The sequence below is a fragment of the Lethenteron reissneri genome, chromosome 23, assembly GCF_015708825.2.
Source record: "Lethenteron reissneri isolate LAM-NWPU_2019-01 chromosome 23, ASM1570882v1, whole genome shotgun sequence".
Classification (NCBI taxonomy): Eukaryota; Metazoa; Chordata; class Hyperoartia; order Petromyzontiformes; family Petromyzontidae; genus Lethenteron; species Lethenteron reissneri.
In genome coordinates, this window is record NC_083801.1 from 22,477,803 (window position 1) to 22,621,981 (window position 144,179).

General features: G+C 48.6%; 2 protein-coding genes across 4 annotated transcripts; one reads left to right on the forward strand and one right to left on the reverse strand.

Moving 5' to 3' along the window:
• The first annotated feature begins 247 nt into the window (after positions 1-247).
• MGAT5 (alpha-1,6-mannosylglycoprotein 6-beta-N-acetylglucosaminyltransferase) lies at positions 248-99,236 on the forward strand. 2 transcript variants are annotated; one of them, XM_061557720.1, is made up of 17 exons: positions 248-692; positions 22,120-22,583; positions 50,151-50,324; positions 58,662-58,738; positions 61,952-62,041; positions 66,649-66,711; positions 68,253-68,414; positions 70,156-70,325; positions 73,139-73,273; positions 73,844-73,977; positions 75,886-76,019; positions 84,629-84,775; positions 87,372-87,518; positions 89,075-89,191; positions 90,554-90,628; positions 91,930-92,087; positions 95,105-99,236. In XM_061557720.1, the coding sequence occupies exons 2-17, from the start codon at positions 22,346-22,348 to the stop codon at positions 95,301-95,303; spliced, it is 2,220 nt and encodes a 739-aa protein (XP_061413704.1). In that variant the 5' UTR covers positions 248-692; positions 22,120-22,345; the 3' UTR covers positions 95,304-99,236. The 2 variants fall into 2 exon arrangements, with proteins under 2 accessions (XP_061413704.1, XP_061413703.1); XM_061557719.1 differs by lacking the exon at positions 248-692 and adding an exon at positions 9,403-9,663.
• A 6,181-nt stretch (positions 99,237-105,417) lies between these two features.
• Positions 105,418-141,533, reverse strand: TMEM163 (transmembrane protein 163). Of its 2 annotated transcripts, XM_061557721.1 has the most exons (9): positions 141,275-141,533; positions 132,696-132,828; positions 123,092-123,211; positions 117,434-117,477; positions 114,522-114,613; positions 113,777-113,873; positions 111,231-111,342; positions 109,725-109,866; positions 105,418-107,280 (listed from the first exon to the last, which is right to left on the reverse strand). In XM_061557721.1, exons 2-9 carry the CDS (start codon positions 132,814-132,816, stop codon positions 107,220-107,222), a joined length of 789 nt encoding a protein of 262 aa, XP_061413705.1. In that variant the 5' UTR covers positions 132,817-132,828; positions 141,275-141,533; the 3' UTR covers positions 105,418-107,219. The 2 variants fall into 2 exon arrangements, with proteins under 2 accessions (XP_061413705.1, XP_061413706.1); XM_061557722.1 differs by lacking the exons at positions 132,696-132,828; positions 141,275-141,533 and adding an exon at positions 128,618-129,118.
• Positions 141,534-144,179: the final 2,646 nt, after the last annotated feature.

The window sequence follows — 144,179 nt, forward strand, 5'->3', positions numbered from 1 at the left end:
TACCGCATCGTCGGTGCAGGGAGAGGAATGTGTGGAGTGTCGGAGCCGTGGCCAGTGCACTGCGCAATGCTCCTGGTGGCCCGAGTTCAATTCCCAACCACGGCTCGCATCAGCGAGTGAGCGATATCTTCAACGGCCCCCAACCACATCACCAACCGCACACTTACCAGAGTGGTGAAGGCTGCTCGATCAACCCCCATGGCTAAAGCGGTGTGGGGAGTGGTGTGTTGACAAGTATTATTATTCCCTATATCGTGTTGGCGTATTGGAGGAGGAAACATCTCTGGCTGTAAAGAATCGGAATTTCGAGTGGAGGAATCCGAAAGAAAAGCCTAGAACCTCTTTTTTAAACGCTTTTCTTTTTTTAGAAACTTCACTCGCATGCAAACAAAGGACTCCACTTCCGCAATCAGGAACGACATTTATCGTGACCATCCCATGCCTCGTACCCTCGGAGAATGCGAGAAAACGGGTTCCCCGCGTCACGCCACAGATGCATTATCGCCTCGCTCCGCCCGCCTTCGCAGCGACAGAATGAGCCACTCGCGTCATCGGTCTGTGCCCTGTGGCCACGGACTCCTCTCTCGAGTGGATTCACTGAAATCTTTCGTCTCTTGCTGCTGCTTCCTCTACGAACAGCGACAAAGCCGGCCAGCCACTCGCCACGACGGCCGGCCCTCTCCACGCAAGCGGTAAGCGCTGAAGCCGCTTGTACTTTTCAAAGCAGCGGTTGCTAGCGTGTCCTTGTTGTCATTGCTGGATTTTCATTCTTGATCATGTGCACATCGCCTCCGTTTGGATAGTGGAACTGGGAAGGGCTATCGTGTCCCGAGTTTTAATGCCGAAGTCCGTGGCTTCCTCTGCTTGTGGTCAGTCTTTAACAAAGTTCTCGAAGCGAAATTCTTCGTAAATAATAACGATGGTAATGACTGCTGCTCGATGATGTCGATGACAATTACGAAAATAATAATAAAAATGATAGATACAGATTGTTATTGATGACATTGGCGATGATGACAATGGTGGCTGATTAATGATAAATGACAATGATCATAACAATGGCGGTGACGGCTGATGAATTTCAGATCATGAATGTGGTGATTTCTACGCTCGGTACACGATAAGTCGGGACGTGTTTAAATCAATTGTATTATTTTAGCCTACAGGTATCGACCGGTTAATTGATAAGCAGCTCGCTGAGTGCCACGTAGCTAAAGTGACTGGACTTGTGCAACGGCAATGCTGGGAACAGTTGGGGAATTGTGGCGAGGGGTTTTCAGGGCGGGCATGAGATGCGAAAAGGAAGCGGGGTATTTTATTCGTGCAGCATATAAACAATTTACTTAAAAAAAAAACATTAATCGCGTTAAACAGATTACGGACAAGGAATACTCTGAACATTTACTGGAACGTTTGTGTACAGTACAATGAACCTTCGCGCAGGGTTGAGTGTTTTGTACGTAAAGAGTGGAATATAGACGTGTAAGAAAAAACTGAGCAGATATTCCTTCTTGTATATATTTAGGGACGATGTTTAAACAGCTTGGCTAACAGCAGGGGTTGAGTGGTAGAGGAGTTGGTGCACTCCACTATAAACCTGACCGGTTTCCCGAGTTTGATTCCCAGCCATGGTTAACATTACGAGTAATAGGTGAAGTAATTGTATTTTAGGGGGGGGGGGGAAATATTAGTTTAAAACTAAACCAGGAAGCCAAATAATGCTATGAGTGTGAGATGTCAAATTATAGCGTAGGACTTTATTTACTTTAGAGTAGCGGTAAATAAGCAGACCTGGTTTATTAGTTTGATAAATAATACCTCGCTACCCTTTGTCAATCCACTGGTAGTGAGTTCGAGAATGCACTTCACACCGTGGGGCCTAATGAGAATAACATGACGAAAGTGTTGTCTGATGACAATGACAGGGCCTCAGTCTGGCAATTGGTATGCAGGGCACGAATATAGATTTTAATTGTTGAATCAATGCATGATTGCATTCCTGTCATGAGCTTTCATGGATAGATTTTAATAAAACATGCTCCCAAGATATTTGGCCTCCAAGCATAAGTGAACTTTATGCACATGAAGGTAAAGTTCGTCATTGTAAAACATTTTTTTTACATGTTTCAACAGCACATGCTTTGGTTTGGTAAGCGTCCAGCTGGAAACATCCACCCACAGCATACCTTAAGGATTGCAGTATCGTGTAGAAGACGTGGACACACGGAATGTTTGGTTTTGGTTTGACCTTGACTTGAGTTTATCCATGTTCACGATATACTGGATCGGACACTAACGTAACAACCATCTGTCGGCGAACAGAAGTTGAATTGGCATAACATAACCTCTGGGTCGTGTCTCTAGCTTGAGGTCAAATTCGACCAAGGGCCCTTGCCAAACCGTGTGAACAGACGCATTTGTCTTAGAGGTGTGCAACACTTAATTCCCAAGACACGAGGCAGATCCTTGCATGCCAAAACAGCCAGGGATGCGGCATCAGTGTCCAACATAGCTGTGGCTTTGGCTATCATAGCTGTGGCTTATGGGATGGCCTAATGATTATTAATAACGCAAACCAGATGGAGCTCTGGGCGAAGCACGTTTTCTTTACCCCGTCTAGACAGAAAGCAGGAGCTGGGGCAATCAAGACAATAGTTTTCAACAATCAGTAGCTTTGGCCATGTTGACTTAGAATGCGAATGATAGCTCTGTTACCCATGTTTGATGTAACACATTCACTTCCAGTTTTAGTGCCATCTCGCTTGTGGCTAGACACATACTCTTACATTTGACATCCATCTTGGATTGGCACCTGGGGTTAAAAATCTGGGAAGAAGAGCATCTCATAATACTACAAGAGAGTAGAACTACAATTAAATACAGTGTGAATGATTTCAACAGCAGCCCACAGGACTTGCTCAATCTGGACTTGGCATACCATTACCCTACAAGGAACTCATGTTGTGCTCACAGCTGCAGACTCTGCCGGAAAAGTCAGAGAGGTTACGTGTACGAAAATATATATACTGCGAAATTAGACGTGGTCCAAAGAGTGTCAAAATAAAGACAACCACCTCTCGAGTCCATCTATAAAGAGAACGAACCACCGTAACGACGCCGTGTATACCCAACCCATCGCAAAGGACACTTAATATACGTTCAGAGCTGTTCCAGAGCACAATGCGAATGACATTTGGTTCCAGTGAAGTGAAATTATTTGCACAAAAGAAATGCTGTAAGCGACGAATGGTATCGGTCTTGCTGCTGAACTTCTTCATTGAGAGCGCGTTTTCAATGCATTCAAGAAATACTGTAATGCAATGCACTGGCTCTCAGGAGTTGTGTGCAAGAGCAAAATGATTGCACCTTTCAAACGAATGAATGCACGTTTCACCGGCTTTCCATTGTGAAAGAAGGAAACATTTCTCAGCTTATTCAAAATCGAATTGGCCTATTATTTGCACTTTAACAAAAGTTGAAAGGATTAATGCATTAGCTATGTCTGTATCTCTATGCCCGGCTATTTGTTTCCGACACAATTAGGGTGACGATAAATCTCGTAAAAACAATCCATTCAAAGTTAAACATGAGTATAAAGTTGTGCTGCTATTAGGGACTTAACCTAGAGGAAAACTGAGCAAATTGATGAATGGGTCACTCAAAACTCAGTGATACAATACCAGAGATAATGGGTAAGCCTTCCAGGACATGATTTAAAATGTATTCACCCTGTTCGAAATTCATTTCGATCACAAAGTAAATGATGTACAAATGTTTTTATCCTGTTCGCCGGTGACGGACGTTTATTTGAATTACATGGAAGCGTCTCCACGAGGGGGGGCTCTCTGGCCTACTACTCTTCCATGCGAGCGAGACTTCTTGGGAAAATGATTGAACTGTATCCCCCCCCCACCACACACGCGTGACCTGCCGATCGCCAACTGTGGTTGCACTGCTTGGTGGAATCCCATGATGAAGTCACGTGTCCATTGTTTCAACTTCAGCATGCGGGCATCAATGGTACTTTAACAGCAACAACTAAACAAATTCATATTCTTTGGATCTTTCGGTAAAGTCACGTAGATAGGTTAATAGAAAATAACAAAAACATACTTGTTTTCTTTGAACATATCTACGTGACTTCACCGAAAGACCCAAAGAATATGGATTCCTGCAGTCACGAAAGCTTTAAGTCAAGATTTAACAACAAAACAAGTTTATTGTAAACCTAACACGTGATATAACCTGGTGACAGCTCTCCACAGAGGTGTTGTGCACAGTGTGGTTCACATGGCTTGTGAACCCACAATTAATTGGCTCCAAACACGTGTTTCCTTTGCTTATTCATTTCTATTTTCGCACCCATTAGTATACAAAAAAAAACGCTTTCGATAATTACGGTAAATGGGGGTCACAAGACATCTGGACCATCCTGTGGAATATGTGCAGGCAAGGGTAGAGTGAACCTCTTACCGGTAGCAGTACCGTCTGTTAAAAAAAAGTCTCTCTCGTACAACTGTTACACCAATTTTCAGTAGTGACCTGCTGCGATTACGGCCTTAGAAGTGTGTAGGGTTAATACGCATCTGTGTGTTTGTACAAGGCTTTTGGAGTGTTATTGCTAGCCATGTGCACGCCATACACACCCACTACAGGTGCTACGCAATCAAAACGTGTTCAAGTGCCGGGTGTGTCTGTAGTCGAGCAAGTTACCGACCACACCATTGAGGCTTTCGAAGGTGTAGAGGAAGTATTTAGTGTATGCTGGACTTATTTCGCACCGTACGGACCAACCGAGAGCTAATCGTAGGTGGGGGAAGTAGACAAGAATGAAGTGAAGGCAAACAGAATACAAACTGCTGTGTACTGATGCAAATTAAGGCGCTAAAATGCGATGTGTAAAGCAATGACTTTAATTAATTTCTGTAAAATGTGTTATTTCATAGCGATAAATTATCTACAAAGTAGCACACTGAATGTCTCGGGAGAGCTTGAAGAGTGCATTAGGAGTTTTGAATTGACATTTTAATTTGCATGGCGCTGCGACAATAATTTATGAAACTTCACATGAGCAAGGAACGCTAAGACATTGGCAGTAGCAATCAGTGACCTGCCTGCCGCTAATAGAACAGATCGCCTAAGCGGTAGGGCTTTGTATATTAATTTGGGTCAGTAGCTGTAAACTACAAGATTGCCATCTGTACCACACGCATGCTTTTGGCTAGAAACGTGCAAACTCAATATTTAACGTTACTAAAACTCCCAAAGGTTTCCCCGAAACCACCCAGTGCACATTTTCAGCTGACAGCGTTACAGGATATTTTTATTTTTGCCACATCCCTTTCCATGGTTAACTCTGAGCTTGTGTTCTCCACGTCCCAGGCGAGAGATGCAGCAACACAGTAAGTTGTGTTATTATTTAGGGCCAATTTGAGATTCGGTGCAACGCCCCATTGCACAGATGACAAACCTGCACGGACGAGCTGGCAGGCATATGCGTGCAGTGCAAGGTGGTGGTTGTGGGTGTGAATGCAGCATACAATCATGCACGTGATCCGGTTTAATAATATAATTAGAGTTAATCGCTGGTAGTTTGGGATTGATTGGCATGTTAGATCAGTTTAATAAGGTGAATGCACTTAAGGGTTGGCGAAAATAGGCTGACCTTAATTACATCACGGTAAATTGTGTTGGTTATGAAGCTGGCGTTTTAATGTTATTGTGATTATAGTGACGCGTCAATAGGTTTAGTTCATAATATGGGTATGATCGGCGTGAGAAAATAATGACACTGGTTCATTAAATAGATTGTTTGTGTTACATTGTTATACATTGGTTAAATCTATATGGTGTTTCCTGTCATGAATATAGTGGGGCATTATTGAATGAGACAATTGAATTATCTCCGAGTGGATGGCGCGGATCGCCATTTGCTCGTCATCTGCAAAGCCCAGGGTGCAATCGCCCCATTTTCTCCCTGGGTGATAGCCGAGCAGCTGACATAGAAGGCATGCAGCAAGCAGGGGAAAGCGTAGGCCGCCACCAAAAATTTCCCGAGCTCTGCCGATCCTCTACGTATTAAGGTGTTATCCGAAACCGGAGCACCCGGGGAAAACACTAGCCTATATGGACGGAACAGGTCGTGCCCGTAATTTTTCTGTACTGCATTCTCCGGATGGGCCACGGTAATTATCATCTAAGTCTGGAACATCAGCAGGCTGAGAGAACGCACATTTAGTATTCATCTGGAGCCACAGTGGTTAATGTTATCAACCAGAACGCTGCAGTGCAAAGTTTGTTGCCAATGTGTAAATATTGATTTACAATATTTGCAGTGACGGCCTTTGGTGTTGAGAAGAGTGCTCGTGTGGTAAGCCAGCAGTATCCGTTTACCTCGCCTGACTCTTCTGATGAGCCTCGGAAAGGGTCAAACCGGTCGAGAGGCTGTGCATTGAGACACGTGATACTGATGGACATGGGTCTACGAGGCCGGTAGGCAGATAGACTGAACTACATTTTGTGATTGTTTGCGATGCATAGCGAGGTTTTGTTTTCATTCAACCTGGAATTACTCACAAAGCTGTGGTGTAATGAGTTCGCACACGGGACTTGGGATCAAAGCGGCGACCTCCGGATTTAATCCCCCTGGCGTGACAATTGAAACAATGGGAACGTTTTTTATTTAATTTTGACTCCCCAACTCTGTCCACCCAGCAGTGTAAATGGGGTACATCAGTTTGTCGATATGCAGGTCGTGTGTGGTGGGGTAAAGTGTGAGTACTCTCACCTCTTCAAAATACTCTCTTGCTACTTTGGTTTTTTTTCGGTAAAGTCACGTAGGTAAAAAATCAAATCAAATAAATGAAAACAACTAAATTAAATCACGACGTTTCGGGCGCAACACAAGCGTCCTTCTTCAGGTGGGGACAATGTAGCGAAAGCACAACTGCTTAAGTGTGTCTACGTGACTTTACCGGAAAAAAAAAGAGTATGAATCCTTGCAGTCACGAAAGCTTCAAATCTAGAATTACTCTCTTGCTCCCTGCAGTGGAGACTCTTTTGCTAGTAGTGGCGTGAGGAGGCAATTTCAGGGCTGCTCCTTTACCTGTTACCAGAATGCTTTAGTAAAGCGTTTGTTGAAGTGTTGCACAACCTGGTTACAATACGCGCGTTTAGTACACGCTTTGTTGATAGTTTAAATGGTATTTGTGTGTGTGTTTGTTGTACCGCTATAATGACCTGCATCTATTATCACTGCCATCATGTTTAATGTTGTGCCATATTTTAAGACCTAACATCTCTGGGTAGTGCATTTATGGCATCCTGTTTTTTTCCGAACAGCCAGCAACTGGGTGTGAAATCAAGCACACACCCACTAAAACTTACCATAGTCGTCAATCCTGTATTACTGCACTGAAAAGAGAACTCATAGTAAACTGACATTTTAAGTTATTCGTTATACTGAGGGAGGATAATTGCCGAAAGCATCAATCCACTAACTAAATTATATATTTTTGTTATACGTTGAGTCGGTTGTTATTGTAATTTGGCTTGTGCATCACCGCCTTCCTCCACACATTTACATTTGAATGAATTGCTGAAACATAATTGTTCAAAGTGAAATATTATGCCAGTACTGCAGCCTCTGTTTATTAAGATTGGACAAGGCATAGTAATGTATACACTGGAATGAAACATGAACAGGGTTTTTAAATACAAGTAGGATAAGTCATGCCACTTAAAAAAGATACAATTTCGACAAAATAGCACATTAGTCAAATAAGCATAACTTAATGATTCATAATAAGTTGCAGACCTTAAATCGAATACTGGATGAAGGCCTCCCAACTCTGTTGGTTATGGGGGTTGTTTGACCATACTTCACCATGCTGGTCAGTGTGGGTTGGTGAAGATGGGGATGTCCAAAACTGGTTTAATATATTACTGTTGACTAATTTTAGCCATGGGTGGGAATCAAACCCAAGTTTCCCGGTTCGGGGAAATGTGTGAACCACTGTGCTATCCCCCCACCGCACACTTATTTGAGCTACTACACGTTGTCTAACATGTTTCCATGAACCATAAAAGTTATGTCCATACTTGGATTGCTCCCCACCACACACCCAGCTCGGTGTTTTTAGACAATTCAAGTTGCCTGCCCATTCCGGCAGCAGCCCAAATTTGATCAAGCTGATTTAGCTTCTCTCGCCGGTCTGAATTCTCCATCAAAGTTTTTCTTTCAAACTAAAAATATAAATTTCTGGTCAAGACTTTCCCAACTCGCAAAATAACTCATAATATGTGTTTTGCCAACTTGAGATGTTCATCAACTTGAGTAATGGGGAGAAATCGGGTCAATTCGAGTTGACTGTTGATGGAAATGAGTAGCATATAAGTGAGCATTAGCTGCACCTTTTTGTCTTGTGACCCTCAACGAATTGACCCCTAACATATTTTTATTTGCATATTAATGTCTGTTTTAAATAAACCTTACTTTAAAAAGATTACGTTTTTAATAATTAAATGGGGGTCACATCTGGACCACTCTGCACAGCGTGGTTTTGTGTAAAACGCAGGTGGCCTCGATGGGAAATGGAAGGTCACACTTTTGGAGATACTGTAAGCACGGATTTGAAATACTACGACTCCCCGTCTACTGATAGACACGTTCAATTAGTGGGAGTTAACCACACCGTTTATTAAGACTGGGGTATATGGACTCCTCGCCCAGCCTAGATCATTCAGACGTTAACAAGCGTTAACAACAAGTGTAGGCAATGAAAAGTTTAACAAAAATGTAAAAGTTCGAAAAACACGGCGAGAAAAGCACGCTTGGAATGTAATCGAGACCAGAAAGAGGAGCACACGGGTTCGAGAACGTAGGCAGGATGATGAGATCATTCAGTCTAAAAAAAGTATTCTAAGTGGGGCTTGGCCAGGACACATCATGTTTAGAAGCGAAGATGGCCAAGAACCCCGACAGTGAGAGCCAAGTGATCTAAAGTGTCTGAGAGAATACGTCAATCGAGACGACGGAACGATGAAATCATCTGGCGAGAAGTTTTGTAGAGGTCTTCAGTCAGCAATGAATTGTTCATGCCAGCAGCAGCAGCAGCTGCTGGTGATAATCATCACAACAATTGGCTCTGCCACCTTTTCGGGAGTCACCAAGCAGTTTGCCGAGTCAAACAGCAGGTGACGCCGCCTTGCCTGCTGCGTGTAACACCGCGCGTGGCCGAGAGGGGCGCTCTGTCTGCGTGGCGTCGCGTGCCGCTGTGCGTGCCGCGGGAGAGAGGGAAGAGAGAGTGGCGAGGGGAGGGGAGAAGGGCAGGCAGAGAGAGAGTGAATCATCATCATCAGCAGCATCGTCACGGCGCGCATAATAACCCGGCTGTGGGACGTCGCAAGCCACGCTCGCAACGGGGGTAGCTTGGTCTCTCGCTGAAGGCGACACACACACGCACACGTGGATTTAGCGTGGAGGCTGTGGTGGTAAAGGTGCTGGGGGTGGGGAGGGGTGCGGGCTGGATCCAGAGCTCGCTGGATCTGTCCGCGAGTGGTTGGGCCGAGGTGGCGGTGGCGGTGATGGTGGTGGTGATGGCAGCGCTACTGCTGCTTAGCCGGATCGTCAACGGCGGCGGCGGCGGTATCACAGCGCCTGCAGTGAGTACCGCATCGCATGGGCACACACACACGCGCGCACACGCGATGTTCACTCATGCTGCTGTGTGTCGTGTACACGGATCCTCGGTGCCGACACCACTGCTGGATGATGAAGGCCTCCCTCCCCCTCCCTCGGGGTTCGTATCGGTCGTGGGGTTTGGATGATACTTCACCGCGCTGGGGGACGCGAGATTATAGAGGGGGGCCCGTGCTGTGTGTACACGTTGTGAGAGACGGGGGGCCATGTGGTGTAACCCGTGCAGTGTGTACACGCTGTGAGACGGGGGGGGCCATGTGGTGTAACCCGTGCAGTGTGTACACACTGTGAGAGACGGGGGGCCATGTGGTGTAACCCGTGCAGTGTGTACACACTGTGAGAGACGGGGGGCCATGTGGTGTACCCCGTGCAGTGTGTACACACTGTGAGAGACGGGGGGCCATGTGGTGTAACCCGTGCAGTGTGTACACACTGTGAGAGACGGGGGGCCATGTGGTGTACCCCGTGCAGTGTGTACACACTGTGTGAGACGGGGGGCTATGTGGTGTAACCCGTGCAGTGTGTACACACTGTGTGAGACGGGGGGCCATGTGGTGTACCCCGTGCGGTGTGTACACACTGTGAGACGGGGGGCCATGTGGTGTACCCCGTGCTGTGTGTACACACTGTGAGACGGGGGGCTATGTGGTGTACCCCGTGCAGTGTGTACACACTGTGAGACGGGGGGCCATGTGGTGTACCCCGTGCTGTGTGTACACACTGTGAGACGGGGGGCTATGTGGTGTACCCCGTGCAGTGTGTACACACTGTGAGACGGGGGGCCATGTGGTGTACCCCGTGCAGTGTGTACACGCTGTGTGAGACGGGGGGCCATGTGATGTAACCCGTGCAGTGTGTACACACTGTGAGAGACGGGGGGCCATGCGGTGTAACCCGTGCAGTGTGTACACACTGTGAGAGAGGGGGGGCCATGTGGTGTACCCCGTGCAGTGTGTACACACTGTGAGAGACGGGGGGCCATGTGGTGTACCCCGTGCTGTGTGTACACACTGTGAGAGACGGGGGGCCATGTGGTGTAACCCGTGCAGTGTGTACACACTGTGAGAGACGGGGGGCCATGTGGTGTACCCCGTGCTGTGTGTACACACTGTGAGAGACGGGGGGCCATGTGGTGTAACCCGTGCAGTGTGTACACACTGTGAGAGACGGGGGGCCATGTGGTGTACCCCGTGCAGTGTGTACACACTGTGAGACGGGGGGCCATGTGGTGTACCCCGTGCAGTGTGTACACGCTGTGTGAGACGGGGGGCCATGTGGTGTAACCCGTGCAGTGTGTACACACTGTGAGAGACGGGGGGCCATGCGGTGTAACCCGTGCAGTGTGTACACACTGTGAGAGAGGGGGGGCCATGTGGTGTACCCCGTGCAGTGTGTACACACTGTGAGAGACGGGGGGCCATGTGGTGTACCCCGTGCTGTGTGTACACACTGTGAGAGACGGGGGGCCATGTGGTGTACCCCGTGCTGTGTGTACACACTGTGAGAGACGGGGGGCCATGTGGTGTAACCCGTGCAGTGTGTACACACTGTGAGAGACGGGGGGCCATGTGGTGTACCCCGTGCAGTGTGTACACACTGTGAGAGACGGGGGGCCATGTGGTGTAACCCGTGCAGTGTGTACACACTGTGAGAGACGGGGGGCCATGTGGTGTAACCCGTGCAGTGTGTACACACTGTGAGAGACGGGGGGCCATGTGGTGTAACCCGTGCAGTGTGTACACGCTGTGTGAGACGGGGGGCCATGTGGTGTACCCCGTGCAGTGTGTACACACTGTGTGAGACGGGGGGCCATGTGGTGTACCCCGTGCAGTGTGTACACACTGTGAGAGACGGGGGGCCATGTGGTGTACCCCGTGCAGTGTGTACACACTGTGTGAGACGGGGGGCCATGTGGTGTACCCCGTGCAGTGTGTACACGCTGTGAGAGACGGGGGGCCATGTGGTGTACCCCGTGCTGTGTGTACACACTGTGAGAGAGGGGGGGCCATGTGGTGTACCCCGTGCAGTGTGTACACACTGTGAGAGAGGGGGGGCCATGTGGTGTACCCCGTGCAGTGTGTACACACTGTGTGAGACGGGGGGCCATGTGGTGTACCCCGTGCAGTGTGTACACGCTGTGAGAGACGGGGGGCCATGTGGTGTACCCCGTGCAGTGTGTACACGCTGTGAGAGACGGGGGGCCATGTGGTGTACCCCGTGCAGTGTGTACACGCTGTGAGAGAGGGGGGCCATGTGGTGTAACCCGTGCAGTGTGTACACGCTGTGAGAGAGGGGGGCCATGTGGTGTAACCCGTGCAGTGTGTACACACTGTGAGACGGGGGGCCATGTGGTGTACCCCGTGCTGTGTGTACACACTGTGAGAGAGAGGGGGGCCATGTGGTGTACCCCGTGCAGTGTGTACACACTGTGAGAGACGGGGGGCCATGTGGTGTACCCCGTGCTGTGTGTACACACTGTGAGAGACGGGGGGCCATGTGGTGTACCCCGTGCAGTGTGTACACACTGTGAGACGGGGGGCCATGTGGTGTACCCCGTGCAGTGTGTACACGCTGAGAGAGAGGGGGGCCATGTGGTGTACCCCGTGCAGTGTATACACGCTGAGAGAGAGGGGGGCCATGTGGTGTACTCCGTGCAGTGTGTACACGCTGAGAGAGACGGGGGGCTATGTGGTGAACCCCGTGCTGTGTGTACACGCTGTGGTTTATTATACTGCGCTAGACCGGTGGCTCTGCATGGCCCCACAGCATTGTGTTATTGTTTTACATACGAGCGTATTGTGTCGTTTCGGTATGAAAGTGCCTTGTGTGTGTGCACGGTAGGTGCCGTGTGTGTGGGGAGCGGTAGTGCAGTGGGCTAGTGGTGAAAAAAAACTAACACCCCACTAACACCACTACAATGTGTAGGTGTTGTATAGTGCACTAACACCGCACTAACACACCACCACAGTCTGTAGGTGTGTATAGTGCACTAACACCGCACTACCACACCACCACAGTGTGTAGGTGTGTATAGTGCACTAACACCGCACTAACACACTACCACAATGTGTAGGTGTGTATAGTGTACTAACACCGCACTAACACACCACTACCATGTGTAGGGGTGTATAGTGTACTAACACCACTACAATGTGTAGGTGTGTATAGTGCACTAACACCACTGCAATGTGTAGGTGTGTATAGTGCACTAACACCACACTAACACCACTACAATGTGTAGGTGTATAGTGCACTAACACCACTACAATGTGTAGGTGTGTATAGTGCACTAACACCACTACAATGCGTAGGTGTGTATAGTGCACTAACACCGCACTAACACACCACCACAATGTGTGTTGGAGTGTACTGGACAGTGTACTTGTAACGTTGTTAGGATGTCTCGATTCAGTGATGTTAGTGTGTTATGTTTCAGCTGACAAAGTTGTTTTACGTAATTTGTGCACACAGGAAACGATTAATTAACACCATATAAACGTGTCCACTGTGCAGTGTATGGTGTTAGGTGTCAACGCTTCATGTATCACTATGTAATAACATACAAATCCCTACGTTGTACCAAATCGTATTGCTCATAGTATCGGTGATTTCGTACTGATGACAATTACAGATGGCGCACTACAACATGGGCCGTTCACTCCTGATTCACGATGTGACATCCATCCACACTATTGCTAATACTACTGGATATCGTTCGTAATATTATAACACCAGGACGTTATGTAATTCACCCACTCTCTAAATATCTCGATTGAAAAAAATTACTGCAATTCACTTTATCGGTAGTGCATTCCAAGTTGCAATTCATCCACACAGCTGCATTATAACGTCCATTGTATACTGAATAATTTGGCACTGCTAATACTCGATGTGTATGCTCAATAATGTACCTTTATAGCACAACCGATGATACACTATTTCACAGGCTGGTATACCACAGTGAAAAGGCCACGGTTAATACCGGAGGCAAGTGAAATATTTGCTGGTACCAGGGCTTTCAGCGATCCGCATTGAGCAGCGTGGTGAAGTATGGTCAAAAATCAACATGTCTGCATGAGGGAGACGTCTTCATTCAGCCTGTATGCATGTTGAACTTATTTTACACACTGTACGTAATAGGCAGTGCGGGGGAAATACGACAGCAGTGAATTGACAAAATGCCTTCACGTTTTTAAAGTACAGGATTTATTCTACGGGGGTTGTGAGTATTTTGTAGCTCTGTGGAGCAGCAGGTTTATCATTCGTGAGTTCGTATCCTAACCAGGATAAACATTGACTCATGACCATCATAATTTCTCTCAGGATCTTAAGTTAGCACCACCACGTGAGGCGGCGCCATTGATGTAAATTCGGTGGTTAGAATAATAGTGCAGTGTTAATGTCATCCATGCAGAACATTTTCACTGGGTCTTAATACTGTTTTCATGAGATTCTTTCATCGGGATGTTTGGCCAATTCCATTTATGTGGCAGTCGGAGTAGATCATAATTTGTGAAGGAAACTCAGGCATATGATTGATGGGATAACTCTCAAAACGGCACACATTGGTGGATTAAATAAGTAATATCTGGACTGCCAACTCCTGCCTATCTCTTGGGCTAAGCCTATACGACTCCTGACATTTCCTGGCAGTTCAACCATCATGAGTACGTGCCAGTCTTAAATTCTGCTTAGCTTCCGACATCTGCCGAGTCCGTGCACATTCACGGTGCTTTGGTTGTGGAATTGCCACCACTGTTTCCGGTGGTTGAAATGTCAAATTTGCTGTTCTCTTGGGTTTTCTCGGGCACTCTAAGCCTGTTTATTCGCACGTTCTGGCTTACTCACCGAGCCGCCTGTCCTTTTCCCCTTAAGCCGTGGAAAGAAAAACAAAATGTGAAATGTTGGTGAACGATGGGAGGATATTTTTCGGATGAAATTTTTTACTTATTCTGGAAGGTTGTGTGGATAAGCAAAGTTTTTTTTTTTTGCCGTCATGGAAACAGCCCACATTACAGTGCGAGAGATTCTCTTGTATATTTCGTCTTGTGGTATCTGCTCTGAGCTTCCCCTAGGTAAGTATTTCGGAAATTGGAGACAAAAGTGGCCCCGGAGTATAGATACTATTCCCTTGGGTTTTGTGCAGAACTTAATAGGTGCCCGCGAACAATTCCTGCTTCAAATATACGGCTCAATGAAGGATGTTTGCACTGCAGTCCCAGCTCACCCAGCTTTGACAACTGGCTGTAATGTACATTGCATTTAATTTCTGAAACTCTTGGCCTTGCTTTTGTCAATAGGGGCTAAGATAAAGATGTGATGCATCATCAGTTGTGGATAGACATCTTTAAAAGGATCGTTCGTTTCTCAGTCCACTTGTCCTGGTGAGAGTCGCCGTGGTAGCAGGTTGAGTCGGGCGGTCCAGACCTCCCTTACCCTGGCGACAGACTCTAGCTCTTCATTACTATACACTACTACACTGCTATACATTACACTACTATACACAGACTCTAGCTCTTCCTGGGGAATTCCCAGGCGTTCCCAGCTCAGCTGAGCGACACCGTACCAGCAGCGTGTCCTGGGTCATCCCCGGGGTCTTCGCCAAGGTCCAGTCCATCTGAAGCCATCCCTCTCCCTGCCGTACTGGCATCGCGCCCGCCCCTCACTCTTTGTCCTGCGGATGGGGGGCCCACAGGACGGTGCCACGTAGCCATTTCGGGCTGGGCCCTTCCGGGTTACGTGGGTCACCCGGCCACCAGGAGCTTGCCGGCGAACACCACCCCGAGGCCTGGCTCCAGGGGTGTGTCCCGGTGTCCTTTGTCCGGGCGGGCCTCTCTGATTTTTCAAAAGGTGTAATGTATATTTTAAATACAATTTAAAAAAATATTATTTCTTTAGAAATTTTATATTCACTTTCTGTTATAGTCCTTGGAGATCATTTTGTTTGGTGTATTTTCTCTCCTGCTCGAATGCTTTGCCTTTCTTGAGAACATCGTGTTGTTACGACAGCACTTAGAGGAGAGATTGAGGTACACCTTTTGACAGTGATGACTGAAAAGCAATACCAAGGCCGTTTGCCTCATTGTTGGTGATAGAGACATCCAATACGCTTTTTTGACCAACATTTGACTAAATGGGATGCATGCCAACAAGTGAAATTGGTCTAACGTGCAAACACAGTTGTCTGTGATGGACAAGGTACTGTATTATACAGGGTGATCTATTTATAGATACCCCACTGATCTCTAATGACCCCTCCTTTCTTATCAATGACTGTTTGAATATTAGTAAGGCGATGGCTCGTTATCTTCCGCGGGAGTGTGATTTAGATTTAATAAGTGTATTGACATTTTTGGGTGACGTGGAAGCTTTGATGTTAGATGTTGGTTTCTCTATAATAGTCTCCTCCCTTTTATTTTAGTGTGGTATCTATAAATGGATCCCCCTGTATAGGCATCACCGTGCATTTGACATGTGATGTGTGAATAGAGCGCACCGAATAGTGCTGTTTAAGCTCCAGTTTGTATACACATACAGCCTCATGTAAATCCACTGCTGGATGAAGGACTTCCAATATTGTGTCAGTGGTGTTATTGGACCATGCTGGTCAGTGCTGGTTGCAGGTGTGCTAACCATTGTGCCACGGCTCCCACACGCACGCACGCACACGGCCCTTGCAGCACACTAGACCACGGTGTTGGATACTCCGCCGTTTTATCTTTGCACATCCCTGAGCTCTGGTTGTTTTCTTTTAATGAAATAAGTTGCAATTCCAATGCAGCAATTGAACCTCTGTCCACAACAATCTAACCTGGGTGGGATTGGCCATTCCAGAAAACTAGTCTCTCATTTTTTAGAAGGCTGGGAAACAGCCAATGCAGATGTCAGCAGAGAACCTGGTTGGGCCCACGCACACTCCACGTTTATTTTCGCTGGTGATGAGAGTGTGGTGGGTGAGATGTCTGTCTGCCTGCCTCATTTTTCCGGTGCTGAGAGTGGGCAGCTGGGATTACGTTCACGCGCCGGGAAATGGTGGGGACGGCGTGGGGGGGGTAACGTTGAGGAGCACAGAGGGGACGATTGTGCACCGCTGCCGAGAGCCGGGTGCGCGAACACAAGGCGGGAGCTCACGGACGGAGTGGTGTTAAATTAGAGGAAAATTTAGTCCGGTGTTTTTGACCGGAATTAGTGTTGTCGTTGGAGAAACAACTGTGCAGTAGTTATATGGCTGTTCATGTACTCCGTTTTACTTTGAGCATCCCAAGATGATGGTAACAAAACAGTAACTGTGCATTTTCCAAGTCGAGTGTGAACGCGAGATGAAATCCTTGGCACAGCAAACACCTGTTGAGATTTACACTTTTCTCGAGCAATTGTTTTCACACCTTTTACACCTTCAATGCTAGGAATTCGCTTTTTTGCCTCTGTGTAGAGAAAAAAAACACCTGTTTATTTATTATTTAGGATGGAACCATGGCGCAGCGGGTTAGCGCGTTGTAGCTTATGAACCCGATTAGCCTAAATTAAATGTCACGGCTAACATCAGTGGCAATTAATATCTGAACTGTTCCGAGGCCTCCTCCCCTCCCCCCAACTTCACCAACCCGCATGAACCAGCGTGGTGACCCAACTGGTGTGGAGAGGAGGCCTTCATCAAGCAGTTGATACACCAAAGGCTCTACATTTGTATTGTTGTTATTAAACTGTCATGCCTTGGTGTGCGTATAAAAACAAACATGAGTAGCAAGTCGGGAAGCAGTCAAAATCATTGAGCATTTTAATTATCCTCGTGATTGTATGCAGTAAGGCATTCCTGTCTCTCTCCCTGTGGACATCTACCCCTCACTCCCTTCTCTCTCGGAAATAAATTCGCAAAGAAAACAAACTCCTCTTCAGCAAATAATCTTGTTAGAACTTTTTATACCCATGGCCCCGCACCAGGGAAAGTGAAGGGGAGTCTTTTGCATTCGAGGGCAGCAGGGGGTGGAGGTGGTGCAGGATGAGTGGGGAAGGGAGGCCGGTATGGGAGTCCCCAAGACGAACAGAGCAGAGAGCATGGCTCACGGGGAGTAGGAGAAGTAATGACCGTCGCAAGATGTCGGATGAGAGAGAGTGATGATGATTATGACGGAGAGGGGAAGGAAGAGGGGGAGAGAGAAGGAGCGAGCAGTGGTGAGCTGCACGGAGCAGCGTCTGTTTTCTCGGGGGGAGGGGAGAAGTACAGAGTGGGGGTGGCCACACACAAGTCACGTGATTTACGGAAGGAGGATTGATCCGATTTTAGAGCAATGTGTCGATGTGCATAACCCCCACAGAATCCATCATTTCTCCCCCACCACCTCGTCCACACGCGGCTCAATGACTTGTCATGATTCCGGATCATGATATGGTTCAAGAGGCAATTCTTTATTCACTTGGTGGTATATGAAAAACCATTAAATGTTGCACCAACTTTTGAAACATGAATCAAACTGAATAATCTATTTAAATTATACATATTCAAACCTCTTCTTGGCATTAATCATTGCATTGTAAGTATCCCTTATCTTTAGTTGGTGAACCCAAGTTTTATAATTAAATTTCATAGAATGAATGTTTGAACATAAAATGCTTAAGATATTTAAGTATTTTTAGTTTTCTAGTATTATCTTTATAAACCACTGGAGCACCCCCGACTGTCACGTGTGGTGTCGGCAGAGCTCCGTGGCCTTAAAGAATGTGTCTCGTGGTGGCTGCCTTGCTGCAGCAACATGGGTCTGGTTCACGTTTATTATCTGCTCCAATCACCGCAACAAATAGTGGAACACATCGTGGCCTCATGTCCTCTATAAGTCTAGGACCGACAGGTGTCTGTGCGAGTCTCGGGCTATCTGCGAGTCTAGGGGTCTGTGTAAACTTGTGCCCACTATCTCTTAGGGCCACGAGTGGGATTCACAATTGCTGTCTATTTTTAATTTTGGTTGGTCTCGTTTTTGTACGGTTTCGTTCGCTCCGTTAGCCTCATTGTAATATGAGCTTTTCGTTTCCACGAATCCAAAGTAGTCGATTCTTGCATGCACGATTGAGGGTGTAAAAATCGATTTTGATCGATGCATTGGCCATAGCATGCTCAATTTTCAACCTCTGGCAATTGCTTACTTGTGTCAGAGCTTATCTTTATCCATGCAGCTGATATTTATACGTGTTTGTGAGCCCAGATCACTTCTCCGAGACGGCTTAATTCATTTGAACGAATGAGGAGTCCTTTGGATAAAGAAATAACCTCGACATAACCAGCTCCCAATATGCTTTGCAGCCAGATGTTGCGCACACTCCCACGTGTGCCACGGTGTTTTTGAACTGATCAATAGACACACACAGACAACGGCCGCCGCTGGCCACCCCCCACGGTGCTTGTGCCAGGCTAGGTGCACCTTGCGTCTACTCCCTCCAACTGCCAAATGTAAAATGTGTTCCTGTTGATGACTTTACATTTTTTATGATTTGAAATAAAGTTTCACAAAAACGAGAAATAAGGTATTCCTGTTGAATGTCAATAGTCTTGGCACTATGATGCAATATGCCACACTGCATTGCCAGTGTGTAGTGTGGGTTAAAGTCTCTTTCATACCACGTGCAAGCTGTAGCCATTGCATTCTTGTGTTGCAGCCTAGATTTTTTTTTATGCAATTGAAGTTTCCCAAGTCTCCTTTCACAGAAATGTCCAGTGTACGTCAACGAGCTTTCACTTGGTTAGGTGAAGGATGCTGAATGCAATTGAAAGGCATTTCTACTCCTGAACAGTTGGCTTTTCAATCAAATTCTATTAAAGGGGTGGAGAATAATCGATCTTACAGAAACGTGATTGCATCGGTGGTCGTACGGCACGGGGAGCCTGCCCGCCTTCCAGTAGCTTGTGCGTTGGCGTGTTTGAACAGCATCGACCTCGGATGGACTGGTGACTTGGCACGAGTCCCCCTCCCCCCGTGTGTGTGCCACAAGCAGTCAATCGCTCTTATCGAGATTTCAAAATGCCAGCGGTTGGTGGTTGTCCCGGAGGCGAGAGCAAAACTGCGAGGTGTATTGCAATCCGCATGGTTGCAGATGCAATGAGCTTCCTTGTGTGGCCTAAAGCGACCCATTCAGAAGTATTCGTTGGTAATTCTGCGTGAAATGGCAGGGCCCAACCATTTATTCGGCAATCATTCCTGGAAAAAGGCTCCCCCCTTCTGTCGCCGAGCCTTTGTAAACGCACGCTGTGCTCCTGCTTTGCGGAGGTGTTCCCAGCGATGCGTGCGTGCTTTCAATCGCGCCGCTTTTTTGCCATCGTAAAGAACTCGCGACGGAGGGGGTGTTTCCTTGTGCGATTCGCGACTTGATAAATGGTCAGTAAAGTTTTCAGAATGAGATTCCCAAAAAATCGTGTTCAGCTAGTGTTCGCTCTATATTCATGCGCTAATTATATTAAATGAATATTGACATTTGGAGGAAACTATCGAAAAATAAAGTAATAATAACAGTGCATCTGGACACGCTTTCAATATCCTATTTTCTAAACCTTTGACCGGTCCCCCACATCCCCATCGAACCAGACTGAAAATATCAATTCTCTGCACTTTTGCTCAACACTTTTTTGATTGTTTAGCTTTCAGACACACATGGATTTCACATTTAAAAGTATCAATTACAACGCTATTGATTTCTTGTGCTTGTACGTGCATGGTTGCGGCATCTTCTAAAAGGCTGCAATTTCTCAGGCATCGGAGGCAAATGGGCTTCGGGGATTACGCTGCAGGCGAGTGTTTTAAGAATGTTTGTGATGATTATCTATGGCAATTTGGTTTTGTGTTTGTTATACAAGTTCTGTATTTGCAGCCATTATTTACTTTGGTTTGTGGGGAAGCTAATTGAAACGATTCACCAATAAAGCTCAGGTGCTCTTGAACATGTTATGATTTTACCGTGAAATGTTGCAATTGTCGATCAGCGCCGTTGAGATTTGGACTGCTCGCACAAATACTTGAGAAAAAAATTACAGGGCAGTTTAAAAGTTCTCCGAGAGCATTTAACCCCCTGCATTTTTTTCCGTGCACGAGTTTTGCAACGCTGATGTCCCGGCGGTAAACTAGTACAGCCTCATTGGTTTTTCCATCTCTCCTAATGTACTTCCTCTAAGCAAGCCAGTTTCGGATAATCAATATCCTGGTTTTCCTCGCTAGATGATTGCTTAGTGTGCTTTGTTTGGCCTTGCCAGTATCCTGTGCCTCCATTATAGGTTATTTGAAAAATGTTGTGCAAGTCCTGAATCCATTACAAAATAGTAATTTTTACCTCCCCAACCCAACCCCATGTTTTTGTACAAAGGATGACCTGCTACCAACTTCCCTCCTAGCTATCACACGTGTGTCTACACTGGCATTACTCATGAGCACGTTTGTTCCGGTCTGATGGGAGTTTAGTCGGCACTAGCCATACTTCTTTCTAGATTTGAAGCTTTCGTGACGGCAAGGATTCATATTCTTAGGTTTTTTCGGTAAAGTCACGTAGGTAAAAAATAAAAATTAATAAAAGTAAAATAAAAATAAAATAAAAATCACGACGTTTCGGAGGCAACACAAGCTTCCGTCTTCAGGTGGAACTGTCACAGCACGATAGCTGTATGAAGTGATACGTCGTGATTTTTATTTTATTTTTATTTAACTTTTATTAATTTAATTTTTTTACCTACGTGACTTTACCGAAAAAACCTAAGAATAACTAGCCATACTGTTTGTTGCCTGCATTGTCATGAAGAGGCCGTCTCTCAGTGCGCGTTGTCTGGACCCCCCCCCCCCCCGCCATCAGTGCTGTCCACTCCCTGCCCCCTGTTCAAGTCCAGGCTCGAGCCCCTTCCTGTTTCTCTGCAGCCATTCGACCGATTGCGTCGATCCGTAAAATAAATATCCCCACTTTGTGTACGGCGTTGTTTGTCAGGTGTGGTTGCATTTTCGAAATCGCTATTATAAATCGCGTTGTATATTGCGTTGGGGAAAGTCGCCAACGATTCTTGTCCATTAGAAAATTAGCCCTGTGCAACGTCGGTGGCTTTGAACTTTCACTGATATAATGAATCCCCCTGGAGTGACATCGCAGGACTGCGGGGATGGAATTAGGAAGTCCTCGTCCAGCAGTGGATTGACATTGTATCCTCCAAAATTTTCGCTTGTGAGGCATGGTGAGAGATGATGTCAGGTGAACAATCTGTGTCCCTGGCCATGGTCATTTTAGCCAGCTTCGGGTTCCTAAAACCTTCTGTTCAGAACAAAGTGTTTTTTAAGTTTAAATAGTTTTCACTTTGTGTTCAAATCAAATTAGTATTTGTCCTGAGCAAAGTTGTAGGCTCTGAGCACACCTTATATTTTGTCATCCTGAATCCTGCCCGTCCTGTTCTCTCCCCTCAGAGTGAACGGCCCTGAAGACAAACCGCCGAAGATGAGAGACGTCGCCCGCTCGTTGTGAAGACACCCGGCGGCGGCGTCGTCGTCGAAAGCCGTCATGTCGCGGCGGTGACGGCCGGACGCGTCCCCTCGCTCGCTCCCCAGAGGAGAGAAAAAATCTCAATAAATCCCCAGCCTGTGTCGGCAGCGGCGCCTCCCGGCCGCCGGGAGGGAATCGATCCGAGGCGCGATGTTTCCCTGGCGCAAGTTGTCTTCTCACAAACTGGGCTTCTTCCTGGTCACCTTCGGCTTCATCTGGGGGATGATGCTGCTGCACTTCACGATCCAGCAGCACTCGGCGCACCGGCCCACCAGCGCCGAGCTCCAGGAGCAGATCCTGCAGCTCAGCAAGCAGTACGTGAAGAGGCTTGCCGAGGAGACGCGCAGCACGGTGGACGGGCCCTACGCCGGCACGGCCACAGGATACGGTGAGTGCCGAGTCTGCGGGACCGAATGATTGCACGTGTGCGAGCGCACGTTTGAGGGCATTTCCGTCCGTTTGCTATATGAGGGGATTAGCCGCGGTGCACAGAGGGTAAACGTGCGCTGTGAACCTGGCAACCTGAGATCGTCGGTGGCAAGAATCGGAACCACCGGTCGTGGGCCTCCTCTAGGTCGTGGTGTCGTGTGTACACCACCACAGGGCAGAGTTAGGTAGCTGGATTTTGTGCTGGCCACAACGCTCCCTCTAGCGCTGTTCAGGTCTTAATAGGTATTCGCTAACGGAGCTTGCTACAATGGTCCATGAAGGCTATTAGTGGGGCTGTGTCTGTGTATGTGATTATACCAATAGGTTAGCGGCTACGGTTTTCAAAATAACAACATTTGAATTGTGCGTAATTTGTTGATAATTATCGGCAATGTTATTACATTTGCAGCTAACGATCTTTGCTGACCCGGCCTAGAGTAATGAAAGAAAATGGCATCTGTGCAATAAAGTGAACCACCAATTCCCTGCATTCTTCCATAACAAGCCGAGGCATTGATTCACTATTGAAATTGTTGATGCTAGATCACTCGCGTCCAATCGATTGATTTGCATTTCCTTTGTTGTTGTTTTTTGTGCTCCTCTATTCCTGCCCAATTAATTGCGAGCGTCAGCAGTCGGCGATCGACTGAAACGGCTCAAAATAGTCACGCGTTGGAATGTTAATGCTGGAGTCGTGACCTTATTAAACGCGAGATGAAGTTCTCCTTTGTTTCCTTTTGTGCCAAAGACTTGAACGTTTTAATTGCCCGTTTTATGCTCTCATCTTAACGCGCACTTTGCGTACCGTGTGGCGTTTACGGCCCGATGCAAACAGAGTAACGTGTCGTCTGATTACGAGCTCGAAAAGTCGCACACCATGAGCCCCGTTTTGTCCTCTCGCCGAATGCTTTGAAGTTATTTCCAAACGTCTTGGAATGCCCATTGAACTCTTCCATACAAGGCCATCCAGCCGTTGAGAGTGAGAGAAACTGGGCCTCCCCTTGGCAGAGCGATAGCGCTGTCACTTTGTGTTGAAGGAGATCTGTAAACGTGACGACGATGACGACGACGGCGATTGTGGGCAGAGCGCCCACCGCGAGCTCGGCTCCGCTCACGATGACCTCCATAATAGCGAGCTGTAAAACCTTTAGTTTATTATTTGAATACACAAGGCCCTGTAGGGTGCTCGTTTTAACTTGAGCCATTTTTGTCATCAGCGCTCGCAAAAAAAAATATGATTGCACTCGTTGCCATGTTTATGAAGTGTGCCATTTTGTAAAAAGGCGTGTCCTATATCAGTCGTTGCTTTCTCTTCCCACACCCGCGCGCTCTGCCCATCTTCCGGAGCAGCGTGATCGCAGGCTAATTGCTCCCTCTGGGCAATAAGAAGCAGCCGGCTCCCTGTGTCTTCATTCTCTTGTTTCCCTCTTTTTACCCTTGCATTCAATACCCCTTCCATGAGATGAAATGTCAACCGCTAATCCGCACTGAATTAAACTTATTTTCACCTCTGCAAGCATTTAATTACACGGTGCTGTTTAATATTTAGATGGGGACGGAAATAAAAATGTTTGTAAAGAAACCACGCTTGGATTGGTGATACAATTTGGTGCGGAAGAAATTTAGAGCGATTGCGTTTTCACTGGAGTTCAGCCGGTGAAGTTTACCCCTCTGGCTGGTGCATGTTCACGATTTGTTTGGGTGCTGTTAAGGAACAAGATGACCTCTTTACAAGTGTTTTGTGCAAATTGCTGCCTCTCGCTCCCTGTGAATCGCTCGCATTCACGTCGCTGCCCTGCCGCCTTCATTCCCCCCTTGCCGGGAAGCCGTCGACTCTTCACTGCCTCCCACACGGAGAAGCAAATTCCTACCATGTTACTTCGATGTGCGTCACTCCAATTTGTACAGCGTTTAGAGATGGAGGTCACATTTGTGTGATTCCACAATTCATAGGGTACGGTATTATATTATAAAGTATGACATTATTACAAGTGTGAATTTTACATGTATGAATATTGTATCGGTTGGACCGTTGATTCAGTGGTTGGCTTAATACTGCGCTTTGAAACCGGCACCCTGAATTCGATTCCTCAATATCTGAACTCCGTCTTCAGCCCCGCCCTCTCGCACCCTTCCCTATTCCATACTGAGCAGCGTGATGAAGCATGGTCAAACAATCCCCATGATGGCTTGGCAACGAGAGTCACTGCGAGTTGTGATCGTGAATAATTGTATGCATGCGTGTGTGTGCACGCCCTCTGTGCAAATTTTTTGTGCCGCTTTGTCTCGAGACGGCGGTGACTATTTTTAACGACACAATTTGCCAACGATCATCGTCAGGTGACAACCATAAAATCACTTTTCTGACACCTCCCTACTCGGGGAAAATCTTGTTGGTAAAATAATTGCCGTCGGGGCCTGTCGACGTGACGCCGCGAAAGGGAAGAGAACCGAGGGAGCGAGCGCTGGGAGACACCGCTGCCCCTGCACTGGCCTCTCGCTCGCTCCGCGAGATGCGCCGCCAGGTTATTCATCGTTCCTCGTTATTCTCCACCCTGTGCCCTGTTTTGGCGTTGCTTGTGGAGTATAATAGCCTCGGGTTGTGCACGCAACAACACCGGGTCCATGAAAAGGAAAAATAAATATAATAGACGGCATTGTGGGCGATGGCCCTTGTGGATTATAGATGGAAGCGAGTTGTTGTGCTCATTGTGCACAACTGCCAATGCAGCATCACCATAGCATTTGCTTCAGTAGAAGTGTGGTTTCTGGCCATGACAAATATTATTTGTGAATGATATCTGGGTCGATTCTGGACCTCCCACCAACCTGCACCGGCCCTTTCTGACCGGCATGGTGAATTATGAACGAGAGGCATGGCACGAGGATCCCTATCATCCAGCGGTGGGTTGACAGAGCTGTAAAATTGAAGTATGGCAGCTGTAAAGATGACAGTCACCTCTCCCGCCCCTCCCCAAAGTTCATTATTAACACCTGAGGTTGATAAAATTCGTACCACTTTGCGTGAATATTTCTGTGCTGTCCAAATGAAGAACTGGGATCACCGCCATAGGAATGTGGAATTTCCACCGATGTGTCAGGGTAACGAGTGCTAATGAGCACCACGCAGCCTTCATTTAAGCATAGACACACCAGACCACTGTGGCATCAAGTGTCTTGGAAGAGAGGCCTACATGTTGCATAATAATTTACAGCCCTTCGTGAATTCAACTCCAGATGAAGTCCTCCCCATACGGCATTGGTCATGGGGTTGCCTTGACCATATTTCACCATTTGGCCAGTGGATGTTTGTGAATGGGGGGGACCCAAGTCTCGGTTTGTCCGGTCTCCTAACGCAAGGATGCTAAACACCACGCTGCCGCTAGCCCCGGCTGCACGTGTTTATTATTTGTTTCAAATGCAGGAATAGAACTGCAACGTTGTACATCCACGTACGTAAATAGATTTCACGCATCGGGCTATAAATTGTGCTGTGCCACCCGGAGCTGCAATTCAATCGGAGTTTTTGCTCCCACCCGAGTAAAACCACGGCAAGGGAGCACTCCGCCTAGTCCGGTGTCGGCGATTATTCTACTCCAGCCGGTGTGTAAAAAACGCCGGCCTAGTGTGTAAAACGCCGGCCTGCGCGTGAAACAGTGCCGGCCATGCCTTGAGCTCTGTTAGTGCAGGGCCTTGTGCCTTTTCATTGCCTTCTTTCTGCAGGTTGTGCACCTTGTTTGGATTTTAAATAACTACGCAAACCTGCATGGCATGTGTAGTGTCACAGTAAACATTTGAAGTTGGCCCAACGTGGCATTGTTACTGGGATAGTACTTAATGGCTTTTCTTCTTCAACGGTAATGGGCCAATGGGTCCGATTCAATTCATACATAATTTAGTGTCAACAACGTAGCTTTAGTTTATCAGATTAGACTGCTTGGATTACACGTTTCTCGGAAGAGAGGTCTAAATAATTTGCAGTCCTTTGTCGGTCCACTGCTGGATAAATGCCTCCCCAAGCTGCGCCGGCCATGTGGGTTGTTTGACCATACTTCACCATTCTGGTCAGTGCGGATTGTTGAAGGCGACATCCAACCCTGGTTCGGCTATCCGTGGCTGATGATATCCATGACCGGGTATCCAACTCATATACCTGGGTTTATAGTGCAAAGCGCTAACCACTGCTCCACCATGCCCTCCAAATACATCATACCATATTGTATAATTATATATTTATTAACTAGTTTCAAATGCGCAATGCAGCTAGGTTTGAAATGGCGCATATTTACCATTTCAACAGTGCACAAAGTAGCAATGTCCGAAATGTTTATTCTTCATTGCAGGGATGATGAAACGAGAGCGTGTGAGATGTATCCTGAGCAGGCAAAAGAGCCGGTTGTTTGTTACAGTGATTGCAGCGAGTGCAGCGCATTCCCGATGGTCCCACCGCATGGCCTCTCTTGCCGGGCAGCAGTGTATTACGCGTGCGCGCTCCCCGGTAAGCACCGTCCACAGCACGCTTCCTCCCAGCGGAGCCGGAGGAATGTTTAGGCCCACGACAGATTGAATGTGTGATAGATTCAAGTGCTGCAATTGTATTCTGGCAGATGCGCTGTGAAAACGTATTACCGCTGTGCCACTTACAACTTGGTACGATTTGCATACAACATGTGGCAATGAAAAAAGTAGTTTATTACAAATACAATTGTGAATTTAAGAATATACATTAATCGATCAACTGATGCGATATCATACAGAAGTCTTCTACAATATAGTCAAAAGCAGGGCTGGATTCCTCACAGAATATTGTCCAGGCTGCTGATGGACTGGAATAGGTGGCTTGTGAGTAGTCTACATAACCGTGGCCTGTCCCCAACATGATTCCATGATTCTGATTCCATCAGGAATCATATTCGATTCTTGGAATGGAGTCGTGATTGCAGGTTGGGATCGTGAGATGTCCCCATAACCTCTTGGAGAGTCTCCTGACGGCCTTCTAAATTGGTTTCTCTCCACTGCCACGCCACCTAAGACATGACTATGGTCTGTGCGGTTTGGAATAAGAATCTTGTTATTGTGTATGTTGCCTGATTGAGTCTGGGGAGTGGAAGTGTAGTGGTTAGTGCGCTGCGGTACGAACCCAGTGACTTGAATTCGATTCCTGCTTAGACACGTTAACAGTGGTGACTGTTTGAACTGGTTCTAGGCCTCCCCTAGGTCGACTGAGCCTTAATTGAGTATCTGACGCAGTGTGTATACATTAGTGGGGAGACAATGACAGCTGGGCATGGTGCTGGCCACCTACCACGTCATATGCCTTATTGGCTTTCATCGGTGCTAGCTCACAGAACATGCCCCCAAAGGCTATAAAGGCTATAAGGAGGATCTTTGTGTTTGCCCTGATTGAGTGCATGTGAATGCACCAGCCTTGCTTTTCCATGCCAGGCGCGCACATGTGGATGCTTTGGCACCAGAGGTCGAACCATGCTGCGGTTCATAGATTAATGCAAAGTTCTAATCTCTCCTGATGCATGCATTGAATCCAGGGTGTAAAGAATAAATGTGTTCTTATCAATGCATATGCCTCGTATGTCTTGGATTCACCCCACAGCAATGTTAACAAAGAACCAAGTCTCGAGTCGAATCGCGACCTTGAAACGCACCATTTTGTCAGATAGCGAGCGATTTTTAAAATCCTTTCACCCATGCTCCTCACATGTAGCGAGTTCACATTGCCCCCCCGCTCCCCCGTCCCCCCACGGCCGCTCGACGTTTACCAATTCGCCGCGGTGTTAAGACAAGAATCGCATTTCAATGTTGAATTGTGACAATTTGTCGGGGAGTTAAATTGTTCCGGCCCTTGCTACTCACAGTGCTGCCGTGCGATCACCAGCCTGTGCGTGCGCTGTTTTTACTGATGCCGCAGCTTGCCGTATCGTGCTCGTGTGTGCGCATATAAATACTCGCTTAACCAATTAGTGCGAGTGTTTACTTGGCACTTCTAAAGTGTGATGTATCCATCGATGACGTCCAGTCAAGCAACTGTTAATTGGTATTCCACACATGCCAAGAAAGTTGTTTAAACTAAAACTGTAATTGAATCACTTTTATTTTTTTGCATAATGATATGTGTTGGCAAGTATCTCGCATTCAATACAGTGCCATTGAGTACATCGCTAAATGGATGAAAATGTTTCTAATTAGAATTGGTATTTTTATAAAAATTCCAGAGGCACGCCCGGGATTACATTGGGAAACGGAAAGAGGAAGACGAGGGGTTAGAGAGCGCGATTTTAGCTTTCCGCAAATGGCATCTACAACTCTACATGACTGCATGGAGAGAGAGTGTGTGACGAGAGGGAATGTAACGCGAGAAAGTGATGCGAAAGAAGGCTTAGTGACGTATTTGTTTAAGGGACTTAATTCAAATATCATTGTCCGTGAATTTTGGTGTTCATGAGCATCTCCGTAACGTATCCCTCTACACGAATATTGAGGGAATACCGCACACAGGCTCATTAATGACACAGCGTTCGTAACATAAAGAGGAGTCCCCCCGGATGATCTAGAATGATGAGCGAGCGAGCTGCAGCCGAGAAGGTTGAGCGATGGATCCGGCTCGTGTGCAGCTGCTCTAAGATGGTTTGTTATATCATTGAAGGTGGAGACTACTTATGGAGGCCTTCATGCAGCGGTGGATTGATCATGGCTGATGATGATGATGATCACAATTCTCTCTGGGGTTTTGTCAGTTTTCCTGTTGTTGATTTGAGTAATCATAATACATTACCGTACATACGAACTTTAAATTATAACGCAGGGTTAAGTTTGTCTTTAGTGCATAGACATGGCATACTGATAACAATTAATATACATCACACGTTTCCCCTCTGTGTGTGTACACATGTTATTTCTTTTTTACCTAACAAAATACTTTCTAAGCAACAGGGATTCATAATACAAAATACAAATTCAGATGCATAACAAATGCCTTCTGGCAATAAACACAATTTATGGCACTCAGACTGTATGTTACGACCACGATTCATGTAATATTAAACGCAGGGTGCAAATATCCGTGGCGTGAGTGCTGCGAAGGCCTCATTTGCTGTATGGATGTGACCTCGTGCTTATGACGGTTATATGCAATCACGTGTGTGCCTTATGTTCTGAAATTATCTCCGTTCAAGCTGTTGCCATTTAATATCGGCCCCGCGCTGCTGCCAAGCTGAACGCTTGAGCACAGCGGAACAAAGAAACGAAGAGTGTCCGAGGCGAGACAAAGATCTCTCGCCCCGCGTCTCGAGGTGAACGAGCGAGTCCTGGGACCGCCGAAGGCTCCATCCAAGCCACGTCGAGTGGTGCGCGTGGTGCAGTTTCATTGGCTGCTCACAGGCATGGGTCAATTCGTGCTCAATCTTGGTGGGAAAGCGATCGCTGTTATCTGCTGCCTGTTGTTTTTCACGAAACCTGCATCTCCTCCAACATGTCAACGGGGCTGGCCACGTTATGGGCTATGGTACGTGTGGAAGATTAAGTAGCCATTTCCATGCAGTTTTGCTCCGTGCCTGCTTACGTGACCATCCTCTGTCAAACGCGCGTGTTTTCAAGTGAATTTACAATCCTATCGCAACGACGAGGAGTTGGTGAGCGATGTGTAGATGTTGATGTCGAGTTTGACGAGCCATTCTGTTGGTTAGTTCCAATCCTTCAGCTGTGCCTATCTACCGCAGTTTATCCGTATCGTACACGAGGATAGGATCAGGAACATTGCACACAGCAGGTAACATACAAGCTCACCTCTGAGACAGGGGCAAAAAGCTCATTCTAAGGTGTTGCGTGGGTCGGTGGTATCAAGTGAAGTACAGATTGGGAAGCTAATTCAGGAAAGGGAGGCAAGAGGAGGAATCGACTCGAAGAGAATTGAGCAGAGTTCCGTAATGTTTGTACAGTCGGTGGCAAATTAAGAAATACATGGAAACTCCCAAGTGCCAGATAGGGATCTTGGGTCTTGTCCAGAGCCGTGGCCGGAATTCGTAGTGTGCGTGCGTGGGTGCGTGCGTGTGTGAATCGACGGGGCCGCGACGGCTGCCAGCTACGACGGTGGCAGCCCCAGCACGGAAGGACGGGGGGCCGGCTGGGCTCGGAGGGCATCGGCGGCGGGCGGGTTGAACCGCGGCGGAGGCGGCAGCGAGCAGGGGGTGGCGGGGGCACGCGTGGATGCGTCGCAGGCCACTGAGGACTCGATGGGTTCCATTACCTTGAGCACTTGAATGTTTTCAGGTGCGTGGGTGGCTGTGAGGAGCATTGGCACAGTGGTTTACGCACTACGCTCTGAAACTGGGTCATCCCAGTTCGATTCCCAGCCACGGCTATCATCAGTGGCGAGTGATACCTTAACCGGTCGTTTGCCATGCGAGATTATGTTATTGTGCTGCTTGTCATTTAATGTCCTTATTGTTGACTAGGACAAACGTTTTTTGTCCTGGAATCCATGCATATGCATGCTTTTCTTTCATTGTAACTTTTACAGTAGCGAGTATAATTTACTTTCTTATCCTCGGAATGCTTCTGCGAGTGAGCCTGCTCTGTTAAACAAAAGGACTCTTGTGTTATGAGGAATATGAGACACACACACTTGAATGGTTCATCTTTTTGGTTCAATTATTTATTTGTGTGCATATTTAACAGATATTCAAATCGTAAAGCGTGATCGGGACTGGAGATCTTGCGCGATGCACATCACTTGAGTTTCTTTCATTTCCCAGCAAGCGGGGATATTGTTCTGAATAAAACATGTGCTCATGCCATTATCATGCTGGTGCCTTTTGAGAAACAAATCGTGGGTATTTACATTCTGGCGGACATGCTGACAAAAAATATTAGTATTTTGTTTTCAGTCACAATAAATACGACGCTGGGGTAGTAAGTAAAGCATTCTATAGAATCGTATAACAGACCTTGGTCAATCCTCTACTGTATGAAGACCATGCTGGTCAGCGTGGATTAGTGAAGTGGCGGGCAGTGAGAGGCAGTAAACAGAACATGCCAATTTGTCACTAGTACAGCACACCAGTGTGTTGGAGAGCCCAAGCCTCAACATTTACCATCTGAGTACGACGTTTCACCAGTAATTACAGCTAGCTTCATCAGGCGACAGCCAGATTTGTGGAGAAGTCTTTCTGTTTCATTCCTTATATAGAGGCGTCGATGTGTTGACCACTCTTCTGCGCACTTGCACAATGATGGGGAGGGGGGGATTACTGCGGCAACGTACATTATGCATGCGCATTATGCGAGTCCTTTGATCTTGTCCTCCCTGTCCATTTTGTTTATTAAAATAGCCCTACCAACGGTAATATAAGGAACTAAACATTTAAACTTCTCAAATCTGGCTGTCGCCTGATGAAGCTGGTTGTAATTACTGGCGAAACGTCATACTCGGATGGTAAATGTTGAGGCTTGGGCTCTCCAACACTCCGGTTAGTGCTGTACTAGTGACGAATTGGCCACGTTCTGTTTACGTGACAACCCTTACTAGTTGGCCGTGTCGGGTGGTGGCGGGTTTTAACGACACATTTATATATTTACACGATCTAACCCAAAAACTTCTTATGGACAAATGAAAGTAGTCGGCTTCATCGTGCAGTTGCGGTGGAGATTTTGCTCCGCTGCTGTAATTTTGCATTTTGCTTGAGACAACATCCACAGGGGTGACTCTGCTGTAAATGTATCGTGCTATATTGGTGTACATGCGCAGTGTAATCATATTCATACCTGTCAACCCCTTATCAGTGCTTACCTTATTACATTCATCCTACAAAATCCCCATCACGAAGGGAGAAACACGAACAAATATACAAAACAAATATTTGCCCGCATTGAAACGGCTTCACGCCGCATGGACCTGAAAACTAAATTTCCCTGTACAAGAATACGGGTAAACCATATGGGTGGACAGGTATGCATATTGAGTCCATTGTAGGCGTATAGTGATCAATCTGTCCAAGCTTAGTCTAACAATAACTGGTGCATGCACTCGCTTGGGCTTGTAAGATTCGGTCTCGTTATTCATGCAAATCGTACGCAAAAGTCACCTTTGTGTTCATGGTACAAACGACACCGTTACGAGACACCAATACCAAGCAAATTGTTAAAATGACACCAAAACAAATATATATTCTTGAATGTAATCCCTTCCCTGAGTCTTGACAGCTTATCGCATATTACTCTACACATTCCTCGCATGCAAGTTGTGAGCGACACGTGGTTTTCTCATGGTCATTGTCAGTCATGTTCAATCCGCTGCTGGATGAAGGCCTCCCGACATTGCCGTCATGCCACCTCTCTCTGTGGTCATCCTCTGGGGCGCGTCCCCTTGTTTGCTCGCTGCGCTACGATCCCAGCGGCCCGTTTGCTGGCCATGGTGCACAAGACCACCGCCAATTGACCTCTGGACTTGACCTGGGGTTTGCTCTGGGTTGGCTCGACCTCAGATGTCCTCCCGGCGCAGTGTGGTCACCATCGGGATTGGAGCCATGAAGGTTGCATGAGGGATCGTTGTATGTAGAGCGAAACTTCTCTTATCCACTCACTCTAACCGCCTTTCCTTTTATCAGCGTCCCCTGCATTGATCTGAGGAGCTTCCTATTGCTTCCGAGTCGATCATTAATACCGGATGCTTTCACTCCGATTATAAGTAGCGCATTGCACAATAATTGTCTACTCTGTAAGACCGGACAAGTAAGAACCAACAGACGAGGGGATAAAAACGACGGAGGGGAGGAGTGGCGGGGGGGGTGAGCGGAATTACGACAATTCATCACATTTCTGGAGGTGGAGCTGAATAAATAAATAATAATTTTACGTATGAATGCAGTTTCATAATTTTTAGATACTCAAAGACAAACACGCCCCATGTAGTCTTTACCAGACCGCTGGGCCAAGGTGCTGTGAGCACCGACACAGGCCGGCACGGAACACGAGCAGGTAGGTGGTCAGCACCGGGCTTGGACGCCTTTGTATCCCTCGTGGCAATGTTTGCACATCTCACCAGGTACTCATTTTAAAGCTGAGGTGTTACCTAGGGCGAGCCCGGGACCGGTTCAGAAAATCACCACTGCTGTTGGGTGTGGGCACGAACACGCGTGCCTGTCCCTAACACGCGTGCCTGTCCCTAACACGCGTGTGCGTCCCTTTCGTCTTGCGATGAGGATTGCGCCTCCTTTTGCCGTCGGCACGGGTCTATCCCTGGGCACGATTATGAAGACGGAAATGAGAGCCCCCCCCCCCCTTCTCCAGATGGTGCATTGCCCCCGTTGGTGCAACCGCACCCCTGCCATTTCGTGCAGCAAGGTGTGCGGACGCGTTTGCCGTTTAATATTGCAGCCCGCGAGCTTTGGCAGGAGTAATAATAACAACCAATAATAATAATAATAATGCTCTTAATTTGGTTATCCCCCTTCCCTTGTCATCGTATCTGCGCCCCCCCCCCCCCGTCTTTCTATCCCCTTGCTTTTCGAAACGGGTTTAGTTGATGTTCATGGTGTGTACGTGCGTCACAACGTGACGTACAAACGGGCCACCGGGCGTTGCCTCAATAAAATAAAAAAAAATTAAATTACCTTTGACTTACGGAAAACCTCGCCTCGTTGTTCAGTGGGGTCCTTCGTTGGGATGTTTGGATAACTAATTACGCGAATGAGTGATATTTGCTTTTATGGGAGAACATTGGAGTATCCGAAGAGAACTTGTCCTGGAGGAGATTACGCTCAAAGCTCTGCGCAGATTCAAGACCCCAGCGCCGGCTTCTCCTGGCCACCTCACAGCCCGAGCCTGCACCAGCCGGTATTCCCAGGCAGTCTCCTAGCCAGCTATGAAGCAAGCTCGCACCCCTGCTTGGCTTCTGAGATCTGATAAAATGGGGATGCTTCCATGGTGATTAGGTGGTGTGTCCGTGGCCGTATCGAGCACGGAGCCACTATCGCTGAGCCCCTGCATCCAAATCCAGTACTGCAAACAAACCTCCACCTGTGCTTTAAAACGGGTTTATCAATTGTATCTCGGCAGGTGTGGTTTTCTAGGTTATGCAAATGTAATTATTTTAGTTTCTTTAATGTGGTTCTTTATGCATTAACGTTCAAGTTTTTTTCCTTGCACTTATTTGTTTAACCGGGTGAAATCCCGAGAGACGTGCTGAGCGTACGTTGCGAACGGACGTGCACACGATTTGCGTTATCCTGCCGAAATGGATGGCGAAGCAGCATATCATCTCCATGGCGATCGTTATTTAATGGGGAATCGAGACACATCAACTGGAATCGATAAGTGTAACTCTTTAAACGGTTGAATATCCATTTACCAGCATTTTAATTACTGGGCGTGTAGCTGTGCATCGATTCGTCGATTTAAAATCGATTCTCGCACTCGATGTACGCGCTTCTAATTTTTCGTGTAAGGATTCATTATTCGTGGTTCGTGTATGTTTGTAGATGTTGTGTACCCTTGGCTCATGTGACCGCTGCAGCCACTAGGATTGACTTGCTGCACAATGGCACAACAATCACCCTTGAGCTGGCTGAAATTCTCAGGCCGAAACTTGACAATTCAACGAATTTCCGGGAGAGTGAATCATTGAGTGCCTCGTAATTTTGTTTTAAATTAGCAAAGTTTTGTGTTGCTTATGAGCGCATAGGGCAAACACATGTTGTAAGTGGATACATGGATGTACAGCTTGACCTCGGCAAGCACGACACGATCGTTTAATCTGACGCGTTAATATTTTAAGTGGTGAAAAATTGCGGAATTTGACACTGCGTTTTTAGAGGCTTGTGAACACAAAACTTGTCAAGTGTGTGCATACGTGCATGTCTACACGCACGCACGCATGGGGTGCATGCGTGCGTGTAGAACATGTTGTCCGAGATATGTCTTGCACAGACATGTTGGCGGTAATGCAAGAGGAGCCGATGCACAATACTCGGCTCTTTGGGCATGAAGCGGCTCGTCCAGTTCTTCAGCTGTAAGCCTCCCAGTGACCACCACCACCACCCCTTACATCATCCTCCCTCTCCACTTCTCCCTCCATCCCCGCCACGGCCCCTCCCGCCGGTCCCCTGCGCCTCCATCCTCCTCCCCCGTCCTCCTATCCATCTCTCCATTTCTCAACTTGGGCTGGCCTTGGCTGCCCGACTTAGGGGTTGCCTAGTAACCTTCGGGCCTGGCTGAAGGGAACCTTTCTTCTGATCTCTCACGGTGGTGGCGGCGAGCCTGCGCGCGTCTGCCCCTCCGTGCGCCGAATACGCGCTCCGCATAGGAATGCCGAGCACCGCCCCGCTCGCTGCCGCCGTGCCCGGCAGGCAGAGTCCCCGGCGGTTGGGAAAGGCGAGCGGGCGACCGGACGCGCGACCGAAAGTCGTTCGCCACCCACGCTAGGAAACGAAGCGTTGGCCGTCTTGTACGAGTGAGACGGTTCGTCACGTGCCGGTTGCTTGCTTCGCCGGACAGAGAGCCAAGGCTGCACGTGACATCAGTACGGCCGTAGAGAGGCCAATGCAGCACATTTTAGAGGAGAGTTCAGCTGCCTTGCTGGCCAAAGTGAACATGAGGCCTGTAACCATTAGTTTATTTTGAGTAATGCCCATTGAGCTGAGCTCTGTTCAGTGGCGACCCATTGACTATATTTCCCTGGTCGCTGGTAAATTGGAATAGGCACGTGACTAGTAGCCACATCAAGAAGTATACTTGATGTTGTGTGCCGGGTGTATGAATATTTTCCAGGTTGCCGAAGCGGGACAGATCTGAATGAATTTTTTTACAAATTTGGTGATGCTGCTGCGTTGACGGTGGTGCACAAGTAAAAATAACAAAAAATGCAGTCTCCACTGAAACCAAGTGGCCTTAAAAATAATGATATTATAATAGGTGACGTTTCAGGCAATAGCCCTTCTTCATGGCGCATAAAACTAACTTGATTTCATGTGCTGTGGAAAATGGGCCGTTGTTCAAAGCGTCGCCTGTCACATGGTTTGACATGAAGCCTCCTGCATCTACCGATCCGTCCCTCTCGTAATTCCACCAAATTTTACGGTTCAAAGGTCGTTACTTCTCGATCCGGGAGTCCATAATATTTTTTCAATTGTGGAGAATGTAGCGCCCACTATTCGCTGCAAGGGTCGTGTGAACGAATTTACGTGCAACAAGTATGAATGGAAAAGAGCCGATTCTTAACTGCCCACGATTCGACGTGTACAATCGGATCGGTCCTTCATTGACGACTCAACGATGCGTGGTTATGTTTCTGTTCGACATGCAGGGGGCGTACGGTGAAACAAATGGCAGCGGAGAGATATTTGAGGTTGTCACACTTGAGTAGATGCATTCGAATGCAGGCGCAGAGAATAATTGTGAGTGTGAGCCAAAGAGCCATTCGTGTTTGTGTATGAGATTGCCAAATCAAACAGAGCAAAACAATATTCATACACGGGTAGATGGAGAGTACATTTCCACACACATGCATGCAAATAATTTTGCCCAGCAATAGCAGCAGCAGCTGTTTGAGTTACACCTCTGCTTAGTTTCTATTCGTATATTCTGGGGATGGCTTCAGTGTGGGTGGGAAAGTCTGAGTTCACAAAGTAAAGAAATGTCGTTTATTTACTCGGGAGAGTCAAACGTCACTCACGGGATTATTTTTTCAGGAAGGGCCCTGCTTGGATCATTGGGATAATGCCTTCTGGGTATTTTTCCACGTGGGGAAGCTGGAGTAGCCGGCCATGACCTGATGCTCACGGTGCCGCATACGGACGTACGGAGTCGATCGGCGGCGCAGTGAATAGCGCCCTGCACTCTGAACCGGGCCCACCCGAGTTCAATTTCTGCCCACGGCTAACAATGAGTGGCTAAAATGAGCGGCGAGTGATGTCATAACACCTTCTCGGTACCACGGTGGATATCAGCAGCGAGTGAGATCTGAGCGGCGACTCTTCACCCTCCCTGCCCCGACCTGCAATGATCAATGTGGTGAAGTGTGGTCGAGCGACCCTCACGAATGACTCCAACAGTGGATTTCATATGAAGGTGTAATCCTTAAAATCCACTCGGATAGGACTGCAACCCACTTGCTGCGCTGTCGACCGACCACCTAGTAACTGTGCAGGTTGAGGACGTCACAAAATGCCTTGTGGGTTATCCTGTGGCTATCGGCATGATCAGAGATTTAGCCTTAAGTTCACGTACACAGGAGAGCAGTAAAACACCTCATTATTTTACATGGTTAAAGTACAAACATCAAAAATGATAGTTCTGATTAATTAGAACGGACGTTTGTTCACGAGGGATGGCGGTTAATCCTTCTCTCCACTTTTAAACGCGCTTGCGTCGAATTATTTCGGCACACTCGTGGACCAATAATTGACTCGAGAGGGCATCTGCTTGCCAGCTCTTCTGGGCGAGTGGTTTAAGTGCAACTGTGGATGCAAGCGAGTGTGGATGGATGAGCGACCCTGCGGATGCACTTAGAAGTCTGGACAGACCAATCCCTTCCTACTCCTGGCGGTGGAACAGTGGTGTTTGTGGAATAGCCCCTACGGCCTGGATGTATTTTTACATGGCCTGTTTGTACCAGCCCCATCGCTCCTCTTCTGCTGCTGTCAAATTCTTAAATTCCCTGACGCCAAACGTGCAGTCCGACGTCCCTCCTGGCTCCGTGCAAGTCCGGGCTGTCCTCTTCTGCTCTGCTAGTGACCGTCTGCACCCTCTCTTTAGAGTTTGTAATGGGTAGTGTGTGGCCTCCTTGTCCCCCTGATGTACGTGCTTTATTTTGTACAGCTTCCTAAAATGCGGTTGCGTTTTAAAATCTGCACTGGGGTAATTGGCTCGTACAGTATACTGATTGGCTGCAAGTTAGGCATTCGAACGTGGAATCTTGCTTTTAACCTGTATTTTGTAGAAAAAGGCGCATTTCAAAATATTGTTAATCCATCTACACTTGACAACTTTATTCCACCTTGTTGTTTTTTTATGATCAGGAGTGTATAAAAACAGTGATTTCTGCGCATGGCACACCTCGCAAAAATTCCTCGCACTCCTGGCGTGCAGTCGTGAACAGACAACAAGAACAAATAAAATCGATGCCTTGAACGTGGGGAAATTTTTATTCTGGATTCAAGTGGGTGTGCGGTCAGCTGCCTCTTGCCCTATGTAGATGCGGAACACTCTCCTCCTGAGCAATGCTTTAACTAGCCTTGTTAATGTTAAAGCTGGTAGATAAAAAGCTGGTAGCAGCTGACTGAGTAGGCTCCGCTATGCCCCTGTGAGAGCATGGAGCCGAGACTAATAATGCAATGGGGAGCTTGAACCTGGGCATTGGGAATGTAACGATGCATCGTTTAAGCGTCGATTCTTACGCTTTTATTATGCGAATTAGATTGTGCATTTTAATAATTCGTAACTTGCACATGTCAAGTGCAATTGATATGCTAATGTTACATTTCAGTTAACGGAGCAAATACTGCTGTAGAGACAAGTCAAGTAAAAAGATTGATATACAAAACGAGATCAAAAGCAACTCGTTTTATCAAATCGCATTATTATCATTACAAACCAGCCAACTCGGCGTTCGACAAGCAGTGATTCTCAAGTTATGCTGAGTTGGTGATCCTCAGCCCTGTCTCCAATGTCTTCACAAAAATACTGCTTCATATCGGATGATTTTTCACAAGATTTGGCCTTTTCTTGATGCGAGGGGCAGGACATTTGTAAACGCACTACTGCACAGTACATGGTCTTGTTTCGGGGCCCTTTTATCAACGTGATGTGATGTTCTGCTTTTTAATTCGCTTCTTGCCTAAAATCTGATAGCTTGGCCGGGCTGTGATTACCCACTAAATAAATCAAAATGTCATGACAATAAAACATTTTGAAATCCTCTGTCAATCGACAGCTCTATGAAGGCCTCCTCCCCTACCGTGTCAGGCCTGGAGGCGGTTTGACCATACTTCACTACGCTTGTCAGTGCCGCCTGGTAAAGAGCACGTCCACGGGACTGGTTGGGATGTCGTTCCGCCACCACTGTTTGCCGAAACTGGTCATTCGTCTGAGGATGTCGGTGGATTCCTTGTGTGGGGCATTCATCACTGCGGCAATGCTTCATTCTGAAAAATATCGTATCGCATTTAAAAAATCACTTTACCACTCATTGATTGCAACATTTCTTAGAATCAATGTTTCTCTCTTTTCCAGTGGACAACCCAGTTTGATACTTAAACGGGAAAGGCGTTTTTACGGCGTATTAAGTTATTTTGGTACCATAGTAACGCGACTTGATAGCTTTGACATTCAAATAATGAGGCAATAAATGACAAGCGGTTTTGAAATGTCACTTATAAAGATATGCAAATACCGAAGTGGGAGACGAAGCGTCGTGTGAACAGTTTGACCACGGGGGGTGTGCGCAACGCGGGGCCGTGATGAGGGATCGGAGCCCCCCACGAAGGTGCTTCCAATCTGCTACCCCCCATAAACTGAATCTCTGGTACCCCCTCAAACCCCACAGCCACACACGAGGCAGAGCAACACAAACCGCGGTTCCAGTTTGAACTTGGTTCGTCCACTTGACGTCTAGCGGCACGTGGGGACGGAGCCGAGGATAGATGTTTCCAACTCTTACCGGTATATTTTGATATTCGATTAAGTAAGAATCGGGTGGCCTGGCTCTCGTGCCATTTCTTGGTGGCGCGCGCAGTGACAGGTGGACGTGGCTGCCATTTGAGATTTTCTCTCGCCGTGGTTGCTGATCTTCAACGTAAGATGGACTTTTAAATATTTTTTATTAGTTGCAATCATCACGTGTCCACCCAATGATGATTTGTGGTGCATGTCCACCATATCGCTACGTAGAAAAGCTCAGTTAATTAAATTTTTCATACCCAATGCAATTATTCATGTTTTCTTTTAGGGGTTATGTCACGTGGTAGTAGACTTTGGCCAAAATTCGTGTTACAAAACCACCACAAGATTGTCACCATCACGTTTACCAACATGTTATTTATACGTACCAACATTACTGGTCAACTTGTGACGGCACAGCTCTTCACCTGTGGCTCAGGAGTTTTCATGACTAAAATCAACATCAATATTCGATCATGTTTAGCTCGGACTACTTTGAGCTTCCTCAGGTCATCAGGTGAGGCCGCTCGCTCGCTTAACGAGTTTTATTTTTTCTCTCATCCATGCCACCGTGGATGACGGCATGGACTGGGGAAACAAGATTTTGCAAAGGTACAAAACCTCACTTCATCACCTGCTAAAGCCCAAAGCAGTTTGATCAATTCGTCGTCGAGCGTCGCTGTTGAATAAAGTCCTGGAAAGTCTTTAGCCATGGGTGAGGAGGAGGAGCCTTATTGGTCAGAATTTGATCAATACATCCGTACATATGAATAATATCTGTGGACACGTGACAATCTTTTCGGGTGGTGGGGGTTAATGACAAGAATCAAAACATTGGAAGAGATTAATGTTTGTTCCACCAGGTAAAGTAAACGAAACACACATTTAGTCCATCGGTTTTTGGACCTTGTGAACAGTTGCTTTCCAGCACTATTGGCTTGAGCATAAAAATCTTTGTACTTGGCGTGCATCTCAGTGGCTGTCTTTTGAAGCCTGACATGACTGCCAGATATGACGTCTGTGCATCAGAGGTGCTTTTCAGCATCTTTCAACTTCACAAGGACAGGGTTCAGTTGTCGTCGCGCCCATCTCAAGCCCCCACCACAATAATTATAATAATTGCGTCAGAGCGGTATCAACATGCACACACCGTCTGCCATTTTTGAAGATGCAGATGGGTGTAAAGGGAGGGGGGCGGAGGGGGGAGGAAGATGCGGAGAGGATGACAGAGATCTAGGCTCAGACTTGCCTTGCCGTGGCTGCGTTGGGAGATTCGAAGTGAAGTAGCCCCATTCCCCTACAATACACACGGGGGGGGGGGGACCGCCTTGATTCGTCAGATATGCCGAGTGTCAGATGTTCGGGGTCTTTATTACGGTCTGCCAGTGACGGTGGAATAATCCCACGCGTTATCACGGGGCGTGGACATCGTTGTGAAAGTCGCGATTTTCATCTCCCCGGGTATGAAATTTCCGTAACGGCCGACTCGTGAAGGCGGCGGCAGCGCCCGTCGCCGCCTTTTTCGCCACATCATCATCGCCTCTCGGGCAGCGACCCAGAGCCAATCTCGCCGCCCTCCTTGCTCCCCCATCGGACCAGCATTTAGCTCGTGAACCATCGCCGACCTTGTGAGCCCTGGATATGTTTAATAATAATAATGAACTGCAAGCCTTCTCGTGGAATGCACAGATCGGACGTTACCACTGGACCCTGTCTCGTTTACCGATGTTTTTTGTGGAAGGTGGCACGCAGCTTTTGTTTGCGGTCTAACTTAAACCGCGTGGCAATTATATCTGGCGAAGAGACACTTGAGAAATTGGACTTATGTGGCCAATGGGCAGGCAGTATCGAGTCGTCATCCCCCCAGTGGGTGAATGACATGTTGTTACCCATTGGCTTTTTGTTGCGTTGACATTTTATTTGTTACGGCTGTACGACGGCCGTGTTTTTTATTGCAAAATATTTTATCCGTTTTGTTTTAATCATGAAAAAGTGTAGATTTACACCTGTCTAACAACACCCACGAGCCAAGATCACCTGCCAAGACTGTTTAAGACAGTCCTTTTTGTTAACCTCTTTGCTAAAGGACCCTTGATAGAAATGTCAGTCTTCCTTTTCTCTCAGTAATCGTCTGCTCATCATTACGTGCTCTCTTTAGTAGAGATGTGAGTCATCTAAGGTTTTGTGTCAGAGTCAATAATGATAAAGTATAGTTGTGGCGTAACGATGCATCGATCCAGCGATTTAACATGAATTATTTTTAAGCTCCTGGATACCATGCGTCGAATCACGTGTGTAATAATCGACATTTGTGATATATGTTGCACGTTAATGGGTTCACTTGATCCCCGCAGCCACGAGTTGCTGCTGCATTTGCCACGTAAATTGTTTTAAATGTATTCTTTCATCAAAGCACAATCCTTGAATCGCGACAATTCGTCGAATCGCCAGGTGACGGTGGAGGGGAGAATCGCGACCCCCTTTGCTGCTGCGTAGACGTATGCACGGTGTTTAAATATCTGTCCGCGTTGCCCGATGTTAAGCGATTTCATTTGGAGGATGCTTGGCACTTCTTCACGCCTGTGACCCAAAAATCACAGCACAGATGGGAGAACATTTACCCACGTTGACCTTTGTGCTAGCGGCTCGGCTGCTCGCACGCACACGCAGACACACACACGCTTGAGCAGAGCAACATTGTGGCCTCCTTGCAAGAAGCCAGCCAGCGACCCGTGATCGCCGTGGCGTGCCAACTACTAGCACAGCAGCCTTGCCGGCCGTGTTGTGCCGGGTGTTTTTCAGGTCATTCAAAGTGTTGCACGCAGTGAAGGATGCTGATGGAAATTGCATTACGTGCACCCCGCTTTTTTTTGTTATGTTTCGTACTTCAAAAGGAAAATGGAGGATGGCGCGCGAGCGCGTGTGTAAATGAAGTAATTGCGATGCGAGTGGGAGATCTGATTGGGCACACGTATTACATTTCAACAGGATGAATCGCGGGAAGAGGCTTTAAGGTGGGCGGGCGGATACGGAGGAATGAGAAGATTTCTGCATTAGCATGAAACCCAGAATTCTTGTCACAATTGGAAGCAGCGTAAAGAATGGTTTTAGCCCTGGCGCGAGGTCCTCAGGGGATCGTTGCGAGCCGCCCCCCCCCCCGTGTCCCAGGGAGCCGTATTAGCGCCTCGCAGGCCTGCAGCACCAGCTACCCCTTGGGGTAGTGTAATTGGTGGAAGCCATTGAGTGTGTAATTAGAACTGAGGCATCCTAAATTGTACGTTTTATAACGATTTACACACAATGGGCAGATGTTGAGATAAGCGCCGTGCATGGTGGAATCATTTTATCGGTGCTTTGGCGAGATTCCACGAGATCCCGCAATCCGTTACCGGCATTGCAACTGCTGCTGCGGTGCGTCCGTCCTTACGACTGCGCACCGTGCGTGCACCCCCTTCCTCGGCACGCTTCGCCAAATGAGGAGTTCCTCATTTGTGTACAAAGCGAACGTGTGATCCACGGCTAACACGAGTGGTGAGCGGTATCCGAAACAGTCCTGGCCACCCACGCTCCCTCCCCCTTCTTCACCAGGCCACGCTGGCTGGCTTGATGAAGTGAGGTCAAGCAAGCCACCTGGAACTCACTTCACACATGGTGTGGGGAAGCCTTCATCCAGCAGTAGATTGACAAAAGGGCTGGATGATTTTGGTACACCATGTGCACGCATGTATTGCGAGTTTAAGAATGGAAGCCATCCTTTTTGTTTATTTAACATCGCTTATAATGGCTTGCCATGTCACGGAACTGTAGAAATGGCCATCGTTATTATTATGATTGTAATATGTATTATCTACTTTGCAACAGACGGCATGTTTTAGTCGCCACCTGCAGTAATTACCAAGCGCCAGTGGCAGGAATCCAAACTGTTCAGTCCGCCTAACCTGGCCAGGGGAGTGTAATGATCCGTCCCCTGCCCCACAATTCGATGAATTTGCATGATTCTTGGCCACGATTCAGCTCAAGAAATAATTAGCTCTCTCAAGTTTGTATCGTCTCTTTCGTATCATTACTTTAGCCTAAACGTAACGTGTACATACAATTTTCTTGAATCGTAAATAATTGATTCTTGCATGCACAATTCTGTGCATGTGTCATGAATGTAAGAATCGGATTTTAATCGCTCGAGTTGTCGCATCCCTGCCGAGCATCCTCGCCAACGTATAGATAATCCGTTTCCCAGGGTGCACAATGTACAAAAACACATGTGCTCTGTATTAATCCGTATAATGGTCGCATCGTGTAGCCACGATCGCCATAAATCTGTCTTTTCATTGTTGTCTTGGAGGTGATAGGAACTGGAATGCATCTGGAATAAGTATAACCAGTAAAAACAAAGTTTTTCACTATAAATCCTTTATATGCGTGGCGGCTAGAGTCCTTTCGTCCTCTGGCTTGAGATGGCTGCCACCTATGGGTTAGATGATTGCATCGCAGCATTAAGAAATTGGTAATTAAATATAATATTTTTGTCCTAAAAAGTGTAAAATGTAGGATTTTTTTTTCACGAACATTAATTGTCACGCACAACGAGTCTGTGTGGAAAATGTCAGCTCGATTGGATCACGGGAAGTGGGTTAAAAAACGACCGAAAGATTTGCACGCAAGCAAGCAAGCACGCAAGCAAGCGAACTTAATATAAAGGATTTAAAAATATGTCTGCGGAGGAGATGGAGCCATAAAATGGGCTCGCATGCAGATGCTGGGTGGATGAGGTGGTGCGTGGCTTGGGGGAGGTTTTAATCTAGCAGTGGATTGATCAAGGGCAATGATGATGGTGATGGCGCAGTATTGACAAACAGCTGAAAACTGCTTTCTATACCCCCCCCCCCCCCCCCGTAAATCCGGCCTACGCTAAGAAAATGATGATGGGGGTTCAATGGGTGAACCGTGAACGCAGAACACATTTCCCTGCTCTTGCAAGTGCATGCATTAAACTCTTAAGGTCTTATCATTTACCCTAATGTAGCTTTACTGCTTAATATCCACAGTGTACGGCAGATTGAAAAGCACCTTTAATGCGGTTTAGGGAAGGCGGGCGGCAGACCATGCTCGATTTCCCAGGTGGAAATGACAGTGTGGCCAATGGGCAGTGTGGCGAAATAACGTTTCGAGTGAATTAGATGTATTTTTTTTTTACCGTTTGAAGAACATTCAATTTACTCTGTGCATATTATAGTATGAAGAGAACTAAATAAGGCATCGTTATGAATTTTGAAGAGGTCCACAGGAGTGTGTGGTGAAAGCTCGAGAGAAGGAAGAGGCCTAACTCACGGCACAACCGAGGAGGTACCACTCTTGGAAGTGCACACATCTGGTTTCAGATCTTAGCTGATAGGGGCTCGCGAAACCAACAACTGAAGTTTCCGCCGCGGACGTGACAATTGTTTTGCGGCCTCTTTCGTCACGGATCTACGCTAACCGTCTAGAAAACCAGAATTAAAACACGGACGGCCATGAAACCAACATCGCCGTCTTTCCGAGTCGGGTCGGAGATTGCGCCACGCGAACCGAAAACAGTCACGGGTCGTGCCCGTTTCCCGCAAAGCAATTTCCTGCCTTTTAAATAGTAGTCAATTTATTTCTACGCGTTCTGTGCTGCTGATAGTAGGCTGTTAACCTAGTTTCGTCACGGCTCAAGAGCTGCCTGTTATTGGAGAAAGATTTCAAGGCAGAAAGGTTTCTGCCTTGAGCAGCAGCTGCTGTGCAGGCAAATAGCGGCCTAGTCATGACCGATTACAGGATAAAACCTCTAACAGTGTGTCTAAACAGAAAGTGACAATACCATGAAACAGCAGAGCACTTTCCTCCCCGAGCAATACTTATTAAATTCCTACGTTTCAGCAGATGAAGTGTTCCAGTCTGCCTTGCGCTTAGTTCTGTGGAGCGTAATCCTCACGAAGCGTGCTTTGGCAAGACCCATTTTAGTGTTTTTGTCCTGCCCCAGTTGTCGCTAATTGAAATGAAGCGTCTGCATGCGGCAACCCGTATTAAACGAACCGCACACACGGAGCGGACAGCGCTGTCTCCCCGAGCCGGCCTGCACGCCGTGATGTGGTGCGTCTGGCACCGTCCAGCTAAAGAGAAATGTGCCCCCCCTTGACCAGGCAATTCGATTAATTTTCATGATTCTGGCCTACGATTCTATTCGAAGATCATTTTATTTCTGGTGCTAGAACATGGCCGTAGTAGTAACAGGAGTAATAAGAAGAAAAAGGTTGCACATGGAATAAGACTTGATGATGCAGGCATTTGTGAGAAGAAACTGGCACTATTTTTACACACGTAGCATGGACAACTGCAGAAAGATAAAAAGTGTGTTCGGAAAAAGAGAAATAACCAAAAAGAGGAAAACCTAATAGAGAATGGCTTGATGACACTATAAGGGATTGGTGCCAGACAGATGTGGCACCACTTGAGGAAATTGGCACTACAAGACAGAGGAAAGTGGAAATAAATGACGAAATGTGCAGTGGACACCTTTGGGGCTATCTCCCCATGGGTTGTGATGATGATTGCATGGCTGCGTTGAGGTGTGCACTTACGTTTCCATACTTTACCGCTAACATCACAGTGCCGATTGATATCTGAAGCATTCCTGGACCTTGCCTTGCCCCCCCCCCTCCGGCCTTCATCAACCCTCGCCGACCAGCATGGTGAAGTATGGTCAAATGACTGACATCGTCTGAGGAGGCCTCCATTCAATCGTGGTTTAGCAAAGGCGGGGGGGGGGGGGTGTAAAAATACCCCCAAATCTACCTCCATGACGGCAAAATGCTGTTTGCAACGCCTGCGTCAGCCATTTAACAAGTCGTCGCAAGGAGAGTGCGGCAGCGCACAGCGGAAGATGCCACCCGGCCCATCCCAACCCTCGCGCACACGGCCAAGTGGTGGTGGTGGCGGCAGATATTTTAGATGTTTTTTTTTACTACAAATGAAGTGAACGTCGCGATTTCATTTCGGGTTGGCATCGCTAAATTTACGTCAGGCATTTTGGCAAATTGGTTCAATAGCCCAACACAGTCCACACCTCGCCCCGAGCGGCGAAAATGAAAACACTGACGACAAGAGCAAAAAAAGAATAGTGACGCTGCCACCCGTACGACGTCGCTGCAGCGCGCGGTTGCGCTGCATCGCACGGCGGGGTTGCAGTGGGAGCAGCAGGAGGAGGAATGCTCCATTAGTCTGGCCTACGCAAAGACAAGCACAAATAGAGACATACAAGCAGCAATCCTTATATGAATAACAATACTAATACCATTCAAGAGACTGCCAATGTGAAATAGGTCTCGGAGTGAGCGGATATGATTGGCAAATGTACTAGATTGCATAGAGCCTTTGTGATGAAGCATTAGGTTGGAAGGCCAAACGGATGACCTCGTCCAATATTATGATTCACAATGGTTCTTAACGACATACTTGGTCAGGTCGCACGTGGCCTTGCACAGACGTCTATTACGAATCCGTTGCACTGTGAATAAAACTCAAAAGAGGTGTGAGAGTGGGACCAGATGAACACTGAATGCAGCCCCGTGCATTCAGTGTTCAACGTGCTATGAAGAAGGGCCATTAACCGAAACGTCGCCTATCATATATTTATCCTTTTAAGGCCACGTCGTTATTGATGAATGCGTTGTTGTTGGGGGGGGGGATCATTTGAAATGTGTTATTATGGTGTTGCTTGAAATGGCTACACAAATCACAGCGTACTGTATGCGTGTCCTAATTGCGCTGCCATAAGCCGTAAAATATATTTCCTGCAACAACGTCTGGAACACGTGGCGTGAATGAAGGGTGCGGTGATGTGGGAGAAAGTGGTATTTGTGTGTGTGTGCGCACACGTGTGTGGGTGTGTGCGTGCGCGCGTGCCTTTTATTTCTGCAGGTTGTTATTGCGTGTCGTATCAATGAGACGACGAATTTCTTAAAATACTGAATTTGTTCCGCTGCTCGTTGTGCCCTTTCAAATGCAACAAAGCTGTGAATAAGCAGCCTGGAGTTGGGGTGCAGACCTGAGAGAGAAAATAGATAATTTCTGTTAATTGCAGTCATCACCTCCATTTTCCGCCCGTTAAGGCCACCACAGGTTCCCTAAACGGATTGTGTATTTTTAAATTACCCTAATGACCAGTACAGGGTGAATAACAAACCAAACATGGTGGGAAAACACAATTTATGTAGATTAACCCTTAACCTTCGTACGGACAGTGAACTTAACTTGAATATGCTTCAGTCCTCATCACCATCGGCCATCGTCAATCCACTGCGAGATGAGGGCCTCCCCCAAGCTTCTGCCACCCTAGCACCTACACACAAGCTGATTTAATCGCTCCATCTCCTTGGTCAACATCCACTGGAATGCGTTCCACTCCTTGGCTCCCGCTCCCTAGCTTGCGCTGTCAGAAATAATAAATATTACATTAAAACCTGCCACATTCATCATTCGCACGGAAGTAAAAAAAAGCGCATAGGCTGGAGTTTAGATCAATGGGTTCTTCTGCAGAGGAGAGAGCAAAGGCGGTGGTTGAGTGACCAACGGTTGTAAGAATTGCTGTATGCTTGTGGGGCCATAGAAATCCTGGGACATTTCAAGGAAGTTGACCAGTGAACAATTTTAATTTGACGTATAAAGCGATTTTATTTAGTAGACACTACCAATTCAACCCTTCCAATGCCCAAAATATACGTTTACATTCAGTTTTCACACGTAGGCTTTTGCGACCAATATTATCCATAATAGAGGTTTTGTCGAGTTTAAGGATGCATTTATATTTACACGATCTAACCCAGAACCTTATATTATGGATACGTTTAAATTGTCACTTCTTCTCTCACTATGGCCATGGTTACCATTCCCATGAACTTAATTCGTTGATTTCCTTACCCGGTTTGAGGACTCTGTTTACCACACTGACTATTTCATCTCATCCTCATTTGGAATTCCCTCACGTCGTTTATTTTCCCTCATTCTTACCATCTTGATCAATTCAACAAACATTAACTTGCTATTTTGCCTTTAGTAGTGCTATTGGTTGCTGACCGCTGGACATTTTGGGCATATTTATATTCCAAGGAAGGGCATTTACAAAAAGTGAAGTGATTGGACTCTTCTGACAAACACCACGAGAGGGCAAACGTTGTGTGACTGTAGGCCCGAGTTAAATATTACAGTAACGTTTATATTGAAATAGCTTTCACCGAATTGCAGGTTTGCAATGTAGGAAGGTCGTTGAGTTATAAAATTAGAGGCCAATAGTTTCCCACAATTGTTAAGCGAATCTGAATAGGAAGTAAATGATTAGAAACACATTACATTGGAGTTCCAACGCGGCTGTGTGGCTCATGGGATGTGTAAAAACAAACTTAGTTTTTTACGTGGTGGGACGGACACGGGAAGGAGGTGAATTGTCCACTTGATAATTGTGTTCCTTAAATGCTTCACTACGACCAACTACAGGTAATTGGCATACAATTAGGGGTGCAACCAAACGAACCTGAGCGTATGACGAATGTTGTGACGTTGTCTTTTTAGTGTCGTTGTGCCTCTGCGCACTGCTGCCAATACAGTCCCCCCTTTTTTTCCCGTTGAAAAAATGAAATTGGGGTCAGAGTTCAATTGTGCTGTGACCACAAATAAACGTAATTCAAGCCTCATCCTTTTTTAAATGGTTTCCAGCTACCGTGCGCAGTGCGATGTGTAAAAGGTGAAGTGATGTTGGTTTAAATTTGTCAGCATAAATGAGTTTATAGTTTTATAATCTGGGTCCGCTGCCCACTTCCTACCCCCCCCCCCCCCATCCGTCCAGATCTGAAAAAGACGCTGGCTGTGCTGCTGGATAATATACTCCAGCGGGTCGGGAAGCTGGAGGCCAAGGTGGACTTCCTGTACAATGGGACACGGACCAACGCATCCAACACCAACCACTCGGGATTGCTGGGCACCACCCCGGCCAGCAGCGACAGCAGGGTCAACGCTGCAGGTGGGTGTCAACGCACACGGTTGTGCTACTCGGTGTGCCGTGTGTGTGTGAGTGTGTGTGCGCGTGTGGGGAGCAGTACTGTAGCGGTGAGGCACTGTGCTACAAACCTGGCGACCTGAGTTCGATTCCCGCTCACGGCCAACACCGGTGACGATTATTAGAACCAGTCCTCGGCCTCCCCTAGGTTGACTCAGCCTCAATAAGTACCTGGTGCGGTGTGTAAACATTGCCACTGGGGAGACAAAGGTGGCCGGGCGTGGTGCTGGCCACACCTTCTCTTCGTATACCGTGCTGGCCTTAATAGGTGCTTGCTAACAGCACTTGTCCCAACAGTCTTGAGGCTATACCAGGGATCTTTGTCTGTTTTATTTTTCCCGGAGAATGTGTGTGAGTGTAGTCATTGTTTTGCATGTATATGTTAGAGTTTTGTGTGGGTTGCCGTTAGGTGGTGTTGGATTGGTGGGCTGTTGGGATGGCGGGTGGTGGTGATTGTTGGGTGAGTTGGGGTTGGGTTATGGTTGTGGGTAGGTTGTTGGCAGGGTGGGCCTGACCTGGCTGTCGTTTTTCTTGTCGTATTCGTCCGGACTTCCTTGGGACTCTGCAGGTGCTGGGATTCTCCGTCGGTCCGTTGATTTTGGTGCCGTTCTTGGTCCTGTTTTCTAAGCCTTTATCTTTTCTTCCCCTCTTGTTTGCTCCGATGTGTTTTGTATTTCCTTTGTGTTTGGAGGTCTCCGAGATGCCGTATAAGAGTAAATGCAAATCTTTTGTTACTCAGCTACTCTGTCAATGTATGTGTGTATGTTGAACTTCTTTTGCACACCGCACGTAGCCAATCGTGTTCATCGGAGGTGTGCGGGACCAATGACACCGTTTTTTAACTCCTGGCCGTGATCTTCAATGGCATCTGTACTCAGTGCGGATCCTACTTAGATTCAATCTGTCAAAAATACAATGTGTGATATGGAGTGCCATCATGGGTAATGGAAAATGGAACGAGCGCGAGCATAATGATCATCTTATTGCCCATTGTGCTTCGTTGCTTTTAATAGGAGCTCGCCAACAGCACTCGCGTCCAAGACATTAACATTAAACGCGGCCGTGCCCACAGTCTGAACTTCAAAACGTCTCCACTGTAATGAATTGGGTTACATTAAATAAAGCTTTGGGGTGTATGTAGTTGCTAAAGAGGGGGAAAACAAATTGAACCAATTTGCGGGCTTCTGTCACGTTTGCGCTCGCTGTCGGGGGAAATTGGACATCCGATGTGGCAATTGCAAAGGTGGCGATTGCGGCGGCGTGCGTGCCGCCAAGCGGGACTGCTCGCAAACGCTTTCCCGCGCGCCCTGGTCCTCCCCACCTCAAGGGCTATCGTTGGGTTGCCATGCTCCGTGCACTTGGATGTGCTTGTGACTTGCGCATGGCCTTAAGACTTTTCAAAACCTGCTTTGTCACAATTGAAACGCAGCGTTGACAGGTGACCACAGTGGATTTGAAGTCGATGCTTATTTCCATCTTTTCTTTGCGTGAAGGTGCTGATTGTTACGTAGTATTTGGCTTATTTATACTTTGCCTCTCGCAAATACAAAATACTTTCAGCTCATTTTTATTACTACGGCTGCATGCATGAAATATTGAATTGCCCAGCACAGTGCCATTAAGTTTGGTGAATGCTGTTGGGAAATCTGATGCCAACACTGCAATTAGGAACAACATATTTCATTGCCCCTAAAGTGTCACAATTAGTAATGATTGAAACCTTTGCATTTGTAACATCTTTCTAAATTCTTGAGTGATGTTTTATTATTATTATAATGATAATAATAAACTCCTCTGCCTTTTATAATCTGTTAGCTTATGAAGCAGAGATGTTTTTAGATTGGATGAAATTATTGTTTTTCTCCAAATTATAAACTCAATGCAGACAAATTACTGGCACCAGCAAACATAATTAGTGGGTGCAATTTTTCAATTACAGCAACAAGCAAATGTTTCATTTAAAGTCAATGTGCTGGACTGACGCATCTCTGAATCGCCAAAGACCTAATCTCAGTGGCCTCTTGATGGGCTGTGGTGTCTGCTGTAGCACGGAGAAAAGCGTGTGATGAGCTCCAACACCCGGTAACCCACCCAGATTTAATTCGCGCTGAGTTCAAATTAATGCCGCCAGCTGTGCTTCTGCATGTTAGATTGTCCAGTGCCACGCTGCTGGGATGGGATCAAATGGTGCGTTCTCACAAGTGTCTCCTACTCGTTCCAGAACGTTCCTGAAACGGCCCAGAACATCTTGCTTCTTGTTCCAAAGCGGTGGGCTCGGTGGGCTCGGCAGGCTCGAGCCCTCCCCTCTATACTCCCACGCCCCCTCCCTCCCTTCCCTCTGCATACAGAGAGTGGCGTTGATATTTTTGTTTGCATTATTCACAAGGTTTTTTAACTCGTGGCCTGGGTAGGTTTACCGTACCCCAAATCAACATATACTGCGTTACGTTGCTCTTTTTCCACCACGGTGTTTTTTGCGCTCGTGAGAATGCAGCCCAGAAGTTACCTGGGATGAAAGCGGCTGGGGGGTGGAGGGGGGGGGGGCGTAGTCTCCTTGTCAAGCGGAGTGACCACGTAGGCCGGGCTCTGCAGACTGGGAGCAGTTTGCAGGCTGCCGTGAGAATCTATACTGGGCGGGCTATTGCGTGCTCATGGGGGACAGCTGCAGGAGAGAATATTTCAGAATATCTGTGTTTTTGCCATCTCAACCGCCTTCTTCTATGCAAAAGCGAAGCCACGGTAATGAGAACTATGGCACCGTGTGCTGGTTTTAGGAGTTCTATCCCCCGCACGAGAATCCGATGCATAATGCATGCTGTTGGTGGTTTTAGTCTTCTCGCCATTGCTACCAAATTTGTCCCAATTATTTTATGTCATCAGTTTTTGGAGGATTTTAAGTTTTTAACTTAAAAGATGGGTGCAATTTAAAACCTTGTTAATAAGGACAATTTTTTAAGTTGTGGAGAATTTTTGTGTTAATGATTATTTGATGTTCAATTTTACCCACTTAAAAAATAGAATTATTTGCGTAAACATTTCAAGAAACGTCTTGGGTACAAAAAAATACACCGTGAACCTAATCGCGTGGCATATTTTTCACAAACGGGGAATATTTGCGCGGAACTAATATATTTTCACAAAATATAAATTCATTCGTGACCAAATTAATAATGAATTAGTTTTATTTCCTTTGGTTTCATGATATCATGGTTTATTTTTATATCAGATGTGTAATTTCCTTTAGGTGCTCGAACATTCTCAGAACTGCCGCGAATGTTTGAAAAACTGGCAGCTCCCACCTGTGGATCTAAACCACGCTTGTGGCCTCGCCACTCGCCGCCGTTATTTTCCGGCTTGACATCATCGCCGCTAAAAGCCGTGGGCACGAGTAAAGTGGGGGCAGCAGCGACGCGGGACAGCCTGGAAAAAAACGTTCACGGGCACTTCAGTTACACACACGAGCCCCGTCGCTTGATGCCAATCACTCAATGAGCACGCAGACAGGCAGGGGTCTACAAATAATATAATTAAATATTATTGTGTATGGGGGGGGGGGATGCAATTCATCAATTCATCAAAAATCCGCAAACCTCTTGATTGTGCCTGATGATGGTGATGACTATACTACAGCTTTAATGACGTAACACAATTGCACCACTGCATTTATTACAATTAATTGTCCAACATGACGATGTATAAACCTTACACGTAAAATAATTACGACTGTACTTAACACGGTTAATACAAGATAAAGGTTTATTGCGCTGCTGTGCAATATTCATACAGAAAACTAATTTTTCATTGTTATCGAACTTTGCACATTTTTTCTACATTTCAGTAGAAAAGTGCATTCTCATCTTAAGCACAAAACGCTTTAAATTAACATATTTACTTAACTTTTGTGACTGCAGGAATTAATATTCTTTAGTTCTTTAGGTAAAGTCACGTAGATAAAAAAACAAGTGAATTAAAATATCGCGACGTTTCGATCGCAACACAAAGCGGTCGTCATCAGGAAAAGGGGTTAGCCTCTAAAGGCACACCGTTTATAAAGGTTTGGAGATGGGCGTAGCCCGAGTGTATCTGCAGCACCAGCAGCATGGGCAGGGCAGCAATGCCAATGCAGCAGCAATGCCAATGCAGCAGCAATGCCAATGCAGCAGCAATGCCAATGCAGCAGCAATGCCAATGCAGCAGCAATGCCAATGCGGCAGCAATGCCAATGCGGCAGCAATGCCAATGCGGCAGCAATGCCAATGCGGCAGCAATGCCAATGCAGCAGCAATGCCAATGCAGCAGCAATGCCAATGTAGCAGCAATGCCAATGCAGCAGCAATGCCAATGTAGCAGCAATGCCAATGCAGCAGCAATGACAATGCAGCAGCAATGCCAATGCGGCAGCAATGCCAATGCGGCAGCAATGCCAATGCGGCAGCAATGCCAATGCGGCAGCAATGCCAATGCGGCAGCAATGCCAATGCGGCAGCAATGCCAATGCGGCAGCAATGCCAATGCGGCAGCAATGCCAATGCGGCAGCAATGCCAATGTAGCAGCAATGCCAATGCAGCAGCAATGCCAATGTAGCAGCAATGCCAATGCAGCAGCAATGCCAATGTAGCAGCAATGCCAATGCAGCAGCAATGCCAATGCAGCAGCAATGCCAATGCAGCAGCAATGCCAATGTAGCAGCAATGCCAATGCAGCAGCAATGCCAATGCAGCAGCAATGCCAATGCAGCAGCAATGCCAATGCAGCAGCAATGCCAATGCAGCAGCAATGCCAATGCGGCAGCAATGCCAATGCGGCAGCAATGCCAATGCGGCAGCAATGCCAATGCGGCAGCAATGCCAATGCGGCAGCAATGCCAATGCGGCAGCAATGCCAATGCGGCAGCAATGCCAATGCGGCAGCAATGCCAATGCGGCAGCAATGCCAATGCGGCAGCAATGCCAATGCGGCAGCAATGCCAATGCGGCAGCAATGCCAATGCGGCAGCAATGCCAATGCGGCAGCAATGCCAATGCGGCAGCAATGCCAATGCGGCAGCAATGCCAATGCAGCAGCAATGCCAATGCAGCAGCAATGCCAATGCAGCAGCAATGCCAATGCAGCAGCAATGCCAATGCAGCAGCAATGCCAATGCAGCAGCAATGCCAATGCAGCAGCAATGCCAATGCAGCAGCAATGCCAATGCAGCAGCAATGCCAATGCAGCAGCAATGCCAATGCAGCAGCAATGCCAATGCAGCAGCAATGCCAATGCAGCAGCAATGCCAATGCAGCAGCAATGCCAATGCAGCAGCAATGCCAATGCAGCAGCAATGCCAATGCAGCAGCAATGCCAATGCAGCAGCAATGCCAATGCAGCAGCAATGCCAATGCAGCAGCAATGCCAATGCAGCAGCAATGCCAATGCAGCAGCAATGCCAATGCAGCAGCAATGCCATGCAGCAGCAATGCCAATGCAGCAGCAATGCCAATGCAGCAGCAATGCCAATGCAAGCAGCCAATGCCCATGCAGCAGCAATGCCAATGCAGCAGCAATGCCAATGCAGCAGCAATGCCAATGCAGCAGCAATGCCAATGCAGCAGCAATGCCAATGCAGCAGCAATGACAATGCAGCAGCAATGACAATGCAGCAAAGGGCCGCCAGGAAGTCACTGCACCCCGCTCCACACACCACACTCCACACACCACACTCCACACTCCACACACCACCCACTCCACACTCCACACACCACACTCCACACACCACACTCCACACACCACACTCCACACACCACACTCCACACACCACACTACACACACCACACTCCACACTACCACACACCACACTCCACACACCACACTCCACACACCACACTCCACACTCCACACACCACACTCCACACACCACACTCCACACTCCACACACCACACTACACACATCACACTACACACACCACACTACACACATCACACTCCACACACCACACTCCACACACCACACTCCACACACCACACTCCACACATCACACTCCACACATCACACTCCACACATCACACTCCACACATCACACTCCACACTCCACACATCACACTCCACACTCCACACACCACACACCACACACCACACTCCACACACCACACACCACACACCACACTCCACACACCACAGACCACACTACACACACCACATTCCACACACCACACTACACACCACACTACACACACCACACTGCTGACGGTGGAGGTTGATTGACAAGAAAACACAAGTCAAGTCATGACTCAAAGTGGTTGATGACATCTTTCTAATGATTGCTGAGTCTATAACCTTCCTCTCGATTGAAATTGTGTCTCTGTCTGTATACATGGATGGCTTCATGAACAAGTCTTTGTGGATAGCCAATCGTCTTAACATATTATGGTACAATCAAATTACTTAAATGGCTCCCGCTCTAGAGTGTAGTACAGGAATCCCTCGCACTTTCGTCTGATTAGGGACCAGAGCATGGACAAATGTCAAAGCAGAGCCTTTATTTAGCTGGCAAATTTATTTTGGCTGGCAAAAAACGTACATGCAAATAACTACAGTAACTATATAACACATGCATGCGAAACCTAAATAAACAGATATAAAAGAAAAATAAACGTAAGAATAAATACACATAAATAAATAAACAAAGTGTTACCTTGATATATTTTTTCTTGCGTAAGTGGACGATGAATATATTGGAAAATAACTATGAACACTGTTGTATTATACTGTTATCACAAAAATAATTATTAATTGTTTACAGTATAATCACAGAAATTAGTCCAGTATTAATAATATATGAATAAACACAAATTTAAGAGATGCTCACTGAACGACTTCTATTCAAAGACTGAACGAAAAAGACGGCGCGTGGCACGAACGTCGTGGAAGGTTTGGGATGAAATCGGACGAAAGAGGAGAGCCACATGGACGAAATTTGAAATGTGGTGATAATTGAAAACGGCCAAAAGAGCGAAGCGATGAAAGTCAAGTGGACAAAAGTCGCGGTATCGCAGGACACTTATTGTTGAATTGGCGCCAAATTTGCAGGGCACACCTGACAGGCTCGTTGCACGTACGTACGTATATTGTGTATGTGTGTATGTATGTTGAACTTCTTTCACACCGTACATAGTTAATCGGAGGTGCGCACGAGAATAAAAAAAGATGTGAAAATGCGCGGCTTATTTGTGCATCACTACACTCGGGGAATGGGGTCGACTCGTATGCTAATGAGCAGCTCGTGACCTCGCGGGGTCACAGGGTCACGCGTCAAATTACCGAGTAGTGAAGACGCGACTCTTTTGTGTGCAGCCTCAGCGCCGCGGTGGTGAGGTTTTTTTTTGCACAACGAGAGTCACTCAAAAAGGAGCAGTGACTGGCTCTGACTTCCATTCCATCGCAGTCACATAATTATTATAATTGATTTTCTAAATTACATTACGCAAGTTGATGCGGCAGTTGCCAAGGCATTTGGCATACATGCAGAAATGTTTAATTGATTGAAATCTTTATTTTGTTTCTATTACACAGCGGCTATTTTAAAACAACGCATGCTAATGAATGTACAGCTGAAGTGGCATTTTGGCAGAAATTGGGTCATACATTATTCATTAAGAATAAAGCGTGGAATGTTTGCATATATGAATGTTAAGTACAGAAACACTGTTTGCGTGAACGTGTGTGTGTGCAAGCAAATGGGGGGAGAGCGGTCTTGCAGTGGTGAGCGCGCGCTGTGTTACGAACCCGGCAACCCGAGTTTGATTCCCACTCACGACCAACACCGTTGCCGAATATCTGAACTGGTCCTGGGCCTCCCCGAGATCGATTCAGTCTTAAATGAGTACCTAGTGCGGTGTGTTAACATCCCCATGAGGGAGACAAAGGCGGCCGGGCGTGGTGCTCTGGACACTCACCCCCTCGTGTGCCCTGTCGTCCTTCAAAGGCGCTCGCTTAAAGCACTTGCCCCAATGGTCTAATAAGGCGACAAGAGGAATTTATTTTTTTGTATATACGCTCGTGTGTGTGTGCGCAAGCGTATGTGCGTGTGCGCATGGGTCAATGTGCGTGCATGCTATCGCATAGCACAGTCGTTGGAACAATATGCATTCTCTCTCAGCCTTGAATTGCTCCCCGCTGAGTGCATGGCAAGCTTCATATATCGCCGGTGCCATCGCTGAGGTGCATGTTTTTTGTGGCAAACAGTTTGTGTGCGTTTGTGCGTGCGTGCGTTTGTGCGTGCGTGCGTGTTGTGTGTGCGTGTTGTGTGTGCGTGCGTGCATAGGCCTGATAAACGGGGTGCAGGAAGAGTGCAAGCTGCAATCCTTGGACGACTTTCCACACTGCGAAACCAAACTCCAGGTATGCAAATGATGTAGCTCGCCGCTTCCCCCCCCTCCCCCGCTCATCACCATACCCCCCTTTGTACCCCCTGCCTTCCCAATTTCCTTCGGCGTCTGTGCAAGTGCCATTATTTTAAAGAAAGCTATTTTTGAATGCTGGGTTTTGTGTTCACGCTTGCATGATTATGTGGTGACGCTTCCTTAGTTCCAGTAGCTGGCGTGTCTTGATTGGCTGCTGCTTGTAATACGCACCAACACAATGAAGGAAACACACAAAAAAGCTTCCACTTCATTCTCTCAAAAAAAAAAATCCCACCTCGGCACAACCACAATAATATTAATAATAAACTCTTTTGTTTGTTTTTTCCATTTGCTAATGAATAAAAATGAGTAAAAGTTTACACTGACATTTATCAGCAATATGCAGCCACACGAACAATGCATTAACATCTTCTTGTTTCTTTCGGTAAAGTCACGTAGAAGGGAAGTAATAAAATAATAAAAATAAAACATAATAAAACAATTCTCACGACGTTTCGGCTACAACGCAAGCAGCCGTCTTCAGGTGAAGAATGAGACACTACCAAACTAGGAGCTTATATATAAGCTGCATTGGGGGTTGAAGAGCGCCTTAACAAAAAGAATGTGCATGTGAAGAGGGATTTAGCATATTCATGGAAAATGCGTAGGCGTTGGGCGGGGGGGTGTCAAAGTCATATTATGCCCATGCATTATGCAGGATCAGCAGCAACCAAGGGGGGTGCAGGGATTAGCAGTAACAAAGGAAAGGAATGTTAATGATATGTAGCTGCAGTTACTCAACAACCACGTAGAAAACTAAAGTATAAACTACATAAAAACTAAAGTATAAACTGCATCGCACCATCAGTATACTTACTATACTCTATAATAAGCTGAGTTACTAACAGCAAGTAATACATTACAATTTTACCTCGTAAAAATTCTATAATATGCTTCCATCTAAACCTTATTCTCTTACATCACACGAGCATATACCGTACTATATACTGCCATAGATAAACCCAACATTAAATTATATACTGTATTGCTGTAAACCAACCTATATCTTATACATTTAATATCACACTATGTATTATTCTACACACCCTAATGTGTATCGAAATGGTTTATTACGTCCTTCCAATGATTGCTGAGCCAGAATCCATCTTCTCGGTTAAAGTTGTCTCTGTGTTTGTATATGTGGATCGCCTCATGAACGAATCTCTCATGATAGCCAGATGGCTTGCAGAGAACCTCTGTCTTGGAGAAGTCAATATCATGTGAGCCCACTGAGTTGTAACAGTGATCTGCCACGGCTGAGGTGTTAGTCCTACCGTGTTTCAGGTCAGCTTTATGTTCACGGATGCGGTCCGAGACATGTCGTTTGGTTTCCCCAATGTAACTGCTACCACAGAGGCAACTTAGTTTGTAGACGCCAGGGTACTGTATGTCTGGAACCACATCTTTTACAGACGGTACCAGATCACGGATTTTATGTACTGTGTTGAATCGGACCTGGATCTTGTGTTTAATCAGGATTTTGGAGATCTTTTTTGTGACCCCAGCAATGTAGGGTAAGGTGATGGTCTTGAAAGGCTCCTCAACAGGATCCTTCTTGATGGTTGGAGTGATGGCTTTGCGGATTGTATAGTCGGAGTAACCATTTGCCTTAAGAGCTTGGCGTACGTGTTTGGCAAATGGTTACTCCGACTATACAATCCGCAAAGCCATCACTCCAACCATCAAGAAGGATCCTGTTGAGGAGCCTTTCAAGACCATCACCTTACCCTACATTGCTGGGGTCACAAAAAAGATCTCCAAAATCCTGATTAAACACAAGATCCAGGTCCGATTCAACACAGTACATAAAATCCGTGATCTGGTACCGTCTGTAAAAGATGTGGTTCCAGACATACAGTACCCTGGCGTCTACAAACTAAGTTGCCTCTGTGGTAGCAGTTACATTGGGGAAACCAAACGACATGTCTCGGACCGCATCCGTGAACATAAAGCTGACCTGAAACACGGTAGGACTAACACCTCAGCCGTGGCAGATCACTGTTACAACTCAGTGGGCTCACATGATATTGACTTCTCCAAGACAGAGGTTCTCTGCAAGCCATCTGGCTATCATGAGAGATTCGTTCATGAGGCGATCCACATATACAAACACAGAGACAACTTTAACCGAGAAGATGGATTCTGGCTCAGCAATCATTGGAAGGACGTAATAAACCATTTCGATACACATTAGGGTGTGTAGAATAATACATAGTGTGATATTAAATGTATAAGATATAGGTTGGTTTACAGCAATACAGTATATAATTTAATGTTGGGTTTATCTATGGCAGTATATAGTACGGTATATGCTCGTGTGATGTAAGAGAATAAGGTTTAGATGGAAGCATATTATAGAATTTTTACGAGGTAAAATTGTAATGTATTACTTGCTGTTAGTAACTCAGCTTATTATAGAGTATAGTAAGTATACTGATGGTGCGATGCAGTTTATACTTTAGTTTTTATGTAGTTTATACTTTAGTTTTCTACGTGGTTGTTGAGTAACTGCAGCTACATATCATTAACATTCCTTTCCTTTGTTACTGCTAATCCCTGCACCCCCCTTGGTTGCTGCTGATCCTGCATAATGCATGGGCATAATATGACTTTGACACCCCCCCGCCCAACGCCTACGCATTTTCCATGAATATGCTAAATCCCTCTTCACATGCACATTCTTTTTGTTAAGGCGCTCTTCAACCCCCAATGCAGCTTATATATAAGCTCCTAGTTTGGTAGTGTCTCATTCTTCACCTGAAGACGGCTGCTTGCGTTGTAGCCGAAACGTCGTGAGAATTGTTTTATTATGTTTTATTTTTATTATTTTATTACTTCCCTTCTACGTGACTTTACCGAAAGAAACAAGAAGATGAATCCCTGCAGTCACGAAAGCTTTAAATCGAAATGCATTAACACTTTTAATTTTGGCATCATCTTAACGCTGTGCGCTCGTGACGATGACACACGGCCCACATCACCGGGCGTTTGTCGGTGTTGTGGCAATTAAATCGACGCCTCCACTTCTGTCGCTCGGTCAAATTCTGGTGCATTGAGATGGCCAGCGGGCGAAAGCTCGCCCCCGTGTCTCCCTACCTCTCCGGCGAGCTTCCGTCGCCAACCTCCCCGTGCCGTGTCTTCCCGTTGGCAGTGGATGAAGGACATGTGGCAGTCGGACACGTGCTACGGCAGCTTTGGCGTCGACGGCTCACTGTGCTCCTTCATCATCTACCTGAGCGAGGTGCGTCAGCTCTGGTCTGCGGAGTTTTTGCCGGCTCGGCCCGGCTCGGCCCGGCTCGGCCCGGCCTGGCCCGGGGACGTGGCCTTCCCCATCCTAACGTTCAAACCTCGTCGACCGCCATGATGTAATTTGTAGGGCAGAGATGGTTACAACGAGCGTCTCGTGCTCTGGAGAGGAGGTTTGTAATGAAGCCCAATGATACGATGACATGTCGGGAGTCTGGATCACGACTCGATTAAAACAAATCTATAATTTTCTGTCCTGTGTTTACCGTTTGGCTTGTATTGTTTGCCATGGATAGATGTCTCTTATATGCATTTATCTGCCCTTCGCATTCAAATGTAACATGAGCATATGTCGTAAATAATAGATTGTGGCACACTTGATTCGATTGTGCACACCGCCCATCCATCCGTCGGCGTTCGCCGAGCTCCTCTGTTGGCACTGCGCTTGCACCTGCGGATCAGCCGGTTGCAGGAGCTTTGACTCTGCGCAAGGCGTGCACTGAAGCTTTGATTAAAGTGGACTGTTCGGAAGTCAGAGCGCTGAGCTGGCAATGCTGAGATCCAGGGCTTGAACACAGGCCTCTTGATCAAACGAGACGTAAAAAAGTATATATTCTTACGCTCGCGAATAAATGAGGATGTGCGGCGGCCATGTGACCCACAGCTGCGTTCTCGCGTTGAACCGACACTGCCGAGGCCCGGCGTTTGAACTCGCGCGCCAGGCCGAACAACGATTAATCGATTAAAAGTAGATGCTTGCATCTGTATCATGTCTCAGTTTTTTACTGCTGCAGAAAATTACGTCATCTTATGGATTAGACTGGTCCCCGTAATTTATGTGATTAGTTCAGGACCGCCAAGAGAGAACATCTCCCCAAAAACAGTTGTTTTGACTTTTTTTTTACATTGAATTAAGTGACCATTAGGTTGATGAGGCTCATTCGTGAAATCAGCTCTCGTGTCGGTGCTAGTGGTGGTTGAATACAGCGCTGGATAGTGAAGAGATGGCGACGATTTGTGGTGGCCTCCATCCAGCAGTGGATTTATCACGGTTGATTAATGTTGAGAAGAACCGGCAGCTAAATGTCGTGGAGATTTGAGGACGATCTGGTGACTCACTAAATCATTTACAAAGAACACTTTTTTTGACGAATTGTGTGCATCAGCCCACAGCCATCGCGCTGTCGGTTGATTCGCGTGTGGAAAAGGATGCTGTAGAAAGAGCTGAATATAAATAGTATATATAATATAGTGCCAAGCATGGGGGTAACACTTTCTCTCTCGCAGTGCTTCTAAATTACAACGCTTGTGTCAACACCACCTTCATCCCCAGGAGATAATAATTCACTGTACGGCAGTTAACGCAAATGTAAGCCACCCCACGCTCTTAATGAATTAAATTATTTAACAAAATTTGCATTTTCCTAATTACCTCAAGACTCGTTCAGTGTTAAACGGCGAGGTCGAAGAGCGACGAAAAATGACGGTGACGATCACGGCTCGCTTCTTGGCTTCCATTGTTTATTTCCGAGAGCGATCATTCAAAAAGTAGACGGACCGCAAATAGGTAAATATATTCATCAGCATGGCTGCAGAAATAATTGTTACCAATTTAGAGATTTTCAAGAGAAAAATATTTGGTTCGTTTTTGTTTGTTTGGACAGTTTATATCTGGGACTTAAGGTCGGTTGTGGTGACTGTATTGTATATGGGCTTCATGGCAGAATGTCGTGCGCTTTTTCTGATAGTCGTGAGTGGGAGTGTAAAGTGTGCAATCGTAGGATGGTTATTGCATTACCCATGAGAATGCGTGTGGGGGGGTGTGTGTGTGGCTTTTTTCCCAGCGTGCTCAAAAATAGCAGCTCGTACCTTTGGCCTACAGACATGGCAGTGTTATGAGAAATAGCCACTTGTACTATCATGTGAAAAGGTGTGCAGTCTTGAGACGCATTAATCTCTTCTGCGTTAGTGATCCTTAAACACAAGCGCACTTATCCTAGACACGTTGCGTGCCTGTATTTTACTGTCTGCATTGGATTTTTTTGTGCAGTCAGGTTCGAATGTAAGAAAATTACTGACTTTGTGGAGACAGTTATACATTTTACATAAATAAAAAATATAATTTGACGTCTCCTTAAATTTATTTGGTGTCGGAGATATTTCTCGCCCCTGAACGCAAACTTGTGTTGATGCTTATTATGTGATTGCGGGTTTTAATCATCGGCCCGCAAAGGAGTGGCTGCATGGATAATTGGATCCCTGCATGCAGTCTTGCCCCTTTCCCACACAACAAAAGGCACGCTTCACAAGGAACCGTGTCTAATGAAATCCATACGTTTCATAGTAGGAATGTTGTTTTGTCGGTGTGTGCTCTCCGCAGTAAATTAAGTGTTTTTACACCTATCCAGTCCATCAAGGATAATTGGCAGTGCATTCTCACATTCTACCAACTGCATTTATTCCTTTCTTTTTTGGGCTTGTCATAGACTGTCTGGTTTGTGTTAAAAGGAACACATTATTTATGTGAAGAGAGGTAAGCAAAGCCATCCTTGGTATAAAATACATAATTTTGATTATTCAGACTTCAGTCAAAACGTGCACCATTATTACCACCACCACCACCACGAAGGTGTAGTTCATAGCTCCCATTGTCCTCAACATCATCAAGACAGTCATTGGAATCGTCATCGTAATTCCCACCGTTATCTTTATCATGATCATCTTCCCATTGACGCCCAGAGGCGGCATGTGCGAATGCGGAGGACTGCCGTGTGTCCATCGCGGGGGCTCGGTGCTATGGCTCCGTATCGACACCGCCGCTCACAACCTCGCCACCCCCCCCCTCCCTTACGGCATCGCACCGCTCACCACGTCTCCACGTGGTTTTGCCCATGTGCTGCAGACTCGTTCCGCGTCGCGTGCAACCTCGCTCCGTTTCCCTCACACGTTTAGCTTGCATCTGCGTTTGTTCTGGAGGAGCTCGGGGCGTCCTCAGCGTTTGTCGTAAGGTGACGCCGCATTTTTCTTTGTCTCAGCAATTAAAAACGCGCTAGTCCTGGTTAATTCTGTTGCGAGCTCTCGCAGATAATGTGTCCACTATTCATGCCGCCCGGCCGCTGCTGGTGCCCCCCCCCCCAGCCTGCAAGTTCCACCTCCAACACTTGAGTTTGTGCCGCCTATTGTCTGCTGCTCGATGTTTCACCACCACGCTTCCAGTTGCCACTTCCGTGCGTCAGTGCCCCATTCAATCGTTACCCTGAGGAGTTACTGGCTGCCGTGGTTTCCACGCCTGCTTTGTTTTTTCTCTCTCTCCCTTTTTTCGTAACTTATTGATCAACGAGCTCGGTAATAAAATAAATCGAAATCCTTTCATCTTGAATCCAACGCCAAGATTGATTGCCCTTGTAAAATAGACATTGATCCTTTTTTTAAAACAGCGCAACACCTACTTATTTTTAAATAAGGTTTTCGTTAGCCTTGGCTTTGACTCTCTATTATTAACATTCGACAATAAGTCCCCTCGTTTCGTCTCTGTGCACTGTTTTTTGGTGTCCAGCTGTCCGCTGCCTGCGTGTATTCCAAATAACGAGACGGTTTTACCAATGTTTTTGTCATCGCAGCCTGCTCTAGACGTGTGCCATTGCTTTCCTCCTCCAAATGTCATCTTGAAAAATGTTCAACCTTAAGTTGGCACCCAACAGCAAATGTAGCTGTCATCGCAAGCAGTGGGCAGGTAAATAGTTTAGACCAAAAATAAAACGTCGGCATCTGCACAGGCCTGTCTGCATATTTGTTCTCACGCTGGATGTGAAAAGACATATAAAGACCTTTTTGTACCCTCCCGTGTGAATTGCACATTGTTTAAATGCATCTCACGTATAGGGGAACTGTAAAACTATACAGACACCTTGGTTCCTCATATCACGAGGATGACCTTGCCAAGGCTGTTTCATTGCCCACCGAGAGGAACAGAAGCGATCAGTCTTTCATAAATATTGCAATATTTACTTTTATTCTTGTACGCTGTCACGGCCCAGTTACTAATCTACATGTTAACATATTCCTATTGTCTTTTTAGCACGTAGTGCAGCGACACGGCCTAGAGGTAGCGTGTTTGCCATTTGCTGTGGAGGTTCACTCGTTTGGAATTCAGCGGCCGCCCTGGTTATTGCTGCGCGTGTCACAGCTGTAATAAAAACTACGCGCACTCTGCTTCGCAGCGGATGTTAAAGATCCCGGATGTCATTCGCGAGAGTCAACCGTTATGGGGCTGTGTCCGGATCCCAACTTTTGCGAATAAAAATATTATCTGCAGATTACTCAAGTGGGGTTGTACACAGATATCGTTGCTTTCTACTGACAAGCGAGTGACCCAGGTCACTCCATAAATGATACTCTGTCCTGGTCTCTTGAGTGCTCACCTGGTTAAACATAATAAACTTGCGATGTGGAATCAACTTCCTCATAAAAGAACAAGAGGAGGTCACGAGATGCTAGCGATAACAGCTGTCACCTTTAACGGCTTTGCGTTATCTCCTTCTGTACCTTGGCCTGTTTGGTTTGCCCGCAGAGATGATAAACGTATGAACGTTGTCGTTGCAGGTGGAGACGTGGTGTCCTCAACTTCCTTGGAGAAAAAAAGTCGCCAAGCCTGAAGGTCCCCTGGTGAGGATAGGCAGCCCAGCGAGGCTACACTCACCGTCGACATTTGGGCTGCTTTTTATTGGCTTGCAACAGTCAACGGGGTTGCAAAATGTACGAAGGCTGTTTAAAATAAACGCGTGTGCCTCAAATGCAGCTTGATTGCTGTGCACCTTGTAAAGTTTTGCAATGGAACTGATTGTGCACATGCAGTCATGCACACTTGCAAGGCCTCAAGAGGGTGTTAACCATAATGCTTTTTAGCACTTAAAAAAATTGCTGCTAATTTTATAAACACAGGCGCTGAAGTCTTTGCGCAAAGTGATTGTGTAACAATGTACAGTCCTCAATTTCATCGCTGGATAAAGGCCTCCCCCGCGACCTTTCGGTCATTTGGGATTGCTTGACCATACTTCACCACCATGGGCAGTGCTCGAGATTCGAATTCGGATCACCGGGGTCAAATTACAATACACCAATCACCGCGCCACCACTCTACCCCTTATGTACCATCGCCCGGCTTGAACTCCCTAATGCAGACATTTAACCACATGCACTGCGCTCAAGTATCAGTGAGGACAACTAGCGGGGTCACCCTGTGGGGTAATGGGGAAATTGTTCCAGGTTAATAAAAGAACATAATTTAAAGACTGAGCAATGGTTAACCCTGCCACCTCTCTGTTCCAGTATGACACCACCACCTGACCCCATGTTCATTTTTGTGTGCCGCGCTGACCTTAATGGGTGTTGGCTTGTAGCACTTGCCCCAACAATCTCTTGTTCACGGCTCAAAGAGGAGCATTGGCTTTGTTTATGACTTTATTGTACGTGTGTGCGAGCGGAGCGGTGGTGCAGTGGGTTAGCACACTGCCCTACGAACCAGGTGACCCAAGTTTAATTCTCGGCCATGGCTCGCATCAGTGGCGAGTGATATCTGAACCGGTCTGTACCCTCCCCTAGGTCGACTCGGCCGTAAATGAGTACGTGCTGCGGTGTGTAAAAATCGACACTCGAACACAGCACTGCTTGGGGTGCCTTGCGTAATTTTCCTCTATAAACTATAAACTAAATCTAAACTATTTATATCTTACCAAGTAAGTCCCTCTAAGCTACATGGCTCTTTATCAGAAGTGACCTGGACACAAATGATAGCTCAACGAAGTGGTTTATCACGTGGAAATTTCGGTAGTTCATTCGTTTCTCAGTCCGCTTGTCCTGGCGAGGTTCTAGCTCTTCCTGGGGAATTCCCAGGCATTCCCAGGCCAGCCGAGCGACATCGTCCCGCCAGCGTATCCTGGGCTGGCCCCGGGGCCAAATACTCTGCACGTTCGTTTCTAAATGTGGAGGGAAAAACCAGAGGTCCCGGAGAAAAATCCACGCGACCACGGGGAGAACATGCAAACTCCAAATATACAGGCGTTGGGGGTCTAGATCGAACCCACGACCTGTATACCAGGTGAGGTGGTTAACATCTCGCCACTGCGACCTAAATAGGTGCTCGCTAACAACGTCCCCCAACAGTCTGCTGTGCGCGGCAACCCGTTGTCTTTACGTGCGTTCCGCAGGCGGAGGTGAAGACCGACTTCAAGCAGCTGTTCCACCGCATGGCGTCACGCGAGGAGTTCCGCTGGATGAAGATGCGCATCCTGCGCATGGAGGAGTCGTGGCTCGCGGCCGTCCGCTCGCTCTCGGAGGAGCACGACTTGCAGGGCCGGACGCGCAAGAAGGTGAGCGCGTCCGTCTTCCAGCTCGCTGCGCTGCCACCAGTGCCGCCACCAGCGCTCCCACCGCCGCTGCTGGCTCTGCTGCTGGTGCTGCTGCTACCGCTCGTGCTGCTGGAACAGTTGACCCTGCTAATGCTGATACCGTTGGAACTTGATGCTGATGCACCTCATACTGCTGATGTTGCAGCTGATGCTATGGCTTCTGCTGATACTGGAGCTGATGCAGCTGCTGCTTCTGCTGCTGCTGTGCATGGTGGCAATCACGGTGCCAGTTCTTTCAATGGCTCTGGGCCCACAAGGCTTTGGGTGTCTTGAGTTGGCAGGCACGACTATTAATTGGCAGAGCACTCTTGCAATTAGATGCTTAACACGCCACCTGTGCAGCGATTAGTGAATCTGGGTCGCAATTCGGTTCAACTAGAAATTACTTCACCTTGTTTTTCCATCTCATTTCTATTGTTTCTCGCATCTCCTCTCTAATTTATACTGCTCCAGTCATTTCGTTAGCCTACATGTAATACATTTGTAGTGGGTTCTACGGAGGCACACACTTGAACTTGGAGGCAACACGTTTATTACACGGCCCTAACAGGGCTACTACTTAAACGTCACAGCAGGCTAACTGAACCCCAACAGGGTAACTACATAACTGGGTCCGTCAGTAACATACTGCCTGACCCACGATGCCGAACGTGACGACCGAAGACCGATAACCGAAGAGACGTCGCACCGAGGGTTCCATTCCAGCAGACAGCCGCGATTGCTCTCGGGACCTCCCCTTTATGCTCCCGAGAGGCGTGGCCTCACTCCCCCTTTGGCCACGCCCCCCTCTGGATCTCACCAGAAGGTTCTCGACCGAGCATCACGTGCCCCTCAAGCCCACTTCCATGCCATACCTACTCTGGTGCTAGAGAGAGGTTCAAGACGTACAGTTTCACTATTGTGACAGTCGCTGACACTAAACGCCATAGTGACTCCATTTACGTCACTACACATTTTTCACACGCGAACTATTCAGTGCAAGCGAGTGTAAAAATCAATCTTCGATCGATGAGGCAACGCGTCACCGGTTACCCCGTCGGGCCAAAACGGCATCCGGCCCCCGTGATGGTAACGAGGCCGCTGCTTCATCGCAACCAGCGCCGTTACCCCGAGACCGCTGTCCAGCAACCTTGTCAGCCTCGTTGTGTCATCCATAGCTGCGCGCTCGGGGTGTCAATCGGCGGCGAAAGTGCCGTGGGGCTCTTGCCGCACGTGTGCAGCCCTGTCTGTGCGTCGTCTCGTTGATAGCCGTGGCCGTGTGGGCGTTATCTATTGGCGACGAGGTCGACACTCGCAGCCACATGTCATCGTTCTTTGCTACGGTATTGTTGCTGTTGTTGCGCATTAATGAGGCCAGCCGACGTTTTGACTGTGTTGGCTCCTGGACACAATCGACTACAATCCATCCGGTGACTCGTTGTGTGTCTGCAGTTGTGTTGAATATCCTGTTCGCACAACAGGTCGCGGGGTCGGGAGTGATGTGATTGCAGACCTGGGGTAAATGGTAATTGTGCAATTCGTGATGAATTACGATCGCATTGTGACAATTTGATTGTAAACGTTGTTTCAGTTGACATTGTTCACGTGGAATTATAGTCGACCCCAGGTCAATGCTAAATGGGGGAATCACGCTGATCGTGGGAGAACCTTGGCTTCCTCCCGTCGCGTCACCCGCTCCTCGCCCCATGCCCGCCTGTGGCAGATTCTGGTTCACCTGGGCCTCCTGACGAAGGAGTCGGGCTTCAAGATCGCGGAGAGCGCCTTCTCGGGCGGCCCGCTCGGGGAGCTCGTGCAGTGGGGAGACGTCATCTCGGCCCTCTACCTCCTGGGTCACCACATCAAGCTCTCCGTGTCCGTGTCCGAGCTGCGAGAGTAAGCGCGCATCTCTCGGTCCCTCCCCGCTTCGCCTCCGTGTGCTTCACTGACTTTGACTTTACTTGGGCCAACTGCGGAGTAGACAGCGGTATTAAAACGAGTGTTCAGATGTTCAAACACCAAATAGATACCTATTTCAAGGCAGCAAGTCTAAATTAACCACACGTACTTGTGGAAAAACTTAAAGACAAACATGCTCTGATAATATTGCCAGAAAGGATAAAGCCTATTCTTATTTTTTTCATCATTTTGATGCTGGAAACAAGGTCCCATGAAGACTACGGTGTTGTTCTCGGGCACCGCGGTGGCAAGAAGTTAACTACCTCGCCTGGTATAGAGGAGATCGTGGGTTCGATTTGGAGTTTGCGTGTTCTCCCCGTGATCGTGTGGAGTGTTTAGCTGCAGTCATTTGTGGCCCAGGTCGCTGCTGAAAAAGAGCTACGAAGCTCATTGGGCCTTACCTGGTAAAATAAAAATAGTAGTTAAACGAAATGTCAACATTGTATTGCTGTTTACCTGTTCGGGGAGTCTCAGCTCCTGATGAAAGACAAATTAGCCTGTGTTTGGCCCCCTGTCTGAAACGTTTGGAGCAAATTTGACCATTTTTTCTCGCCTCTGGCTGGCGTCTCCCACCGCAGAGACGCCTTGCAGTGCTACTTTCATCATATAGCCATACGCAAGATGTTGAGTTATTATTGGAAATTTCCAACAGATTCTCGCTAAGCAAAGCAGTGATCAGATTTGTCCAGATCTGGGAAACTAAAATAAATTGACAAATAAAACCGGCACAAAAACCGTTGCCTTAAAATTGTCCTCGTGGTTTTAAATAAAAAAACTAAAAATCTCACCTGGATCATTTCTAACTTGAAGAGTTGGACAACATTTGTTCCAACATTGCATTCACTCATTGTCCACTGTGCACATGTTCCACTTTGTGAGAAGCTACCTGTAATCACCAAATGGATGGAGAGACTTGGCCCTGTCTCATTTGTTGGCCTTCGGGTAACGGCAGCCAACAGAGATGAGCACTGCCGCCATTGCTTGTTACCCTGGGAGACGCTCCACCTTGTCTCCATTTTAGTAACGTTTCTTATTATGATTCCATGCAATAATTATGAATTCATAACCCTCGCCGCAGAGAGAGAGGGTTATGTAACGGAATGCCGCTGTGTAGTTGAGTGCGTTGTGGCGCCGTAGTTTCATTTCTGCTTTTATCTTCGGTCGGTCATCATAAAAATAGCGAGTCATTGCTGTCAGTGAGATTCCTCAAGGCAGTAACATATAGACAAATCGGGATTGGTTCACTAAATCCACGGAGAAAGGCCCAAACATGTTTCAAGTGTGTTAGTCTAAGTACACTACTGGCTCACACTTATAGTTTCCTTTTCCATTCACTTCTCGTTTCATCTTTCCACGCAGTCACTATGACATCAGTGCCCTCGATTTTCACAGCGACCACGTTGGGAGCTAACAAAACGCTTCCAAGTTGGCCTTTACAATAAGTGAGCGGGTTCTGTGTTGGCCATTTCATTTCCAAGCCGCTCTCATCGCCCCAGTGTCGATTTACGAGTGAACTCGGCTCCTTCTGACTCGGACGCCTCCACTGTGGTGCCAGCGGTGGGACGACCCAGAGTCGTCTGCTCCACCGAGGGCCACATTGAATCTTCGCCTTGCACATTCTGACGCGTCAGCAGCTGGCTTGTCTGACTTCAAGCGGGTGACCAATGTCCATCCCCTTCGCCGTGTCGTCTCTCTCGCGCCATACTTAGTCTCCATCGGCCACTGAGACATTTTCTCGATCGATTTCATTGATCGTGATGAGAACGCTACTAGAAAGACGCCTCTCGCTGTCTCGCGATGGAACTTTGTATGCCATGATAATTTTATTTCACTGTGGCTGGTGTTTTTGCTCTTTCGTGCAGTCGTTTTTTTATTTGTGCCTGAACTTCAAGGTTCAACTTTTGTTGCCGAGTTAATGTGTGCAGCTTTTACATTCCTGAATGCGAGTAGCGTTTATTGCAATGCTGTAACAAAGTTCGCATTTGCATCCCTTTGGCTGTCTTGAGCACTTGACAAAGCCTTGTGATAAGATGTTGGAATTGAGGTCATCACTACACCTGTATTTTTCACGCAGAGTATCCACCCCCTGTAGATACCATCACAGCTTTCATCTCCAATGGTAATTTTTCAAAGCAATCAAAGCTCACTTGAGGCCCCTTCAGAGTCTTTGCAGCTCAGGGGCTTTGGAACTTTGAATGCAAGTGAACGCCACACGGCGTTAGGTTGCTATGGGACCCCGAGCTGTAAACAGTTGCAAGCTCTGTGCCCAGAATGCACCGCAGGGCTCCTCTGTGGATTGTGGGCGCGAAAGACCTCCACTCAGCACAATTCTCACATATATTTATATCCTGCATGCAAGTCTCTCAACTTGCTAGACAGATGGGCAAATGCTGTTATGTATGCAGCTGCATAGAAAACACATACTAATTTTATTCAGTATTTTTACAATCACAATCTTTTTTTTAGCCGGCCCTTTGTTTTAATTGAAAGTGTGACCTAGAATTCATTGAAGTTGATCAACCTCGGTGCAGCTCTGCTTACTATCACAGATTCAAAAACGTTTGTGTACACGCGTAATTTCGTGTTTTCTACGTGCGTGTGTGTGCGTGCGTGTCACCTGACACCCCTGGACACCCCTGGATACCCCTTGTAAACGGACGACCCCCGGGTATCGTATTTTATATATAATTTTAAAAATTAATGAACGGTGGTGACGTGCGCCGTTGATGGCGGTGTTTCCCGCCGCTCAGGGTGATGAAGCGTGTGGCCGGCGTGAAGTCCGGGTGCCCCGTCAAAGGGGAGAAGGTCGTCGACCTGATCTACATCGACATCGTGGGCCTTACGCAGTTCAAGAAGGCCGTGGGTCCACCCTGGGTCCACTACCAGTAAGCACCGCCCTCTGCGCTGCACGCTCGGAGATTCGTGCAGCGCGGCGGGGAAATCTCGTCCCTTCCACAGTGGAGGGGGGGGTACCCTTGGCTAAATTATTCGCCTGGCTTTGTGTTCGGTGAAAATCATCGTAAATCATTTAACCAATGGGGAAAATGAAGATTATCCGTAATTGCTTTCCTTTCAATTTATTCAAATTATACGCGCTACCTGCTGGTGCGCGCACAATTGTGCGACTTGTCGCAACTATTCTAATCCTCCGGCCTTTCGACTGGAGAGCGGGCGCGCCTTTTTTGGCGCCACAGCTAGAGGAAATTATCTTGGGTGTCTTCGCTCGCAAATTAAACTGCTCACCGATCTACACTTCCCACCCCCTGGTCCCCCGTGCCGCGTGAACGAAGCGCAAACGGTCCTCGTGAGTGCTCGGGATGCCACGGTTACGATGGAATCCGCTTGGGTTCCCCAGCAGCACTGCAGTGGCTTGGCAGAGGGAAGCGACACTTCAACGCCTCTTCTCTCCCCCCCCCCAAAACCCCAACCCTCCCCCTCGCCGCACGCGAGCGCAGGTGCATGCTGCGAGTCCTCGACTCCTTCGGGACAGAGCCCGAGTTCAACCACGCCCAGTACGCGCAGTCCCGCGGACACAAGACGCCCTGGGGGAAGTGGAGCCTCGTGCCGCGCCAGTTCTACACCATGTTCCGTACGTCGCGCCCGGCCGGGGTTACGGGTCGACCGACGCGTGCCGGTATCTGGAGGTGGCGGGTGGTGCTGTGCGGCGGTCGACCGAAGCGGTGGGGAGGCGAATGTCGTCGCGCACGGTGCTGGGCACGCCGACCCCTTGCGGTGCCACGCCGGCCTTAATAATTAATAGGTGCTTGCTAACATTGCTGGGCCCCAAGTTTGGGCGAAATTCATCGGTATTTGTTGCGGCTCCAGGGGTAGTATGGGTGCAGCAATTAATGCATTCGTCGATTAACTTAAATTTGCCTGCATGATTTGTGTATCTACTCGTGTGCGTAATCAGTTTATCGGTTTGTGCGTGTCGTGTGCAATGAGTTCAGATCTCCGCTGCAGCCACTGGAGATGCCCTTATTTCACCGCAAGGTTGAAAAAAAAATTCTATTCTCGAATGGAATCTCGACCCTGAATCGTGACAAATCCTCATCGTCCTGGGGGAAGTGGAGGAATGTGTCGGGGAGTTGTTCCACCAAAATAGAAAACGAATAAAAAATATTGACGAACCAATAATCCATGTTTTAGTCCTTCAGCCAACCTATTAACCTCAATGTTATCCTGCAGAATGTATTTCATCTCTGGAATGGTTTCCACCTTCGAGGTGTCATGAGCAGTCACGCACTGCTGCATTGTCTGATGTTATCGGCAAGAGCATTCCACCTGCACGATGGGGCCCTGTCAGCGCAAAAAAAACCACATTACAATATAAAAACCTCGTTATGCATTGTCGTAAAACAGAATTTCACGCAGCACAAGTCCCGTCCTTTATTTATCCAGGACCAGATGCGCACCGTCACACCAACTATGAAAACAGCTTGGGATTTGCACTCGCGAGATAGGTGATGTCGATAACGTGCCGTGGCCACCGCACGCATGTGGCGGTGCACTGCCCAACGCTGTCGGGGATGGGTGGGGTTATTATTTTTAATAATATTTATTTTCATGAACTGTGCTCCTGTCCTTGTGGACGTGTTTCTACTTCGAGTTTGCGTGCCTCCGAGGATTGATGACTGCGCTGCGAACCCAATTTACTAAACGATGCTTGATGGAGAAAAATGAAGTGACAGAGTGTCTTAATATCTGTTTCACATCGGATGCTGTCATGTTCAGTGTCGCGTTAGAATAACATTGCCGCTGACCTTACGGGCGTGTGGGCGTGTGGGCGGGCGCACGCACGCGCGCGTGAGCGTGTGCTCGTGCGTCCGTATAGGCCTGCCTGTGTCCTCAATACCGGGCTAATTTATGGAAGGGCCGTGTTGCCTTGGTACACTGCTCGTCTTCACAAACCCCCCCCCCCCCCCCCCCCCCCCGCTGTTTCTGTGAAGAACACATTTAACCTCTATACAGGTTGTAGTATTATTTTTATTGTTTAAAAATCTCAAAAAACGATGCAACAACCAGAAGCTAAATCTGTTACGCACAAAATCAATGCTACAGTAGCTACAGCACTAAACCCGGACTGCCCGACATGGCGTTCATGTGCAGCATGGCGACGCAGTGAACAACAACATGAGCAGCAGCAGCTCGGGATTGTGTTGCGCACTTTGTTCAGTTCTCGAGCTCTGTCGGTTAGATTGCGTTTACTTTACACGTAAATGCCGCCTCTTCTTTGTTCGTCGTGTTGTTCCCGCGGGGCCATGGAATATCTGCAGAGCAAGGACACACCGCATGACTTCCTCTGCCGTCTACCCACAATTCCTCGCATTTTTCAATGGCTTAAATTTCTTTGGTTTGTCACCGAAACTCCTCGCCGTATGTGTGACGCGTTTGCTATCCGCCCGCGCTATTTCTCTTGGACGCACTTGTAGATGCCTACCTCCTGTAAAACGCTTGCTCACGAGTCCGTGTATATGCGTGTCCTTCATGTGTGCAGCCCACACGCCCGACAACAGCTTCCTTGGTTTTGTGGTGGAGCAGCACCTAAACTCGAGCGACGCGGCTCACATGGAAGATGTGAAGAGGCAGAACCAGTCTCTGGTCTACGGAAAAGTGGACAACTTCTGGAAGGTACCGTGTGTGCGCGTGTGCTTGCGCGCGAGTGTCATTCCGTTGCAAACGTGCAGACCAGAGTTCGATTCCCGGCGGAAGCGAACATCAATGGCGAATAATCCCAACCAGTCCTGGGCCCTCCCTGCGTTTCACTCGGCCTTAAATGAGTAGCCAGTGCGGTGGGTGAACATCAGCGCAGGGGAAACAAAGGCAGTCGGTTGCGGTGCTGGCCCTACCTTCCCCACATACGGCACGGCGGCCTAATGAGGTACGCTCACAGCACTTGCCACAACAGTCTAAAATCTTTGACTTTGTTTTACGTGTGTGTTTTTATTTGTGCACGAGTCTCAATTAAAATAAAGAATATGTGAATGTTTACTCTCGATCTGCCCATTGCTGTCCGTGCTTAAAATGTTCTCAGGATTTCTGTAATTATAATTTTTTTTGTTTGCTTGGTACTGCAATTACCCCCAACCACCCCCCCCAGCACGAGCCTTGAGACTCGGCGAGGCTTTTTGCGGTAAACGGCACGCGCTCCTTTTGTTTTGTTATCGCAATACCCTCGGCGCGGAGTCGCGGGCCAAACCACCGGTCGGTGTGACCGCTGCGAACGCACGCACAAACGCACGCACGCTAATTACTCCGCTGCACAATGCGATGACAGGGACCCATTGTGCGACACGCGCACGCTTCATTAACGAGAGCAGCCACAATGGGGGCAAACAGGAAGCACGGAAGCAGATATCGTCGTCGCCATTGAAACCCCCTTGTTGATTTGTTCTCTGTGGAGGCAAGAAAGATATTAAACACTGCAGCCCTGCAGCCGCTCGCTCACACCACTGCCCGCAGCAGGGCCTCGACTCGAGGGAGCACCAGAGAGCCGCTCTTGCGGGCATTTGGCCACCTCTTCCACACACGCCACCCAAGACAACTTGGAAGAGGCGAGAGTGCGCCCACTTATTCCCACCGCACACGACCTGCCCATGCACTAATTATGGTGCTGCACCCATTTGTACCGATGGGTGCACAGACGCAGTAGAGGGTTGGGTATTTATTAAATGTGAACCGTTGTTCCAGCTGCCGCGCCAGGAGGTTGAATATAGCCGGCGACTTCTGCATTGCTAAGCGTGACACCTTTGTGAACAGCATTCCCCGTGGCTTATTTAAAATAAGTCCGATTCGTTTAGAACCGTTTATTTTCACCACGGCTGCGTGCAGCTGCTGTGAATGCGTGTCCCGCTCTGCCATTCTCGGTTTCGAAATGCCTGCCGTCGCAAACGGCCGTGTAGGATTAGCGCGACGCGGTGCTCGGGGGGGGGGGGGGGGGGCACGAGGTGGGTGGCTGCGGTAGGGAAGTGGAATTGCCAGGGGGAGCAGAGGGGTGATGGGTGGGTGGGGTGGCGCAGGGCCACACACTGAAAGTACGAAATGGGCTTAAATAATAGATTTTCTGGCACTGATGGAAAAGGCCGGCGCGCATGATGGGGATGTCGGCGCTGACGAAGTGCGTGCGTGCGCGCTGCGCCGGTTGGCAGTCGTCGGCTTGGCCGTTTGGTGTGTTGCCTCAAGGGCTTCCGCCACTGCACGAGGAACTTAGCAGAGGGACGGGGTTCGTCAATGGCAAGAGGCCTCGCTCGTTCGTGCCGTGGCAGCGAATTCAAATATCTAGTCTGTGATGTTTACCATGATTTGTGGCATATTTTCATCATCGTCATTGTCATCATTACCAGCCGTGGTCAATCCGTTGATAAATAAAGGCATCCTCATGCCATCTCCGTCATGGCTCGTGGTCCTGCGACACCACAATCCATCTCACTCCTGGGTGTGAACGGACCTCGGTTTACTTTTTTTACTTACAATTTGAAAAGAATCAGGAACCATGAATCACAATCACAAAACACACATCAGTAATGCTAGCATCCACAAAGTTACTTTGGGGCAAATGAACCGACTCGCTCACCAACCTCGAATATACGAACGTCTTTGATCAACGTCCCACCGCACCAAAGAAGTGAACTCTTGTCCGATACCGAGCAAAGTGTGCAGAGCGGTGATTGTACCGTGACCCGAAGAACCCGTGTGGTGTAAACATCCCATCGCTGCAGCCAGTGCTGGAGGGATTGGGTGTTTAAGCAGTGGCTTTTGGCTGGCCATCGAACAAAAATGGTCACTGCATCGCGTGCTTTCAGATGTGCTCCTCCTTCCGATATTAGGAAGCCACGGGAGTTGTGCACTTTTAAATCTAGATAGAAAACTCGTTTCTTAAAAACTGATTTTTGTGTTTCGTTTATTTTCTTTAAACCGCACCTCTTATCACCACGGTTGGCTATGTATGGTGTGAAAGAAGTTCAACCTACATGCAAACTGTGTATACTTGCAGCTTGTATGGTTTCAACAGCCAGCACTTTATTGGATCTTAAATTAAAGTACACACCCCTCCCTTCCCCCCCAAAAAAATCCGTGTAATTAAATTCGCTGTTATGAAAACATGATACTTGTAAGCGGTGTCCTTACGTAGACAAAAGGCTATGAAAAGTGAGAGCCCCACAGCCCGTTCCCGCTTAGAATAACAATAACAACAACCACCAGACAGGGGCTTGTCCAGTGCTGGGGCTGTGCTCATGGGGGCTGCCAACGAGCAAGCGACAACAACAACAACAACAACGCCGCCTTGCAGGGTAATGAGCACTCCCTGAAGCAACATCACCGCTTGGGGAAGTAAAGTCTATCGGCTCACCACATGTCTGTCGCGTCCTGTACAGGAGCGAGGTGTCGCGTTGGATCGCTTGGCGACGATTAAAGATGGCTAGTACGCTCACAATACACACGTATTGAGTAATGTAACATTTAGGCAATTTGAGGGAACAAAGCTATACAAACGGGACGAACGAACCGAGATGATTCGACGTTTTGCCCGAATCAAAACCAAGAATTGTGATAATTAATCAAATCACTGGAGCGGCTGGCCAACGTGCACCATTACATCCCTCACTCGGGCACCGACGCTAAAAAAAGATTTTGCTCGTGTACACGATCTCCTTCAGTGCTGTGCCCTACGATCCTGGCAACCTGGCTTAGACTCGTGGCCAAACGGAGCACAGCAACGCCAAGTGGTATCTGGGCTGTGCATCGGCGCTGCCAAGACACCGGCAGTCAGCCGCGGCCACGATTGGCCGCGCTGTGCCCGTTCCACGGCTGCTCGCTGACGGCAACAGTCGTTGGGCTAATTGTGGATCATTGTCTGCCCTTCTTATCACGCACGCACGCTCACAGTCGCTGAACAAAACGCGATGGAACAATTCACCCCCCACTCCTTGCGAGCCAACGAAATGTCACATTTTGAGGTCTCAATTCCATTCATGGATCGTGTCTCGTTTTTTTTATTTTGGGTTCAGCATCCCTCGCCGCAGCAGAGGTCGCATTAACCCGTGTCATAATTGAAAATAATCGATTCTTACGCGCTAAAATACAAGGATGTAATGTAACATGAAGAATAGGCTTCCTTAACCTTGTGACACATGCACCCCTATTAAACAGTCTGCAAATTTAATCAAGAAACTTATTAACATTTTTTTTCTGTAACCGACATTGATTAAAGACCAAACGTAGTCTGCAAAGCCACTGTTGTGTTTTGAAAACGAATTTCTTCAGAACTGCTTTTTGCGTTTAATTTGTCCTACCCTCGCAGCTCAAATTAGCACGGTTGGCTACGTACGCTGCGACAATTTGTACATGCATACACAACATGCTACGCATTTTCACTCAAGTCTCGCGACGACGCTGTGCGGACCCGCGCACTTGGGTGGGGCGGGCACGGCGCCGTGTTTGTGCTGAACGAGCACAGCGGCCGTGTCGGCGTCAAGGCCTCTCGAGGTGAGGATGAGGCAATGGCTCGCAGCTCGCCATCACCTCTTGGGCTTGTTATCTCGCGCATAACCCGAGACCCGTGCAGAGTACAAAGACTAGAACCGGGCCTTGCCCCACCCCTGGATAGTCACGCCAGCGGGGGTCCTCACAGCGAGCGTCTCCATCTGGAGGTTTCAGCAGGTGAATTCTCTTCCCGCAGAATCTCCCAGAACGTGGAGCGAAACGTCGGGCACCGTCGTGCCGAACAACTCAGCCCGAAAACGCGACGGGGGGAGGCTCTCGGTTTATTTTAGTTTCTTTTTTATGGCACTCAAACTTGGGTTTGTCCCTTGTGTGCAGCTACAAAAGCTGGGCTTATTGACCGTTGGAGATCGCTAAAATTATCAACAAAGAGATTACTGCACACACCTGGCGTTTCTGTTGGTCCTAGGGCAGCCTAAGAGTGTCCGATTATAAATTGTTTACCAAAGTACGAAAAGCAGCGAACGTATTTATCCAGCACAAACCGGGCACGCTGCCCAGCCTGGCCTCGGCGCACTTAGCGCTTTTGTTTGGTTACGTCCCGTGGCACTGTCGTGTTGCGAATCTGTAATTCGGTTGCTCGTGTGGCCGAATCTTCTCTCCATAAGCGATTGAGAGGTTGGGTTTGACTACCATTGTCTTGGGAACTTACCGACTACTTCAGAGCCACAGTGGCAAGATGTTAACTCCCTCGCCTGGTATGCAGGAGGTCGTGGTTTCGAGCCCAACGCCCGTATATTTGGAGTGAGTTTGCGTTCCCCAGGAAACCCTCGGCGAGTCTCAAGACTAATTTTTAGAAGGGTGCTGCTGCATTTTAGGATGTTTGTTCAGTTCGGTTGAGGAGCGTACTTGCACGTGGGAGGAAACCGGAGTGCCCAGAGGGAACCCACGGGACACGAGGGGACAGCGCGCGGGTCCGCAACAAGACGTTGGGGTGCAGTAGCTCTGATTAATGGGCACCCATTGAGACCAGCAGTCTCCTTTTCAAGGGGGACCCGGGGAAATATAATTATGGCGCACGAGCGTACGATCTCTTTGAGCGCATGCGCGTTTGCGTTGTCCAAGTAAAATTAATTGGGGGGCCTCAAGTAATACGGTGATTCACATTTGAACAAAAAAACAAATGCCCTACATGAAGAACTCTAAGTTTCTTGTGTCACATTCATGGTTGTGGTGGGTGGGGCAGGGCGGCTTCGTGGCAGGAGACTCCGCTGGTGACATACAAGAGAGCCGTGTGTGCACAGCGGTGATCGCGCTGCGCTACGAACCCGGCGACCCGAGTTCGATTCCAATTATCTGAACCAGTCCTAGTCCTCCCGTAGGTCGACTTGGCCTCAAATTAAACCTGGTGCGATACGTAACACATTGCCACTAGGGTGGCGAAGGCTGCCGGGCGTGGCGATGTCACACCACCACCCCATCGTGTGCCATGCCGGCCTTCAGAGTTGCTCGCTAACAGCACCTTCCAACACAGTCTGTCATGCTGCTCGCTGGATATTTGGTGTGTGCCAGTGCAACTGTAAGAATGCAAATTGAAATATGATAACAGAAAACTGGTTCACATGTGATTCGTAAAAATACCACAGTTACACGCATCATATCAATAAACTTACGGAATAAATTCAAATGTGCAATATATTAGACACTGATATCAACATCTTGTTATAGTTTATAACGGCAAACTCTTAGTATGCCATAAGCTGAAACTCGAAAAAAGGTGTATAACAGCTACGGATTCTAAACTGCAAACAACTTAAGCCACGCAGTTGTACGTTTTGAAGGTAATCAACACGTCGCATTCCAGCAAGCACAGAGTAAACTAAACTTAGTCACACAAAACACAGGCTTTTTTTTTGGGTTAGATCGCGTAAATATAAATGTGTTGTTAAACCCGCCACCACCCGACACAGACAATTACGTGGCAAGGTTTGTCACGTAAACAGAACGTGCCAATTCGTTGCTAGTACAGCACACCGGTGTGTTGGAGAGAAAATGCACAACATTTACAATCTGAGTACGATGTTTCGCCAGTCAATACAACTAACTAAATAGACGATATTGATCACGAAAGCCTACGTGTTCAACTAAACTTAGTAAAAACACAGTGAAAAACAGGATTCAACAGCCCGCTTGCTGTACCTCCATTTCTTGGCCATCTCCAGCCCGGCGGGTTTTGGAGTTTCAGGATCGTCGACTAGGATTCGCCAAATCTCTTCTGTCTGCACATGATAATAAATTCGTCCAATCACCTTCTTGGTTTTTAAATATTATCAATCCTGCATTTCTGCTTAAGTATGCTTTTACCCATAATGCTACACAAACGTCAGGATGGCGCAGTAGTTACACCCATGACTCACGGCAAGCGTGGCCTGGGTTTGGGTCCCGACTCGGGCGGCACCCTTTCTGTGCTCAACTTGTTCCTTGACGGGTTTCCTCCGGTTTCTCCGGTTTCCTCTGAAAGCTAAAAACAAAAACATAGAATGTGACTGATATTGACCCAAACAAACATCCCATTGCTTGCAAATTACTTAATTGGGATTGTGCACAGCAACAGCGCCCCCTGCTGCGAGAGCCTGGCGGTGGCCTTCTGAGGAAACTTGACCAACACAGCTGCCGTTCTGGCAAACATAGGACAATAGACTGTGTGCTGCCGAGTTAAAGGAGACCTTTACGGAGAGAGATGTGGTCATTAAAATTGTATTTTGATATGCCACGCAGCATTGCTTTTGTTATACTATCTACATGTTTAGTTACTCAGAGGATGCACCCTCATAAGTACATGGATTCTTTGTCAACAGGACCCATTGTGAGCTCTTCCGACCGATCTTAAAAAGAAAATACGGCACATACACGTACGCACGCGTGTGTTTGCGGTTTAATTTGTCTCCGATTTCCACCTTTTAAAGGAGTCACTGTTAACACCTCGTTAATATTGCCAAGAAACTTGCCATTTGCATCTCTGGGTGTGCACGAAAGGCCAACTCTCGCGCCAACTCTCACACCGTGCCCATTCCCGGGATGGCGTCGTGGCACGGAGGGCGAACGTCTTGTGCGTCCGTGGGCTGCTCCGTCCGCGTCTTCACGTGGCCGCTTAGCACGCGGTCGCTGGGGGTCGCAGGGTCGTGGAACAGTTTCCCCTCTCCGCTCGTAGCTGGCGCTTGGGTTGACAAGGCGCCGCCTCTGCGCGTTCCGCTCCGTGCCGCAACCGGGAGAGTGTGGCGTTAGAACTCCTCTTCCGGGTCTGTGCATCGACACTTGGGGTGGGTGAGCGCGCTTTCCCTTGGTAAATTCATACTTGGAAAACGGAAACTCAACCCATTTGTCAATAAACTGTGTGGCCCTGAAGAAAAACAAGTATATAATGGACAAGATTTCGGGGAATATCCCTACTATATAGCACAGCGAGGCTGCCAGAAACGTTCTCTATAGATAACCGTATATAATTATAATTATACGGCTACCCCTTGAGGGCAGTGTTATTGATGAATGTAGGGTTTTTTGTGTGCTCTCACTGTCAATGCAGTTTAAAAAAACAATTTGTGGCACCGAAGATATTTGCAATGACTGTGACTTCAGTTTGTAACAATGTAGGGAAGAGATTCGATGGATTGCCGGGATTCAGATTTGCGAATTGACTATTAATTATTTATTGAAGCCGTTTCCCCCACGGCGCCTGCCGCTGCAGAGAAAAATTTCCGCTGAAACGGAACAATCTCCACCTTGAAGAGGTATAGCCGAGTCACGTGATCGTCCAGCGAGTTCGCTCCACTCCTCTGCAGCAGCCGCGTAGCGGCAACAAAGCGTTGCTCCGTAGCTTTGTTGATTTTTCCGACGTTTTCCTTGTCGGTAGGGAGAGATGTTATTCAAAATAGATTTTTTTCTTCTGCATTTCGTGGTGAGTTTAGCGGCCTCTAGTGGCTGCAGCAGTCACGCGAACCAGTTGCACACTACGTACACGTGTCAAAAGAATCTCGGGTCTCATGCGATCCACCTTTAAACCCCTACCCATGATTACAGCACGGTTTACTGTGACCGGAATGCACACGACAAGTAATACGAAATACAGCGTAGTGGAGCCTCGGTGTATGCAAGTGGAATGCGTTTTGGTCTCGTGATGTGTGTTCTTGGACTGTGGCTGCCATAAGCACTTTGCCTGCAATCCAGAACGTTGGAGGCAAGGGTTGATGGATCACCCCCATTCATTCAACGCCAAAACCCGCAGCGCTGTCAGGTCACTGGAAGCTTTCCTGTGCAAATAATTGGCAGTGCATTAAATAGGCTCGTAAAATCCATCTGTGCGGAATTTTGAGTGTTATGCATTGAGATTTTTACGGGCACTCGGTTTTCTTCACACCATCAAAATACGGCTAACGTGGGCCAAATGTCCCAATGCAGGACCCTCCTGAAAGAGTCTTGAGACTCGGTTAGCCTTTACAAATGAATGGAATTGTTGTTATTATTCACCTTTGCTTCCACGTGAGCCTTTGCAACCGATATAATGAAAATCCATTGTAGGATCGCGTCGCGCGAGTGAAATGTGTTGGGTGGAGCCGGGTGTACGACACTTTTCACTCATCCGCTCCGACCCAAACATAAATTACGAATCCACGTTTTTACTTTTTACCCACGTTCATATAACAATTAACCTGCCTCACCTCTCGAAGGGAAAATCTGACGGCACCCATTCATGCGTCTACCCCCCACCCTGCTCGTGCGTGTTGTCACGGCTCCGCGTGCAGGGCAAGATGCAGTACCTGGACATCATCGGCAAGTACACGGAGATCCACGGAACCGTGCACGGGGCCACGGTCAACGTGCCGCCCTACGTCAAGAACCACGGCATCCTGAGCGGTCGCGAGCTTCAGTTCCTGCTGCGTGAGACCAAGGTACCCTTTCTCCCTTTTTTTTGCCACCTGGCGAAGCCAAAACGAGAACTCTGAGCGGGAAGCGAGTGGGAGGATTGCCGTCCCCCGCGAGCACAGAGGGGCGACTGGGAAAGGGCGCAAGTCTCTTTTTACTTTTTGTTTAACCCCCTTTGGATTCGGCACGTCTTGGAATTGGAGGCGGGGGGGGGGGGCATCTAAATTCGACCACATATCCCTCGGCGAGATGCTGTACGAAATAGTGCTACGCGTGTATCGCTCGGCGGTGGAAAGGGTGCGTAGAACATACGCGGTGTGTGTTAATAGAGAAGAGACGGCCCTAGAAAGAAGGGGAAGATGACGGTTTTGAGTCTCGACTTGAATATGGGCAGGGGAGTTAACAACGTGCCTCCGATTAGCACGGTTGGCTATGTACACTGCGAAAGTAGTTCAACGTACATACAGAGGGGTAGGCACAACCTCCCACTGAGCAATGGTTGACTGGGTAGCTCCAACAAAAAAGCCCTTCGTTACTTTTGTGTCGAGAGTATTTATCGGAGTAGAGTGAGCTGAGAAGGGGAGAGATCGGAGGGTGCCTGGATGGTGAGATGAGCAATGAGATGCGATTCCATAAAGGATTCTTGGAAACGGTGAGTGCGAGACTGCCGGGAGTCTGGCAGCGGCATCTGTTCCCTGGTATCACACTCCCAGCAGCCTGCAGCAGCTTCTGTTTCCACACCGTTACTCGCTGACCCTGTACCTCCTGCTGGACATCTATGAAAGAAAGTTTCATAGCTCATCGGATTTCCCCAGTCTAAATACAGATTTTGATTGGGCGCCAGTTTCGTTGGCGGGTGGTGGGCGTTGTGCGACCTCGTGAAAGCTGCAGCGCCACCCCGTGTGTGTCGCTGGGACATTGGCGGTTTTGATTCAAAGGTCAATTGCTTTGAAGTGGTCAAAAGTCGTGACTTTACCCGCACCCCTCCCCCGGGCGGAGCGGTTGAAGAGAAGCCTGCGCAAGGGGTCCACATCCCAGCCTGTGGTTGTGCTCGAGGCTGCGCTCAGCACCGCCTTGCCGGGGCTCGCAGCGTCGTGTTCCATTTTAAGCGATGTTACTTTATAATTAATGTCGAATCGTCTTACATCCTCCATGGTTTCATATTCATTCTTAAATTTTGCTCAAACAATTGTCGGATTGTTTTTTCCGGTGCTGTTCGGTGTGCACCCGAGAATGTGTTGGTGTTTTTCTGTCCAAATTATTTATTTACTTATCTGCACATCATGTTCCCCGGTCACTGTGGGCGCTTGAAAAGATAAAGGAGCAGCCCTGCAATTGCTTGTTCATGCCACAGCTGGTGGAAGGGCCTCCACAATAGGTAGCTGCAGAGAACCCCTCATGGGTTGTTTTGGTCTCCTCTTCCATGTACAGTGGCTTCTTAACTGGTTATAAATAGATGTTAAGCTTCGTATGTATGTTGAACTTCTTTATACCGTACGTAGCCAACTGCTAATCGGAGGTGCAAATAAACGTCGTATATTTCTGTAATCTATGAGAATCCCTTGAGGGAGCAGTCGTCCAGGGAACGTGCGACGTCGGCCCGACGTTGCACGTTCTACTGGGCAGTGGCGTGTGGTCGGGCTGGCGGAGGGCGATCTTCTTAATCTTGAACACGTTTAAACGTTTCCTGATATCGTGCGGTAGTGATCGTGCGGCTGGCATTGGGGAAGCCGCTGCATCTGTCGCACAGCCACGAGGGGTGGCCGTGGATTCTTTTGTCACGAGTGGTGAAATGTAAACCAACTGGGGGCGAATCACGAGCTCAATTTTGGCAGCCACATCGATGCGCCCGGAGGGGCCGAGGGAACGGGAATTAAATCTGCGAGTTAGAAAAGCATCAACTTCCTTCGCGGTACGGTCTCCATATGGCAAATTAGAAAGGTTACTCTCCAGGTGTATATAATTAAAGTGGGTGGTCGCTTTCTAGGGTCTACTTGGAATCGTCCAACAAATATCATCAGAAGTCCGAGATATGATGCCATAGGGCATCATCAGGAGTGAAGACGCCTCCGGTTGTGAGTGGCGGAAGCTTGAGCGCTGACAAGCTCAACGAGCGGCTCGACCCAGACGCACCACGCTGGGCTTCGGAGTCGCTGCGGGCACCCACGTGCCGAATCTCTTGGCGTCACGGAAACGGGGACGAGCGTGAAATGTGTTACCGTGCAGCAGCGGTTGCACTCTGCAATGAGTTGCATGCAAGTGTTTTGTTTTCAATGATCAACCCAAATCACCCCGACCTATTAAAAATTCTTCACGGCGCGTGCGATCGATACGAGTGCATAATTGTGAAAGATCAATTTTGGACAACACCTGCTCCTTGGTAAAATCACAGGAGCTCTGCCTTAACATTAGCCACACAATCACCAACTGACAAAAAAATTCCTAACAACGCTCACGAGGCAATGACGCGCCGTCACGTGTTCGTAATAACCGTGAGATTTCCGTTTAACAAACACGAGGAGATTCGTTCCTTGGCAAAAACAGCGCGAGGTTGTGCGTTTGGTTTTGGTAAAATAAATTAAAGCTGAGCATTTCTCTCATTGCGGTTCCCCCACTCCACAGCTGTTTGTGGGGCTGGGCTTCCCGTACGAGGGCCCCGCGCCGCTGGAGGCCATCGCCAACGGCTGCGTCTTCCTCAACCCTCGCTTCCGTCCCCCCAAGAGCAGCAAAAACACCGACTTCTTCAAGGGGAAGCCCACCCTGAGAGAGGTACACGAGCGAGCGCCACCCCGTCGCGACGCGCCCCCTCGCTGCCCACGGCGCGATCGTGGAATCGTTCGCGCCGCGTGGTCTCGAGCCCGTGGGGACGGCGTGTCCCTACGAAGACTCTAATCGCAGGCTCATCGCCCTGGCCTGACGGTCGCCACATGTCCCGGTTTTCCCACCATCGCCCTCTTGCAGCAGCAGCCGCTGTCCTGGGCAATCTGTAAATCTTCCTGTTTTTGATTCAGTTGTGTAATTATTGCGTAATGATTTGTCCTTCCCGCTTCTTTCGCACTGTACGTAGCCTACCCGTGCTAATCGGAGGTGCGGGGGGGAAGGACAACAAGGGCAACTACATACATATATATACATAATAGCAATAATCCACCACTCAAGACTGGTTCCCCCTTTCGGGATTGTGAGATATTCTTCTTCCCGGAGGTGACAACGTTGGCCCACGCCACGATGCCGGTTAAACTTGATTACCCTCGCCCTCCCCCTCCCCCCCGCCCACCTCTGTGAGACGATACGGAGGCAGCGTAACCGCTCGGGCAAAGCGGGGACGCTGCCCCGACCTGGCCTCGACGCACTTGGCGCTTTTGTTTGGTTCCGTCACGTGGCGCTCTCGTGTTGCGAACCTGTAATTCAGTCGCTCGTGTAACCGAGTCGACTCGCTGAGTTTTAGTCGCTTTCACTTTTCCCGAAGTAATTAGGGGTGAGGTTTTAATTATGCAACATTTGAAAATTACTGACCGCTTAGTTCACATAAGGGTAGCTTACTAATAAGGCCAGTTATTTTTTGAGATTGTAATTATGCCAATTATTTGCCCAGGAAAGCTTCACTGAGTCTGCAGACTTTTTTGAGGGTTCTGGATGTTTGGTCGGTACCACTTATAATTGCTTTGCTTGTGAGAGGTAAATGGAGGGTAGAGAGAAAACCCACGCATACGAGGGGAGAACACAAAAACTCTGCACAAACGGATGCAGATTGTCCACTGAGTAGACCAGATGTAAGGGTGTACTGCACCGATCACTGTTCTGCCGTCTCCCGACACGTGGCAGTCAGGTGCCTGCAACGCATCTCCCGTCCAGGCACTTGCTGCCTCAAGCCTGCTTAGCTTCCCAGATCTAACGAGGTGCGGAGACCAATATTTGTGGCGTTCTTCGTGGACTCTCATGAACTCTGCGGGCCGAGCTACAGACACCGTACCAACAAAAAGCGTTTTCTCTTGCTGTCGACCAGACGCAGGATAATGGCCATTTTAATGGAATTGATGTTGTTGAATGTGGGGAGTCTTAAAGAGACAAGTATCCCAAAATGATAAAACATTAAATGTTTAAAAGTGGAGGAAAACACAAACTCGCGCTGATTGAAATGAGTGAAGCGCAAGAATAACGGAGCGTTACGCACTGAGCACGGATGCCACGCGCACATCATCGCGATGCGTTATACGACTTACCTGTGGCTCACCCGCGGCCCTCGTGCCGTGCCGTCTCGCTGTGCTGTGCGTTCCCCCTCCAACGTCTCTCCCCCCTCTCCCCGTTTGCCGCTTGCCCGCCAGTTGACGTCGCAGCACCCGTACGCCGAGGTGTACATCGGCAAGCCTCACGTGTGGACGATCGACATCGACGACCCGCAGGAGGTGGAGGCGGCAGTGCGGCAGATCGTGGCACAGAAGGTGAACAACGCACGCTGGGAACGACTCTAACCAACACCGACAACACCACAACCACCAACAAACCATGACGACCACCAACAAATACCAACCACCTGAAAAAAACACCAACCAGTACCGCCGCCGCTACCAGCACAAACCATGAACACAGCAAAGTGCCACCACCGTTGTCAGCACCAGTGTAGGTCAACACTCGCCAATAACAACACCAAATATCACCAATCAATAGCACCACCAATCTAAACGCCAACCAGCACCACCAGCTGAGGATGCCCTGGGACTAATTGGTGTTGCCCTGGCTGCCCCGGCTACACCTGTGGCTTGTTGTTGTCGCTACTGTTCTTGTTTTGTTGTTGTTGTTGTGGGCTTGGGCGTTGGTTGCCTTACCCCGATCTGCGCCGTCGCAGTGTTCATTTTTGTCAAGCGCCTTGAGATGGAATTCCATGCAGACGTGATAATAGCGTGTTGAAATCTTTGTTACTGTTCATGTTGTTGTTCCAGCAGTCTGCACGGCTAAACGGTAGTCGCGCCTTGTCTTCGCCTTTCCCACGAGCGTGCATGTGCGTGTCTTTGTGCTCGCCCACAGCACTTGCCCTAAACAGTCTGTTAAGGCTATACGGGGGGATCTTTGTTTTTGTGCATTTGCCCTTGGGTGGTGTCTGTGTGTATGTGTGTGTGTCTGTGTGTGTGTTGGGGGAGCTGGTGATGGTGGTGGTGTGTGTCTGTGTGTGTGTTGGGGGAGCTGGTGATGATCGTGGTGTGTATGTGTGTATGTGTCTGTGTGTGTTGGGGAAGCTGGTGGTGGTGTGTGTATGTGTGTGTGTATGTATGTTGGGGGAGCTGGTGATGATGGTGGTGTGTGTGTGTATGTGTGTTGGGGGAGCTGGTGATGGTGGTGGTGTGTGTCTGTGTGTGTGTTGGGGGAGCTGGTGATGATGGTGGTGTGTGTATGTGTATGTATGTGTGTGTGGGGAGCGGTAGTGTAGCGGTTAGCGCGCTGCGCTATGAACCTGGCGACCCGGGTTCGATTCCCGCTCACGGCTAACACCAGTGACGACTATCTGAACCGGTCCTGGGCCTCCCCTAGGTCGACTCAGCCTTAAATGAGTACCTGGTGTGGTGTGTAAACATCGCCACTAGGGAGACAAAGGCGGTCGGGCGTGGTGCTGGCCACCCACCCCCTCGTGTACCGTTCCGGCCTTCATAGGTGCTCGCTAACAGCACTTGCCCCTACAGTCTGTTCAGGCTATACGGGGGATCTTTGTTTTATCTTTGTGTGTCTCCGCCACGCACTCGGCGGTCCTGCTTGGATTCCCGGGCACGGCTCGTGTCAGCGTCGCTTTGTTTTGTGCCCCCCCCCCTAAGACGGAGCCGTACATGCCGTACGAGTTCACGTGCGAGGGCATGCTGCAGCGGGTGAATGCGTTCATCGAGAAGCAGGTGAGAGACGCCCCCCCCCCCGCCGCGTAGCGCGCCGAAGGAGCGCCGCGTGGGCCGCAGGGATCGGTCCCTCCGTGCCCTCTCCTCACATCGCCAAGACCCCCCCTCCCCCCCCCTCCTCCCCCCTCCTCCCCCCTCCCCTCCTCCCCCCCCACTCCCCCCACCACGGCTCAGGGGATAGAAAATAAATCCATACTTCACAGCAGGCAACGTTAGAGCATTTCCAGAATCGTTATGAATTGATTTTTTTTGCTCTTTTGGAAGCTTGTTATCTGCCAACTGTGGCAGCCGGCGCTTCTCGCTACTTATTTGTAATTAGTAGCTTTGTAACATCGCATCGATCCGCGGATTAAAATCTTTTCTGACGCTTGCGATGCGTGCTCTGAAACTCGGTACGTAAGAATGCATCGGTGGCCTTTTTGTGAAAAATAATACGCCTGTGATTTGCTGACGTTGCATTTAGGTGTGCCCAGCGAAGGCAACTGTACAAATGAGAACACGTTTAGACATAATGGAAATGAAACTATAAAAAAAATGTGTTGGGGGAGAAAAGCATTGAATGTTGATTCAAGTCTTATTCCCTGAGTTGTGACGATTCATTGGATCACTTAGGAGGATGAATCGTGACATGTCTGATAATTAGCACCCCATCATCTCTCCAGGATCGATAAAATTGGTAACGAATTGTGGGAAATCTGCAATGGTTGTACTGTGCAGGCATTGGTCCCTGCCATAAGACATGCTCTGTGTCTGCTATTTGAGACCACCATTCAATGCACATTTGAGTGGCTTTTTGTAGTAAGGGTTGAAGTTCTTTATCATTATGATTCTTTTTTTACTCATGAGTCTAGAATATCCCAAAGTTGAATGTATGTTCAACTTATTCAGCACCGTAAATTGCCAAACCGTGTGATTGGTTTATATTCCTATCCGCTTCACTTGTGTTCCATAAAAAAAATTGCAATACGACTTTAAGCTTTTGTATCATGGTGAATTTGTGTTTAGAATTGAAATGTTCAGTAAATGCCACAATTTTGGTATCATGCTAATGTAAATGTTGGCAATAGCCGAGGTGATGGTTGGTGGTGGAGGTGGTGGAGTGAATCATCACGTTCTTCCTCAAATAGCCGAGGTGATGGTTGGTGGTGGAGCGAATCATCACATTCTTCCCCAAATAGCCGAGGTGATGGTTGGTGGTGGAGGTGGTGGAGCGAATCATCACGTTCTTCCCCAGACCCTCGGCGTTATTAACCACGCACGCATGTCACGCTGCGCGCACCACGCCGCTTCCCCTGCTGCAGGACTTCTGCCATCAGAAGCGGCTGTGGCCACCTCTGAGCGCCCTGCAGGTGAAGGTGGCCCAGCCAGGCCAGTCGTGCAAGCACCTGTGCCAGGAGAGCCAGCTGATCTGCGAGCCGACGTACTTTGCTCACCTCAACAAGGAGCAGGACCTTAGACGGTAAGGCTTTGTCCATCACCAATAACAAAGCTTCAGACTCGTGGGGAGTTGTTTGTTTTTGGGTTTCGTCTTCCGTCGTTATTGAGCTCGTTTACCCGGGAGAGCCTCGCTGACTCTCAAAGGACACCCTTTTCAGGAGGGTCCTGCCAAGTCTTATCAGTGGGGGACGGTGTTGTTGCATGTGATCGCAATCGAGTAATTTGCGTCTCAGTATTTCACAATTGGGACGTTTGGCCAATACAAGTCACATTTTACCCATATATTTTTGTTAGCTATGTGAGGAAACTTGAAAACCCGGAGGGAAACCCCTGCAGAACAAGGGGAGAACACACAAACGCCGCACAGAAAGGCACCGGAATCGGGAGTCAAACCCCCCAGGCGCTTGTGGCTGCCAGTGGGACCGAGTGTCGCCCTCGCAGCCGCCCGATGAAACATTTCCCGATTTGACTCTTGTGCCCCCATTGGCAGCGCGCGCGGTGGCCTCTACTATCGTAAGTAGTTTCCGGCCGCCTTTAAAAAAAAAAGCCCGTTTTACGTCAAACAGCAACTCGCTTTGGTAATTGCGTTTTGAAATCTGCAGGCTGTCGTGGGATTCGAGGATTTCTGGCCGACATAAATGGGGCTCGGTGGCCGCTCGGCTATCTCTCTGCCGCGTTGACGCGTGCGAGACGGATCCGCTTGATATACCACGCAGCCCGTCACCCGGACGTCCGCTCGTTTCGTAGGAATTGGCAGAGCACGGGGGGAGCACACGGACAGACTGGCACTTCTATTGACCCGCGTGAGCAGGGACACCGTTCTTAATAATTACCGCATGGGTCTTTTATAGAGTGCACCACGAAGTCATTAAAATCCCAAGAGTGGGACAGGAGCCAAGATTAAACATCTCATCTGGATGGGAGCCTCTGAGGCAGCGCTTCGTTCTCTAGCACTTAGACTTCGAGCTCCGGAGCCTGAACATGTGATGCCGAGAAAACTCTTTGGCTTTATACGGCAAAAGATGACCGTCTTCAAGGTCCTCCGTGAACCCACTCGCTTGCTTCCGCACCTCCGATTAGCACGGTTGACTTCGTACTGTGCGAAAGAAGTTCAACGTACATTTCAACGTCTACCTCTCCTGCCGCAGCTTAACTCGGCTCCCTCTCTTGTCCTCTTCGCTCCAGCAACCACGACCTTTTGTCAGCCCCAGTAATCTGCCGAGAGTGAGGCCTTCCTGAGTAAACTAGTAGACTAATCATCAACGCTTCTCTCAGTGAGTGGGAGGTCGCTCCTCTGTTGTGCCCACGGACTGGAACCCCCTCCCCCTGCCGTCCGTGCTGTCCCTGGTCAAGTCCAGGCTCAAGACCTTTCCCCTAATCCTCTCTCTGTCCGACTGCCTCGTCTATTTAATTTTTTAAAAAGTTAATTGTGTCCATTATTAATGTTCCGCCTTGTTTCCCCATGATTAATGTATCCCACTGTTTTGCACAGCATCTGGAGAAGCGGTCTCGTGTACACGCCTTGTGTGTGCACGCCTTGTGTGTGCACGCCTTGTGTGTGCACGCCTTGTGTGTAAATTAAACGTTGACCCCCAATCGGCCTCGCGTCGCACAACCAACACCACCTTCTGGTGGAACCCGATCCCTTGGCCTTTAAACGACAGAAACATCAAATTGGTGCGATAATCTCCCAGCATCATTTATTTCCGTGCGAATAGCTCTGCGTATTAGGCTACAGAAATATGATTTTGTTGAATGTCGGTCATTATTTTCTCTTGAGGCTGTTCCATATGAAAATGAATCCTTTCATTTTGTCCGGGCAGCTCGGGTGACGGGGCAACGTTCACGCGCGCTTTCTATATGTATTACTTGGTCTGCGTAGTACTACAAGTTGTTTTGGACCTTCCTTCGTCTTCTGCCTATCCATGAATTCACTCCTGTTCTCCTGCAGACTCCTCTCCCTAACTTCCTTCTTTGCCTTGAATAGAGAACCTCTCCTCTTGTGCGTTTTCTATCACGTACATGCAGCGTCTCATTTAGGCGCTTTATAAATTCAAATTGCCTCGTGTGTAGTAGTCCTAGAGATTAAGAGTGCGCACGTCAAGGTGCGTGTTTGGAATGACAATGAGAGACCGAGAGGAACACCTGGGTTCGAGAAGGCGCACACGTTAGAGACATCGTATTGACAGTTCAGAACGTGGGTCTTGGGCAGGAGCACGCTGTTAGACAGGACGATGGCCGGCAGTCGAGACCAACGGCTGAGTGAGATGGCAGTGGCTAGGTAGGGGAGGCCTTCATCCAGTCGTGGATAGCTCATGGCTGAGGCTAGTGATCAGTTTTTTCAGTTTTTTTCAGGTTCATTTATTAGGTATAGCCCTGCGAGCCATGCGGCTCTTGACTCGGGTGCAACCGCAACAAACAAAGACATGAACAAAGAACATCTTAAAGTGACCACGCGCAACAGAAAAATCCAGGAAAAAACAGCAAATTTTGACTTTTAAAGCTTTCGTGACTGCAGGAATTCATATTCTTGGGTCTTTCGGTAAAGTCACGTAGATAGGTTCAATAATAAGTAGTTTTCTGTTATTTTTGATTATTTTATTTGAACCTATCTACGTGACTTTACCGAAAGACCCAAGAATATAAAAACAGCAAAGTAATGATAATAGCCTAACAACCAAATCACCCTCAATATGCCGTTTCTGGGAATTGACAATAGCTAATCCAAGTAATAACCAGGAGATTCGATGAGATCAGTCATATTCTGGGTGCTTTGGTTTGGTGGTGAGGTCACCATCATCATCACCATCAGCCATGATCAATCCACTGCTGGATGAATGCCTCCCCGAAGCCACTGCCGTATCTCGTGTCTCACGCCCTTGGGTTGCAACACAACTGCGCATGGAAGTCGTCCTCTCATCCGAGTTCCCAACTGTGGCTGCCACTCGCGTCGTGAGCCTCGTCGGCAAATCTTCACCGCGTCGAGAAAGTGCTTGCCGAGCATTGACGGGGGCGCGCGTTGGGGGCGTGCCGTTGCAGGCACGGCGTCGAGTGCGACTCGGCGGAGGTGCAGAACGAGGTGTTTGTGCCGGCGCTCGAGTCCGGCCGAAAGAAGTGCCTCCTGCAGGGCGATTACCTCCTCTTCAGCTGCGCCGGCAGCCACGACACGCACCGGCGAATCTGCCCGTGCCGCGACTACATGAAGGGCCAGGTGGCGCTGTGCCGGGACTGCTTGTGAAGGGCTCGCGACCCGCCGCCGCCCCCGACCCCCTCGCGTGGATGCCGGACGGCAGGACGAGTCGCATCCTGAGGGAGGTTGAGCCAGGATTTCTCCATCTTTTTCCACGTCAATTTGATTTTTTTGTGACCGAGCCGTTTGTGCTTAAGCCTTAACTCAACTACCCAAATGGATTGAAATTAATGTTTTGTTTTGTTTCGAGAAAGAAAAAAAATCGCCCCAAAACAAGGAAAAAGGTGGCCGTCTGCCTTTTTTGTTTTCTTTTCATTGAGCATCGATTGTGGAGCATCACAAATGACGATCGCACGGAGGAAGAGCAAACGTGACCTCCGGACCGGGTCGCTGGTACAAGTTTGGTTCGGGGGAAGGTGATTTAACAGCCCAATTTTTGGGGAGCCTGATTAACAGCCGAATCTGGTGCAAGCCGGCGGAAGACTCTGCGTTCACAGTCGAAAGCGGAGGAGCTGCCTTTGGCCCGTCGCGCTGCGGGGGGCGAAACGTGGAGCGCCTCTCCGGCTGCACGCAAACAAGGGACTCGGCCCGTGCACATCCCTAGCGCATGCATCATCGCGTCCCGGCGTGCCGCGGTTAAACGGCGGTTCGTGTTTTCTACGTTGTGCTTGGCCATGTCCTCCTCCCTCCCCGTTGCTGCTGCCACCCCTCCCTGATCCACCGAACTTGCGTCTTCATACTCCCGTGTACATTTGAATATTCCTGGAAGGCAGCTGTTCCACAGCCTTACGATATTTAAATGATATCATGAAAACGGTGAACTGAGGAGACACTAACCTATCTCCTCGTCGGGGGATGTGTTCCGATCTTTACTTTTGTGTATGATTATCTTTACCATGTTAATGGATTATTGTTTTTTATGAAGAAACTGGACGGAGATTGGCATTTCTTTTTGTCCTTGTAAATGTGTAAACTCGAGATAGACAGGAAATCTATATATGAAATGTGTTGTTTGGTTTGTCCGGTACAATCACGCAGGCACTCGCACTTAACCGAGAAGTACGTTCGAGTATAAAACTGTGTCCGTGGTACAGAATTGTCTTTCGAGGTGGTTGGCGCAGATTTTGCGGCGTGCGTTTTAACGTCAAAGGTACGGAGTGCGTTTGGTAGCGCTGCTCTGTTACCCACGATGCATGAATGAAGGCAGACGCGCATCATGTGAGCGTGGCGTATTTATTACGGTGTAACGCGGTACATCTGCTGCCGCTGCTGCTGCTTTGCGAGATGAGCGTCACTCCGGACGGTTGGACCGGCGCGTCGTTATCCGCTGGGGCTCGCTGTGGCGGACGCTGCTGCTCCGTCTCTGCGCGTGGCCTGAACCTGCGGTGGCCGTTCCAATTCACATTGCAGGGCCTCCGCAGATGCTTCTCCGTCCCCATTGGGCAGACAGTTGCTGCTGTAAGTGACGGTACACGTTGTAACAGGAAATGTTAGTGAATGCGTTCTTCAAACTGAAGCAAGCGTTTTGTTGTATTTATGCAATTGAGATGGATTTTTTTTACGTTTCTCTGGAATTTGCGTGACGTGCGCTCTTGGCCGGTGTCCCCGTTTGGTTACGATCGGTGTCGCGTGTTTGGCCGACGGAGATTAACTCTCACACTCAAAAGCTACTGAATTCTGAGTTCATACACTGCTCGTTCTCTCTGCTTTGTGGCCGCGTTCGAACGGGGGTTGAGCCAGGCCCCGGCTTTCATTCGCGTGCGCGAGGGAGGGGGGGAGAAGGAAACAAACATCACGGGAGAATCTAAATTTGGAAACTGAATTTAATCATCCCACTTGCTGCCACCACCGCTTTGAATCAGCACCACCGCTCAGCAGCCTTGTATATGCGAGTCATATTTGTGCCTGTCACACGGCTAGCGAGCGAGTGTGTCGACGCGCACGTGAGGATTTTTCTTGCGTGTTGGGCCAGTATTGGCGTGTGTTCTTTCTAATGGCTTGATTATTGTTATTGTGTTTTCTTCTTCGCGATTGACCGGTAGTTTGGAGCTTAATTTGGCAGAGCACTGCAAAGCCCAAGGCAGGTTGTGTGCACCTCCTGAAATGAGTGAAGCCGCGTTGACAGGCTGTCGTACAGCAGCATTGTTGTGAAGCCCTTCGTGTAGTTGTGATGGTGGTGATACATAAATCAAGACATTGACTCCATGTCGGCGTTTAGCGATGCGTCATTTCGCAGATTCAAATCGATCCTGATGCCCACAATACACGCATTCAATCATGTGTGTGTACAAATCGGTTGTTTATACAAAATGCCTTTGTTATATTTTAGGCTAATGTAGTGGAGAGAAAAAAAACGAAACACCAGAAAATACAAATCATACGATAACAAAGAGATGAAAGAAAATTGCATGCTGGAACAAAAATATAGCTCGCATCGTGACAGTTCACGGAGTTGCTGGAAAGATGAATCGTAACATGCCGACTATGGAGTCCTATAATTACCTCTTTATAATTAACACATCTGCGTGATGTTATTCAGGCCGTGGCAGGAAGCCCCCGGGGCTTAAACAGCCACGCACAAATTCAGATTGTCACGTCAACCGCTCGATGTTCATGCATGCGGCATGGCAAGGTTCCGGATTTACGAGCAAATGGAATTAATTGGTTTTACGAGCAGAGGCGGAGAGTTCCATGTGGCTACAGGGGTCTGGATTTGACCGCCCTCCTTACGTGTAGCTGTGTAATGGGTAATACCCTCGCGAGTAATTTATTTGATGTGTGAATTTTTTTACCAACGGTTTTGCCGATGTGCACCGCCTATCTCGGTAGTTCTGGGGGCGTCAGCAGTAGCAGAAGTGTGTCTCTGGACAGCGTTGGCTGGGATTGACGGATGATTCGTGACTTAGGTTAAGACGACATCTCACCCAGAGCAGCGACCCCGGTAGGCCATTGGAGTTTTATAGAAATGGACAACGACACATGCAAGACACGGCTCGGCACGGTTCAGTTGAACCCTACACGCACAGACACTGCTCGGCACGGCTCAAACTGGCACCGCAATGGCGGGGGTGGGTTTGAATCCAGGTTTCGGCCGTCTGTGATTAAAACTATGTTCTCAAATGTAGCGAGTTGATGATCTCAGCCCAGTCACAAATGACTGCGCAAAAAAAACCCCATCCGATTTAAATTTGGTTCTGCATTTAGTCTGGCTAACTTCCCAGCCGTACACCGTCCGCAACCACGGAGATCTGAACGAATACTTTCTCATGACATGACGCTGGGACCAAAACAAATACTGGAATAAAATTCGAAACTTTTAGAAAAATGACGGAGAGTTCGTTGGCCTGCTATTTGAGTTTTTTTTACGAAGGGAAACTACGGTAGTAGGAGAGATGTATTTTATCATGCAATGCCATCTCGTCCGACATTTCAGAACGTTAAGAAGAAGTAAGCGTTTACGACGGACCGCTGTTCAGAATGCTTGCGTGCTCTGAATGTGAAATGTAACGTCCGTAAGCAAGTGTGCCCTTGTAGCCATTCTCCAAAACAATTATAGCGTTTTAAATGTTAACATTCTAAAGTTCCAACCTGGTTTAAATTTCACTGCGTAAAATGCCCAAGTGTGGAAAACCGACTCCGATGGTACATGGACATCATTGTTTATTTAACCCGTCATTTTGGCAAAAAATGCACAATCCGAAAAAAAGACGTGAAAAAAAGTTTTTTTCTCTGGTTTATGGAAAGTCTGTAAAAATCTAAACACGGAACGCGTCTCTGGTTTTTATATATACTGTTATCGTAATATCGTGTTTCAACTACATTGTGTGTGCTCTGTGCTATACTTACAAATGCGTGGCAGTCTTGTTGGGTTTCGTAGCCACACTTAACTCGTTTCAAACTTGAATTTGTTTTCAATTTTATTTTTACAATGATGATATATGCCATTATTGGTTGTCCAATTTGAGTAAAAAACCATGTATATTGGCGTGTATTGTATATTTATTAATTAGGCTAGGCTTTATTTTGTTCCAGGTTTAATGCACTAGATTCACCAAAGCGGCGAGGCACCTTTGGCTCTGGGCAATGAAAGCGACGTGCGTGCAGAGCCCTTCGACAGTCCTCGCCACCGCGGCTGAGAGCGACTTTGACGCGGGCCCCGCTGCGAGGAGTGAATTGGGTGGGGGGGTCTGTCAAACCCCCCCCCCGCCCCCTCTTTGTAGCCGATGCCTGGGGTCCCCTCTGGCCCTTAGGCCCTGCTGCATCGTTCGGTAGCTACGGCACTCGCTTAAACGTTAAACGAGCGGTGCATATAGACGAATGTCCCTATTCCTGTGATGTGGGGGGAGGGCTGTTTGGCCATTGCAGGACCGCTGTTTTGACGACTTCTAACGGAGTGGTAATTCTCTTAATTGGCCCTGGAGGGTGAGGGGGGGATGCTGAGCCGAGTCGATCTTCGCTGGGATTTCAACTCTCGCAGTCTTTCCATTCATTACGTGCTCTAACCACAGCGGCCCCTGTCTTGAATTGGTTGCATCCATACATACATGTGTGTGTGTATATGAACCTTATGGCGGGACCCCGGGGTCCCATAAGCCCCTGGCTCTCGCATAAACTGCGTTGCCACGTCATTTTATGTCTGTTGAAGGCGAACGATACGGCGATCTGTCCCTCTCGACGAGCTCTACACGATGCGCCAAAAAGAAATGTAGTAATTACGATTTTGACTTCCGTTTATTCGGGGCCCTGGGCTCACGCCATCAGGTTCATATACTGACTCAATCGAAGATAATTATTTACTGACTCGGTCAAAGATAATTATTCTCCGTGCTTTTGTTTCATTGCCCAGCCGCTGTATTGTGGGCAGCTGTCTCGGTCAGCAGTCGCCCACCGCGCTACCGTCTTGTGTTCTGCTGTGTTGACTAAACCCAAAGTCTCTCTCTCCTCGCCCCCACTCTCGCTCGCTCCAGCATTGCAATGCTTGGGGTTGACGCTCTCGACAAACTAACGTCAACATCACCGTGCCAGCGTCGTATTAATTAGTTTTCGTTTGCTATTTTTACAGACATACTGTGTGCCTCGTCTCGTCGTCACGTGAACATTGCCTTATCACACACACACCCACACACACACCCACACAACAAACACACAAAACACAAAGCCACCCACACACACACACACCCACACACACACACCCAGACCACACACCCACACACACCCACACACACACACACCACACACGCACACCCACGCCTGCCTGCCTGCCTGTGTAGCTCTGTGTGTGTGCGCGCGTGGCGCCCACGCCGGTCACACAAACCGCGTCTCGCCATCGTCGTGCGGCGGTGCCATCATCGCGGCAAAGACTCCCCGCGCGTTTTCGCGTCGCGATTTCGCCCGTCGACGATTTTAAACGGTTGTTGTTGTTTATTTATTTGCGTGGCTTTTCTGCGGCGGCTGCGGCGGCGTTGTGGTGCCATCGGTCTCGCTGATCGGATCCGTAGCGGGGATCGTCAAACGCATACCTCGGCCAACTTGCATCGCGAGCTGCAGTCAGAGTTTATCTGCACATTATTATTATTTGTAATGTACAGTGACAAGACATGAAGCAAAAAAGACGGAAGGGGTGAAATGATGACCCAGGCAACTCGTGTCGCGTCGTCGTAGACGATCAGTGTCGGTACGCGGGCCGTGGCCGGATCTGTAGAATAGGAGAATAAAATCCTCTAGAACAGGACTTCTCAAACTCCATTCCACCTTTTACACATTTACCAATCCATATACATCCATAACTAAAATTGCTACACATCGCTGCACACAATAATTGGTAAATACCGGAGTTTGAGAAGCTTCACTGTGTAAACTAAAGGACACAAGCCTTAACACTGAATACGATGTATATCATTTGCACATTCTTTTTTGTTTTTCATGAAGGCAATGATCAACTTTATAAGGTGACCCGAAAACAAACGTGAATTTATTTGCAGCATTAATCGCAGCTCGGTAGATAAGAGGAACCTCGAGATAAAATCGCCCCTGAAACGAAATTTCACCCGTGACTCTCACCCGCCAGTCGTCTTCATCATTGCACCTGACGGCGGGGAGCTCGTGGAGCTGGACACACGACCCGTGCGCGACGTGGCGACAGCCGCGTTCATCGACGAGTCGTCGTCGTGGCTTGGGATTCCCTTCGTTGTCGACTCGAACTTGGACGTTCCGCAGCCAGTTCGCGCCCAACGCCCCCATCAGCTGAGATGTCACCCGAGTCGCCCCTGCGGTCTCGCGCGCCACCTCTGAGACATCATCGCGCGCGTGCGTGGCCGCGTGCGCGTTGCGGGATGGGTGACGCGAGCTGGGTGACGCGGACGGTCGTAGCGGGGAGGGGGGGAGCTGCTGTCGGCCGCGTCCCATTTTCGGGTGATTTTTTTTTTGACAGTGGTGGATTGTTGTTTTTTGTTAAAAACAATAAAAGAGAATAATCGTGATTGGAAAAAAAAACACTTTGAATAGGGTTTGGCTTTCTGGTGACTTTAAAATACTGCACTCATTAAACTCCTTGGTGGGCGGATGTTAAGGGTGGAGGGCTACCAATACAAACATTCCAAAAAGCTATTGGATTGAACAACAATACTGTTTGGGTGGCAATATTGCCAGAATTACATACTTTTTCTGAGCCTCTTAATTCATAACGAGGTGTTGCCAAGTCAGGTTGTTTTTTTTGTTTACAGCTCAATCTGAACGCCACATTTATGTATATTATGTATTTATATTCTCGGGAAATCTGTTGGAGGAACTACAAAAATAAGCGCAAATGCTTTTATGAGTGAGCAGTGTTTACATCGATGTGACGCGCAGGCGCTGCCGAACACATTATTACCTACATGTGAAATGAAAACCCATTGAATGCGCTCTGATCGTCCTATGAAAGGGGCCTAATGGGCATCTTCAAAGGGAAGCTGCTGCTTCTGCTGCTGCTCGCAGTTCCCTGGGCCTCCCGCTCAATAGCCGCGTGGAAGCGGCGCCGTAAGAGGAATGAAAGAGAGGTGTGAATGAAAGAGAGGTGTGAATGAAAGAGAGGTGTGAATGAAAGAGAGGTGTGAATGAAAGAGAGGTGTGAACGAAAGGGAGGTGTGAACGAAAGAGGTGTGAACGAAAGAGAGGTGTGAACGGAAGAGAGGTGTGAATGAAAGAGGTTTGAATGAAAGAGAGGTGTGAATGAAAGAGAGGTGTGAACGAAAGAGAGGTGTGAACGAAAGAGAGGTGTGAATGAAAGAGAGGTGTGAATGAAAGAGAGGTGTGAATGAAAGAGAGGTGTGAATGAAAGAGGTGTGAACGAAAGAGAGGTTTGAATGAAAGAGAGGTTTGAATGAAAGAGAGGTGTGAATAAAAGAGGTGTGAATGACGTGTGAATGAAATCAAGCGGCCGAGCCATTGAATTGAGACCGCGACAAGCGTGTGTTGGGTGCGTCACGAAATTAACTGCTTTTTAAAAAACACACGGAAAGTGTTATGAGCAAAAGGTGTCGTAGCTTGTGAATTTGATTATGTCTGTGAACGTTTGTCTTTTCTGTAACTGCTCCACTTCGAAGACTTATTTAATTTCAAAACATTGTCGAAATATTTTGTTAAAAAAAATAGTTTTATTTGCTGGTAACTAATACAGTTGTAGCTGATGTCATGATGGGCTGTAGATTGTGTGTATATGCCATCACAGCGAGCAACAACATCATCAGGGTCATCATTATTATTGATCATCACAATCTGCTCATAACTGCCTGTCAAGGATTTTAAGCCAAGAAAGCTTTTACCTGCTCTCTGCTGTCACTGATTGCAGAGGGCGGTGTTTGCTGTCTGTTGTAGCAGAATAGAAAGACTGCGAATCTCCCGTCAGCTGCTTCCCGACTTCCCTCGAGGCGGCCCGTCACCCTGAGGCCCGACAGTGAAAAGTCTCGGCCATGGGGCAGCTCTGGCAATGTGCACGCCTGCCGCAGCATGGACGTGTGGAACATATCAGAATAGATGTTAAGATGGTCAAACACCAAAAAGATACCTTTCGCAAATAATCAAGTCTGCATTAACCACGCGTGCTTGTGGTGAACATGCAAACGCACATGCTCTTGACAATATAGTGTACAAACCTATTCTTATTTTTCATTATTTGGTATTGGAAAAAAAGGCCCCGTGATATTAATTAACGTGTTGCCGTTTCAGGTTATACCGAGTCAATGTTGCCTTCACTGTATTTTTGCGGGTTAAGATGTGGGTAGGGTGGTTGAGGGGGGGTAACGGGGAGAGGAGGCTTTTGATGTGTGCAAAGATGTTGGAACATAAGCCATTGGTTGTGGGGTTGTGTGGCCACCACGGAAGGGGACATACTTACAGGTGGTCGTGTTTGTGGCGGAACGCCGCGTAGAACGTGAATCGACGACGCACACAGACCGACAGCGATTTTATGTTTTTTTCCACAGAGAAGGAATATACTCCTTCAAAAAAATTGCACTTATATGGGACTATCGCTTTTAATGGAAAAAGGGATACTCCACTAACATTTGCATGCAAATTATATCTCTAGCTCCGCCCACTTACGCTTGGGTTGAGCCCACCTAAAGCCTCTATAACCTCGTGTTGCAGCAGCTCGTTCTCCTGCCTCAGCAGTTCTCCTGCTGTGTTTGTCTCACCTGATGACGATTGCTTGTGTTGCGATCAAAACGTCGTGATGTATTAATTTTCTAGCTACGTGACTTTACCGAAAAAACTAAAGAGTATGGATTCCTGCAGTCACGAAAGTTTCAAATCAAGAATAGTTTCCACTTGTTCGCCATCATCGTCAACGCACGCCTGGAATCTTCTCCAGGTGGTCTCCAGAGCCCGGAGGCGGCACATTTCTCGTGGTCTTGTTTCAAATTCTGCGAAGTGTTCACATTTTTTTTGAAGCACCCTGTATTTCCGTACCCTGTTCCCATGGGGTGACCTTGAGGGGTGGGGGTGTCTTTAACTCTCCACGCGTGGCCTCTTCAATGATTGTGAACACTTTTGTCGTTATTTGTTTCCATCATTAAAATCACGGCACCCCCCCCCCTCCACACAAAAACACATGTGTTCCCTGCAGTGTATGTTCTTGGAATATCTCTCCATCTTATAACTGAACGTCACATAAAGCGTTCATTATTCATCATCGCCATCAATGATTCACAAGGCCCACTTCCACAAACTCGGCTTCAAACACTTGCCGTCGCTCGTGTCCCCGGCAAACAGATGAGAAATAATTAAAGACGCCTCCGTGTAACGATCGTGAGACGCGAGCGTGGGAAGAGCAGGACAACACATACTGGAGCCGGGCTTCTTGAGGTCTCCTCCTCCTTACCGGCAGCCGCACGGGGCAAGCTATTGCAGGGGCTGCACCATTGCCACCTGCGAGCGATCGATAAGAGCGGCACGTTCGTCCAACGAGAGGCAAAGTCATCACCCCCCCCCCCCACCGTTTGCCGGACAGATTCATTAAAAGTGCACCGGCATCTGCTCGTGCGCGAGGCGGCCTGTCGCTTTGCGTTCCGCGTGTCCGTTGAAGCGCCACGGGAGGAGATGAATCTCGGCCGCTCCTCGGGCCGAGCGCGCCCAGCCAGCGGCGCGCGTGACCCACGGCGCGCGCGCGTGACCCACGGCGCGCGCGCGTGACCCACGGCGCGCGCGCGCGTTCCTCGGGCACGGCGCGGGCTGGGGGTTGCCGCGTGCTGCCGAGGGCGGTCGGCCAGGGCCCACGTCGCGGTCGGCTCGCCACGGCTCGACTCCTTCGCTCCAAGTGTGGCCTTGACAAAGCACGGGGCTCTTCTCCCATGTTCTCAGACAGGCCTCGCTCGGGTCTCGGTCATCGCTTTTTCAGGGCGGGGGGGGGGGTCTCCTGCATCGAGATGTTTGGCCAATTTCACGAATAATTGCGTGGAATGTTTGAAAAGAAAACCCCACACCCATAAAAGGGGAAAACACTCAAAGCTTCGCACAGATAGACTCAATAATTGTTTTCCTGTACTGCCATCTGTCACCTGGTACCTCGTCCTAAAACAACACTGTATCCAGTCGTATATCGGCGTGTGAATGTGAAGCTAATTGGGGGTGATAATGGAGCGAACCTTTTCCACTGTTAACACGTTGCCATTAGTCTCTTCGTGTCATTGAGATAACATCGGACTTACATTAACTACAAAAACTCATGAAATGCCTTGTATGTGGGTCTACAAATGAGTGAATGTGCGCATCTGATTGCGTGTGGTGTGGGTGCAGTCGTGTCGCGGGTAGCGCAGCGCGCGATGAACCCGTCGATCCAAGTTTGATTCCCGCTCACGGCCAACACCAGTGACGATTATTTTAATCGATCCTGGGCCTCCTCAAGGTCGACTCGGCCTCAACTGAGTACCTGGTGCGGTGTGTAAACATCGCCACTCAGGAGACAAAGGCAGCCGGGCGTGGTGTTGGCCACCCACCCCCTCGTGTGCCGTGTCAGCCCTCAGAGGTGCCCGCTAACAGCACTTGCCCCTACAGCCTGTCAAAAGCTGTACGGGGGTGGGGGGGTCTTTGTCTCTGGCGTGGATAGAACTCTGCGAGCTGAGCAGTGTGATGCGATACAAATGGCTTTATATCGTCATATACATGTTTTATTGTTGAAGTGGTTGTTACTCAGTTAATTAACGATTCATATGCCAATTGAAAACATGTATCTTTTCTAATTCCTATTAGGCCCCATGGTGTAAAGTGCAGTCTCCATCTCTTATCCACTCTCTGACCTCTCATTCATGTGCTATAAAGGGAGCCCACTTCCCAAAACGTTGCCGATTATAGATTTTTGTTTTGCTTTTAAGTGCCACACAGCGGTATCGACGGGCGCGGTGAGTGTTTTGTTATTTGTGTTCGGCTTCACTCTCACAATCCGAGTTCTACTTTCTCTAATCTGCCACCTTTCTCCCCTTACAACTTGCACACATCACCAGGCATCTCAGCATTCCGCTTAGGAAAAGAAGAGACATTGCTATTTTATTACAGTTGTATACAACAATACTACCCATGTGCAAACATACACAAAATAAAATCGTACTTTTTAGAATCCTCTGGACGTCTCGTAAGTCAGCTACAAATTATATTCTTCGGTTTTTAATTTACGCCAGTGCTTCCCCAACTTCCTGAACATACAGACCACTGCCAGCCCTGCAACGGTCCCGCAAACCACTTCCCACGGCTTTTCAGACCGCCAGTGGCCCACGGACCATCGGCTGAGGCCCCACTGGTCTGCTAGAAAAGAAAAGAAACTAGAAAACAAAAACAAAAGAAACTAGAAAACTAAAGGTAGAGAGATATTTTGAGAGAGAGGCGTGATTTGTTGCGACCACGGCGCTTCACGTGTGGTCGAACGTCGCTTTGAAAACGACGACCATCGTCAAACTTAAGAATCGAGGAAACATTTCAAGAAGAGGCATGTCCATCCTTCAGTACCATTGCTTTGTTCCTTAATCTTTAACCTCTGAGCTTAATATTTAAACTCCCTTAACCTTAACATGGAAGTGTTAAAAAGTGCACATCAGCCAGTAGTTCATAGATAACATGTGCTGTGAGAATCCACGCTTGAGCTGACACAGAGTCACCTTCGACTGGGTAACAAGAACCACTTGCTGCCCGAGAAGCCTCGAGCACCAATCGCTCGCGCAGTCTCAAGGAATACCTGGCACAGCTGGCATTCAACTCCAGGTGTAGAACGCCAATTTGCGTGTACGGGGAAAAGACAAGGCAGGAATTTGAAACTCGAGATGAATACCGCACGCGTTCTCCACAGAAGCACTTTGACCAGCGGCATACGTTGTGTTTGCTTGTGTCCCAATCGAGGGCGTGACCTCCATGGATCTCCTCGGTGGCTGCCGATACAAATTCACGAGCGTCGTCTGAGAGTGCGTGCCGAGCGCAGCCTCCACTGCGCCTCCTCCGCCATCAGCCGAGGTTCTCGTAGAGCCGTGCGCGCCGTACCCGAGGCACCATGTCCACCAGCAGCCTGTGGGCGACAGAGCCACGGCGCTCGCTCCGTGCTGCCGTGCGCCACTCCGATGCGCTTTGCGTGGTGGTGGTGGCGCCTGGTGCGACGTGTAAAAACATCGCTGTTCGGGAGACAAAGGCGTCCGGGCGTGGTGCTGGCAACCCACCCCCTCGTGTGTCGTTCCAACCTTAATAGGTGCTCGCTAACAACACTTGCCCAAATAGTCTGTTAAGGCTGTACTGGGGGAGCTTTGGCTTTCTTGTTACCGAGCATTGGGCTGAATTAGCCTTTTTTTAAATAGTTAAAATGTTAATGGGCTAGCAAGTTATAAGCCTCATGAATTTTGTGCTTTATATATCGTATGAGAGAGATCATTTTATTCATGTTTTGCAGTGAAAAATATCAGGCGGAAGCATTCCAATGGTCTTAAAACAAGGTTGCGTAATTAACTTTAAGCTCCTGATATTCTCCTGAATTTGTTTCTTAACAGAGGGCAGTTATTACCGGCTTGCTGCTCAGAGTGGCTGGGTGTATTTGTGAGCTAATCCATAGAAAACAATTTAACAAATGACTCGCAGAGTGTGGTGACCGACTTGTTACAAAAACAACATTTCTAGCGCTCTCTCTCGAAAACTACATCTAACTAAAATGTGCTGTGACGGAGGAAACGTGTATGATTATTGCGACATATCCAAAACAGATGGTGCACGTGGGCAGACGGAAACGAAGATGTCGTTGACAGTAAATGATTATGGCTGGTTTTGCTAAAATTATTGTGAAACTGCAGATACAACAAATGGTAAATGCTATGGAATCAGGCGGCTCCGAGGACAATAGACCACAATGCAATGTCCGTTGCGTCCTGGGTAACGATGCGTCCCAGGTAACGATGCTATAAACTATACAACGAAACTATGAGCTACGTTTTCTTTTACCAGGTAAGGCACTGAGTCATATAGTTCTCTTTCAGAAGCGACCCGTTATCGCAAATGCTCGTTCAAGATAGCAGCTTATCACGTGGATATTTATAGCAGCAAATACCCTGAACGCGTGTTTCTCAATGTGGAGGGGAAAAACCGGACGACCCGGAAAAAAAGCCACGCGACCCCGGGGCGACCCCGGGGAGAGCGACGCGCAAACTCCAAATATACAGCAGCAGCGGCAGGCGTCAGGGTGGGGCTTGAACCCACGACCTCCTGTGTACCAGGCGAGGTAGTTAACATCTCGCCACGCTGCTCACACTGCCAGCGGCATCTGCATGCTCAGCTCGTTTGGTGTGCTATGACGAAGGGCCATTGACCGAAACGTCACCTGTTATATTCCCATTTGAGGCAATGTTCTTAATGAATGTGTTCAGTGTTTTTTTTCGTCTCGATTGAGGGCAGTTTGCTCCCCTTTGCGACGCCGGGTGAACAAAACCCGGTGGTGGACTCGCCCAAGGTGGACGATACGCCACTGGGGTTGAGCCGAGGTCACCAGCCTCGAGTCCACTGTGCTGCCCACCGGTGTTACGACTGGTGTCGCCACCCAGCCACGCGTGGTGTCAGCTCCCCGACCGATTCACGTCTAAGGCGTCATTGTTCTACTCCGCCTAGACTATGCTGCCTTCTCGCTGTACGATACGTGTGCCCACCGTTGCTCGCAGGGTGTCTCCGGAGATGTCGTCACATTTCGACGGCTTCTATTCATCCGCATCGTGTTGTACCCCCATCGAGACCCAGCGACTGGTACCGCCACCTGCTGGCCGAACCTCTGCAATGCCCCCCAGAGCAGACTCCCGCTGCAGGCGGCGGTTTGCGTGGATTGCGCCGCTCTCTCGCGACCCTGCACGAATCTCGCCTCTCTTTTCGAGATTAAGTCATTACATGCCGTACGTGCCCGATGATTGCTAAACGCGTACCACGCGTTTGGCAAGAGCGCGCAGGTTCAGATCAGGACGGGGATCATGCGTCTTGTGTTGCGTACACGTGCATTCAGATTCACCTGCACCCTCCACAGCCATTGGGGCGTGTTTATCAGTCGGTCACGTGCACTTTGGGAATATTCAAGGGTCATATGGTTGAGAGGTCATCATCGTCATCATCGCCGTCAGCCAATGGGCGGCCTCGTGGTGGACGACGAGAGGCCGACCAGACCCTGGCCACCTCTCACGGTCCCGAGATGCAGCGGCCGCTCGAGCTCCTCGCACACGAGCGGATTTCACCGCTCCATCTCCTCGGCGCGCGAATCCTAGCGACGCGCTCTGCTCACCCGCGTCCTCTTAACAGCCGCGGTGACGTATGCACGTTGAACCTCTTTCGCACCGTACGTAGCCAACCGCGCCGATCGGAGGTGCGCTAACCGCCCGCATCTCCGATCCGCGCGTGCTCCACGTTGCGTCTCTCAGCTCAGTTCTCTGGCGTTCTTCCTGTTTCCCTTTGGCTCGACGTTGGACGTTTACCGGGCCGGCCGCGTGCACTCACTTGACGCCGTAGCCAAAGATGACGAGTCCCATGAGAACCCCCGTGGAGCCGTCCAAGTACCAGATGTCGGGGAAGTGGTTGAACACCTCGGCGCTGGCCAGGATGCTGAAGCCCATCACGGCACCCACGAGCGAGTTGAACCCTGACGAAGCAGCCGCAGCAGAAGGGCGGCGTCAGGTGACACAGACACGCGTGCGGTCAGGGTGTGGGGGCCGCGGGATGGGAAGTTCTGGAGGGGTCGTGGTGACAGGGCTGGGAGGAGGGAGAGTTGTCTTCGGGCCGGATACTAAAGAGGACCCCCACGACGGGCTAATTTGTGTCGCTTTTGAACAAGAATGGGGGTGGGGGGCACGTGGCGTCGTGTCCCGGGCCCCCAGGCCCAGGGCGTGCAGGAGACTCTGGGCTGCCCAGGATGGTGGGGGTCGATGGTGGGGGGGGGGGGGGGAGATGCCGAGAAAGGGGGGCGTAAGATTTAGATTTCATCCTGACTGCCACTTGGATCTGTACCAGTTCAAGCGTATTGTGGCCGTGACCACTAATTCCCCGCATGTGACTGCACATTCCCCTGCAAGCAGGAGCGCAACTCGTGATCGCCGTTGTGCGTGTGTCAGTTCGTGTATCGCAGTGCGTGTGTGTCCTTGTGGGTCTCACTCTGCCTTGACAGCACAGGCAGTGTAGCGGTGAGCGCGCTGTGCTACGAGCCCAGCAACGCGGGTTCAATTCCTGCTCATGGCCAGCACCAGTGACGATTATTTGAACCGGTCATGGGCCTCCCCTAGGTCGACTCAGCCTCTGGTGTAGGGTGTAAACATCGCCACTAGGGGGACAAAGGCGGCCGTGGTGCTGGCCACACACCCCATGGAGTGCCATTCCGGCCTTCATAGGTGCTCGCTAACAGCACTTTCCCCAACAATGTGTTAAGGCGATACGGCGGATTTGTGTCTTTGTTACACTGTGTGTGTGTCTTTTGTCTCTGCGTGTATCAGTCTGAAATGAGTACCTGGTGTAGCGTGTAAACATCAGCACTGGGGAGCCTAGGGAGTGAACCCATCTGTGCGGACATTTGTCCGTTATCTCCTGGTGCATGGATTTTCTCCGGACACTCCGGTTTTCACTCCGTTAACACTCCCCACATTTGCTTCATATGATTATACAGATGCAACCCTCCATAAGGGTCTCCGCTCAAGGATTCAGTTCCCATTAGCACGGTTGCCTACGTACGGTGCGAAAAAAAGTTCAACATACATCCGTACGGATAGTCTATCTTAGAGGGTATTTGCCCTACTCATCCACGCTGGCCATACATCTTACTTATGTATCTATGAAACCCATAGAGGCGTGGGAATTTTTTTCCAAGACGGTCCTGCTACGTTGGGTTTCTATTTTCAAGATGTTTGTGGTCAATCGCGAGAACTGATCATCGTGTCGTATCGTGGAAGAAACGATATCACAGCAAGCCGAGCCATAGAGGGTGGCAAGGAGTCCGCGCAGAACGGGGGGCCTCACCGTCCGTGATGAGGGCGCAACTCGTGAGCACCCTGCCCAGCAGGAACTTGCCAGCCGCAAGGAGGAGGCACAGCACCCCGCTCAGGATGGACACCGTGAACAGGAAAGTGTCCTTGCACGGCGAGACGCACACGCACGCGGGAAATAAATTAATTTGTACTCTTTGGTTTTTTCGGTAAAGTCACGTAGAAGGGAAATTTTCGAAAAAAAAACGCCATTTTTTTCAAAAAATGTATTGCTGTGCTTTTCACACCTGATGATAATTGCTTGTGTCGCAATCGAAACGTCGTGAGAATTTTATTTTTATTATTTTATTACTTTCCTTTTACGTGACTTTACCGAAAGAACCAAGAAAATCAATCCCTGTAGTCACGAACGCTTTAAATCGAAGAAAATACATTTGGTTTTCGTCTGCGAAGGCGTTACAAAGGTCTAAGAGCTATATGAGAAAAGAGGCTCTCACCCACGATGGAACTAAGTCGAAACGCTCGGGGGGGGGGAGGTGGGGGGGGGGGTAAAGCTTCGCTTACGATGTGTTTAGATCTACACGTGGCGCTAAGAGGCGGCGGGAGCGCAGAGGTCAGAGCGCTGAGTCGGCACCGCTAAGATGCTGGGTTCAAATGTTGGCGGCCGCCCGTGACTGAACCAAGTTCTCAAGTGTAGCCAGCCGCTGATGGTTTCAGGCTGGTCACCGATAACTGCATTAAAGAAAAGCATGTGAAATGTAGTTATGCAGTTGGTTTGGCTAAATTCCTGCTGTGAGAATTTTAAATGTTTAACACGTACGCTTCCGCGATCAATATTATCCACAATAGAGGTTTCCTTTGGGTTATATCGCGTTCAACACTCGTATATTTACGCGATCTAACCCCAAAAAAACGCGATTATGGAGAATTTGCCATATCAATGTTTCAGTTGCGTGATAACTTCGTGGCAGTGCGTGGACAAGGGCACTCTCTGTACAAGATTAAAGACGCCACTTGAAGGCGATTGAAAAGATTACGCGGAAAAGTCTCTTTCTGGGCCGCTCTCTGATGCGTCGGGCCGTGCTTCTCCTGTGAAAGTTCCGAGCACATTCTTTGTCTCGAGATAGCAACTCGCGGGGATTAAAACTGGGGGGGGGGGGGGGGGGGGAACAGCCGTAACTTCTCTATCTCGAATTGAACTTCGAACCGCAGCGCTCACATGAGAGGCCTGTTGAGCTCGCTCGCTGGGAAGCTGCGTCTGGGGTCGCTGCTCTTGGGAGGGGCTGAAGGCCGCCGATTGTCGAGGAATTGTCTCAAAGTACGGAAGGGGGAGGCGGGGATGGCCAATTTCCTTCCCCAAACTTGCACACGACCGCTGTATGTCAGACCATTTTTTTCTATAAATTATATTGCCTGGCATGATTTGACTTTTTATGAACACTGAAGCAATTTGTTCCCTCCAATTGTTTATCTGGGTGTGTCAGTGACGCTTCTGAAAGGTCGTGTTTGATAAGGCAGCGTGGCGATGGTGACTGTTGTGGAACTCAAACAGAAGCCATCGAATGAATGCTTCAAGATAGATTAAAAACACACCACGTGTGTGTGTGTCTCCCTCTGTCTTAGTTGCCTTGGATAATTAATTTTTTTGTAGGAGACAAGCGGTGGCTCTGGGTTTCAGACGCTGGAATTGGACTTCACACTTCACACCGGTTCCCTCGTGGATCATCCCATCGCGTTCCCTCTCCCTTAGCGCAAGGAGCCGTGCGCGCGCGCCGCTGTTTAAACGCGACTCCAGCAGGTTTCACTTGACGATAATGAATCCTCTTGAAGTTTAAATTGCACTGCCAATTACAATTTGCATGGCATTCGGGCGATGTTGCAAGGGTCTTGTTAATCCGCATGCAGGTGCCAATGTTTACGCTGCGGCACAGACAACTGTGGCACCGGCCATCATGGAATGCTCCCAATACGAACGTCGCGCCTCTCCCAGTGTCGAGCGCTATTTCAAACTCCAGCCATTCTCAAGCTGCTACTGAATGAAGGCCTCTCCACGCCGTGTCCGTCATGGGATTCTGTGACTCCACTTCACCACGCTGGTCAATGCGGGTTGATGAAGGGGCCGGGGGGCACACGTCACCGATGTTAGCCCTGGCCCGGGACCGAACTCGGGCGGCTGGGATTAGTCGTCGCCATGATGCTCGACTCGTAGCTACCCACGGCTACGATTAGACACAGTCACCCACGGCTACTTGCTGCATCCCAACAAGTTCGCCAATCGAGCTGAGCACCCGACGGCCAAGGCCCTCGTCCCCGTCGCCAGGTGTGAGGAGCCAACCGAAACTCGGAGGAGCAAGAGCGTCGGATGGAGCGTCGGATGGAGCGTCGGATGGAGCGTCGGATGGAGCGTCGGATGGAGCGTCGGATGGAGCGTCGGATGGAGCGTCGGATGGAGCGTCGGATGGAGCGTCGGATGGAGCGTCGGATGGAGCGTCGGATGGAGCGTTGGATGGAGCGTCGGATGGAGCGTCGAGCGGAGCAGCGGAGCGCGTCGAGTCCCCCGCGGCGGCGAGGGGGCCTCACCACGTCTGGGAGCATCTTGACGGCCAGGTCGTGGATGGCCTTGCCCTCGATGCACAGCGACGAGATGATGAACACGACGCCCAGCACCACGCACGCCCTGCGGCGGTGGCAGCAGCACGAGCGTTGCGGACAACAAGAGGTTAAATAAACGTTTGCATTGGCGGATTCATGAACCCTCTTGCCAGCAATGCAATATCCTGGCCATGTGTGTGTGTGCACGTCAGTGTGTAAGCGGTGTGCATGCAAGCCACGTCTGTTTGCTGAAAGGAAAGGACAATGAGCCTTTCCATCAACTTGTCTACAAGGTAAATATTTCCCTTTTTGGCAATTGTGTAACATTTGCTGCACGGTTGCATTTTACTCAGATAATGAATGTTCCCTTGTAGCTGTGTATATTTATCGAATTTCCTGAAGCGCATATTCTTGGTAAAATAAATACGTATACGCAAGCTACAGGGGCAATTGTACTTGCATCATCATTGCAATTATTTATTCAAAATATCACAATAAGAATAATGATGAGCTGGAGTAGTGATGATGGTAATTGTGGTGGTCATAATAGTGGTTGTGATGCGGGTGATGGTGCTAATGGTCATGAATTGTGAGTGATGATACACACCACGCACAAGCACACACCACGCACATGCACACACCACACACTACACACAGACAACACATCCCACGCCACGCACAAGCACACACCACGCCAATGCACACACCACGCACACCACGCACACCGACCCACATGTACTCCCGCATGGCAGAGTGCACGGCCGCCGCGTTGCTGTAGCGCCACGCCACGATAGCAGAGGACAGCACGTCGAGTAGAGCGTCGAACTGTGCGGTGAGAGGCGGGGTGGGGGGTGGGGAGTGGGGGGGTGGGGGGTGGGGAGTGGGGGGGTGGGGAGAGGGGGGGTGGGGGGTGGGGAGTGGGGGGGTGGGGAGTGGGGGGGTGGGGGAGTGGGAGGGGTGGGGAGTGGGGGGGCGAGGAGTGGGGGTCGGGGGGTGGGGAGTGGGGGGGTGGGAAGTGGAGAGGTGAGGGGTGGGGAGTGGGGGAGTGGTGGCTCATGTCAGACAAACAACGGCAGCAGTGGTGATATTGAAACGCTGCGGCGTTGGGCTGATGATGATGTAAGTATTTTTGAGAACGTGGCGTTACTCAGGCGGATGAGAATATGAGCATATTCTTTGGGTCTTTCGGTCAAGCCACGTAGATGGAAAAACATAATAAAAAATATCACGACGTTTCGGTCGCAGCACAAACAATCGTCATCAGGTGAAAAAAATAGCAAGAGAGCTGCTGAGGCAGGCTGCTAACATCCTGTCTCAGGGAAACGTCGTGATATTTTATTTATTTTTCTATCTACGTGGCTTCACGGAAAGACCAAAAGAATATGAATTCCTGCAGTCACGAAAGCTTTAGGTCAATATGAGCAGAGTTGTGTGGGAAGTTGGCAGTCGTGGTGCTGTGGATAAACTGGCTCAGGCCCGAGGAATGTGTAATTTCCACTCCTGGATGTGGGCGCATGCGTGATTGACTTGATTCACAAGAGTGCCTGATAACAAGTATTTATATTTACTTTAATGGCGATGTATGTACAGCGTGTTGAACTTCTTTTCCACCGTACGTAGCCAACCGTGCAAATCGGAGATTATTAATGCCCCATGCTAGTTTGAGCCGAGAGGCGTGTATGGCTTTATTACTTTCTACGACACAGTAAAGAGCTTTGTCTCTAAGTCACGTGCTACGAGTTTAGTCATCATCTGGCACGTAAAGCGTGTAACGACTTACTGCATTTGGAACGGAGAAGACTGTTTAACAAAGATAGGTGGAGCACTTATTCATGCATTGAGATTATTTACATTACTTCGCTGCGGTCAATTTGCACAGGATAAGCAACTTTGGAGAACGATCGTTTGCAACCAAATAAGTGAATGCCTCAGTGGGCTTTGCCTGGTATGATGGGAATGGTTTAGATTTTTTTTATATATTTTAGGTGATTTAGTTTACCTTTCTTGTACTGTACACTACTATCCTGTGTTTGCAGTGATTGTTGTTGTAACGTTCTGACCTGCCCCGAATGGAAATCTGTGAAAAAGAGCTTTATAGCTCATTGGATTCCGCCGGTATAAATATTCTGATTCTGACATGCGTGGGCGCTCGGACTGGAGCTGGGATCGCCTGCTCTCTGCGCGCGTGTCTCTCTCAGCACATCGCTAATCTCCTAAAAAATATAAAAATAAACAATAAACCTCCAAGTGTCCATCTTTACGTCAACAAATATTTCTGAACAGCCAAGATCTCCTGGGAGTGCATCATTTCAGAAACTTTATTCAAGACGAGCCAAGCACGGGTTTTGACACGCAGTGTCTAATCAGCAGTCAGACTTGTCCGAATCTAAATCGGAATCTGTATCTATCAAGGAGATATCCGATGAGCTACGATGCCCTTTTTCACAGGCGTGCAGTAGGAACTGCTGGTGAACTGCCATTCTTACAGACAATGACCCTTCTTCCACATTGCGCTTGATACACTCGGTCATTTATATTCTCTACAATGACGCTCATGATTATTTTGAGTTATCCTCAACCGACTGTGTTGTTATGCAGTGGTTTTAAGTTTCTGCATTTCTACACGTGGATTGTGGAGTCATTCATCCAGCAGTGGATGGACCAAGGCTGACGATAACGGTGATGATGTCCTCTATACGCACGATCATCATTGCCTCGAGGTAGTTTTGCCCTTGGCAGGTGAGTGAGTAATGAATAATTATTTTTCAGAGTAATATTTTTAAACAGATTACAGCTAGCTCTGTTGAAATATGACTTTTTAAATGAATATATTTTCATTGTAGGCTGCTTATGAGCGCATTATTCTCGACAGCTACTGCACACTTGAAAACGCTTGTTGCACGTATTCACAATGGATGAGTACACGCGACAATTTTCCATTTTCTGACCACTCTGCTCTGGCTCCCCCATGTCTAACAGTAACCATGGATACCTGTGTCTAACAGTAGCCATGGAGAGCCTTATCCATTAGTAGCCCTGGGGATCGCGGCGACACGGCTGCACAAAGTTGTGTGGCCAGCTGCCACTCTGCCCCGTGCGTCCCACGTGCATGAGCCCTGGGAGGCGTCGCCGCCCCAGCGCGCTTCGTGATGCCTCCGCGTCGCTGGGGCGTCTCCACGCGGAATTGGAGGAGTGTGACCGCGTGCGGATGATGAAATACATTGGCAGCTTTCGGGGAGAAATTAAATATCCGAGATCCCATTCAACTCCCTGTTTGTTCACTATCGTGAGATGTTGTGGCATTCATATGATAAAAATAAATATATACTATATAAATAACTTACAGTGCTTTGTCAATCCACTGATGCATGAATTTTCATTGAGGGTTGTTTGACCATATTTCACCATCCTGAGTTAGCGATTAGTGAAGAGGGAGAGGGACTGGTTCAGGTGTCGCAGACGTTACCCATGTCCGGAATTCGAACTCAGGTGCCCGCTTCATAGCAATGCTCGCCTGCTCACTCTTCACCAGCCCGCTCCCTCCACGAATCGTTCCCCACCCCGTAGCCGTGGCTGGTGCTCGTGTTGTTGTGTGGGTGCGGACTGTGGTTGCGCTTGGCTGTGGCTCTGTATTAGTGTACTCACGCCAAATCCAAACGCTGACGCACTGGAGCGCATAGCAGACACCGCTGTGAAGGGAACACATTGGTGCACACTGCATTGACAGTTCACGGACGATCGAGGCAATCGTTGTCAGCCAACACAAAGGCCACCGTCGCCTTTCCAGCCCCGTGCTGATTCGTTACACAACGCACCAGGTACGCGTTTGAGTCATCCTTAGGGAGGCCCAGGATCGCTTCAGACATCCCGCGCCACTGATGTTCGCCGTAGCCGTAAACCGAACGTGGATAACCAGCCAGATGTGTAGCCTATTGTACACACCACGACACTACCGCTCGCCACACAAAACAAAGATCCCCAATGCAGTATCGCCTTAACAGGGGTGGTGTGGCCAGTTCCACGCCCGGCCGCCTTTGTCTCCCAAGTGCTGATGTTCACACATTGTACCAGGTACTCATGTAAGTCTGAGTACTGACAGGAGGGAGACCCAGGGGACCGGTTCAGACAATCGCCACTGTCGTACTGCGAACGGGAATGGAACTCGGGTCGCCGGGATAAAAGCGCAGTGCGCTAAACACCGCTGCTTTAACACTTCCCGGACACACACAGACACACACCCACTAATCAGAGTCATATGTGCAATCACGGCCAGGTGGCAGGGTCGTCCATCAGCGGCAGGACGCACGTGGACGAATGAATCTCGACGAGATGCGGATGGGTTTCGTGCACGCGTCGTTCACGAGGAGGGGGGCATCCTCCGTGCGCTCTGCCCACCACGGCGAGCACGTGGTTGTTGATGTGGCACGCCGATATATGACGGGGTGAGTGTGTGACGAGTGAGTCGTTTGGAGCGCGCGGCTTAACGCAATGTCAAATCGTATTTGTTGACAGTCCTGCTACGTTGGAAGGGGTACGCAAGCAAAATAAAATAAAACAAAACTCTACACCGTGACCTAAAAAGTAAAAAATAGGCGACGTTTTGGGGAATGGCCCTCATATATTAGCATATTGTACTCAATAATACATTATCCTATCATATATATCTCGCACCTCCGATTAGCACTGCTGGCTACATACGGTGCCAAAGAAGTTACACATACATAGATCATCGGTGATTCATAAATAATTCACCTGGAGTGTGACACAAAAGTCAATAAAAAGCCAGAAAAGCCCCGGGCATCTCTCTACTCCGAAGAAGAACAATTGCCAGAAACGTCAGCCTATTATATATATACAAAAACATTTTTAAGACAGCGATAATGACTAACAATGCGAGTTTCTTGTTTTCAATTTATATTTGCGTGCCTATTCTTAGGTGTTTTCGGTAAAGTCACGTAGGTAAAACATCAAAATTAATAAAAAGAATAAAATAAAAATAAAGATCACGACGTTTCGGAGGCAACACAAGTCTCCGTCATCAGGTGGGACAGTCACAGCCAGATCAGCTGCATCAAGTGAGGCAATGATTCAAGATGTAATCCCTTAAAAGCGAGTTGAGGGGGGGGAGGAGAGGGGGGGGCTCATCAGAATGTGGTAGCCAATGAATGGAAAGTATCGGGAGAGAAGGGCCAACAAAAAGGTGGGCCCTTCTCTCCCGATACTTTCCATTCATTGGCTACCACATTCTGATGAGCCCCCCCCCTCTCCTCCCCCCCTCAACTCGCTTTTAAGGGATTACATCTTGAATCATTGCCTCACTTGATGCAGCTGATCTGGCTGTGACTGTCCCACCTGATGACGGAGACTTGTGTTGCCTCCGAAACGTCGTGATCTTTATTTTTATTTTATTCTTTTTATTAATTTTGATGTTTTACCTACGTGACTTTACCGAAAACACCTAAGAATATGATTCCTTGCAGTCACGAAAGCTTCAAGTCTAGAATTTGCGTGCCTGTACAACACTAGAGACAGGAAGAAGCGCTCACTGATCAGGGGGAAAAGCAAATCAGAGAAATAATATAAACCGTAGAGAAAAATAAAGTGGGCTTGGGCAGGCAGGCCACATCATTGTTAGAAGGACGAGCCTGGTGATGGAATAGCAGGCAAAGCAACGAACATGCTAGAGAAGACTATCACAGGAATGAGGCGACGAGCTAAGATCATTAACCGGCATGAGATGAACTTTGGCATCGCAGCGCCATTTGGTAATGGCGTGAGCCCGAGACAGATCTTCATTCAGCAGTGGAAAGACCATAGCTAATGATGGTAATGATGTACATCACTGGCAATGGAGCATCTTATTTTTTGTACGGTGTAATGAATAAAGTGCAACTGTGTACACATTGGCGTGCGCGCGCGCACACACACCTACATGCAGTATTCCTGTTCTACTTTCCAGCACATCTCGATTGTGAGCTATTCTAAGCTGTTGTTCTGTTGCGCGAGCCTTGCCCGGGAGCAACATGTGCCGTGATGGCCGTGCGGGCAGCAAAAGGAAGTTTCGAGAGGGGTCGGGGGGGTAGGAGACCGACCAGGGACCACAGTGGGAGTCTAGGGGTGGGTGGGTGGGGGTCTGGGGGTGGGTGGGTGGGGGAGCGAGGCCTTCACCCTCAAATCTCATCCCAGTCGCTTGAAAAATACAACCCACGCAGGCAGCCGTCATGTGATATCGTCATGTGATATCGTCATGTGACATCGAGCAGCACGGCATGGTCGTGACCAGTGAGGCCATCCCTGGAATTGAGTCCGTGGGCCAGAACAGAAATCAGTACCACCCGGGGTAAGACCGATTCAATGCTACCGATGTATTTGTACGACCAATGCGAGTGAATTATTTGACAACCTCACTCATTTCAGAATCAGAAGATGTATTTGTACTGGAGGAAGCTGATGAGCTATAAAGCTCTTTCCCACAGATGTCCAGTAGATAACCATCATAATTCACTGGTATTGGCCACATAAGGAAACTGGAAACGCGAAAGTCATGCCACCTCAGGTTCTGTTGGGTTTAATTTGGCACAGGTAAAGCACATTGGGCAATACGTACTTATTTCGATGGGGGCCTGGTTACACTTTTGGAAACCTGGCTACAGCCAAAAATAACACGAACAAAAGAATAAAAACGACGACTGGACATGGTGAAGTTTCCAAATGGCAAGGCCGTGCAGTTTGATGAATTGTCAGAGTTGAAATCACGAATTAGACCGATTTTAAGAATTGATTGTTTGTTCCCCCATTGTTTGTGCCATTTCGTTTACCCAGGGCACTCTTGCAAATGAGACGCAGGCTGGTCTCTTGAGTTCTCATCTCGTTAAATAAATTTAACTTTAAACTTGTACTGCCTGTCTCGTATGCTCAATATGGTTTCGCCTTGCAGATAATTTCCATATAATGCCGATAAATCGCATATCAATTAACAGACGCATGATTTGTTGCTTGCATCACGAGCGAAATAATTAATTTCACAAATGGGTGAATCCTCGCACGCCGAGTGGCCAGCCAGTTGAGAGAGCGCAAGTTGGAATTGTACCGATTAAAAAAACATTCATATTTATATCCATCGATCTATCTCGGAAAGCCTCATCGCTCAAGTAACCACCACGACCCACCCACACGGGGTGGAGAAGCCCTTCATTAGGTTCTGGCAAGTTGCAGTTTCGCAGCGCAAGACGCCCAAGCACCAGCACAGTGCAGGAGATGCACTCACGACGGGATGACGTCTTGGCGTCTCGCCAGCTGCAGGGAACATCTTATGATTATTTGAATGGGGAAAAAAGTGTCCGCGTAAACTCACGCTTGTCAGCCACGTGCACTTGATATTCCGCACGCGACTGCGGGGTTTTGGCAAGGTTGGGGCGCTCGGTGAGTGGGTGTCAGCCATCCGGTCTGTTGGGTTTTGGAGTAATCTCGCCTCAACGGAATAACAGAAACAAAAGGAAGACTTTCGTTTCGTTGCGCTACGTGTGGTTGTGAATAGAAGGCTATGTGGATGTGTATTGTGTGCAGTACGTATATGTTTGTTAATGCATTACCATGAGAAGGTGAAGCGGTGGTTTGCGCGCTGTCCTACGAAACCGGCAGTCTGAATTCGATTCCTCGCCAAGGTTGACGTCAGTGGCGAGTCATTTGTGAACAGGTTCTGGACCTCCCCTAGGTTGGGTCAGCCTTAAGTGAGTACCTGGTGTGTGTCAACGTCAGCATTAGCGAGACAAAGGCCGTGGTGCTCGCCTCGCCATCAGGCGAATGAGGGTTCATTGTGCGCGGTGGAGCTTGGATGCTGCACCTGCCAGTCACCCTCTGTGTGTTGTGGCCTTCGTAACCTGGGGCGTGGGCCCTCCTCTTTGCAGGGTTAGGGCTGTGTGGCCTGCACTGGAGCCCACCACAACAGAAAGGTTGAGAACCACTGGTGTAAGCAGTTGCTGTGTTCAACACCATAACCCCAAAGCAGCTGGTTAACCAGTGACTAGTGATAGCCAACCAGCCACTAGTACCAGCCAAGCAGCCCCTAGTGATAGCCAACCAGCAACTAATACCAGCCACTAATACCAGCCAAGCAGCCCCGAGTGATAGCCAATCAGCCACTAGTGATAGCCAACCAGCCACTAATACCAGCCACTAATACCAGCCACTAATACCAGCCAAGCAACCCCTAGTGATAGCCAATCAGCCCCTAGTGATAGCCAACCAGCCACTAATACCAGCCACTAATACCAGCCACTAGTACCAGCCAAGCAGCCCCTAGTGATAGCCAACCAGCCACTAATACCAGCCACTAATACCAGCCACTAATACCAGCCAAGCAGCCCCTAGTGATAGCCAATCAGCCACTAGTGATAGCCAAGCAGCCCCTAGTGATAGCCAACCGGCCACTAATACCAGCCACTAATACCAGCCAAGCAGCCCCTAGTGATAGCCAATCAGCCGCTAGTGATAGCCAAGCAGCCCCTAGTGATAGCCAACCAGCCACTAATACCAGCCACTAATACCAGCCACTAATACCAGCCAAGCAGCCCCTAGTGATAGCCAATCAGCCACTAGTGATAGCCAACCAGCCACTAATACCAGCCACTAATACCAGCCAAGCAGCCTCTAGTGATAGCCAATCAGCCACTAGTGATAGCCAACCAGCCACTAATACCAGCCACTAATACCAGCCAAGCAGCCCCTAGTGATAGCCAATCAGCCGCTAGTGATAGCCAAGCAGCCCCTAGTGATAGCCAACAAGCCACTAATACCAGCCACTAATACCAGCCACTAATACCAGCCACTAATACCAGCCACTAATACCAGCCAAGCAGCCCCTAGTGATAGCCAATCAGCCACTAGTGACAGCCAAGCAGCCGCTAGTGATAGCCAACCAGCCACTAATACCAGCCAATAATACCAGCCACTAGTATCAGCCAAGCAGCCGCTAGTGATAGCCACTAGCCACTAGTGATAGCCAAGCAGCCACTAGTGATAGCCACTAGTGATAACCACTAGTGATAGCCAACCAGCCACTAGTGATAGCCACTAGTGATAGCCAAGCAGCCACTAGTGATAGCCACTAGTGATAACCACTAGTGATAGCCAAGCAGCCACTAGCACAAACTCCCCCAGTGGCCCTAATGGGGCTAAGGTGTATGCAGTTACGGGTAGCGCACGCTTACCAACCACATGCTATCGCTACACATCGTTGTGATCAACTAATCAGCCAACCCCCTCCCGCCTCACCACCCCCCCTCCCCAGCTCCGAATCCTTACTGAAGGCGGCGACGGCGAGGGCGAGCGTGATGAAGATGGACAGCCACGAGACGACGAGCGCCTTGCGCCGGTAGTTCTGCGCCTCCTGCGGCTTGAGCCGTTGGCTGCTCTCCAGCAGCCCTGCACCGCACCGCCGAGGGACACCGCCACGCGGATCAACAACCATGGCACAGATCAACAACCATCGCACGGATTAACAACCATGGCACAGATCAACAACCATCGCACAGATCAACAACCATGGCACAGATCAACAACCATGGCACAGATCAACAACCATCGCACGGATTAACAACCATGGCACAGATCAACAACCATCGCACGGATTAACAACCATGGCACAGATCAACAACCATCGCACGGCACCACCGAACAGAGACGGGCACCGCATCGCACGCTTTAAGATGCGCTTCTTCTGCGGCCGTCTGGAACGCTCTTCCTTCCGATGTTAGGACGCCACTGGGAGGTGTGCACCTTTAAATCGTCATCATCATCATCTACATTGACAAACTCGATTCTCTAGAACTGCTTCTTGTGTTTAGTTTGTTGTCCTTTCCCCGCACCACCGATCAGCGCGGTTGGCTACGTACGGTACGAAAGGGGTTCAACATGGTCCTGTGAAAAGAATAACAAGTCAGTACACGCAGGGCCGGATTAAACCAGAGGCTAATAGGGCCTTCGGACCTCATGTTTTGTCGGCTCTCCTTTAGGCCCTTCATTCCATGTTGAAGTAACAGCTAAGTGACGGTAGCACGACCATCGGAAATGTTTAAGTCTTAGAATGACGACATCATTCGTGACTTTGCCACAGGAGCTAAAGCTAGGGGGGGATGAAATGTTAGAAGACATGAGTGTAGTGAGTGATGTATATTTGATGATGTTCACCTTGAGTCGAATACCTTTTTCAATATATATAATATTTTATGACGTCATCTTTTGCAACATGTAAGACTGTACACACTGAGGCTCTTCCTATTATCCTGAGGCCCTCAAACCCACTCCGGCCCTGGGTCCACGGCATTGCTGCTTTGCATTGAACGCCGCTCCCCCGTCTAAAGTCACGGCGTGCTCTGGCCAACGACGTCTGGTAAACCAACAGCATTTGTTGAGCAAGGCCGACTGCTGATGAGACCAAAAATGTCGAAACCAGTGCAGAGTTTTCTTGCCTTAAACGAATTCTGCTGGCTAATATTGGCCTGCAAAGCCAATAGGCGGATGGCCTAATATATGTACGTGTAAAGACAGCATTAAGTTCTGCTTATATACTTTATGCCAATAAAATTAAGAGTTCCCGCACAGCCCATAGTACCTTATTTCGATTATAAGACACACTCTCGTTTATCATATTTTAAATAACAACTTGGACATGCGTATTATATTCTGGTAGGTGTGTGTATGACCATATTTGTGTAACGTTACTGATACTTGGGCACGAGTTTGAGGTGCGTCTTACTTTCCGGAGCATCTTATAATCCAGAACACACGGTAACCTCACGTAGGCCATGTCAACAGCAGAGGGCAGTGCATAGTAACCCCGGTTGTGCTGTATTTCTATGCTTCCACGTGCATGCTTCCTGGCCCTCAACAGCCGCCACTGACCAGCGTGGTGAAGTATGGTCAAATGACCATCACGAGACCAACACGGTTTCCGGAGGCCCTCTTCCAGCAGTGGAGTGACAAAACACCGTGCACGTACAGAAGCGGGGTTTCCACCTCTGCATTATAACAAGAAATGTATGAAGGTGACGTGCTTCAAAAGCATTTCCTAATGAGTAGGTGCTTGGGATAAAGGTTGTCAAATGACCCAAGCTGCTTAAGAGCCAAACAGTCTCGAATTATGATGCACAGGTGGTACCACAACTGCAGTTTGATTAGATGTAACGATTCGCTTCAAGAATAGATACATTATTTTGGAAAAAATCTGGCGTTACCAATTATTATTGGCAGTGGTGCACAAATAAGGTAAATATATAGGTGATAATTTGCGTAATGGTCCTTCTATGCACATGAATGAGATAATATATGCTGGGATATTTTTTGTCTCTGGCTCATTCTGTCTCATCTGTGGCCTACAATCTATTGGACCATCAACCAAAATTCCATCATAAATGTACACATTCTGCATTGTGATCTTCAGAAATTCATTGGCACGTGACCCGAACAATATATCATGAGCATAATAATTAATTTTAATCTGTGATCAAAAGGCGATAACCCACAAGTTGTCCTGAAAATCGGCTTTTGTTGCCAGGCAGCAGATTAAGCAGATGAAACATCAAATATCAGTTAATTGCACAGTCATCTGTGCAGAGATTATAAAAACGGATTATAGAGTGTGCCAATGAAGCTATCATGGGTTGGCTTAATATAAATGTGGGTGATAATTAGGATTGTTAAAAAAGAATTGCAGTTAACCTGTAAACACAGCAAAAAAGTGAAAACCCAGTGACCAGTTTTCCTGGCATATAAAAAATATCTGGAGCAAGAAGCATCACAGTTTTGTTTTTATATTTTTAACCAAAAAAACGAAGAGAGCTGTCACGGTGGTGTAACGGTCAGCACACTCGACTCGCAATGCAGAGGTCGCCAGTTCAATTCCATCTTCCAGTACGGCAGTCGGAACAAATTGAGCAAGTTCCAATCATTACTAAAATTACACTCGGAAACGGTTGGCGGTTCCTGACTTTTGTAACCGTTCATCGATTGTGAAAAAGGGTACTGGTCTACCGCATATAGTTTAACAACGGAAAAAAACCTAAGAATATTAACAACGGGAGTTATAATATTTGTCTAAGGGCACTCCCCCCCCCCCAACGTCACATGCCCCCCTCCCCCCCCCGAAATCGTTGAATTTAAATCCACCCAGCACTGGTGGCACACGCCAATGACCCATCGCTGTGGAAACATCAAGGGGTTGGTCGCTCACACACACATGTGTAAAACTCCATAACCCTCTGGCAAGTGAGGTGACAGAAAGATGGCAGGGCAGCAAGTGGGTTCATGAAAACCGTATGTGCGGACCTTTGAGGGTTGTAACCTTGTGGATTATTTCGGTGTTCTCCAGATTAGTTCCTGCATAAAGCACTCCGTTATGAGGAATTGGCCAAACATCATGATGCATGCTCTCCCTGACACGTTGATCAGGACGTTTATTGGCTGATGGGAGTTTTTATTTGCAAGTAAACACATTATTCCTGGTTTATTATAATTATTTGTTGTGACCACAATCTAATAATACAGTGCACGATGTGTTTTCTAAAGTTTGTAATTGAAAAACGTTTGTAGATGTTTTTTGTGCGGTGGTGAAAATTAGTCGTCTGTTGTTTGCAGGTCAACAGTGTTGATCGCGTTGATGGACTGGATCGTGCCATGTGAATGTGGAATTTCCACCACTGGGTCAGAATGCTCGTCTGAGCAGGGAGACACTAGCTATTGAACCATAATAATCATTATTATTATTCAGCTGATTGAATTCAAATCGCGACACTTGGGGTGCAATTCAACGTATGGTCATATTTGAAGTTGGATAACTCCATGCGCAATTACACATTTAATATTTGTACCACCTCAGGTCAGATAATAAATTGCTTCATCCTATGTAAGCATGTATGTTGAAATTGGAGAATTCATCAGAATTCACCACATTCTGTTGATGATTTTTTTAAAGATTGGTCAACGCTAAATCATACGCTGCGCTGGGGTTTATGGAATTCATGAATCACAGTACGGTAATGTTACAGCATAATAGCGTTACATCATAATAGCGTTACACCATAATAACATTACACCATAATAACATTACACCATAATAAAAGACGACATGCAACGTATCCTGTGAATCCAAAGCAGTTATTCAACTTGTCAGTACCACGTGCTTACACTTCGTGAGCCACCGGACTGCGCTGTCGGCTGCTCGAGTTACCCCCCCTGCCCCCTGCCCCCCAGGCACCTTCAGCGCTGCGTGCCCGTGATTTTGTTTGTCAGCATCACGGTCTTGACCTTTCCTGACCTTTTCCTCGCGAGAATTTCCGAGAAAGTCCTACTCGCAAGGATTTCTGGGAAAGATTGCCCGGCCTGATTTGTAATGAAAACTCGAAGAACTACAAATAAATATCTTCTTGGTTCTTTCGGTAAAGTCACGTAGAAGGGAAGTAATAAAATAATAAAAATAAAACATAATAAAACAGTGAGAATTGTTTGATTATGTTTTATTTTTATTTTTATTATTTTATTACTTCCCTTCTACGTGACTTTACCGAAAGAACCAAGAAGATGAATCCCTGCAGTCACGAAAGCTTTAAATCGAAATTTTATTATGTTTTATTTTTATTATTTTATTACTTCCCTTCTACGTGACTTTACCGAAAGAACCAAGAAGATGAATCCCTGCAGTCACGAAAGCTTTAAATCGAAATTTTATTATGTTTTATTTTTATTATTTTATTATTTCCCTTCTACGTGACTTTACCGAAAGAACCAAGAAGATGAATCCCTGCTGCAGTCACGAAAGAAGCTTTAAATCGAAAAATACAAATAAATAAATTACGGAAATGTCACTTTTTTACCGACTTGAGTTGTCCACCGAACTCGACTTCAGGCCGACTCGTGGTGGACTAACTTAGCTGCATGTCAAGCCTTGGTGTTCGTTGTACATTTTGAAACAGGTTTATAAACCACAGGTGGTGATTGTAAACGCTGACCACTGCAATTATATCACATATTTAGTCGCTACCGGTTAAAATGGTACCCTCCACAGGTTGTCACCAACTTCTGTTAATTCTCAACAAGCCACATTGAGACCAGGCTGACACACAAGCACACAAAGGTCTGGCAACGTGTCCTGTCCACGACAAAAAATATTCGCACACTTTTCAACAGCAACAACAAATGTTATAAAATTACGATTCTTAATTATGTTTTCAAAATGTTCCGCATGGTATTTTTTTACGTGCACGTTTGTGTTTGTTTACACTTCGTGTAATTTGCTGTTTCACGTTACCAATGTGAACCAGGTCTCCACTCAAAAAAGACTTTTGGTCCCAATGGGCTCTCAGCGGCTAACAAAGATCTGCAATTGCAGGTACGGCATCACCCTACCACACGCGCCACCGCACCCCATCAGCACGGCAGCTGAGACGATGGGCAGGCCCTCAAGTCCACCTTGTGGAGTAGAGTGTGGGCATTCCCACCGCTCCCAAGACGTCTCTAGAGCTCCGTCTAGCGCAGTGTTCTTCATCGTGCTGCTGTCAAACCCCAATGGTTACAAAAGTGTGGCGGCACTCACGCTGATGATGTCTTATCGGCGTTAGTGCCCCCCCCCCCCCTCTCTTTCAAAATTAGTGAAGAACACTGGTCTAGCGGATGCCCTTCCGCCAGCAATGGCGTGCGTCATCTAATTTGCATGCAAATGCAGGGGTGCACCTTTACCTCCTTCGTGTATGCAACGTCCGGACCACAGTCACAAGGTGCTTGCGTGAGTGGAGCTGCGTGCTGCGCTGTGCACCCCGGTGCGTCACGTCCACTCACCGAGTCTCTCCAAGCTCTCCTCGCCAAACAACCGCGCTCTGCTATCGCCACTTTTCAGCATCATGGTGCCAGGTGTACGCGCCCTTGGGGGTCTCCTGATTGTTTTGTCCTCAGAGCCCGTAGCTCGCTAGTCGCCGTGGCTGCCGGCGGCGCCAATCCACAGCCGCTCACGCAGGGAACTTGGCCGAGTTGGTCTCCCCGCTCGTGGGCCGCGTGTCGGGCGCCACGAGGCGCAGAGATGGCAACGGCGAGAAGATGGGTGGATCGCGGGGGATGGCGCTGATGTATTTATGTAAGTTGCTTACTTATTAATTTATTTATTCGCTTGCTTACTCTTCTTGTAACCGCCTCGCAGCGTCTGTGTACTTATTAAGTTTGAGCGCGGGCAGGGGGGGGGAAGATAAAAGTGACACTCGGGCTCCAAGAATTTCTCTTCGGGGCCTTGCACCGACGAGCGAACAGCGCTTGCCACGCGCGCACAAATTGCATTCCGAATCGTTCACTCCGGCGGCAGGGACCTATCGCATGGGGGTCACTGGATCCAGCTCCACCGAGTCACGCACTCGCAAAGGCCGTCCACGCCGCTCTAATTGCTGCCTTGCTGCACTTTGGCAGAAGCGGAGCTCCTCTTTCGGCACGAGCCTCTAGCTCCCAAATGTTTTTTTTCGGGTTATTAATGACCCTGAATGTGTCCGGTCTGCTCAGATCTCAAAAGCTAAACGGAGTTGACCCTCATTAGTACTCGGCAGACAACATGTGCCTGCGAACAGCACGTGTTGAATAATGCTTGGGTGAGCGAGATGCCCAGGAGATGTGAACATACAGATGTGAATTATCAAACACAATTACAAATGTATTTTGTTTAACCAGGTGATAAATCAAGGGACCAGAATAAGTTTAAATTATAATTAGTGACCTGGGGCATTAGTCCACCAATTTTGACCCTAATACCCGCACGCAATACGAAGGACATGAGGGGATCTTTAACGTCCACTGTTAAAACTGCTTTCTAGAACTGCTTCTAGTCTTTAGTGTTGTTGTCATCTGCATGGCTACGTCCGATACGCCTACACGTGGCACGTGTCGTCTTTCCGTGGCTCTTACATCCGCAGCGGCAGCAGCAGCGGCGCTGACGAGGGCAGTCGTTGGGTTCTAAGCGGGAACCTCTGAAACAAGCGGCAAACGCGCTGCTGCTACTGCTGATACTGCTGCTGCTGGGCCACATCACTAATTGCTCGAGCTTTTCATGTCGCCCCCTCGTGTGTGTGTATGTCTGTGTGTGTCTGTGTGTGTCTGTGTGTGTCTGGTGGGGAGCGGTAGTGCAGCGGTTAGCGCGTTGCGCTATGAACCCGGCGACACGAGTTCGATTCCCACTCACGGCCAACACCAGTGACGATTATCTGAACCGGTCCCGGGCCTCCCCTAGGTCGACTCAGCCTCGAATGAGTACCTGGTGCGGTGTGTAAACATTGCCACAAGGGAGACAAAGGCGGTCGGGCGTGGTGCTGGCCACCCACGCCCTCGTGTACCGTTCTGGCCTTCATAGGTGCTCGCTAACAGCACTTGCCCCTACAGTCTGTTAAGGCTATATGGGGGATCTTTGTCTTGTGTCTGTGTGTCTGTGTGTCTGTGTGTGTGTGTGTGTCTGTGTGTTTTCTCCAGCTACTCCCGTTTTTCCTCTCACGTGCCCAACACTCCTCAGTGGAATTGGCCACACGTCTCGGCGTAGCAGGACGCCTCCTGACAACAACATGAAAACGAGTCTCCAGACCGAGGCTTTTCTGGGTTAAATAAAAGCCCCGTTATTATAATTTACCACGACAGCGGGCCGAAAGTCTCGGCGACTAATTGCTCGCGGATGGAATATATCAAGCGAATCGGAGCTCTCGTCGTAGCGGCAACGAATTCCACATCGCCGCGTCGACTTCTACAGCGAAAACAGTCGCGCGACGCATCACCGCGGGGTGTGGGGGCGGGGGGGGGTGCTGGTGATGGATGTGGCATGGAGAGAGCCCCCCCCACCACCACCACCCCCACAGCCACCAGAGTTATATAACCACGAACACGCTGTGCATCATTACTAACACTCACAGCTACTCACTGCATGGTGGGGAGGTTCGTTCCCGTGACTTTCAAACACCTTCGGTGGGGGGGGGGGCACGTTCGGGTTGCTGACACTAATCTTTGGTCACGCGAGAGGTCTGCATGTAATTGACGGCTCAGAACTCCTTTAAAAGACAACAAATTACTGAGTGGTGTTTACATTCATAAAGCAGCGTTGTTGTCAGGTAGGAGACATCCCCCTCTAGGAGCCGATGAGTGCGGCCAAGGTGCAGGTTCGCTATCGCCCGCGGATGTTTTTTTAAGTGGTAGAGCCTCATGGGGCCGTCTGGAATGAACTCCCGCACCTCGTATAAGGAGCTCGCACTGTCCTGCAGAGGCCTGCAGCTTCAGAGAATATTGCAATAGACCTGACGAATATTCACAAGGTATTGTACCCGATACATGGTACAAGATTGTACCCTGCACATAACGTCGTACTCAAATAGTAAATGTTGTGGGTTTATTCTCCAACACACCGGTGTGCTAAACGAGTAACTAATTGGAACATCTTACCAATTTGCTGTGTCGTGTGGTGGCGGGTTTAACGGCACATTTATATTTACGCGATCTTACCCAAAACATCCCTCTATTATGGATAAGAAACAGGATAAAGGTCTCCCCATGCAGAGTCGGTCGTGGGGGTGGGGGCTTGTGTACCAATACTTCCACACGCGCTGGCCACGTGCGAGTTCGTGCATGAACGGGTGCTCGGGAACTGGCTCATGCGTCACTACCACTGGTGTTAGCCCAGCTCGGGATCGAACTCGGGTAGCCGGGTGCGTAGCTCATTGCGGTAGCCACTGTGACAGCACTCCTCTTATACATGTCGATATGCACCCCATACATAAAAGTCTGGATGGCTTAATTCAAAGTCGACGAAGAGATCTGAACAAAGATAACATTGGACATATTTAGTGGGGAGGGGTGGGAGGAGAGAAACACAGCTTGGCTTGATGATGAATTCCGACTGATAGACAATGAACTCCCCCTGCGGGGAAACTTCGAGACGTGCAACAAGTTCTTCGCGTTGATCGTTCGCACCCACGGGCCCGTGACATTTTGCGGCCGGATTCCTCTCCTCCTCCTTCTTGGCGGCACTCTCGCCCCGTCATCGCTCGCCAAGAGAGCCACCGGTGCGTAAAGTTCCCTGTCGGTGCGAATCATTAACCCCGAAGCGCATCGTCCAAAACTCCCAGCATCATAAATCCCCGTCCCATTCAAGGCGGCCGCAAGCAGCGCGGACGCGAATCGTCGAGTGAAGCAGCGGCGACGTGTGGAGTGCACGAGGTTTGGCAATGCGCAAGTGACACATCTGAGACAATGAACGCACAATGACCAGCGTGGTGAAGTATGGTCCATCAACCCCAGATGGTGGCCGCTAAATGGGGAGGACTTCATCCAGCAGTGGGTTAACAACCATTATGAGTATGATCGCTGTGCTTACATCGTGAACATGTGTGCAGCAGTGAGATATCCTGGACGATCTATTTATAGATAACCCACTGATTTCGAACGATCCTCTTTGTTTTCGTCTCAATGGCTGATTGAATATGGCGAATGTCGTGGCTCCGTATGTTAGAGAGGAGAGCGTTAGAAGACTGGATACGTGAATTCAGATTGGTGGGAACGCGTGCAGGTGTTTGAAACAACAAGTTATTTTCTACATAGCTTAGTGGGGTACCTATAAATGGACCACCCAGCATATATGTAAACACAACATTGAGTGATGTAATCTCTTAGGAGCACACGGCGAGAAGCGGTCTGCGTTAGGCGTGAGGATTCTTTGCCGCAGAGATGCGTTGGCCTGTGTACATGTCCCGCATGGTGCGTTTAGCAACCATGAGGCACGTGCAGCAGCAGCAGCAGCGTGTACATCGGTGAGCTGGGAACGACGCGTTGTGTGGTGGGTGAGTGGCGAGGAACTTGGGGTTGGGGTCACTCTGGATGACTGCGATGAGACGGCTGTGCGAGGCACCTGTCTGGAGCCACTCGGGCCCATCCAGGTGCTGAAGGGGGTCCAGGGTGAGCCCGGGGTGGGGTTTGCTGCCCGCCTCTCCCTTGGGGCCCTGCCCATTGCTCTGGCCGGCAGCTTCCATCGCCTCCCGGAGCTGTGGAGGCAGGGAACAGAGCGCTGAGGGGTCCGGTCTGCGGCGAGCTTCGTCTCACGCCAACATGTCCGTGCAGCCCCCATAGAGAACAGGGCTGGTGACAGCAGCAGCACCGTTAGCACCTCGGACTACCACGGTTGGCTACGTATGGTGCGAAAGAAGTTCAAAATACATACGTAATAATCATATACTGCATTTATATCACCTGCAATGACAAAACCCGGAGCGGAGCTCACTGCTACTGGAACTGCATCCTTGGCATGGCCCTGCCTCGACTATTTTGCAGTGTTTTCTTTTCCATCATTCACGCTCTAATTTGCTAACCTCTGCATAACGTGGCTGCAGCAATGAAACAGACAACAGGAGAGCTGCTTTGGAATAGGGCTACTAGATCCAAACTAAATCAGCAGTGAACCCTGTCCACACGATCAACTAACCACGCTGCATGTGGAATAACATAACGTAACTGCACAAAATTGACACTAACGTGTATTTCCAACTGTTCGTCAATGAAAACCTCCCCGAATCTCAAAGCTCGTTTTGCTGGATTGTCCTGTGTTTGTGATGTCTGTCCAATACGTTATCAATTGTTTGGATATAAGCTACACAATGTAAGCGTAGGGTAATACATATTTAGCAAAATAAACAATGTCTCCTTCACATATGAGTCTTCACATTAAAACAACTAATTCTTACACAACCCGTCCGCCGCACGGCCTCATGGGAGTGTGCAACTTCAGCGGCATTTTTTTTCAAAAACAAGCAACTCTCTGGACCGGTCTCAACACTCAGCGTTGAATCGATGCTGGTGAACTGCCGCTGTTACAGGTGAGGACCCTCTCTTTACTGCCAGAGGGCCCTGCGGCCGATGGGGTTGTGTAGAATTGGTCGTTGGGCTTGTGACGGTTTCTTGCAGCCCTCTCACAGTTGGAGCTTGCGGCCGCCGCTCGTTTTGCCTCGACTCGCGCAACACCATCGCCTCACTGGCGTATCGACCAAGAGCGGCTATACGAAGCCCTCGACTTCGCCAGGTCGCTCGACATTTCACGTGCTCGCTGATAAAGATGAATTGCACCGTCGCTGACAGGCAGGGAACGCGATGTCACCGCGGCACCAAGACGGGGAGTGGGGGGGGAGCTTCAATTGCCAACGAGGAGGGAGACGCTTGAACACGTAGCAGGCTTTCGCGACCAATACCATCCACAATCGAGGTGGTTTTGGGTTAGAACGTGTAAATATATAAATGTTGTGTCGTTAAACCCGCCACCACCCGACACAGCCAACTAGTAAGGTTTGTCACGTAAACAGAACGTGACAATTCGTCACGAGTACAGCACACCGGTGTGTTGGAGAGCTAATTCACAACATTTACAATCTTGACTCTCGCATACCAAGATTGTAAATGCTGTGGCTTGGCTCTCCAACACACAGCCGGTTAGTGCCGTACTAGTAACGAATTGGCACGTTCTGTTTACGTGACAACCCTTACTTATTGGCTGTGTCGGGTGGTGGCGGGTTTAACGACGCATTTATATTTACGCGATGTAACCCAATAAAAAACAACCTATATTAAGGAGGAAGACGCGTAACACCGCCTTGTGATCTTTCCATGGGAGTCATAAAGTCAGCAACAACGAACACTGGACTCGCTCTCTCTCTCGTGACGTCCCTGCTGTGTAGCTGATGGCGAAGGTGCAGGCGCGGCGCTGCAGTGGCCTGCTCCTCGCACGCTGCTGGCGGAAGCCCTCCGCTAGAAGCAGCTCTGGAGAGAACATCTCTCGAGGGAGTTGTTTTTCTTGGCCTACTCTTCCGCGCTGGCAAGGCGTCTTGGAGGAAGTGGGAGTCACCTCACACTTCGCTCCAACGCAAAGTGGCCTGCGGTGGACTCACGTCACGCTGCCGCGGGTGCAGTGCAGAGGTGGATTTGACAGACTTGGCCATCACACCGCAGCAAAGTCCCTGCAGTGTGCTCATGAGCACCCCGCAGCAACACCCCTGTGGTGTGCTCATGAGCACCCCGCAGCAACACCCTGTGGTGTGCTCATGAGCAACACCCCTGTGGTGTGCTCATGAGCAACACCCCTGTGGTGTGCTCATGAGCACCCCGCAGCAACACCCTGTGGTGTGCTCATGAGCAACACCCCTGTGGTGTGCTCATGAGCAACACCCCTGTGGTGTGCTCATGAGCACCCCGCAGCAACACCCTGTGGTGTGCTCATGAGCAACACCCCTGTGGTGTGCTCATGAGCAACACCCCTGTGGTGTGCTCATGAGCACCCCGCAGCAACACCCTGTGGTGTGCTCATGAGCAACACCCCTGTGGTGTGCTCATGAGCAACACCCCTGTGGTGTGCTCATGAGCACCCCGCAGCAACACCCCTGTGGTGTGCTCATGAGCAACACCCCTGTGGTGTGCTCATGAGCACCCCGCAGCAACACCCCTGTGGTGTGCTCATGAGCACCCCGCAGCAACACCCCTGTGGTGTGCTCATGAGCAACACCCCTGTGGTGTGCTCATGAGCACCCCGCAGCAACACCCTGTGGTGTGCTCATGAGCAACACCCCTGTGGTGTGCTCATGAGCAACGTCCCTGCAGTGTGCTCATGAGCACCCCGCAGCAACATCCCTGTGGTTGATGTATTTTGTTTTACGTTTCTCCAGTGACTTCACCAGAGCACACATGAAGGTCAATTTAAAATGTAATTTTCTCAACAACTATATAACGAACCTAGTATGCGCTGATATGGAGCATTGCGGATAACAATTTGACAGACACGTATCTCCGGTGGCGTGAGCGGGAGCCTCTGCACATCTCTGCAGAGCGGTTCATGCTGCCCGCCAGCCTGTCGGGGCAATCGCGACAATTTCGAATGGCAAAATCGTTACGCTTTGCTGTTCGTGACGGCGAAATCAATAATAAACGAGGTACGGTCGTCTGCACTGTTAGTATATCAAGATAATAACACGATATGAACACAAAAGAACGAACCAAAAAGTATACAAATGAGACAGCAACACAAAGCCAAAAAGGAATCTATTATCAAATCGCGATCATGAATTGTGGCAATGCATCCATTTCCTGGTGGGCTGAATCCCGAACCTCAGATTAGCATGGTTGGCTACGTACGGTGCGAAAGAAGCTCAACATGTGTACAGACCTACGACCCAGCCACCACTCCCTTCCTGTAGGATGCTCCTTGCCCATAACATCTGGCAGTTCAGCAGCATTCAAGCAAGCCTGACGTGCCCACGTCGTGCCCACTGCCCAACACACTGGCGGTGCTGACGCGGTGATACATTAGGCACGTTTGATTCACGTGACACTTTTATTAATTGGCTGTCGGTTTGAGGAGGGTTTATGACACGCAGTTTTTTAGACGGCCTAACTCAAAAGAAACCAATTATGAATCAAGCCTGGCTCCGCTGACGAGACACTCTATGTCAAAACCTGACAGGGGTTTTGCTTCGACTAAATACATCCTGCTGAATATTACGCACTCCCAGAAGGACGTGGGGCCGATTGGTTGTGTTAACAATCATTTACGTTTTTACGTGAAAGAGATATATTTTCTGTTCTTTTTATATAATCCCTAAGACAACGCTTGTGGTTGTTTTCTTCCCGTGAGGGTCAGTGGGGATGGAGGTGCTCGCCGCGAGGTCGGTGATGGGGAGGTTGCGAGTTGTGACTGCTGCCACCGCAGGGGTGGGCGGTGTTGTTTATGTAACCGACAAACTTTCAGACATTTTTTGCTCATTTTTTTAATAACCCACATGTGCTGTCGATTTGAACTTCCCCATGTTACAACTAGAGACCAGGAGCTTCCGTTGTAGATAAACCTCACATGTATTCATGTGTGGAGGAGAAGATAAGGACAGTGTGTCACCGTATTCTGTGGATTAAGCGCCCTTTTTTCCAAGTATTTTAAAGCAAAATGTGAAGGGTTCGTCTTTTAATCCGGTAGCTGTGTGCGCGAGAGACCAGAGTCGTATAACTTCATAGACACGAGGCACACGTTTTAAGGCGCGTCTTACTTCCACAGATTCTTATAATCCGACGAATACTGAATAGCATACCTGCTGTGTGCGACTTCCCAATGAAAGGAAAACAAAAATATAAATATAAAAAAATAACTCCGAATTGTCACAATTAATCGAATAGCTTGGAATAGGAGGGGGGGGGGGTGAATCATCAGATGCAGAGTGATTCACACCTGACGGTGAAACTTGTCGCCACATTTACCACCCTGATTTTAAAACAAACGAGAAGCAGGATTTGTTGTCCCGAGTAGATGGGAGCGAAGGAGACGACGAGGAGGACGAGGAGGAGGAGTCTGCAGTGACAAGGCCCCGCGATGCTCGCCCCCTTGTGGTGCTCGATCGACATGTTTGTTTGTATGTTGAACTTCTTTCGCACCGTGCGTAGCCAACCGTGGCAATCGGATGCAATGCACAACGTTTGCCAATCTACTGCGGGATGCAGGCCTCCCCGCCACGTGTCGGGAATGGGAGTCTATTGGACTATACTTCACCACGCCGGTCAGTGCGGATTGGTGAAAGAGAGATCCGGTACTGGCTCAAATATCACTCGCCACGGATGTTGATTGACCTGTTGGGAAATTTAACTCAGCTCGTCGAGTTCATGGCAGCGTGTGCGCCATAACTGCTGCTGCTCATGACAATAGGAGTGGCCTTTACTTACCAAGGAGTCTCACTGAAGCTCAAGACTTTTTAAAGAGGGTCCTGCATTGGGATGTTTGGCCAATTCAATAAATGTTTGGCGTGTGGGAGGGTAACTGGAAACCATGGACAAACCCCACGCGTAAGTGGAAACAACACCCGAAGGTTCACACAGACGGACCCACGGGCCTGCTGCTGTACAGATATTTTCTGTCACCTTCACAGCCCAGCGAGTGGTAGCTTCACAAATCTCTACGCGATCCACCAATCCTTGAGTCAAAAACGATGGGACACTGCGCCGCTAATGTTGCTGGGTGCGAGGACTTAAACGAACGACACCGAAGGAGTAAGCGGTTCAATTCAATCACCGAAACACCTACAGTGGCTAGACTCGTACAAGTTGGTATCGATAGTTATTTTCGACGCCAGGAAAGGTTATGCAATATGCTCCCTCGGGCTAAAGGGTCGGAACTAACGAGACAGACAGGAGCGCGGGAGTACAAATACAGACCAAAGCAACGAGACGGAACCTGGCAGACGAGGCAATACAAATGAGACAGGCGTCACAGACAACAAGGACAGACTAGGCACGAGGCAGACGATACAAACGAGGCAGAACAACCCACAGCGGATAATATTCTCAATCAGTAAATAACGAAAACAAAAACATCACGACGTCAACATCGTACAGACAATACCAACGACACTAAACATCATCGGGACTTGAAAAGAATTGTGACTCGAAATCGCTACGATTAATCTAATTGCGCTGGGGGCGAGGGGCGGTAGCCGGCGGGGGGCTATGCCCGTGGCCTGTCACTCAGCGCTGGGGAGACAGCAACGACGGTCCGTGGATCGCCAGAAGAAGGCGGTACAGCAAGTGGACTAATCGCAATCTGTACCCATCTGTATGGGGATAGAGCGTTGCTCCCTTGCGTGCGTGGATTTTATCTGGGTGCTCCGGTTTCCTACCGCTTATATAAACCCCCATTAAACATACCTTCCATAATCACCCAGGAATGTCCTTAACGCTCGTGACGTCACTCCACATCGACCAGCACCCTCATTAATATTCATGAGTAGGTGACGTCCTCCAAATGGTCACCCCCCACCGCTCCTCATTAATAATCATGAGCAAATGACGTCACTCAACATCGACCAGCCCCCCTTATTAATAATCAAAAGCGCTAAGATACCAGTCAGCAACATCACTAAGGAGGAGCGCTTTGAGTTATTTCAATTAAAAAAGAGGGAAGATATCGTCATCCTCTCAGCCGACATGGGCAATGGCACGATCATCATGGACAAAAACGTGTACAATAACAACATTCAGGACCTACTTAATGATGGTAGCTACACAAACATTTTAAGAGATCCCACCAACAGCCTCGTTACTAAAACGAACAGTATCATCACTGATTCAGCTTCATGAATTGAACAGACCAAACGGTTTTCCTTAAAACCTTCTGCTGCTAGACCACCCAGACTATATGGCTTACTAAATATCCATAATGAAGGTACACCCCTTCATCACATCGTCTCCACCATTGGCTCATCCACCTACAAACTGGCCCGATATCTGTCTGAGACCTGGCATCCATTCACTGGTAAGACCACGTCTTCTGTACTTAACTCAGCTCACCTGGCATCGTCAATTAAAGACATCTCACTGTCCCCAGGTGATTTGCTCGTCAGTTTTGATGTAGTTTCTTTGTTCACCAAAGTTCCTGTGCCCGATACCATTGCAATAATTTAAGATTTGGTCCAACAAGGACTGAATGCTGATGTACCAGCTCTGGTGAGACACTGCCTCACCAATACATACTTCACTTGGAATGGAACATTCTACAAACAAACTGAAGACACCCCAATGGGTTCTCCCTTATCTCCGCTTGTGGCCAATATTTTCATGGAAAAAATTGAGATGGACGCCATCCAGGCATCCACTCTACGCCCGTCCTTGTGGAAGAGGCACGTAGATGACACGTTCGTCATTTGGCCACAAAGCCATCACCACAACCGTGAGGAAGGAGCCATCTGAAGATCCAATCAAAACCACCACCTTACCTTACATAGCAGGGATAACCAAAAAGATTTCCAAAATCTTGAACCAACACAAGATCCAGGTCCGATTTAACACAGTGCATAAAATTCGTGACCTGATCCCATCTGTGAAGGACAAGATTCCTGACATGCAATATCCCGGCGTCTACAAACTAAACTGTGTCTGCGGCAGTAGTTACATTGGGGAAACTAAATAACATGCCTCGGAACGTGTTCGTGAACATAAGGCGGATCTGAAACACGGCAGGACCAATACTTCTGCCGTGGCTGATCATTACTTTAATACAGCTGGCTCACTTGAAATGTATTTCTCTAAGACGATTATACTTTACAAGCCGACTGGCTATCAACAAAGATCATCAACCACTTTGGGTCATGAAAGCTGGGCGTACCACTGCACTAGACCTGCCGATCGACTGCGTGTGAGATATCAGGCATTATCAATTCACTGCAGGATGGAAGCATATTTATACGATAACATCCTTCGCCGTGTACAGTGCAGTGTGAACTATATTAAGACTTGGGAAAGTTTCAGGAAATTCCGAAGGACGGTTTTGGAAATCCGCCACTGCGAACCGACAGAAGTGGTGCCATCCTCAGGGACGTTCCCTGCCACAGGTTTTATAATACTGCGATTAATACAAATTGTCATACACCACAGTCCTTATACTAACTCGCCTCCCCTTTGTCATTCAACTCCTGAACCTTTTCATGCCGTATCAGTAATGTGGGTTGTTGGCCATACTTCACCACAGCTGCTCATTGTGGGTTGGTGAATAGGGGGGGGGGCAGGGTAGTTTATATATCGCCACTGATGTTAGCCGTGGTTGGAAATCGAACTTGCTTCGTCGGGTCCGTGACTAAGTGAGCTAAGCAACGCTTCGCTCGCAATTACCCATTAAACAATCATCACGAGACATGGTTTATCCACGGCTGGATGGGTGAAGCCCCCCCCCCCCCCCCCCACACACGACGGGTTATCTCTCGCGGTTTTGCGATGCCACAATCCATCTCTCTCCTGCACACGATACGTATGTCATCGATCTCATCTCCGTGTGTGTTGAACCTCTTTCGCACCATACGTAGCCAACAGCGCTAACCGGCGATCGTCCTCCTGGGCGCGTTCCCTCCGTTGGCTGCGATGTCGTCAACGAGTCTTGTCCAGCGGTCATCACCATCCCTTCTAGCGATGAATCCCACCCAAGCCCAATTACTTTCCTTACATCGCCTTGTTTGTGTTTCTTACCATAGGTAGACTATGAAGAGTTACATCGAATACCGTGAACGAAAGTAATGTGCTTCCACAAAACATCGACAGAATCAATTCCTTATATCACACTTTCGTTATTACAATGGTATCGGGCAAAGCAATTGCATCGAATCGGCAAAACACAGTGCAGAGTACAATCCACTGCTGTATGAATGCATCCCCACGCCGTGCTGGTGATGCGAGGTTCAATGGACCCATCATTCACCACACTGCTCAGTGCCGGTCGGCGAAGGCGTTGGCAGGGGCGCACGGGACCGGTTCGAATATCGGCTCACCACTGGCGTTATCCGTGTCCGGGAATCGAACTCGCGTTTGCCACGTCCCAAGTGCAGCGTGACAATGACCACTGTGCCACCGCTTCCCCACGCAATATGGAATATCACCAAACTAAAAACAAAGGACGAAACTAATTTGAATAGAAGAAAACAAACTCACGGCAGAGACGCGGTGTTGCGGGGAGGCTGCCAACACGAACGAGTCTTGATTCGCTCGGCGAGTTGTAGAAGTGGAGAGAAAAGGCAAAGATCGGTGATCCCGGGGGGGGGGGGGAGAGTCAAACACGGGGAGAGAGAAATCGCGCAAAGTGTGCAGCACACAATGCGCGTGTCGGCTCCGGGGCGGGTACCCGCGGTGCGTGTGTGTGTGCTCGTGTGTGTGTGTGTGTGCGTGTGTGTGCGCGTGTGTGTGCGCGTGTGTGTGTGTGTGCGCGTGTGTGTGCGCGCGCGCTGGCGAGACGTGACCTGTCATGTGGCGGCCTTTCCGCTGCGCTGTAATCAGACAGTGGCAAATTTATTCAGCGATGCACACCACCAGAGGCACACGCAGAGGCGGGTGGGGGGCAAAACTACATCTGCGACTGCCGTAGCCATGCGTATGTGTGTGTGTGCGTGTGCGTCTGTGTGCGTGTGCGTGTGCATCTGTGTGTGTGCGTGTGTGTGTGTGTGCGTCTGTGTGTGTGTGCGTGTGTGTGTGTCCGTGTGCTAGCGCCGTGGGCTGCGAATCTGGCGACCCGAGTTCCATTGCCGCTCACGGCCAGCATCAGCGACGATTATCTGAAATGGTCATGGGCCTCCCCTAGGTCGACTCAGCCTTAAATGAGTACCTGGTACGATGTGTAAACATCGCCACTAAAGAGACAAAGGCGGCCGGAGGTGGTTCCGGCCACCCCGTGTCCACTGTGCCACCGCTGTTCAGGCTATACGGGGGATCTTTGTCTTTGTATGAGTGCATGGTCTTAGTGGGTAGGTACTCGCTCACAACATTTGCCCCAAACAGACTGTTGAGGCTGTATGGCTCCATAGGAGATTATTGCCTTTGTGTATGGCCGGTGGTGGTGCTGGCCAGCTCACAGGTGACATCGGCGCTCTCGCTCAAAGCGCTTGCTCCAAGAGGGGGTGGAGGCTCCACTGGGGGGGGGGGGGGGGTCTTTATCGCGTGTTTTGAGAGCGGTCGCGCAGGAGTTAGCGAAGTGGACAGACAACTTGGTAGCCTGAGTTCGATTCCTGGCAACGGCATACATCATGGTGAAATCGTGGTGATGATTTCAACCGGTGCTGGGTCTCCCCCCTAGGTGTGTTCAGCCTGCAATGAGCACCTGGCCCAGTGCGTGGACATGCGCACTGTGGAAGACAGATGTGGCCCAGCGTGGTTTTAACCACACCAACTCCCGGCGTGCACACACAGGCAACAATGACAAAGACCCCCCACCCCCCGTATGGCCTTAACAGGCTGTTGGGGCAAGTGCTGTTAGCGAGCACCTATGAAGCCCGGGACGGCACACAAGGGGGTGGGTGACCAGCACCCGCCCGGCCGCCTTTGTCTCTCTAGGGGCGATGATCACTGCTGTTGGTCGCGAGCGGGACTCGAACTCGGGTCGCCGGGTTCGTAGCGCAGCGCGCTAACCGCTACACTACCGCTACCCACGCGCACACAACCCCCACTCACCCACGCATCGAATCTCCCCCTGCTGCTGTTTTGTGTATGGGACAGCTTCTCTGCGCAGCGTGCACCTGTTGAGTCAATATTAGGTTTGAGCTACGAGGAGGATGTGGTACAGTGTGGGTTTTGAGTCAGATTGGATTTGAAACTTTCCGAGTGAAGATGCACGGTGTGTACGTGTGCTTGGGGAGGGGTGTCGGAGTGGTGGCGCAGTGAGTTGCAAACTGCGCGATGGACCAGATTATATCTGATTCCCAATCGAGGCTAATAACAGCGTCGAGTGATATTTGTTACGGTACTGGACCTCCCCTAGATCGACTCTACCTTAAATGATTACTTTGAGCGATGTGTTTCCATCACTGGGATACTGGCCACATCACCAACACCTTCCTGTGCCGTGCTCGCTCATAGTGCTTGCCCCAAACAATTAGCTAAAGGGTTTACTTGTTTTTGTTGTCTTAGTGCCCGTGATAATTAACGTTTCTCACTCTCGCTTTAAGTGGTTAGGATACAGTATTCAGGATAAATCCAAGTAAACTGCCGGACGTTTTCATACAGACTGCCTTATAATTTAAACAGTAGCCATTCATATTTCCAGAAAATGTCATACGCCTGTGTAAATGCTTGGGTTAATTGCCGTTACAATCTTGTTTTTTGAAGAGAGCAGAGGGCAGGCATTGCAAATTCGGTTTATGATGGCAATGCCTCCCCATCCACCAAAGCAGATCATGTCAGACTAAGTTTAACCTTGTGCTCTATCGCAGAACATATTATGCTCGCCGTGGCCAACCACTCTTCCTTACAGCAACAAAACTAAGTTACAGTCCTTGGTAAATCCACTGCTGGATGAAGGCCTCCCCACGCCGTGTCGGTCATCGGGGTTGTTTTGACCATACTTCACCACCCTGGTCAGTGTTGGTCGGTAAACGGGGGAGCCCAGGATCGGTTCAGGTATATCTCGCCAGGATATTAGCCATGGCCGGGTATCGAACTCAGGTAATAGTGCAGTGCACAAACTACCACGCCACCGCTCAAAATAAATAAAAAGAAGACACGAGACGTAAAAACTCAAGAGCATTCGCATGCAAGTGCACAAACAATACTGGCGAAGACGCGATGAAGTTAAATGTGGCTTGCTGAATGTTGTCTTGTGACTCCGATCCACGTGGTGGTCAATTACAGTGGTCGCGCTTGTGCCTCGCTGAATGGGCGCCGGTCACGCCGCTAATGCACGGAGTTGGCCGTGCGAAGTCACGCAGCTTGCCCCCCCCACCACCACACACAACACAGAGGATTCCTTTACATCGTTTTAAAATGCGCCTCCGTCAGGCGAGCTCTGCACGATTGCTGCACGGTTGATGTTTGACCGACGTAGAAGTGTGTGCCTCATTCCGTCGTACGG

What these genes read in the sequence shown, in the direction of transcription:
- MGAT5 (XM_061557720.1), top strand. Translation starts at nt 22,346, where the DNA reads ATGTTTCCCTGGCGCAAGTTGTCTTCTCACAAACTGGGCTTCTTCCTG. An exon ending in TCCGTGTCCGAGCTGCGAGA is followed by an intron (nt 70,326 to 73,138) that starts GTAAGCGCGCAT and finishes CCCGCCGCTCAG; the next exon opens with GGTGATGAAGCGTGTGGCCG. An exon ending in GGAAGCCCACCCTGAGAGAG is followed by an intron (nt 87,519 to 89,074) that starts GTACACGAGCGA and finishes CTTGCCCGCCAG; the next exon opens with TTGACGTCGCAGCACCCGTA.
- TMEM163 (XM_061557721.1), bottom strand. Translation starts at nt 132,816, where the DNA reads ATGGAAGCTGCCGGCCAGAGCAATGGGCAGGGCCCCAAGGGAGAGGCG. An exon ending in CGTCAGCGTTTGGATTTGGC is followed by an intron (nt 114,614 to 117,433) that starts GTGAGTACACTA and finishes CTCACCGCACAG; the next exon opens with TTCGACGCTCTACTCGACGT. An exon ending in TCTGCCATGCGGGAGTACAT is followed by an intron (nt 113,874 to 114,521) that starts GTGGGTCGGTGT and finishes CCACCGCCGCAG; the next exon opens with GGCGTGCGTGGTGCTGGGCG.